This window comes from Eubalaena glacialis, chromosome 2, assembly GCF_028564815.1.
Source record: "Eubalaena glacialis isolate mEubGla1 chromosome 2, mEubGla1.1.hap2.+ XY, whole genome shotgun sequence".
In the NCBI taxonomy this organism is placed as follows: Eukaryota; Metazoa; Chordata; class Mammalia; order Artiodactyla; family Balaenidae; genus Eubalaena; species Eubalaena glacialis.
Window position 1 is genome coordinate 120154150 of NC_083717.1, and position 144179 is coordinate 120298328.

At 44.1% G+C, this 144179-nt stretch overlaps 4 protein-coding genes, 1 non-coding gene and 1 gene segment (V, D, J or C); 2 read left to right on the top strand and 4 right to left on the bottom strand.

Moving 5' to 3' along the window:
- Positions 1-34411, top strand: part of LOC133084268 (T cell receptor alpha chain MC.7.G5-like) — a 610392-nt gene extending 575981 nt beyond the window's left edge. Inside the window, 5 exon segments of the C gene segment in view lie at positions 2098-2146; positions 30203-30457; positions 32033-32077; positions 32952-33059; positions 33882-34411. Coding sequence covers positions 2098-2146; positions 30203-30457; positions 32033-32077; positions 32952-33058 — 456 coding nt within the window.
- A 12581-nt stretch (positions 34412-46992) lies between these two features.
- Positions 46993-66836, bottom strand: DAD1 (defender against cell death 1). 2 transcript variants are annotated; one of them, XM_061182348.1, is made up of 3 exons: positions 66549-66836; positions 57478-57652; positions 46993-47235 (listed from the first exon to the last, which is right to left on the bottom strand). In XM_061182348.1, exons 1-2 carry the CDS (start codon positions 66757-66759, stop codon positions 57522-57524), a joined length of 342 nt encoding a protein of 113 aa, XP_061038331.1. In that variant the 5' UTR covers positions 66760-66836; the 3' UTR covers positions 46993-47235; positions 57478-57521. The 2 variants fall into 2 exon arrangements, with proteins under 2 accessions (XP_061038331.1, XP_061038332.1); XM_061182349.1 differs by lacking the exon at positions 46993-47235 and adding an exon at positions 53665-53918.
- Positions 66837-71849: 5013 nt separating this feature from the next.
- Positions 71850-72041, bottom strand: LOC133086141 (U2 spliceosomal RNA). The gene has a single exon (XR_009699910.1). It is a non-coding gene; the product is annotated as a U2 spliceosomal RNA (small nuclear RNA).
- Positions 72042-77551: 5510 nt separating this feature from the next.
- Positions 77552-97094, top strand: ABHD4 (abhydrolase domain containing 4, N-acyl phospholipase B). 2 transcript variants are annotated; one of them, XM_061180617.1, is made up of 7 exons: positions 77552-77632; positions 81355-81443; positions 82543-82915; positions 83068-83222; positions 84977-85088; positions 94703-94889; positions 95612-97094. In XM_061180617.1, exons 1-7 carry the CDS (start codon positions 77571-77573, stop codon positions 95699-95701), a joined length of 1068 nt encoding a protein of 355 aa, XP_061036600.1. In that variant the 5' UTR covers positions 77552-77570; the 3' UTR covers positions 95702-97094. The 2 variants fall into 2 exon arrangements, with proteins under 2 accessions (XP_061036600.1, XP_061036601.1); XM_061180618.1 differs by lacking the exon at positions 77552-77632 and adding an exon at positions 77668-77739.
- On the bottom strand, positions 88698-89962 carry LOC133084275 (eukaryotic translation initiation factor 4E-like). The gene is given in 1 exon segment (XM_061180620.1): positions 88698-89962. A coding segment is annotated over 1 exon segment (654 nt). The 5' UTR covers positions 89695-89962; the 3' UTR covers positions 88698-89040.
- Positions 97095-109858: 12764 nt separating the features above from the next.
- LOC133084675 (olfactory receptor 6J1) lies at positions 109859-111316 on the bottom strand. The gene is given in 4 exon segments (XM_061181463.1): positions 109859-110578; positions 110581-110802; positions 110898-111145; positions 111148-111316. Coding segments are annotated over 4 exon segments (798 nt in total). The 3' UTR covers positions 109859-110419.
- Positions 111317-144179: the final 32863 nt, after the last annotated feature.

Sequence of the window (144179 nt, forward strand, 5' to 3'; positions counted from 1 at the left end):
TCCCTATCCCATTCCTCTAGGTGGTCACAAAGCACCGAGCTGATCTCCCTGTGCTATGCGGCTGCTTCCCACTAGGGTTTTTAAAAGGAGATAGACACTCTGGTCTCAGAGCTGATTGGAGTGCAGCCCTGCCTCGAGGCAGGAGGAGAAACGAGAGAACCTCTCTAAGCCTCTTCCCAGCCCCTGAGCTGCTCTGTGAAAAAACTCTGGCTCATTAATGCAGAGCTGCATCCTTCAGGACACCGGGGTTGCTGGGTTAAGTTTTGGAACCCTTGCTTGTCATGTCCCAAACCCCCTTTGTTCTCAGACTTAGGACAAGCAGGCTGATTTTTTTCATCCTAAAACGAAAAACACAGGGGCTGGGTCCTGCGCCCTTGATGGTGTTGAGATATGGGGCGGGGTGGGCTCGGGGTGGGGGGGGGCGGTTGGTGGGGGGGAAGCTCTAAGGGGTTTTTGTAGAGCCCAGAGGCACTGTGGGAATAACTATGCCCAGAGTTTGACCTTCGGTGGGGGTACCAGATTGTCTGTGCTGCCCTGTAAGTACGGAGAGGTGGGAACAGAAACCAGCCGTGCTTGAGGCCTGGGCCCATTGTGACCTCCGAGCCGGGATGGAAAGGACGATAAGGAGTGGGAGGGATGCTTATTCAGGGAGGAAAATCACAGGCCCGTGGGAATAATGCTGGAGGAAGTACATCAGAGCTTTCCCTTCTCAGGAGGGCTTTGTCGGGGGCGGGGGGGCGGGGGGGGGGGAAGCTGAGTTGGCAGGTGTTTGATGCTGAGATAATCACTGTGCTCAAGGACAAGGCTTCTCCCGTGTCCTTGGGAAGGGAACAAGGCTGCTTGTCAAGCCAAGTAAGTGGCATCCAATTTGAATTGTGCACTGAATATGATTATCTCCAAGAGGAAGACCTGCTCTCCTTCCCAAGGGGGCCTTCTTGGACCAGAAGGCTATTAAAGGGGCTGAGCGGACCAAGGCCCGGAGCCTGGTCATCTCCCTTGTCCTTGAAGGAGCTCTGGGAGGTGCGGAAGGGAAGAAAGCCATCAGGACCCCACCGACAACCCAGCCTTGGGTTCCGTCCATTCTCTTAATCTTCCAATAAGTAAAACCATCTGATGGCAAGTCATCCTCAGAAGGAGATTCCAATAGGGTTATGCCCATTTCATGCACTTAAAAACTGAGGCCTCTCAGAGACCGGCATAGTCTAACAGGAACAGAACTCAGGGAGCAAACACTTTTTCGGGTAGATGGTGAATTCGAAGCAGCAGGTTATTTAAATGAGAGGGGAGCCGTGGTAACCAGCTGTAACTTGAGTTCCATGGTGCTGAGGACTGCGTCTGGCAGCAGGTAAACCCCTAGATGGTGGGGTTTTATCCCTGCAGAGCCCAGTCTTCCCTAAACCTGGTCTTCGTTAACCCCAGCAGCGCCACTCTCTGGCCCTGCAGCCTAGGAAGGGCAGCTCTTGGCAACATCATCCTTGGTGTCTTGCAATAAGAGAAATCAGAAGAGAAGGGGGGGGAGAAAGCTTGTATCTCATATCATGCAGTTCCCTCATTTTGTAGCAAGATTGTTTCCCCATGAGCCGTTTGTCTTCATTTAGCCGCTGTCTTCTCTGGGGAAGCCATTTTGTAGAGGTGTTCGTCACAGTGTGACAACTGAAGCCTGGGGGAAATTGAATTTTGGAGCAGGGACCCGGGTTATGGTCGCCCCAGGTAAGCCTGATTCCTTGGAGCCTCACCTGCCCTTAATTCTAACCCGTGTGCCAAGTATTTCTAGCTGAGACCATGACATATTTGAAAGGAAGCCATCTCCCTGAACAACAATACCCAGAGCCAGTAAGCAAAAGTGAGAGATCGGTTTGGTGTTAAACAGAAACATTTTTGGATACATAGGAATTCTCATTTTTCTCTATCAGTCCCCCGAGTAAGTACCTCATTCCCCTTATAAGGAATAAAGTTACAGGAAGAAGTAGAGCCGTGATTCAGGCTGTGGTGTGGGAGAGATCGGCTGTGGATTCTGGGGTGGAGGATTAGAAATGTGTTCAGCAAGACTGGATGTGTTTTTGACAGGATATGTAACACTGTGTGAATTATAATCAGGGAGGAAAGCTTATCTTCGGACAGGGAACCGAGTTATCTGTGAAGCCCAGTAAGTATAAATGTGTAGCCCTGGATTAAGCAATGTCTGTGGATTAAGGGCTGATTTAGACTCAATTATACACTATATGATGAATGTTTAGAAAGGGCGAATGAGCATCAAATAGAAGGACAAAACTCCCCCTGGCTAGGATCTGACATCTGTGTGCAAAATGGGCCACACACGGGAGTGTCTGGGAATTGCTCCCAGAATATATGTGGTGGGACTATGATGTGTGACTGATTACTTGGGATATTGGCCAGGATCTGTAGCCCTGGACTTGTATGGTAATCAGCGACAAGACTTCTAATTCCTTAACAAGACTCTAAGGTGCTATTCTTTTTTTTTTTTTTTTTTAATTTATTTTATTTATTTATTTTTGGCTGCGTTGGGTCTTCGTTGCTGCGCGCGGGCTTTCTCTAGTTGCAGCGAGCGGGGGCTACTCTTCATTGCGGTGCGCTGGCTTGTCATTGCGGTGGCTTCTCTTGTTGTGGAGCACAGGCTCTAGGCGTGCGGGCTTCAGTAGTTGCAACACGCAGGCTCAGTAGTTGTGGCGCACAGACTTAGTTGCTCTGCAGCATGTGGGACCTTCCCGGACCAGGGATCGAACCCGTGTCCCTTGCACTGGCAGGTGGATTCTCAACCACTGCGCCACCAGGGAAGCCAGGTGCTATTCTTTTCGGCTAAGATTATGTCAACGTATAGAAGGAATCTTGTAAGTAATGATCACTGACCAGAATAACAGTGATTAGCCTCTCCCAAGGTCTAAAAATCACTTAAAAAAAAAAAAAAGTTTATTCGTAAGTACTGTTGGGACACTTTCTGTTTCTGAGAATTTAGGCCAAAAATTTGTACAACATAGCCTCGTGGAACAGAGAGAAGAACCCTTAAAGTCATCTTTTCTGACTGTCCACCTATAAGGAAACTGAGGCCCAGGGAAGAGACGGATCATGGTCCCACAGTAAGTCTATGGCTGAGCTCAGACTAGAATTTAAGTCCCTATCATTAATTCTCCTGGCCTGAGGTCTGAGGAATCTGCAAGACTCATCTGACAAATATTTTTGTGTACCTACTCTATGCCAGGCTCAGCGTTCGGACCAGCTGACCCATCAGGGAAGAAACTCAATGTGATATTGTCCTCGGGGAACTTGCATTCTGGAGGTGGACCCCATTGTTCCCTGGGATATGACCATCCATATCCTGATCCCTCTTGAGCTTTTATACCATCCTCACTACCTTAGGAAATATTAAAATTGATCTTTGTTGCAGTTGTAAAGTCTTTTAGCAGTGAAATCAACATAGTCATGAGAAAAGAAATGGCCCAAAGTGAAGGGGAAAACTAGAAATTTCCCTGATAATTTGATCATTCTAAAATTATTTTATTGGTATCAAACTCGTGGCCAAATTAACTAGATAACTAATGCGGCTCTATACCTCACTTAGATCCTGTACTCAGTCTAAGGAGGATTCAAGGGTTTGGGCAGTTTCCTGGTGACGTAACCCAGAGATCCCCAGAGCAGCAGAGAAATATTCTCTGTTCTGGGCTTTGTGAGTCTGAAAAGATGTGAACACTTAGAGGTTTGACCTCTAAAATCAGGGAGTGCTCTATATATGTTAAAGCATATATTTGACCCCTGGAACTCTGTAGTAGAAAGTGGGAAGCAAAGATTCCCTAAAAGAAGGTGAGCTTATAAAGACAAAGAAGGCTTTATTTACAATTTGTAGATAGGCAATTTGGTTACTCCAGATCAAACCTAGATTGACAATAATACACACCTAATTCATAAAGTAATTGCCAAATCTTTATTCTGTGCTCTGCCAACCCGGCCTATTGGATCTGGTTTTTGTTGTTGGGCATAGCACAGTGTTTCCTCTGGTTCAAGCTGGCAACTGACCTTTGGATCTGGGGCCCAACTGACTGTTGTACCTGGTAGGCCGTTACAATTAAATACTATTTCCACGGATTTATTAATCTATAAATGTATGCTGTACATTTATGTAACGTAATGGGCCGGGGGGTGGAGTAGGGTGGGGGGAGAGATACTAAAAACACATACTTAAAAGGGTAACATAAGAAGAGAATTATTTATCAAAAACCAAAGAGAAAGAGAAGCCTTTTTGCTAAGTTTGGAATAGGAGCTGGTGAAAATGAGTAGAAAAGAAGCTATCCTAACCTAGAAGAATAGGATCAGATTCCATAAAGGGAACCTCTCTTTCTCATAATATTTTCACTAGAACCAGGAGAAATGCTACAAGATGGTTTTACCAGGAACTATCTTAAACCAAGTCTCGTTGGCCAGCCATATTTCTAGCCTATCCTGGCTTATTTCTACATAAGTTGCTAAACACAAAAGTGCCTATTTAAGATATTTAAATGAAGCTCTATTTCTATAGCTCTCTGGTGCCCTTCCAGCATAGTGTGCCTGTAACACACTGCTTATCATTTCTACAAGTAAGAACAAGTTTGCCCTCCCAAACTGCATAAGTATTATAATTACTTGCCTTAGACTGAAGTCACCTCTATTTTATTTCTCCTAACTGTGTTCATTTGTTGAGATTTGTTTAAATCCAAACTGTGTGGGTGTCTAACTCTTGGCTCTGAGGTTTCCTTTCTCTTGAAAGTGTCAGCAAAATATTTTGTCCATAAATAATGTTTCATCTAGACTTGCAAATGACAGCCAACGCTGCGGCCTCTTTATTCTCCCCCTTGCTAAAGGGAATATGCAGGCAGAGAGCAGGAAAAAAGAAGCCAAAATGTACAGTTTCACTGTGGGGCTGGACGGGGGCTGTTAAAGTACATTTGGTTATATAATGGAGGTACTTTAACAGCTAAGACGCAGTGATCTTGTTTGATCATACATACATAATACTGCTAGCTTGTTGTTGTGGTTCAGGGTGTCCTTAAAAAGCAGCTCAGGTCAGGTTGCCAAGCACGACACAGACCTAGGTCCAACTCAAGGAGAGAAGCTTCCAGATAGCCCTGGAACTAAAGGTAGAATCAGGATTCTCCTCACAATCCAGTCCACCACCGGAGGAGACGTTCCATTTATAATTAGGAAAAGAGAAAGGTAAAGAGCATTTATTTACAGTGTCCCTGTTTCAAATATTGTGCGTATGAAGCACAGAAGACACAAGAAAGAACCCAAGCAGAAAACTAAAGAAAAGAAATCGATAAAAGCACTGAAGAAAATCAGATGCCCTTGTCTTGCCTGTCTCTGATAATGAATGGGTCTTCTTGCCTCATTCCTCACTTTGGTTCTTGAATTTTCTAGGAAAGTAGCAAAAAAAAAAAAAAGCTGGTGGGGTTGCATTAGTCTTGGCCTAACTTGGTTAGTCATCTCTGGATAACACACCTCCCTTTTAGGAAGTCCAGGAGACTTTTTGTAATGAGAGTAAACATGGTGTACAACTCCAGATTTTTACTTCGGATCTGGGACGAAACTCAGTGTAAAGCCAAGTAAGTGACAGTTGTCTACAAAAAAAAGTCACCTACCAGTCTGTATTTATTTTGAGTTCTTTTATTTTGTGTTTTGGGTCCTTGTTCATATGTCCCTTAAACAGATATAAAATGTAGTAAACAAATCCTATGATTCAGTAAACATTCTGAAACTGCCAGCCATACTCTTGGGATGGTATCCTATATAAGGAGAATTCCCAAATTTTAACTATTGCTGCTTTTATTAGTTGACCCCCCAAAAAAAGCATTTGGATATAACTTAAAGGACCTATGAATGTCCAGGGTTTCAGAGAGGAGATATGACAAATTAAAATTTTATTAAATTAAAATTATATATTAGAATTATATTGATAATAATCTAACATTTACTGAACACTTGCTATGTGCAAAGTATTGTGTAAATGTCTCTCATACTTTAAGTCATTTAACCTTCCTCACGGTCTCCTGGGATAGATACTATCATCCCCACTTTCACAGGTGAGGAAACTGTGAAAGTGAAAAACAAAGCAAGAGGTTAAAATAGTTACCAAAGGGCTCCTACACAGAGGGGGCAGCGCTAGACCTCAGGGCAGCCTGCATGTCCCCCCAGCCCACTCTCTTATCCAGGACGAGGTTTGCGTAGGAAGACGTAGCACTGTGACTCTAATGACTACAAGTTGACGTTTGGAGCAGGAACAACAGTAACTGTAAGAGCAAGTAAGTAAGAAGGAAAAAATGAGAATAATTTTAGAACAAAATGGTGGGCACAATTACAAGCAATTCCAGCTGGGAAGCACAATGGTCAGTAACTAAATTCCAAAAAGATTTCCCAGTTTGTGCTAAGACCATAACCATTAGGACCCTAACCTGTCTACCTCATGGGTCTCCCTCACATCCTCCTCCACCGCAAAATGCTCTCTGCCTCAGGGATGCCTTCACAAGGATAAATTTGTTGAGAGCATGGGCTTTACGGTCAGATAAAAACCAAGCTAGCTATCTGAAATTATCTCAGGTCCCCCCCAAAAGTCACTGGGTTGTATTAAGATGAGACATAACTCTTTCCAAATATTTGAAGAACTGCCATTTAGACAAGGAGAGAGGTTAGTACCAGCGGCTGAAAGGATATGTGTCTCAGCCTCCTGTGCAATCTTGTTAAACAAGGGGAAACGGCCTGCAGTGGAAAGGCTGCTTTGTGAAGTGCGAGACTCTTTCTCCTTGGAGATCTGCATGCTGGGTCCTTTAGGCTGACTATCTGATGTTGTAGAAGGGATTTCTATGCTATTTTAGATATTGGACTGAATTATCTCTGGGCTCCCTTTCAATGCTAAGCGCTAAGATCTCATGACTCCAGCCTAGAGGATGAGAAGGTTAGCTCAGACCTGTTTCTTCTATTTTTATTATTTTGATAGCCAAAGAAATATGTCATTGAATTATTCATCAGCTAAAACCTATTTGGGATTTTTATACCTAGAAGATGGTGGGGTATGATCTCCCAGGGCCATAAATGGGAAAATAAAGGACCATATCAGGAAGAAAAAAAGAAAGAAGAGGAAAAGAGAATGCCTGGAGGGACGACCAGAGGTCGAATGAGGGAAATGGGGTGATTTTGCAGAGGACAGAACTAGTCTATCAAAGTTTTCACAAGTTCAGCTTTGGAAAGGGATCCAAACACAATGACAATCCAAGTAAGTGAGCAGCCTTTTATACTGGGAAATAGGGCCAGGGAAGCAAAGTTCCTTCCAATTTAAACACTCTCAAAAGGCCGTGTAATTGCTTTCTGATGGGAGAGGGCCTCTGCTGGTGGAAGACTATTGTTAGCCCAGACCATTTGTCCCCTGAGAGATAGCGAATGAGATCTGACTGTCCCGCTCAGACTGTCGGCTGCACAAGAAAAAAGACTTAAAGCCACTTAAAGAGGATGAGGGTGAATTTTCAACGCTGTCCCCCAGGGCAGGGGAGAGAGTGATGGGGAACATTAGGACCAAGTTCATGTAAAGGGGCCCAGCACTGTGTCGATAGAGACTCAAGTCTGGGGAGGCTCTACTTTGGAAAAGGAACTCAGCTAACTGTACAACCTGGTGAGTGGGTTGTTTTCTACTCCAGGGAAACAGTACTATGAAGAAATTGGAAAGGGAGATGAATGAATGTCCTTAGTCTTTAGGGGCTAAAGGGAAAGTCTTAGGGAAGACTTAGGGAAATGTCTTAGGGAATATGTATATTGCTGCTACTGGAGGACCCTCCTTCTTAGTTAGACAGGGATGGGGAAGTGGAAGGAAGGTCAAGACCACCTAGCGTCACTTTCAGGAACTTGAGAATCTGAGAGGAGACTGGTATGTGTCCCCACTAAAGGCAAAGGAGAAGGGCAGCCCCACTAGAGAGTGTGAGGCATCCCGAAACACCTGCTCTGGTCCACACCCAACGCGAGGGGAAGGATGTGACCCTCAACCCAGGCTGGGCATGCCAGATTGAGGTACAGAGTTGCCAGGGTTATTTTTCTGGAGTCCTGTGATTCTCAGCCATCTCCCTATCAGGGGCTCCATCAACTCCTTTCTTATCAGGAATGACCTCCCCATCATATTCTGTAAACTTTCCCCAAAAAGCCTCCTCCCCGTTTCCTTAGTACAAGCCTCACCAATGAATGGGCTCTAGAATAGCTGGAGGGGGTCTGGGTCTGAAACTTGGACCAAGGAAAGTAAAGCTGATCTGCAGTGCACAGCAGCTCGGAGGGCCTGGGTGGACCCAAGACTAAAGTATCCTTCCTCTCTTTGGGCTCTTCCCTGTGCACTAAACTGAATATAGAGATGCTAACGGCGTGCATGCCTGTGTATGGGTGAATTCATCAGCATTTCCACGCTGGATATATGACCAGCCTGACCCTGAAGTTTCCCAGAGCTTACAGGGCTTCCTGTTCTCAGGTTCCTTTGTGGGTTACGAATGGTCAAATGGGCCCCTGAGTGAGTTTATGGTTGACACCTATTATCCTCACTCACAGATCCAGGTCCAAACAGCCAAAGCAGAGAAGTAAGTAAATATATGAAAGGGCGAGACCCAAATACGTGCCCAGGGACAAGCATTCCAGCTCTACAAAGTGTGCACAGCGCTGGGAGACAGGATTACCTTAACCATCACAAGCCCTCCACTTTGCCATGGCCATAGGACAGGGCCTTCGACAGGCATCTATGGACTGTGATTTCCTTGGTCCCTGTGGTTTTTGCTGGGGCTCAAATCACTGTGTGAACAACTCTGCAGGGAACAAGCTAACCTTTGGAGGAGGAACCAGGATGTTAGTCAAGCCGAGTGAGTACCGGCTCTTGAGCCACAGTTCTGTTTCCAGCATTGAAGCAGGAGCCTAGCCATCAATTTTAAACTGAATGCGCTGTGTTGGCCCACATTAATCTGTCTCAAACTTGCCTTAGAAATGCGTAGTGTTGCTCTTAACGCATAAGCACATAGGTATGCACAGATTCAGTGTGGGTAAAGGATATCGCCATCTTGATATTTTCTAGGGTCTGTCTTCTTAAGAAAAGGAAAACAATTAAGGCACTTTCCTTATTTCTTCACATCTTTTGTCTGATTGTCCCACAAGGTAGAGGAAGGTGGAAAGCGATGATTCTCTCTATTCAGGGTGGTTAAGCGATTTGAATGTGGTCACGATAGCAGGGCCAGGACCCATGTGTTCTAAGGTTAAATATATTGCTGTCTGTACCAGGCTGCAGCCTCTATAACCAGCATTCTGATCTATCTCCTCTGGCCCTCAGTTTTCCCAATTAATGCAACTGAAATATTGGTAATTCTTATCTCCTGGCTCACAGAAAGTGTGTGAGGATTAAAAGGACATTGCTCTGAAAAAGTTGAGCTGGAGGTTTGTTTAGAGTGCTTTTTTTTTTTTTTTTTGAGGAGGGGGTGGATATTGTTTTTGTTGTTGACGATATTGTCCTTTTCATTAAGGAAGAGAATAAAGAAGGGAAAGATACTTGAAAGCCAAGGTGATATGATCAATACGTGAACGTGTACAAATAAATCATTAAGGCATTCAGCCCGGGGCCAAAAGACAATGGATCTTGCTCAGCCACTCACCAACCATGCGTCCATGGGAAGCTCTCTAAGCCTCAGTTCATCTATGACATGGAGATTATGATTCCAGCTCTGTCTAGCTCAAAGGATTTTGTAAGACTCAAATGAGATAACGTATGTGAAATCTCTTTGAAAAGTATGGGCAGTCAGGTGATTCGTGATTTTTTTGAGAGTCAGATTTTATGAAAAATTCCATTTGAGGGTAAACTTGAGGATAAAAAAGCTTCATGGATCTTGGCTATGGCAGAGAAACGGTTGAATTTGGATATAAGGTGAACCTTTCTAGTTGTGAGAATATAGAACGTGAGAATTGGTGACTAAGACTGTCCCTGGAGATCATCAAAACCTGAGATCACTTGGGAGAGAAATGCTTGAGGTTGTGAGCCTGTAGGAAATGGTTTCGGAGGTTTCCTACCATTCCAAAGAATGTATGAATTTAAGACTTTTCTTGAGTTTACCTAAATATGTGCTTGGTGCTGAACTGGGTTTCAACCAAGTGAGAGAACCTGGGAGAATTCCTGTGCTTGAAAATGAAGCTCACTTTGGTTTTTGTGGTGAAATAGATCCCTGTGGGGTTTTTAAGCAGCCTGAAGCTGGTTTTTGGAAGGGGGACCACGTTAAAGGTGACTCTTAGTAAGTATTGCCATGAAATTTGAATTCAATTAGTTACTGAGACATGTAACAGGTTTTTTGTTCATTTAAGTGGACTGGCAAATGTCCTTGGTTTATTCAGATTTAGTGGGGAGCAGAGCTCTCCCTGTATCCTCCCCATCGTAACTGTAAGAGCTCATTTTGCTGGGCAATGGATTGCATTGTTTGCCAACTTAATAGGGAAACAGGATGGAAGAAGTCTCCCCATCTCAGTGGCCAGCTCCATCAGAAAAGCCATCAGAGAAACACTCTGAGATGCTAACACCTTCTCTTCCAGTTGGCCTCCTCTTACAACCTTGATGCCTCAACAGAGAGTGCCACAGTTTCCAATTACCCAGATAACATCCCAAAGTCACTTTGGAAGAATCTCTGTCTCATTTTGTCTTTCCTAACCAGGAATTTACATGGTAGAACTAGATCTAGTACTTCAACAGAGAGAAGGCATGATCTAAGCGTCCATGGCCGTCCTTGACACTGTGTGATTCGGAGCCAGGCTTTGATCTTTCAGGCCCTCTATTGGCTTTACACCTCTATTGGTGAAATTTTTGAAGGAAATGTGTCAGAGTTGTCTAAAGACCATCTGTAAATAGAGGTGATGATTCATTCCTCCACGCTTGGATCTCACTTCAGATAATATCACCTCCTCAGAGAGACCCTTCTTGCCCAACCATTCTAACAAGCCACCAAACACAGCCGCTACCTGATTCTCCATCCCCTTATCCAGCCTGATTTATTCCTGCACTTTCATCACTTGATATTGTATTATCTATGGATTTGTTTCTGTGTGCCTCCCACTAGATTGTAAGCGCCACGAGGACTGGGACAGGGTCCTAGCAACTTTCTGCTCTATCCCAGTGCCTAGCACAGTGCCTTACACATGGAGGTGTTCAGTGAATAGCTATTGAGTAAGTGGAGGACACACCCCCGTCTACCCTCTCCTTCTCACAAAGTAACAGAGCTTTACTGTTGCATTCCCAAACACTGAGAGCTCACTGAGTTCCTTGCCAAAGGCAAGGACAGAATACAAGTGTCCATTGTTTGTAGTTATATACACATTGGAGGCAGTGAACAGGTACTCAGGGTATTTGCAGGGCCTCATTTCACTGTGCCTACCAGACAGGAAGTGTGTTGGTCTTTGGGAAAGGAACCACCGTATCAGTATGTTCCAGTAAGTACCTGGTTATTATTGTTCATAATGCCTGAACTTATCCTGCAGACTTACATTGCACACATGACTAAATGTGTCCTTATTCTTTAACTCAAGGAGTATTGGGGTTTAGTGATGAAAGCCATCAAAACAAAATGAAAAAAACAGATGCTGTCCCTCGTGTCTAATACTCCAACCATATCCCCTGTCCCACCCCATGCTCACAAATTTTTTAAAACACACTAAACTGATAAAAGAAAGAAAGATTACCCACAGGGATAGGAGCAATTTTCTAACCACTGGTAAAATGAGCTCGTGTACAGGAATTGATTCCTAAGTAAAAATGGGAATCAAAGCTGATATGCTTTGGCTGGTAAAACAAGATGACTTGGTGAAATTTTTGAAGGAAATGTGTCAGAGTTGTCTAAAGACCATCAGCTGGACTCTTCTCAGGCTTTCCCCTCCATCAATTCTACTGTGCTCTGAAAAGAGGCTTTCAGAGGCTTAACTCCATGGCTTAGTCTTTATTTCAATAATAAAAAAAGGGGTAAATCCCAGCCAGAGTTCCCAGGAAGGAGGATAGATACATGCTAATCACATTAATCTATTATCAAGGTAGCTCAGGAATTCTTGGCAGGCAGCACGGTGCTGTGATTTATAATACATGCATCTTTGGGACTGGGGCAAGATTATCAATAAAACCCAGTAAGTAGACAATATGTCACTAAAGTAGGAGGCTTAATGTGGTGACTGAGACCCGTTGAACTTACTGCAGTATTTGTAGGGCCCAAATATCAAGAAGTGCATGGTTTATGTGGATTTAAGTGCATTCTGAAATAGAAAGAAATGTTAAAGTAATGGCACAGAGGCTAGAAAGATCTAACTGTGGAGGAAAAATAGTAGTGTCGATGAACCAGAAATAACAGACTGACACAGCTCCGTCAGAGAGTGGATCATAATGAAAAAGGCAAAGTTTGCCTGAACACTGCTAGTCCTAATCCTGGCTTGATCGGTGCATCTGAGCCACAATTTCTTCACCTATAAAATGAAAATATTTCATCTCACCTCATAAGTTTTTTTAAAGATAAAATAAGCTAATGGATATGAAAGTATTTTATAAACTAGTAAATGCTATACACATGTAAAATATTATGATTATTTGTTTTCAGAACAAAAAGAAAAAGCTAGGACAGCTTGGACATGAATATGTAAGAATCTACATATTCTCTTCTCAACATGAAGAGAATATGTAGATTCTTAGTAAAAGAGCTATTTTCATGTAGCCATAGGCATCGGTGAAAACCACTCTCTCTTCTACTGAAGTACAGAGACTCACATGTCACCCACATGAGAATGGCAGAAAGGAAGCCATTCTGTAAAGGCCTGAAATGCAGTGTGAATTCTGGGGGTAACCAAAAGGTTACCTTTGGAACTGGAACAACGCTTCAAGTCACCCCAAGTAAGTCTAAATTCCTAAGCACTTCTCCTTACTTGTGTTGTTGTCTCTCAGATTGTAACATTTGGAGCACATAACGGGGATGTAATAGGGCTTTTCTGGCCATTTTCAGAAGATTTAAATAAAGATATTATAGAAAGATCCCTCATCCAACCCTTAACATTATAATAGTTTTATTCCATCCAAGTTGTGTTCTTTCTTAATAGAAAAGAAAGCCAAGACACTACCCATGAGGCCAACTGAAAACAGTAGATTTGCAGAGCATAAGAACCAAAGAGAAGGCAAGTGGTGTTTTTTACCAGACCTGAAGCAGAGTGGGTGCCCTTTAATCAGGATGCGTGGCTTTGGGGACAGAACAGGACTCGAGTAAGTAACCAGGCTACCACTAGGCCTAAGTCTGCAAAATAAGTTGACTGTAGGAGCAGGAAGCTGTCCCTCAATGATCTGGATGCTATTCCATGAAGTTTCAATTGATTGAAGTTAAAACTAGGAGAGACACTATGGCAGGAATCTAAAAATTGGTAAGTGTGATGGAGACAAAAGGACTAGATACATCTGAGGGATGCATAGAGTTGAAAATCACAAGTTTGGTGGTGATAGACCCAGAACGATGAGGAGAGAGAGGCTTCATTTTAAGTGTTGCACAATAAATGCCCATATTTAAGTTGAATGGCCTGTGTGTTATGTGGAATGTAAAAAGAAAGTTAAGATGTAGTCCCCTTCATAGGTGAAAGGGCTGTATCTCTCAGTCTTGGGTATGTGAAGGGTGTGTGGGCTTGTGGGTGTTTTTGGCTGACTAAGAAACACTGTGGGAAGGGTGGAGGCTCTACATGGATCTTCGGGAGCGGGACGAGACTGCTGGTCAGGGCTGGTGAGTAGAGTATCAAGGGAACAACAGGAAGATTGATGAAAATGTTTTCACGTCTCAGGAAATGATTGTGTGATGGAGGATACGCTGGAGTTCGGGGCATCACTGTTACTAGAGGTCTAATGTCTGGTTCTAGCAAGAGAATTAACCCCAATACAGCTGCAATCTCAATCTCGTAGGAAGGAGGAGAAAGATTCTTCACTCATAGCTCCTCCTAACATGTATCTGTCCTATGCTAAAAAGTCTCATGTCTCCAGGGTACTTGTGTAGCAGTGCTGGTTCAGTGTGCTTAACCCCACGTCACCTGTTTTTCATTTGTAAAATAAGGACAATAATATCAGAGTTCATGGCACAGTTAACGGCCCAAATAAGGCAAGGTGATATATAGCGATTGTCAACCCACTTGGCATGTGTAGGTTCTCCATAAATGCTGGTCTTCTTTCCCTTCCGTAAGCAATCAGAGGTTGAAAGACCCAACACTGCAGGCCATTTTTGTATGGGGGCTTGCTATAGTGTGAATTCAGGATACGACAAACTTACTTTTGGAAAGGGGACTATGCTTCTGGTCTCTCCAGGTAAATGTTGACCCAATCCCACTCCTGTTTTCTCGTTCTCTGGTTTAAGACTTCTACATGTAATTTCTGTGTTTTACCCTTGTGGATGCATCATCCTTGTTTTATCAGTTGACCTATGAGTTTAAGGTTGAGCCTTCATGGAGCACTTTGAAAAATGAAAATAACCAACAGAAGAGTTGGATTAGTAGGATTAGAAGTTGAATTAGTTGAATTAGTAGAACTAATTTGCTAGGTAGAATGGAATAGAGACTAATACCCAGATAATTAAGACAAACCTGGTTTCTCCAGAAATAGCCTGGCTTCCTGTTTAAAGACTAGACTGTAGCCTCACCCCCGGTATCCCTCCCATTCCTCTTCCCTCTATATCCCCGATCTAGCTGAGGAGTCTTGGACAATCTGTGACACACACAGCTACAGAATTCTTTCATTACTGAGAAGATCTGCCTATTAAAATTGAAAGATCCTTAAGAGCAGAGGTTCCTGTTATATACCATGAAGTGTCTAATATGGTCCTTTTACAGAGTAAGTGCTTGATAAGTGCTTGTTTAATTGAAATCAAATACCCAGAAAAATCAAGTTTCCCGGCCAAAGGGAAGAAGTGAATATAGTAAGCAACACAGTACATCCAGTATGTGGTGGAGAAGGAAAAATATTAGACTGAGAATCAAAGAGACCCGTGTTTTTGTCTCTGCTACCAACTAGCAGTGTAACTTGGAGCAGATCCCTTGCCTCTAGGCCTCAGTTTTCTCCTCTATAAAAGGGGAAGTAGGTCTGGTTGATGACCCCTCTGCCCTCCTGGCACCAGCAGCCTATGAATTTATTCCATTTGGGGTGGAGGGAGCTTTTTTCTCCTATGAATAAGTCAAATAGCTATATTAAATCTTAAGTATTTTCTAACTCATCAGGGTAAATCAGGAAAAGGGGTGAAGTGACAGAGGGAGTTTATTGTGAGGCAGCGGACACTGTGGGACTCATGGGGAGGGGCAAACAAACTCACCTTTGGGAAAGGCACCCGGCTAAAAGTGGAGCTGAGTAAGTGTGCAATTCTAAGGTAACTACAAAATGTATTCCAGTGACGGTGAATGGGAGAAAAGGAGATATTATTTTTGTCATTTGTATCTTATTTATAATTAACCATAATCTAGTGCTGAAGTATTAAGAATTGTGGCACCCAGATAAATTAATGAAAATATTCAAAGACTGTCCAAGAACATTTTCTTTAAGTTAGAGTTTAGCAAGCTATTAAGACTTTTCCCAAGACGTGAGGCTGACAGAAGCTCTGTCCAGTATTAGAGTTTTTAGCACTAGAATTGAGCTAAATGGAGCCAGAAAGAGGAAAAAAGCAGAAGAGCAGAAAATTGCATGGCCCTGATCTAATAGAACTTTCCTGCTTCCACTGCCATTGATTCTGAGACTCATTGCAGGAGACTATTCAAGGTCACTTGACCTATGCTCCAAATAAGCCCTACCAAGTTCATTCCAGAGATGATGTCCCTTTGCACTAAACATTATTCAAGAAGAATCAGTGAAGTGCAGAGAAAGGAGCCCAGGGCTTCTGGTTGCAGTCTAGAGTTCTAGATTTGATTGAGCCCCAACAGGCGGTGTGACGCTGAACAAGTCATTGCCCCTCTGTGTGCCTCAGACTCTTCCAGTGTGAGATGAGAGGGTGGAAGCCCTCAAAATCTGTGGTTCTTACTCCTATACCATCCTGGAGTTTATACAACCCAAGGATATGGACTCATGGCTATTTCACAAACAAGTTCTATAACACTAAAAAAACCTTGTTAATCAATCATTTAACTTAACATATAAATCATAACCACCACCTCAGTTTCTACGATGTGTAGATACGATAGTAGGGGCATGACAGACAGTATTGTTTATCTTCAAACAACTATGGATCAAGGAACAGTATTCCTATTTTACAGAAAAGGAAACTGAGGCTCAGAGAAGTAACTGCCCAAGATCCCAGGGTTAGTGAGTGGAAGGGTCTAGATTCAAACCACAGTCTGCTTGCCTGATCTCAAAGCTTACTCTTTCTACTACATTATGTCACAGACCCTGTGCCAGGGCTTACCTAGGAATGAGAGAGGATGCCAATCAGAGTTAGTAAGGAAATACATGGAATTTATCTTTTCCATTCTTAGATACTGCCATGACTTGAGACATGGAGCTTTGGGAAATCTTGACTTGGATGCCCCAAATCTAAAGGGTTCTCTTCCCTTTTTAATGAGGAAACAAGTAGTACAGGGGCTGCTGGGAGAATTTACCCCAATGGAGAGAGGAGACAGAAGAGCTGGCAGCAGCCACTTCCTTATTCTGACTCTCCCTTCCCCTCACAATTTCTTGTATTTTCCCCATGCAGACCAGTGTCCAATGTAACCCATCTATAAGTGCCTGATTCATTTGTGAGTTATAGAAATATGCAACATTGAGTGCACTTTGGACATTGCTGGATCATAGAACTTTAGCTCTGAAAGGGAAATCCAAACCTCTTTTTTTCCAGTAAAGAAATTAAGACCCAGAGAGGTTGGTCGAATTGTCCATTATCATAAAATCAGTGAGAACTAGGGCTGGGATGAAAACGTGGGGATCCTGGTCCCTGGGCCATATTCCATGACTACTGTTTGGTGAACTAACCCTTCCAGTAGGTAGGAGGTATGAGATTGTTCATGAATAGGAAGAAACCAAATGGATTTACTGGGAGAATATAAAAAATTGCTCCTTATTATGAGCACCTTCCCATAGGCTCCCTGGGCCTGCTTTACAGCTATGGTTAAAAAATGGAAGGAAAAGGAAGCAGCCTATTTTGTCACAGCACAAATCACTGTGGGAAATAGCGGAGGCTCCAAAGTTGTCTTCGGGACAGGAACAAGGCTATTTGTTGAAGCAAGTAAGTTCCTTGAAATAGCCTGATTTTTATTACAGTTGAAGGATATCTGTTTTCACTGATTTTCCCCCAAGGGTTTTGTCTGCTATTTAAGTAAGAAAATAGTTTGGTGATGCTAATGTTGCATTATATGTATCCACGAGCCTCATTCATGCCAGAAACATGTAGTAAACACTTAGTAAGTGTGGATGGACATAACTACCCTAGGTCCCGTCTAGAACTGAAACTCTGTAATTACATAAATGGCTTTTTCAACCTGAATATTCATGACATTTTTTATATAATCTACTGCATACAAAGCAGGATTTCCTATTGAGTTGTGACTTATTTCTTGTCATCTTCCAATGGTCTTAGAAATGAAGGTTAAAGAGTAAAATTGCACGCCTCTTCCCACTTTGGCGCATGTACGCAAACTCGGGAACATGCTTAGTAACTAACTTGTGTGTGACTCAGGAATCCCCAGCTATGGTCCAGCTATAGGGCACCATTTGTATAGAGTTGGCCCAGTTATAGGGTACCATTTTGTATAGAGTTATGTCAGAGTGTGAACACAGGTTATCAGAAATTCGTATTTGGAACTGGCACCCAACTTTTGATCAGCCCAAGTAAGTCAGCGCTCCAGAAATGTGTAACCCCACCTCCAGCATTGGGTTTATATTTATATATGTAGCATTTGCTCTGGTCTATAATAGAATATGATGACGATGATGATTATCATTATTATTGTCACATCATTATTATTATTATTACCACTACTGTTTTGTTATTATTGATCATAACAATGCTGCTAACTCAGAATATATTTTTTCTGCCATATTATTCGTTTTACCCTTTAAGGAGAATCAATGTCAAGGTATCAGAAGAAAAATGTTTGAGTTTCCTTTGCAGTCAAGTACTTGTTCATTCAGTTGCCCCCTCTCTGCTGAGGGTCCATAAGAACTTCAGGATGTCATGGTTTTTATGTTGCCTCCTGATTATCTCTGAGAAATGCTTCCTTGGTTTTTCCCTGCCTAAGCACTTAGGTTTTGCAGCTCATATTTACCAAAAGTATACTTAGATTTTAACCTCTCCCAAAACTGGCCTTCTTGTCCCAGTAATTATGCACAGTAAAAGTCAGTTCAACTCAGTAAGTGCTTATCGAGTATCATCAAGCCAGGGGCCATAGATGGTTTAAAATGAAACAAACAAACCAAGAAAAGAAGAAGCATAAGATGCGGTTCTTGCTCTCAAGAACTTCCAGTCTTGTCAGAAAAACAAAACACTCATCTGTTAAAAGTCTAATAACAATTTATATGTGGGTGCACCAAGCAGTGTGCTGTATGTGGTCATGCGCAGGACCTGGGACCCTACTGACTGGAGGCAGGACAGCAGTGACAATGGACAGTCCATATTCCCTGGCAGAGAGCAAGCAGGATTCCACCCCTGTGTTTCTGGAAACGGATTTAAGACTGTTATCTGCTGAGATGTTTGACTTTCTTGACAGAAAGCCCCCTTGACAGAAAGCAGCCTTGACTTAGGTGAGGATAGAAAAAGTAGAAACAGGAATGAGTCAGGCGTGAGTCACCCAGAAACCTCGCTCAGCCCCAGAGAGGATGCGGTGACTCTGAGTCAAGCTGAGGCATGTTTTTAGCATGTGCCCTGGCCTGGCTTGCTGGAAATGCTCTTGCTCCTACTCTTTCTGGCAAAGTGAAAAATACATTTTTGCATATGCCCCTAAGGCAATGGCGCCTTCCTCTCAGGCGGGGCAGCTGAGGTGGGAAAATGCAGGCTGCTGCCTGGTGTCTTTTTTCTTTTTTTTTAAGTTACTTATTTATTTATTTATTTACTTATTTATTTATTTAGGCTGCATTGGGTCTTCGTTGCTGCGCACGGGCTTTCTTTAGTTGTGGCGAGCGGGGGCTACTCTTCGTTGCGGTGCGCGGGCTTCTCATTGTGGTGGCTTCTCTTGTTGCAGAGCACGAGCTCTAGGCGCACGGGCTTCAGTAGTTGTGGCTTGAGGGCTCTAGAGCGCAGGCTCAGTAGTTGTGGCGCACGGGCTTCAGTAGTTGTGGCTCGCGGGCTCTAGAGCTCAGGCTCAGTAGTTGTGGCGCATGGGCTTAGTTGCTCCGCAGCATGTGGGATCTTCCCGGACCAGGGATCGAACCTGTGTCCCCTGCATTGGCAGGTGAATTCTTAACCACTGTGAGGGAAGTCCCACTGCCTGGTATCTTTAGAAATACGTACACCCACCCGGCCTATGTAGGAGGCAGGTTTTTCACCAAGTTTTGTAAAGGTTCTGTGTTTCCCAGAGGAGAAATAGCCAGAGGCTGTTTGTTGATGGCTGTGATGAGGAAAATGGAGGTGATGGGTAGCATCAGGGCTGAAGCTGCTACAGCCATTAGGGAGTCTCCCTCCTGTGCTTAGAGCACCCATCAGAAGGAAAAGGTTAGGATCAGCCTTCCCAGGATCCCAGCTTTTAGAGCTACTGGGAAGCGTGTGTGTCCTCCATGAGAGGGTGGGCAAACCCAGGACCTTTTTGTAATGCACTTTCCCAGAGTGTGATTATGGGAACAGATTCACTTTTGGAAAGGGGACTCGAGTGTTGGTCACACCAAGTAAGTGAGCCGGGATCCTCCTGGACATATGACCCCCTCCCCCACCCACCGCTCTTCCTACCCCGTAGGTACCAGACAACTTATTATGTCCATGGGAGGGCGGAGGGCATGTCCTTCATCAATGCCACCCCTAACGTCCTTAGAAGCTCACTGTGTCAAACCTTCGTGTGCCCCTTGTTTCTTCCACCCTCCCTTCCTCTCAGCATCTCCACTGACAGTATATTGAATAATATAAAAATCTCCTTTGCCGCCCATCCTGGGAGCACTTGTATCTGACAAAAGAGTAGCAGAGTCACACCTTGCTGTGGCTTCAGGCAAGCAGGGTGGTGCTGGAGGTACGGCTGCTGGGGAGTTGCTGCCCTGCTTCTCCACTGACAGGAGCGTGTGTTTTCTGCTGGGTAAAGGAGGTGAGGAGCTCTTCTAGTCCCCAGTCCCTGGCTCCCATCACCACCCCTAGGCTCAGGGTTCCAGGACAGCTGTGGGAGATTCCTGCAACTCTGGGGGCGTTGGCCAGTGTTTCCCCGGATTGTTGCCCCAACCACTGGAGCAATAGGTAGAGGGAGGTCATGTGAGACGGGTTTTAGCAAAGGCTTTCCTCGCTGTGTGTATCAGGAAGAAACTATGGACTTATATTTGGAAGAGGGACCAGGCTTGCTGTTCATCCATGTGAGTATTATAGAAACGGTCAAGGGATGTTTTGTAGACAGAGGATATATGATGGAAGGATACTGCAAAAATGAGGGAGTCTGTGACTGGGCTGCTCCATCGTGAAAGAGTCCTTTGCTGTCTGGGAGTAACTTACCATTGTGTCAGGTCTAATGAAATGATTGAGGCTGTGCTGGACAAGGGTTTTGCACAGTGCGTGCAGAGGACAAATCACCAAGGTTTGAGAAAAGAGGCTTCACTCTTGGTTAGGTTTCTGAAGCAGAACTATCTTCCTGGCAGCCAAGGGGCCCATCCTGCCCTTCAACCCCATGGCTGAGAATCTCTCGCCACGTCCCCTTGGATCCATGAGATATCTGTCGCACATGACAGCATCCCAACCAGAATGCTGAGGCACCCTGGGGTGCTGGAGAGGGCGGTGGGGCAGGGACAGGTCTCCTCTGGCTACAAGAAGCCTCATCCTTCCCTCAGTGGAAAGCATTGCTGGGAACCACCATATTATTAGCTACTCTTTACTGAATGCCTGACATGTGCCAGTGACCATACTCTGTCCTTCAAAGAATTTCTCATTCAGTGCTCACGTCCATCCTAATGCTAGGTAGCTGGTATTAGGCCCATTTTACAGATGAAGAAACAGAGGCTTGGGGCAAGTAGCTTGCCCAAGTTCACACAGCTAGGAATAATAGGGCTAGAATTTAACTCTAATCTATTTGACTCCAAGGCCTTACTGTTAACCATGCCACCACACTGCCACCACTGCCCCTCCTGCACTCTGTGAAGGAAGACCCCAGACCTCAAAGGCTACCTGTCTGGTCCTTGGTTTGCCTATCCTGAGCCTTCTTGCCATGGTGACCATGGCAGCTTTGGTCCAGGACTTAGCGTTTCTGAAGAGATGAGTAAAGTCATTGAATTGGGTTGGTAGGATGCAGGTATGGCAGGGAGGGAAGCAGAAACCTAGGGGGACTGATTATTGGGCATAAAGTGACACAGAGAGAAATTTATCATCAAAACGATGGAACAGGCTGTTCAAAAGCTCCATTCCCAAGAGTGAAGGCTGTAAATGTTGGGGGGAGGTGAGAAGCGCAGGCAGCCGCCCTGGGTGGCAGAGGGCAGGCATTTGTACTGCATTGTACCAGGGTGTGGACACAGGCAGCAGAACACTCACTTTCGGGAGTGGAACAAGACTCCAAGTGCATCCAAGTAAGTGCCTGACCTTAGACTCCGGCCAAAGACACAGAAAGTCCCTACTCGGCTTTCTTGGATGTTGAGTCTGCACTTCCTGAGCTAATTTCTCATGATTCTTCATGAGGCTTGAACGTTTTGAAATTTGAATTCCCAGCCACTAGCTCCACAGCGGTCTATTTTCTAAAGGTAGTAATTGCCAATGGGGCCTGGCCTTTTCATCGTTACAGAGGCGGACTCTTTTGCTATTTCTAGATTCCTTTGAGACAAAAGACCTTTATCAGAAATCATGACTGATTGTGCCAAAAAATTTATTTTTGTTACCATCTAGTTTTCATGAGAGGTGATAAGTTAAACTTCCTAAAGACCCTGGGCATGGAATACACTCTCACAAAACTCCATATCTAATCAAGAGAGATAGGAAGAACTTAAGGCCTAAATGGTACAATAAAAACAATACTGGGTTTAGAAAATGGACCCATGCAGAACTTAAAAGATAAATGAAACAGTCCTAATAAAAGAAGGTAGAGGACAGGATTGCATTTAAAATGAATTAAAATAATTAGAGGGCTTTCATTCAACAAATATTTACCAAGCAACTATTATATTCTAAGCACTATAGAAGGAGGGAGGAGGGGAGGGAGGGAAATGCAGAGTCTCTGCCATCCAGGATCTCCCAGTGGGTAAACATCCATATAAAGAGACAATTAAGCCCAGTGTCACCACATCGTAGTGGAAGTACACACAAGTTGCGATGGAATAGCAGAAAGGAAGGCATCCCCGACCTCCTATCCTAGTTGCCTGGTACTTTCATGCATTCTGCACTGCACCATAAGCTCTGTGAGGTCAAGACCCTCTCTCATTCATCCTTACACCTCCACACTCCAGCACAAGGCCTGATGCATAGGTGTCACCTAAGAAATGATTGTTGAAAAAATGCCTCTAGCTAGGAGACTCAGGGAAGGCTTCAGTGGAGGGATAGTAACTGTTTAGAACATATTGGTTTAGACCGTAGCAAGTATTCTCCAACAGAGTTGTTAGATTTCAAAACCGGGAGATTACAGAATCCATCTGAACGTGCGTGGGTGGGCGAAAGCCCACTTCTCCAGGGAAAACTTCCTCCATATTTATCTGTTCAGTTGTGCACTTCACCAAAGCCTCTTCCCTGCCCTGGGTCAGTTCAGGCTACTTTTAGAAAGCCTGAAACCCATCATATTTCTAAAGAACCAGAGTTCAGAGGCATAAGAACTACAATACCCTGAGAGGGAAGCAGCATAAATGGGTTTTAGCAGCAAAAAGGAGAGGTCTAATGATAAATACATGGAGTCTATGTCCCTACTTGAGACGTCACCCAGGAAACTTTTCTCCATTTGTTCTAAGGAAACTTTTCTCCTTTAGGACCAGAACCTTCTTTGAAGTACACAGCTCTAAGGTGTGTAGGAAGGTGTGTGGAAAGAAAACCAATAAATTCACATTTGGGAAAGGCTTTAAAGTTGCCATTGTTCCCAGTAGGTAAACCCTGCAAAGTGTTGGGGCGATGTGGTCTTGCATGATGACTGCATACGTATCTGCCCTCGAGCCATTCCTGACAGTGGCAGGAAAATTTGCTACATATGAAGCTGTTTCATAATGATTAGAAAGAAATAATAGCATTAATGAGGCCCCTAATTGTGTCCGTAGGAGTTGGTAGGAGAACAAACAGATTCAGAACACAGAAAGCTTAAGGATAAAATTAGGCTGAAATTTAGGATGAATTTTAAATTCTTTGAACTAGAAAAGGGACTTCCAGGGAATGTACATCTAAACCTGTACATGTTCCACAGAGGTTAAGGGGTGTTTTAAGAAAAAAAAATCTTGAATCAAGTAAGTTTAAGCTCTAAATTTCTTTATTGTAAGACTTCTCAGAGCCTTTAAAATGCTACTATGCACTGTCGGTCTTCAGGACTGAAATACACTATGCAGCGCTTTCCAAACTTCTTTGAGCTTAGAATCTCTTTTGCAGAGAAACTTAGGACTAGAGTTCTGTGAATTTCTCACTGAGAAGGACTTGTCTAAACCACTCTCAAACTTTGGAGATTTTTTTTGTCCCCATATGAATGTCAACCCTAATCTTAGAACCCTCCAGAGAAATAGATTCTCAGGCCCCATCCATAACTCACTCCTGATTCTCACAACCTTCAGAGTTAAGCAGTCCTCCTTGTGCATTGTATGTGATATCCCTATGGCAATATTAGTCTCTCTCTGTCTCTGCCTTCAGAGACTAATAGAACTGCTTTCTAAAAGGAGAGCTTTCATGGGCCTCCCTTCCATGAATTAAGCCCTACCCAAGGTTTTCCGTCTATTGCCGATGCTGTGAATTTTCCCTCAAGATTCATTTCCCAGTTAATCCCTGGCTCTTCTCCAGACCCTTCCAATTGTCCTCCTTCACTTCCAGTGTGGAACCCAGAATGGGCATCCACCCTCCAGGAAGGCCTGACCTGCTCAAGGCCGGCTAGGAGGGAAAGGTCTGTGAGATTATTACACAGAAAGCTGAGGAATTAGGACTCAGTGGGCCAGACTTTTTTCTTGTGCCAGAGAAAGGGGGATTTTGGAGAAGCCTGTAAAACAGGCACAGGAGACATTTCTGCCCCGGTGAAGCTGACCCTGCCGGGGGCTAGAGTTCTTGTAAAGCACCCTCCTAGTGTGTGTTGTCTGGTGGCTACAATAAGCTGATCTTTGGAGTGGGGACCAGGCTGACCGTACGCCCATGTGAGTATGACAGTGCAAATGACCAGGGCAAAGTAACTGACAACTTGTCTATGAGAAAACCAGCAATGATTTACGGTAAACTCGAGGATATGTGAAACACTCGTTTCCGTTTCTACAAACTCTTCTGGTATCTTAAGATGTTCCCATTTCTCATACTAAAGACAGAAGTGCCACGGGCCAGTTGAGGAAATGAAAATCTGAGGAGAATAATTTACGGAAACATAAAAAGAGTTGCAGATATTCAGTGCTTTCAAGCAAAACAGATAATGTCAGCACCAGATGATCTGAAGATTCAGGAAATTAGCTAAGTGCTCTTGGGGAAAGAGATGAGTTCATGGCAAACACAAATTCTCTTTTATTGCAGCAGGTAGCTAAATTCCGTGGATGGACTAATGAGCATGGTGTGGGGATACCTGCTCACAGAATCTTCCTCTCTGGAGCTTAGTAGAGCATTGAACCACTCCCAGGGTAAAGGTGACCCTTTTGCCTATCTGAATGGCAAATATAACAAGGCACGGAGGCAGGATGGTGTGGGGTTCATAGCACAGCTTGGGAGGCTGGCAGACCTGGGGGGAAGTCTGGCTCTACCATCTCCAGCTAATTAAGTCTCCACTTTCTCAATGGCAAAATGACAATATCCACATCATAACAAGACAATGCTCAGCATATAGCAAGTAATCAATAAATGGTAGCTTTACTAAATAATATTAATAATAATTATCATCATCATCAACAAGCCTTTGTAATTACTAAACCTTCATTATTGTAAAGGGAAAGGGGAATGACTTCCCTGGGAAATATGAAACCTAAGAAACAAAGACCCAGGGTGCCTTGTAGAATGGTGCCCTCAAAGTCTGGTGGGTTTCAGCAGGTTAACATCAGGAAGGTTATTGCACAGACCTTACCCTCAGTGGGGATTCGGCAGTGGTAACAAGTTAAACTTTGGAGCAGGGACCAGACTAAGTGTCCAACCAAGTAAGTAATGCGGGGCAAGGGTGGACATTGACAACTAATTCTTCTTTGTCCAAGATGCTGAGTTGAGCCCAGGTATTATCTTCTGTATGATCCCAAATGGTTCTTTCCACCCATCCCAGAAAATCCTCTCATCCTGCGCTCAATGCTCAGGAAACATCCTTGGGCTACAACCTGAAGAATCATGAGTCAGGTGATGGGCAAGGAGTCCTGGACCTTTCACGAGAGGATCCAGGATACTGCTGCCCTGAGCGGGGGGTTCTACTCTACTGAATTCTTGGTTTAAGGAAACCACAACCTCCAACCGAGGGCACTACAGCAGGATGAGGCAGGAGGGGAAGGATTAAGAGACAAAGTCTCAACACAGAAGATCAGAAGGTATACCTCTAAAGAGTGGGACCCTCCGTCCCCTGTGAGAGATCAGTGTTTCTGCTACTGAAATAGGAGGTAGTCCAGTGAGTTTCTGTAATGGTATCACCTGCAGTGTGAATACCAGAGGAATGACCGATAAACACACATTTGGGAAAGGAATGCAAGTGGCCATAATATTTGGTGAGTCATTCTAGGTGGCACCATTTGCAACCCCATGGGCCAGTGTCACTAATCTTTCCCCGGGGATATTAGTATTACTATGGTAAGGCTAACTGTGGGTGTTACAACTAATTGTCTTACAGAGGCCTCTGTGAACGGGAAAAGCCACACTATCGATCTTGAAAATCTGTGTTTCTCTAGGTCAAACGCATTAAAATTTTACTCTAGTCATTCAGTGGCTAATTTTAAATGCCTTCTATGTGGCCATCAATCTATAAAATGTGAGACTGAGTATGAAGATATCTAAGATAGATGCCTGACCTGTCTCCAAATAGTATAAAAACTAGCCAAAGGGACCAAACTATTGTAAATTTAGCAACCTGAAAACCATTTTAGTATCAACCAGCTGATGATGTCAAAAGGCACAGTAGAGATTCAGAGGAATGGAGTCCCGGCTGAAAAGTTGGCCTAGATGGAGACGGTCTGATGCAGTAGAAAGGATTCGTTGAGTCTGAAGGATAGAGTAAGATCTGTTTGGGCAAAGCAAGGAGAGGAGGGGACTTCCAGGCATAAGGAACACCAAGAAAGAAGGCATGATCTTGGGAATGAACAAGGCACATGATTTTGGCCAAGTAAACACATCTAATAATGAAGTTAGATGGAGAGAAAGCCAAAGATAACTTTATAAACAATGGAGAAAAGGAATACTAGAGCCTTCAAGAGAATACAGTATTGATCACAAAACTTGGTATACAGTAAATAATAATAGATCATACATAGTACTTTTATTATTATTTTTTAAATATCATATATTTCTCTGAAATGGTAAACTGAATAAATACAAATTTGCTTCAAAGCCTTAAAAAAAAAAGAGAGAGAGAGAGAGAATACAGACAATTAGGGCCAGGACCAGCCACTAGGAAACTGGGAATCCAATTCAAAAATGCAGACCAGAGGTGAAGGTGAGAGGGGCCAGCTCTTTCCATGGACGGCTTGTGGCCTAGACCTCCCCCTTCTTGCTCAGTGGGCTGTAAGAGCCCATCCCTCAGAGGAGGGGAAACCTAGGCTCTCTGTAATGGAGACATTCAGAGTGGTATGGAGGTATTCCCTCCCAGATGCAATTTGGTAAGGGAACCAGAGTTTCCATTACTCCCAGTAAGTCTGTGCAGGCTCACTGCTTCCTGACGCTCACCAGAGCCTCAGTGGAACTCAGACTCAGAGTCAGTGCTGCTAACTGACATTTTGGGTTCCTGGTGCCTAACTACCAAGAACAGATTTAGTGGTAAGGGAGCTTTCGATCACTGCTGTGCCCCTGGGGGTCTAATGCACTAGAGCCTTCGGACATGTGCTTCTGCCGTTAGTTCTGAATTTAAATGAACAGTTAGGAACTAGAATAGGTGACTTCCATACTGAAAAATTGATCCAGTCTCGCTAAGGCTACCTTCTGAGATGTCATCAGTGGTAGGAGGCGTTTATCTTGCTAAGGTGAAACAGGATGTCTCTCCTCCCAGGGCTCTGGCAGATGGACCCCTAAAGCCCTCCAAATTAACAGTGACTCATTCTTTGTTTTCAGACAAAAAGGTCTCACTAGAGGTACATGGGGTGTAAAAGTAAAAGGGGGCTTTAAAGAGTCAAGTTTAGGGATCAGTATCCAGCTTTTTTGACCAAAAGGTCTAATTAGCAGAAATTCTGCAAATCCGATGATCACTAGGCCACTTGTTTATCCAACAATTATTTCTTGGGCCCCTAGTATATGGCAGAGACCAGGGACACAGCAGTAATCTAGGGACAGGCCTTTGCTGTCACAGAGCTTACATTCCAGGGAGCCAGTGTGAAGAGTTTGGTGTAGCTGTACTCATACAGGGCATACAAATGATTTGAGAGAGGAAATTCAAGCTCTCCAGATCATGGCAGCCCCTGAATGTCATGCCAGGAAGTGTGGGCATCATCTTATAGGCAATAGGGAGTCTCTGAATTATTTTGAACAAAAAGTGACCCAATCAGCCCCATGCTTTAGACAAGTCGTTTGGATGATGAGCTCAAAGAAGAGATTGAAGTGTGGGGAGCAGGAGAGGGTGAGTAAGAGAGGAAATCAGGGGTAGGGAAGCCGCACAGGAGAAACAACAGCCAAAATGCACATAGGGAAGCCCAAAGGGTATCAACTGGTAAAAACAAGACTTGAAAGAGGCTAAAAATCACCTCAGTTCTTCTGACTTCACTAACTGCTCTTTCATTTTGATCTCTCACTAGCAAAGTTGAGCTACAATTGGCCTGCCCCGGTATCACCCCTCACAGAACTCAAGTTGGCTTTAAGTCTCACCCTCAGCCCCTGGTGTCTTTCCTCATGGTCCGTGGCATTGCTCACTCCAGACCAATGCTGTCTGATAGAACTTCCAATGACAATGGAAATATTCTGTCATTCTTCACTGTCCTATACAGTAGGCATCAGCCACATGTAGCTACTGAGCTCTTAAAATGAAGGTTTATGGTTAATTGAATTTTTAATTTTACTTGATTTTGGTTAGTCTTAATTTCAATAGCCACAAGTAGCTAAAGACGATCACATTGGACAGTGCGGTCTAGACCTTCTCCAGCCTGACACCCCCCTGGCGCTAGGACTTGAGTGAGAGTTTAACCAGGACTCAAAGTTGGGCATCTGGCCCCCACAGTAACCCCCTTCCCCCTCTAAGGCCATCCTGTGTCTGGTGGCAGCTTAGCCTCTGCCTTCTTCTTGAGGCCACGTTCTCTCAGCACCTCCACACACTTCCATGTCCCCCTCCCTGGTCCCACCCATGACCCCCGCTGATGACTAACAAATCCACTGGCGTGTGGTATTGGTTAATGGCTTCCCGTCTCTCCCCTCCCAGGAAGAGATTTACACCATAGGTCCTTAACCCACAGTGATGTCAGCCCCACAGGTAGATGGAGATTAGAGGGGAGCAGGCAGAATCCTTTGAAGCCAGAGGTTTGGATGTCGCTCACATGTGACCATGGACCCACCCCTGCTCTGCTGCTCCAGGGACAGCCCCACCACAGACAGCTCTGCCTTGACTCACCATCCCAAGGCCATGCCAAGGGCTGATGCCCCTGGTTTGGGGTCCAGCTGGATATCTGCATTGCCAAGGCCACCCTGGCTGGCTCAGCTAGTGGGGTGCATTATGCATCACTGGTCTGCAAAATTTTGCATGCGTGGTGAGGAGCTGGGGGAGTAGAGAACCACAGGGGCAGGAAGCTGTTGTCCCAACCCTGCTGTAAACTCTCTGGGTGGCCCCAACGTGTTAATCCTCCAGGCAAAGCTCTGCTTCCTCCTCCAAGGGCAAGAGGTCTGAAAGAATAAACACTGAGGGTTGCATTAAAAACACAAAATCCTATGAAAATACTGAAGAGTCATTCTCAGCACTAAAGAAAAGCCTCCAGCAACTCCTGCTTCCTGGGGGGTGAAGAGTAGAAACTGTGTATTACTCGGCAGCACGTTATTATGGCAGTCTCCTGGTAGTATCAAGAGCTACAATTACTAAAATTATTTCAGTATTTCACAGTTTATTAAATATAATTTATATGGAGAAACTCTCATGGCTTCTCAGAATAGCCTGGTTAGGAAAGTGGATGAGGCAACATCCGCATTTGACAGATGAAATTCCTGAGACTCAAGGAGCGGGTGTGAATTGCTCAAGGCCTTGTATCTAGTAAATGGTAGAGCCAGGGCTTGGATGCAGATGTTCTGATTTAGCGTCTAAAACTTTTATCAGTGAGAGAAATCTCCTGGTGATGCGACCGATCTTCCAACTTCATGCCAGCCTATCATAAAGCTCGCATTCCTGTCAATGCCCAACCTTAGTGGGGGAGACCACCCCAGATTCTAAGACGTATGGTTTGCTTTGCTGGACATCTTTTCTACGCTCGCTTTGTCCTGCCAGAACTATGTTGTTGCTTACTGTGCCTACTGAGCTTTGAAGAAGTTCCCTTAAGCAGAAGAGTAGGCAGTATCCTTAAGTAGCCCTGCATTTCTGGTTTCCTCGAATGGCAGGCAGGGCCTGGCAGAGAGCATTCACTGAGAGCCTGGCCTCTTGGCCAGGACTCATGGTTTGTGCCTGTCCCTGTGTCCCGTCTGTTGCAAGCTGCTGGTGTCTACAATGTTCTTTCCCATCTAAAGCCTGACAAATGTGACTTGTCAGCCCTACAGAGCCCCACTCTTGCCCATCACTGGCATCTGGACTCAGGCCTGGGTTGGGGCAAGGAGAGAAACGAACATCTCCTAACCCGTGTCTTTTGGGTCTACAGATATCCAGAACCCCGACCCTGCCGTGTACCAGCTGAGAAGCCCCAAATCCAGCAACACCTCCGTCTGCTTATACACCGATTTTGAATCTCAAGCCAATGAGTCACAAGTCACGAGGCCCGTGGTGTACAGCTCAGACAGCACCGTGCTGGACATGGGAGCCGTGGGTTCCAAGAGCAACGGGGTCGTGGCTTGGGGCAGCAGCGCCGATTTGGGATGCACAGACACCTTCAACCAGACCTTCTACTCTAGCTTAGGTGAGTGCGGCCTTGGTGCCGGTCTGAGCTGAGTCTCCTCCTTCGAGAGGCCCGGTTGTGCTCGGGGCTCGGGTCCTTGGTATCTAAAAGCTGCTCTGATTGGTGGTCTCAGCCTCATCAATTGTCAGCAAAGCCCCCTCCCCTCTCTTTACTGAGCACCAGTGAATCCCATGCCGGCAGGCCACAGGACGTCCTGGGCAAAGAGCAGAGGGGGAGAGGCGAGGGGCACACCGGCCCTGAAGGCTCACCCGCTCTGAGTCCCACCCCCCGCCCCTCCCCGGCTCCGCCCAGCTCCTTACTGCTCCTCCAGGCCCCGCCCTGATGCACTTCTCCAACATCCCTCCCCTTATTTCTCCCTCTCTGCCAAAGGTCTCTCCCAGCTCCTAACCTCACTCATTCATTCATTCATTCACTCAGCGATCACTGATTGTGCATGTACAACATGCCAGTTGCTGCCATGGAGGAGCAAACACATCAGATGAGGGGTCTGCCCTGAGCAAGCCCCACTCCCGTTGGGGGAGACCAACCATCAGCAAGTGGAAATCGAAAGAACTCCAGATTGTAATATGTGCTTTAACTTGGAGTTGGGGAAACAGCCACCTTAGGGACAAAAGTCACAGAAGGGCTCTCTGGGGAAATGCTATTTGAGCTGAGATTTCAAGGCTAAGAAGGTACCAGCCATGCCAAGGGCAGAGAAAGGACCCTATAGAGGCCTGAGCCAGGAGCTCAGTGAGAAAGGAGAAGGGCAGGAGGAAATGAGATGGAAGAGGTAGGCAAGGGCCACATCACAGGGCCTCACCCGTCATGAGAGGGAGACACTGTTCTAGGTACAATGAGAAGCTTTTGATTGGCTATAAACAGGGGAATGACATCCAATTTACTTTTTTTAAAAGTCATTCTGACCGCTGAGTGGGAAATGGATTGTAGGAGCCAAGAGTAGAAGCAGAAAAGAAGCCCTTGCAGCAGAGAGATGATGGAGGCCAGGACAGGCTTGTGGCAGGGGAGTTAAATGCCCACGCCCAACACTATTTGGGATCCAAAGGTAGAACCATGCAGGCATGAGAAGAAAAAGGGGGCATCAAGGAAGGTGGCTGGATTTTATTTCTGAGCAGCTGTGTCAATGGTAATGCTGTTTACTGAGTCAGAGAAAACAAACAAACAAATTTGGGATGCAGGGGTCAAAACTTTGTGGAACACATGAAAGCATCTATACCCCTCATGGCACTTGTCACTGTGTCTGTCTTACTTCCTCTATCAGACTCCAGACTGGAACTTGCCCAAAGGGCAGGGTCTAACAGCTCCTTAGGGCCTTGTGTCATGTAACATGCGTTTAGCACAACCAGTGTTCATTAAGTGAATAAAATGGTGCCCAGAAGCCAGGGTGTTGGTCCTTCAGGGACCACCGCCATCATTCAGTGGCTCATCCCAGCAGGTGCCCATATGGGACAGGTTCTCTCCAGATCTCTGCACAAGGAAGAATGGAGAGGCTGGAGACATTCACCAGCCCAACTTCTGGGGTGGGAGAGTCAGCATGCTCGGAACTCTAAGAAAAATTTCTTTGTTTGTTCCTTCTAGAAATTCCCTGTGATACCAAGATAGTAGAGAAAAGCTTTGAAACAGGTAAGGGAGGGGTCTATCCTGGCCTCACACAGGTTTGTGGAGGCGATGAACCCACAATTATTGGGATGGGATAGAGATGATGAGAAGGGATGTGTGGATCGAGGAACGAAGTTCTGAGGAACAAGAACAGCTGTCCGAGCCCTGGTCAGAGCTGCCTGGGGACATTCTTAAATCCCTAGATTCCTCTCTCCATCTCTAATTTTCTCTTCCACTCTAAGTACTTTGAGGATGAGTCTAGTTTTGCTAGACCAGTGACTCACTCCTAGGCCTCTGTATTCCTTTCAGTAGCTCCACTGTCAGCACAGCTCAAGCGAGCTTCTGGGTGGCCCAGGTGTGAAATCTCTGACCAGCTTTTGTGAAGGCCTAGACTAAGCAGGTCACCCTGCAGACATTTTCCCTCCGCAGCCAGGGGGTTTTGCCTTCTTTCGAGAAGAGCAGCAGAACTCATGTAGGCGGCGACCTTGTCTCTCAAAGATCCCCACCACTCCTCACCACCTACCCTGGGCCCATATTCATTGCCATTTGAGCCACCTGTACTGAGCCATCCGTCTTGTGGTTCAGCCGCTAGATTCTCACGAAAGGGCCCAGACCCAGGGGGCTGCGTGTGATAAGTTCTGAGCGCCCACCATCCCCATCCACGGAGGGGCTCAGAAATAAAACAAAGAGTAAATGCAGTCAGTGTTTCCCTTTGGAAATGAAATGCTGTTGACCCTGGAGGGATGTACAAATATGTTTATGAGGGGATATGCACCAAAGCTCAAAGGGAGAGGCAGATCCGGGTGCTGACACCCACCCGACTCCCCACCCTGCTTTCGGTGTCACAGGGGCTGTGCAGACCTGTGCCCATGACCGCTGTGGCCCCTCGGTTTTGCAGATATGAACCTAAACTTCCAAAACTTGTCAGTGATCGGGTTCCGCGTCCTCCTCCTGAAAGTGGTCGGGTACAACCTGCTCATGACGCTGCGGCTGTGGTCCAGCTGAGGTGAGCCGGCATCTCAGCCGGGCGGTGGGGTCTGGGGGTCTGGGGGTGGGTCCCCAAAGCTAACCTCCCCCAGGCTCTTGCTTTTAGGTGCTAAGTCTGGGCCCACCAGAGTCCTCCTTTTTTTTCCTGTTAGGAGTTCCCCTTGTTAATAGCAATGGCCCAAAACACTTGATAAACACAATACACTCCTCAGGTGACATTAGTCACCTCACTTGAGCCATGTCTCCCCTACAAAGTACGAGGAACAGTTGTCATTACCCTCATTTTGGAAATGAAGAAACTGAGGCCAAGTAACATCAAGAGCCACACAGCTAACGAGGGAAACTTAGAAGAAACTTAGGACCCAGACTCATTCATACCCACACCTTCTATCATATCCCTTTCGCTGCAGATCCTAAAAGGGCGGCCCCCAATTCCTTTCCTCAAGCCGTCTGACCCCAATATGGTGAGACGGTATTGTATTCATTATCCACCCTAATCCTGGCTAGAGTCTCCAGACCCTTCTCCCCCAGTACTCCAGGTCATCCCACTGACAAGACCATCCCATCAAAAAGAACCCAGGGGGCTTCCCTGCTGGCACAGTGGTTAAGAATCCGCCTGCCAATGCAGGGGACATGGGTTCAAGCCCTGGTCCGGGAAGATCCCACATGCCACGGAGCAACTAAGCCCATGTGCCACAACTACTGAGCCCGCATGCCACAACTACTGAAGCCGGGATCCATTTGCTCCTAGAACTCTACAAACAGAGGCATCCCCATCACATCCCTAACTGTGCTGCATCTCCTCAGTATGCAGCCTGACTTGTGTTCTTTCTCCTCCCAGGTCTCCAAGAACGTGAGAGCCCCGTGCTCCCTCTCCCCTTGTTCCTTGTCGCCCCTCCGCTCCCTCTTCAAGCAGAGAGGTGCACTCTCTGCCCCCGTGGACAAGAAGGCTCCCTCCACCTCTCTGGCCCCACTGGCGATACCACCAACTGGATCCTACCAGATATTCGTGATCAAGATGCTGAAGAGCTGCCCAGCACTGCCGCCACCCCCTCTGTTCCCTCACTGCTGCTTGTCACTGCCTGGCATTCTCAGCAAAGACGGAGGCCGCTGCAGCCTCTCCTGGCTGTGGGGAAACTCCCTCCCCACCCCGCCCCTCCCAGAGACTGCCTCTGATGTCCCACTGAAGGATGGATCCCAGTGGGTTCTCTTGGGCTCTAGCTCCTGGAGAATGTTGTGTGCTGTTTATATTTTTTACATAGTGTTCATAAAGAAATACATATCACCCTTTTTCCCAAGATGTGGGGGAGATTATCTCATGATCTAGGCCCTGCTCTGCTTGTGTATCTGAACCACGTTGTATATTCTGCTGCCATGGCTTCATTAAAAGCAATTTGGAAGAGCAGAGGCTGTGCTCCTGCTTGATTGAATTTGGTCGGGATCGTCTTCGGCCTGCTGTGGATCACTAGCTGGGCAGAAAGAAACCAAGGCACTTGTCCATGATGACATTCAGGGAGCCTAACTCAACAAGCTGCTTCAGTCCACCTCTTCATGGAAAAACCTCTAAAAAATTCCACTTAGAAGGCTGGACTGGGGGCCAGGCAAACCTGCTGAAAAGCTCGGGTCCCTGCTCTTCCACGGGGCCACCCGTAGCAGGAGGCCCATGTACCTGGGTGGTAATGACCTGGAGTTGAAATTTGGCAGACAGGGACCACATAGCAAGTGTCCCCAAAAGGCCACCCACCGTCTCCTGCCCTGAAGGGACAGTTCCTTTGCCTTTCCTTTCAGACTGGATTCCCGTTGAAACAGTGCATTGACCTACAAATTCATGGCTGGGAACCACCCACCATTCCACTGCCTGGGTCCCAACCCAAGGCCCAGCCCATTGGAGTGCCCAGTCTAGGAGTGGGGGAAGTGGGTAGAAGATTTTGACCCTAGCCACACTTTCTACTCCCACCACCCTGGATGTGAGAATGAGAAAAGCAGAGATGAGCTCTCTCCCCACAAGCCCAGGGACTCAGCCAAGGAGAGTAGAAGTCTCAAGCCCTCACCTAGAGCACAGGTGATGGGATCCCCTGGGGCCCCTGGGGTTCTCCTGAGCCTCCTGCTGCTGAGCATCTTTCCTGGGGTCATGGACGCTGATGGGAACACCCTTCAGAGACCACTCAGCCATCCACTTCACAATTACCACGATCAAGACCGAAACCCAGTGCTTAACAATTCCCAGGGCAGTGGGGGGGGGGGGGGGTCCCATCCTCAAATACCTGTACAGTTCACCTGTGTGTCTCTGACCACACAGCCAGAAACATGCAAATCCTTCCAGCTACAATTCAGGCCTGCTTCTTACCACAGGGATGGAGCCACCAGCTCGATAGGTAACCTAGGCATGTCCCTCCCCTCTGTGAGCTCCAGGGTCACCACCTGTAAAACCTATGTCACATAGGACTGGAGGCTGCCTCAACTCCCTGCATCTCTGATTCTCTGGCTTCTATAGAAGTAAAAACCATGTCCATCTCCGGAGCCCTCCCGAGGGTAGTCACAGGAACCCCAGTTCTCTCTGAGCGGCCTCGTGTGCAGCCTAAATACAAGTGCCTTTAAAGACCACTAAAGCGAAAGGTCTCAGAGGAAGTCCCATCATAGCAGGTCACTCTCACACACAGGAGAACAGGCACCACCTGTGGGGAACTCAAAACTGCCTCCTCATCAGTCTAACACAGTGCTAGGGATTCCACCATTGGGAATTTCTTTTAATTAAAGCATTCACTTCCCCATATTAAATGAAAATGCCCCTGGGGGTGGGGGGCGGTTAACAGAGCAAGCCTTTATCAACTGTGAAAAACTCCCAGGCAAATTAGCCTGTCTTTTTGTTCCTCCTCCTAAAATAGTAATTCACTTTGGTCTGTACACAAAAGATCCAGGTAAGGGATGTGTGGGTGACTGGGGAGACAGGTCTGCCCCTGAGAGTTGGCTGCAAAGATGCTGAGGATGAAGGGGACATGGGGCTCAGGGCAGGGGACAGGAGCAGGGACCCTGGAAGGCAGTGAAGGGGCCAAAGACAGGCCCCTCCAAGAACCTCAGAGGAGGCCCGGGCTGGAGGAGGCCAAGGGAGCATGTGGAGTCGCACCGGCCCAGGGCCCTCAGGTGGCAGGGGCCCTTGGTCGCTGGACCCCTAAAGCTACCCGAGGACCTATGAGGGGATGCGGCAGCAGCGGCTAGGGATCCTCCCAGACCCACGGAGGGAGCAAGGCCTGCTCCTTCCAAGCCCAGCCCAAGCTGAGGGTGACAAGGTCTCAGTCAGGTAAGAGGCCATCTGGAAAGCAGGGTCAGCACCACCCCTGAGCAGTTTCCATCTCAAACCAGGGGTTCCTCAATCCCAGCAAGAACTTTCTCTCAAGTCTGAGGCTGTTAAGCCTAAAGCCAATCGGGGCCAAGCCAGAGGGCAGAGCAGGAGCAAGCAGGTGTGTGAGGGGTGGTGCAGAGTCCACTCACTTGGGTCCACTCTGTTCGCATGTCTGGCCCAGGCCCCACCGGGGGTATCAGAGGGGATTAAAGTGGCCTTATGAGGGGGCCTGGGGAAGGGTGCCTACGCCCACCAGGAGGGTCAGCGCTGGGCTGAGGGCCACTGTAGCAGGTCCCTCGGTGCAGTAAGGGACCCGGCATTGTTCAGCGTGGCGGGAAGAGTCTGATGAGGAAACCTGGAGACATGGTCATCAAGTCCCTGAGACTTGCCCAGCCCTGAAGAACCCTAGGCCCCATGAGCAGGGGCCAGCCTCAAGGAGGGAAGGCCATGGCGTCCCAGGGGGGAGTGGGTCACCAAGGCCAGCTGTAGAACACATTTCTCAGCACAGACGCCCTACTGCTCCAAAAGGCTTTAAGCACAGGCCAACCCTGGAGGCAGAAGAATGGACCAAATGACTTCTCATGACCCCAGGCCTAAGATTCTAGAACACTCTCTGACACTTCACCCAGAGACCTTCCCTCTGAGTACAATTGAAATCACAGGCCAGTCAAGAGAAGAGCAGGCTAAGCCAGTATGTGCTTCAGGGACACTTGGGTGGGGTCTTCAGCTCCACCAGAGCGACCCCTCTGCCCTGACCCACCATTGGAGAGGCAGCCATCTGAGTCTCAAAGGATTGTTTATCCTCTTGGTTTGCCCATAGAATCCAACTTCCCTGGGGTCACATGTAAAGCCTTTAACAGATATCACCTTAGTTATCAGGTAACATCTCAGCAAAAAAACCCATTCAACTATGTGCTCCTTGGGATGGAAAGTGTATCTTGTTCATCCGTGTGTCTGTGACACCTCGCACAGTGCCTGGCACACAACCAATGCTTAATACACACTTAAGCAGCAAGTGAACAAATAAATGATTAGTACCATCAGGCACTGGGGAAGGAGCCAAGTTGTATATGTGTGTAGGGATGTGGGGAGAGCATAAGAAAAAAGAAAGTGGGGATTAATAGACGAGGTGGCCGGGTGAGCCACTATTTCACAATTTAGCCATGAGCTAAGAGTAACCAACCTGTCAAGAACTATCAGGAAGGAGCTTCCCTGGTGGCGCAGTGGTTAAGAATCTGCCTGCCAATGCAGGGACACGGGTTTGAGCCCTGTTCCGGGAAGATCCCACATGCCGCAGAGCAACTGAGCCTGTGTGCCACAACTACTGAGCCTGCGCTCTAGAGTCCGCGAGCCACAACTACTGAAGCCCGCGTGCCTAGAGCCCGTGCTCCACAAACAAGAGAAGCCACTGAAATGAGAAGCCTGCGTGCCACAACGAAGAGTAGGTGCGCAGCAAGGAAGACCCAATGCAGCCAAAAATAAATAAATAAAATAAATTTAGAAAAATAAAATAAAATAAAATAACTACCAGGAAAAGCAAAACCTGAGTGATGGTCCCTTGGCCAGTGCAGCGCCAGGCGGGCACTCATCCAATAGAGCCTAGAGGATGGTTACTCTGGGAAAGCACACAGGGCTTCCAGGCGTCAGCCCTCCAGTCACTGAGGCACCACACCAAGGTCCAGGGCTGAAGGCCACATTACCATCCACCTGACTTCCTCCAGTGTCCTATCTTAAAACTCCTTCTCCAATCTACCTCCGGGAGCAATGTGTGGGGGAAAAAACCTTCTGACTGATGGGTGGGTCTGGGGAAGGGGGGCAAGCCGTGTGCAGACCCAGTACCGTCACTCTGTTTAAGTACACTGATGAGCCAGGAGACTGCGACGGCCAGTGCCCTGCCTCTGCGATTCAGGCATAGTTTCACCCAGACACACACATGCGTAAGGTTTCCTCTGACTATCACACGGAGAGCTATATTTTGAAATTAATAAGCAGGTCAGACATTGAGTCAGTAGCCACAAGTAGGACAGGAAGTGGAAAAAAGTCTACCACTTCCGCGCAGATGTTCTGGGGGCTTGGGGGCGGCCCCTCCCATTTCCATGACGTCATGGCTGCCGCGAGGGGCAAATGGGGCACCGTTTGAAGCTCTCCCGCAGAAGCCACATCCTCTGGAAAAAAGAGTTTAAAATTCTGACTTACAGATAGCATCACTCTAGGCCACGTGCCGCCGGGGCCGGGAGGGCTGGGCCGTTACACCACCACGACCGCAGGTGCGACAGGAAAGCGGTGGGCGAGCTGGGAGGGGCTGGCGGGGCCCTGGCAACGGCACCCACGCCCACAGCAGGCCGGGGAGGTGCTGCACACCCCACTGCGAGAAGCAGCCCCGCCCCGCCTCTCCCACCCCCCACCAACCCAGCCCTAAGATCAAAGCTTGATCTCACCCGATCACACCCTTTCTTAATACAGGACAGGCCCTCTAGGCTATGTCCAGCCCGCCATCCCCGGGAGGTGTGGGGTCGCATCCGCCCCCCTACACACAGCTGGCGCTGGTTCTCCGAGGAAGGCCCCCGCTCCAGGTCAGCGCTGAAGTGCAGGGTGATGGCCGTGATGGACATCTGCCTCTCAGAGGCCAAGAAGACCAGGATTCAGGAGGCCAGGAGATGGGGAGCCGCAGAAGGAGAACCAGAACCTGAGACCCGAAGAACGGTGCTTGGACGTCCTGCTCTGTGGTAGTGTCCCCGGCCACCCACCGGGGGGCAGCAGCACTCCACCAAAGAGGCCTCTTCTCCCTTTTCTGCTTATTCTAAGGAAGGAAAGCCCCCAATGCTTAGGAAAACCTCCTTTCAGAGGAAAATAAAAGGACAGGAGACTTCACTCCAGGAGCCGGGCCCCTGCCCTTTGCCCATCACTGTGTTGGGCTCCGGCCCAAATGATCCTGTCACATCCCTTGGAGGAGAGAGGGTTTAGGGTCTGGCTGGGCAGACAGCAGGGGGCACTACCTGCCCAGGATCACCAGGCTCCCTCATCCAGAGCACTAGAAAGGAGTCCCCCGGGAGGGGATGCGGGAGCCCCCGGGATACTGGCGAGCCCTCTGGATTCCTAAGCAGGGAGCCTGGGCTGGCAGCTGGGATCCACCACTGCCTCCTGCCCTGGGCAGCTCACTAACCGCCCACAGCCTCAGTTTCCCAGTGGAGTCAGTGCTCTCTCACAGGGCAGTTTAAGAACCAAGGCTCCTCTCACAGTGCATACCTGCCAAGTGCCAGACACAGGCCAGGCCCTGGGGATTCAGCCTCTGTACAAAATACATGACTCCGCACAGATGAAGCTCAAGAACAGGCAAAACTAATCACCAGTGATGGAAATGGGAACAGTGGATGACTCTGGGGTAGAAGGACTGACTGGAAAGGGGCACGAGGGAAGCTTCCAGGTGGTGGAAATGTTCTGCATCTTGATCTGGGTACACAGGTGTATACACGTGTCAAAATGACTCCAACTGCACACGTAAGATTTGTGCATTTTAGCATATGTAAATTATATCTCAATAAAGCACTGTTCCCATTAACACACACACACACACAGTTTCAGCTTAGTAAGCTGAAATGCAAATATAAGCGAATGCCCAGAAAGGTGAAGAGATCTTGCAAGTTGAGCTGGATCAAACTGGACCACCACGCTGAGATGAAAGTGGGGCTGCTGCTTCGCTAGGCCAGTGCCCAGGTGAGCCTAGGCCTCCCAGCCCCACCAGCGGATGGCCACTTCTCCCCTCACTATGGGCCCAGGAGCTTCTGGTTACACCGTCATGTGCATTTTCTTGCTCCCTCCACGGCTTCCAGCTTCCGGGAGAGCTTGATGGAAGGGAAATTGCAGAACTGGGAGGCACTGGCAAGGCTGTAGCCAATTTTCTGACAAAAGCCAACACTCCTGGCCCCAGAGCACTCCAGGTGGCCCAGACTCCTCTCATTGCAACATCACCGAACACTCCCGCTTCTTATCGCCCCTCTCACCCTCTGGGGGCCTCTCTGCCTTCAAAAGGACCCCCTTGAGCCCTGGCTGAACATAAGGTCTGAAGAAATGAAGGCAGACCACCCTCCGGCAGGCAGTTTCTCTGGGCAGCCATCGTCCCAGGCCAGAACACCCTCCATCATTCCAGGGAGGTTTCACCACCTCTGGGAAAAGGTCAGCCCATTCTCCCTGTTTGCTTTGGAAATGCGGGCACACTCCCATTGCAGAGGCAATAGGATCCAGAGGAGAGAGCCCTGCCATTTTCAAATTCTTTTAAAAATCCCACTGAGACGCAGAAAGGGTGCTTGTCTACCCTCTCCCTGAACCACCCACACAAAATTCAGCCAAGGAGAAAAAAAGAAACCATTAGGGGAAGAGCATATAAATGCTGAGACAAGGCTGGCAGGACTTCAGAGAGTTTAAGGAGATGAAGGACTGTGGTTCAGAGAGTGGTCAGCAACTGGTCTCCATTTCATGCTTCCAGCCTTGATGGGAAGAAACTGGGTTAACATGAAACAGGTCTTCTTTCCAGTGGAGACAGCAAGACACTATTTTTAGCAAACTCTAGGGCATCCTTGCTTCTTGCTGGCCCAAATTATTCCAGTGATTTACCAAGAGACGGGGGTGGGGCGACATCCTTATCTGGAATCTTTATGAAGAATGTCATGCATCTGTGCAACACCAAAGCAAACATGATCTGGCTTTGACCTTCACAGGAAAGCTAAGCAGTAGGCAGAGTATGATCTCCCCCTTTCACAAATGGGGAAAGAGGTGAAGCGGCTCACTTGCCATCATGGTGAACGAGGCCCACATCAGCACTAGACTCGGTCCCCAGGCTTTCCACCAAGCCCTGTGGACACCCAAGTCCCAGGTGGTTCCAGATGCAGCCATCACAGAGGAAAGAGCTGGAAAAGACGAGGTCTCAGGACCCCCTCCCAAGACCGGTGTCTTATATTCTGCCTGCATGTCCCTTCCCTCTTCCATGACTCTGCCCCTCCTTGATCACTCTTTAGGATTAGAGAAGAATGGCAAAACAGAGGCCCGGTACATTTAGGAGACACTCCCTCAGTAAATGTTGATGTTAGTCATCTCCTGAGGCAATACTTTCTGCACGAGCAAACTCCACTACTCAATCATATGGCAACAAGAGTTAGTAAAGTAATACCTAGATACACTCCAGCCAGCCCTTCCGATGGCTGATTCTTACTCCGCTGTCAGATTTCAGCCTAAATGTCTCCTACTTAGAGAGGCCTTTCCTGACCACTGTGTCTGAGCAGCTCCCTCCCCATCTCCACTCATGATCACTTTGTACAGTTTATGCCCTTCACTTCATAACAACACGATTCTATTTATGTGCTAATTTGGCTCTCTTCCCAACTCTAATGTAAGGCTCAGAAAGGGAAGTGCCTTGTCTGTTCTGATCACTTCTGCATGGCCAGTGCCTGGCAGAGCAGGCGCACAAATATTTTTTAACTAAATGATGGAGTAATAGAAAGGAGGCGCTTCCCCACCAGATGTCTCTTATTAACACCCTGAAAGTAGATGGGGTAAAACGTCGATGAGGGCTTCCCTGGTGGCACAGTGGTTAAGAATCTGCCTACCAATGCAGGGGACACGGGTTCGAGCCCTGGTCCGGGAAGATCCCACAGGCTGCGGAGCAACTAAGCCCGTGCACCACAACTACTGAGGCTATGCTCTAGAGCCCAAGAGCCACAACTACTGAGCCCGAGTGCCACAACTACTGAAGCCTGTGTGCCTAGAGCCCGTGCTCCGCAACAAGAGAAGCCACCGCAATGAGAAGCCCGCGCACTGCAACAAAGAGTAGCCCCCGATCACCGCAACTAGAGAAAAGCCCGCGGGCACAACGAAGACACAACGCAGCCAAAAATAAATAAATAAAATAAATAAATTTTTAATAAATAAAACGTCGATGATTGTTGAAGCTGAATGTTGGGTATCTGCAAGTTTATCTCTTGTGTGTGTGTGTGTGTGTGGGTGTGTGTGTGTGTGTGTGTGAAATAAAAAGTTTAAAAACAAAGTTGTTCATCCCTGGGATGAAAAAAGGCAGAGCAGATCTGAATAGCAGACCCTAGGGATGTCTCTAGGGACATCTAGGGAGTCCCTCAGGATGTCTCTCTCCAGAGAAAGAGGAAGACCTGACGTTGGCCACCACAGTCCTTTAGCTGAAAGCCAGTAAAACTGGACGTGCAGCTGAGGGAGAAAAGCAGTATGTGTGGACAGTTCTCCGTGTTTCTGACAACTGCTCTGAGGGTACATTTGTAGAGCAGTTGCATTAACAAGGTACTTTCACTTACGTTTTGTTGGAACAACAGTGTGAAGTATTATTATCCCCATGCTTGTTATATTATTTATCTCACTCAAAGCCTAATCCAAATGCTTTGGAATCAGACAGAAATAAGATTCAAACCCTAACACTACAGTCTGAGCTTCCATTTCCTCATCTGGAAGAGAACACCACCTCCCTCCTCATGGGATTATAGGGAAACATAAATAACAGGAGGACACTTAATACCATGCCACACATATGGTAGGCCCTCAGTGGTAGCTACTCATTCCTGGACCAAGGTTGTGCCTTATCTTTGGTAATCCCACGCACTATGTAGCACGGTGCCTGGGTGCCTAATTATTGGCTAAATTTTAGAGTCAAAACAAATGGTCCACAGAAGGTCAACAGGCTGTAAGTGGCAGAACAGGTCCTTGAATCAACACCTTCAGGGCAAGCAAAGTGCTTTGGCAGCACTGGGCTGCCTATCTAGGGTCTTGAAAATACACCTCTTTTTCATCCCATTGATAGAAGTTTTGCATAAGCTTGAACCCACCTATTAATTGAACCTAAGCAAAATATTTTCTTTAGTTCCTCAGAAGTCCTCCTCTTTTTTTCTCATTCCCTCGTCTAAGATCCTTGTTCTGTGAAGTGTTGTTTCCTCGCGCAGGAAAAAGCCATTTTTAATATTTGCTAAACTTTTTGAAATTAACTGTAGTTAGAAAGTTATACAGCACTCAAACTTCAGAAGCCCAGAGCCGCAAGCCAAGATGGGAGGACACAGTCACACTGAGTTAGTACACGAGCTCCCCAGCCCCTGGTAACCACCAGTGCTAGTTCACTGAGCCTCCAAAACCAGACAGCAGGCCTCTCTGACCGCCCCAAGTATGTTCAACCATCATAACAAAAGTGTTTTGAAGCCTAAGATGAAAGGATGTGATCAAAGAGGCCAAAGGTATTGGCTGCTAAAAGAAGAAAACACACGAGATGGTTTCCATGTGATAGGTGGCAGGAAATGTGTGGTCAGGAGGTGCTGAGGGCCAGGCTTCCAGCCACTGCAAAGAATGGCAGGGAACAGACCATGTACAGTGGTGTGGCAAATGGCCCCCGGCCCCACAAAAGAGCACAGAAAATAAACCCACCCCGTAAAGATGCTGAGCTAGAGGCAGCAGCAAATGCTAGGATATAGCTCACCCTGTGCCGTAGTACTCAAAATCCACTTTTGCAGCATGCTACGCTGGGCACCCAGGACAGGCACCATCACAACACAGCCGGTGGGTATTAAGAAAGATCCAGGGACTTCCCTGGTGGCGCAGTGGTTAAGAGTCCGCCTGCCAATGCAGGGGACATGGGTTCGAGCCCTGGTCCAGGAAGATCCCACATGCCACGGAGCAACTAAGCCCATGCGCCACTACTGAGCCTGGGCTCTAGAGCCCACGAGCCACAACTACTGAGCCCACGTGCCACAACTACTGAAGCCCACGCACCTAGAGCCTGTGCTCCGCAACAAGAGAAGCCACCGCAATGAGAAGCCCGCACACCACCACGAAGAGTAGCCCCGGCTCGCAGCAACTGGAGAAAGCCCGCATGCAGCAATGAAGACCCAACACAGCCAAAAATAAATAAATAAATAAATTTTAAAAAAAAAAGAAAGAAAGATCCAGACTGGAAGATGCATCAAATGAAAAGATTACCCATCCTGATTCAGTGCCTCGCATCTACCATGTCTTTAGTTACTTCAGCTAAAAAAAAACAAACAAAAAACACACATAAGAATCAGAAACTCTGGGACTTCCCTGGCCGGCCAGTGGTTAAGACTCCACCCTTCCATTGCAGGGGGCGTTGGTTCAATCCCTGGTTGGGAACTAAGATCCCGCATGCCACACAGCGCAGCCAAAAAAAAAAAAAATCAGAAACTCAATTGGTGGTTGGGGGGCAGTAGTAATGCAGTTTTTAAACTTGAATCATTTCACAGGTAATTCTCCTACACGTAGAGGTGAGAACCACTGAACAAGTGAACAGAAGACTAAAAATGAGTTGTAATGAGCTTTTAACTAAATTTAAACTCAAGACTCCAAAAGCTGTCTATAGGCTTCTGCCTTATCGCAAATGGTGAAAAGACACACCAAAGATGAAGGTTTCCCACGGGATTGGGTAAATCACCTCTGAGATAACAGCTAACCCAATTAAGTGGGAGCTTAGTATCTACCCCATATATCTCAAGATCACTGACATACATTAAAGTTTGTATATTAAAGGCTCTGAAAACTGTAATGTCTTCCTTGACAAAATTATCACTATTATTCCCAGTTTTCCACCCATTTATCTTGACGTTCAGATGCTTTTCTTATTCAAAATACCTGTTTATCAATCTACACTAAAAATAATTCAGAAGCCTCCTGATAAAGGTACAAATGTGTACATAAAAGTTTTTTTTAATTTACATCTTTATTAGAGTATAACCTCTTTACAATGGTGTGTTAGTTTCTGCTTTATGAATCAGTTATACATATACCTATGTCCCCATATCTCTTCCCTCTTGCGTCTCCCTCCCTCCCACCCTCCCTATCCCACCCCTCTAGGTGGTCACAAAGCACCAAGCTGATCTCCCTGTGCTATGCGGCTGCTTCCCACTAGCTATCTATTTTACGTTTGGTAGTGTATATATGTCCATGCCACTCTCTCACTTTGTCCCAGCTTACCCTTCCACCTCCCCGTATCCTCAAGTCCATTCTCTAGTAGGTCTGCGTCTTTATTCCCATCTTGCCCCTAGGTTCTTCATGACTTTTTTTTTTTTTTTTTTTAGATTCCATATATATGTGTTAACAGACGGTATTTGTTTTTCTCTTTCTGACTTACTTCACTCTGTATGACAGACTCTATCTAGGTCCATCCACCTCACTACAAATAACTCAATTTTGTTTCTTTTTATGGCTGAGAAAATGTGTACATAAAAGTTTTAAAGCATATTCAATTACTCAGTCATCGTTTAGTGAACTAGCATCCCTCGGAATGGCAAACCATGGCCCAAGCACCAACAGCTTGCTTTTGTGAATAAAGTTTTACTGGAACACTGCCAGGCCATTCATTTAAGAAAAAGCTTGCCGACTCCTAATCTAGAGCTATTTGCAAACTTTAGTGTGTATCAGAGTTACATGGAGAGCTAAGAAACACAGAGGTCCAAGTTCATTACCAAGTTCCCAGGTAATTGTGAGATACACCAAAATTTGAGAACCCCTGCTCTGGATGGGTGCTTCTCAAACTTTAATATGAACATGAATCACCTGCTGACCACGTTAAAACAAAGATTCTGCTTCAGGAGGGTCTGGGGTGGGCTTGAGAGTCTCTTTTTCAAATAAGCTCCTAGGTTATGTCAATACTGCTGGTCAACAGGCTACGTTTTGCATAGCAAGAATCCCGAGCAGCACTTCTCCAATTTGGCTGCACGTTAGAATCTCCCGGGTAGTGGTACAAAGTGCAGATGCCACCCCAGAAGATTTGTATTTAATTGGTCTGGGGTGTGCCCTGGGCATTGAGATTTCATTTTTAAGTTCCCCAAGCGATTCTAATGTGCAGCCAAGTTGGGAAACCTCTAGAGCACAACTCACCATCTCAGCAGTCAGCTAAATTTAAATAGCGGAATCCTCAACATAGCTTATTTCCTGTATATAGCACCCAAGATGGAAATAGGGCTGCTACCACAATACATATAAGTATGTCTAGACTTCAGCCAGCAGACCTATTGTTCCACCCAAGTGTGTCATGAACTCTGATCTTAAGTAAGTTACAAATCGGAGCTTCAATTTCTTCATCTATCTAATGAGGATTGGAACCCCTGAGATAATGGTAAGAACAAAATGAGAGAACATTTGTCAAGGTGGTTTGGAAAGTAGTGTCTCCTATAAATAAGCAAATATACAAACCCCACTTTTGGCACTCTTCTTACTCGGTCTAAGAGATACATATTTCACTTTTCACCACTAAATCACGTTGAAACAGATATAAATGGGGAAGCACACACTTTTCTCACAAAGTGCTTAATGATGCAGTTCCAGGAAGCATTGTGTCATAAGAGCGGAACCACCCGCAACAATTGAAGGATTAGTAAGGGATTACCAGCTCCAGGGAAAAGACAAAGGACTGTGGTTTCCCAGGGTTGTCAGCCCCGCCTTTTGTCATTAACTTCAAATACACTTAATGAAAATGTGGAGGTAGATTCACAGTTGCAACTTATCAACTCCTAAAGCGCTCTGCACAGCGGATTGAAGGAAAAAAAGGACTTACATACCAATAAAGAATAAAAACAAAAAACAGAGCCAGAGGCAGAGGAAGGAGTGGCATGGAGCTTTTTAATTTGGAAGGCAAAAAGGTTACACTTCATGGAAGGCAGAGGCTGTGCTAATAAATGCTCATTACAAAGTTGTTCTGACACGGAAGCCTGGGAACTCTCTGGGCTCTCCAACCGCAACCCAAATCAGTCGGTAGTTAAGCATAAATCTGAAGAAAATCCATGTGTCCAACAAACTGCCATCTCAAGAGCTCTTCTTATCCAGGGGAAATCAAAAAGTGAACCTTTAAGAAAGAAGCAGAAAGGTAAGAAGAGATACTCAAGGTTTCTAAAAATGTTTTGTGATATGCTACAGACAGGGTCTCGAATTCTTCGATCTAAATTCTAAACCCGTAAAGACAAAGGCAGTTATGGGGTTCCCAAATTCTGGACAGTATTTAAGCCAGGTTAGAACAACCAGAATAAAGCAAATTTTTGCACTGAACATTTTATAGAGGTATCCATAAAAATTAATGCTCAAATCTGAATTCCAAGCACACGAAGGCATAACTCACTCGGAACTGTAGCCGTGGGTTCTAACGCCACCTCTGCAATTAATTAGCTGCACGACTTTACATAAGTCACTCTGACCTCTCCGATCCACAAACCCTCTTTGTGGTGAGAGGATTGCAACTTAGCCTAAAGAGCTTTTCTGGATTTAGAAAGCTTACAAAGCACTAACTTCCAGTTTGGGGGATGGGGTAGGGGGAGTGGAAGAAGGAAGAATTCGAAAGAAAGTAGAGAAAGATTCCCAATCTCAGATTTAACGAAGGACCAAAACAGAAGAAATCATTTTGTTTTCATTTAACAGTAAGATTATTTTTGGCAAGAAGGAAGTGGAGAGTAACCCCAAGAGAAGAGGCCACACAGCTGCCAGTCAGATGGGACTGACTGTAAGCTGTGAAGTGGAGCCCAGCCCTGCCCCGTAAACACCGACTTCCCTTCTCACACCTCTAGGAGGGCTGCCCACCTGGTGTGCTCCAACACCGTGTGGCCAGAAGGTGACCCCTTGGCCCTACGGGCCCCAATGTCCCCAGCCACAAGCAGCCCATTTTCCTGCAGTGTGCCATAAAAATATTGTCATCTTCTATGTGTGAAGATGAGAAAGGTTGGGAAACACTATGTTTCAGAAAAGCTGGGCTACACCAGTAGGTGAAAGGGCACCACCTTATTTTGTGCATTGGTTCAGGTGACCTGGAGATTCTAGCATCAGAGTTTAGAGGAAAGATCTTAGACTTCTAGCCAGATTGCTTTTATTCCACTAACAATAAAAGAGAAATGCTACATAATTGCAGAACATTCCTGCATCAGTGGAATTATGAGAAATATGTAAAACAAAGAGCAAAAACAGGGAGCAAAAGTGATCACAGTGCCAAATAAGAACAAACAGACCTATTAAAACTAACCTAGGGGCTTCCCTGGTGGCGCAGTGGTTGAGAATCTGCCTGCCAATGCAGGGGACACGGGTTCGAGCCCTGGTCTGGGAAGATCCCACATGCCGCGGAGCAACTAGGCCCGTGAGCCACAATTACTGAGCCTGCACGTCTGGAGCCTGTGCTCCACAACAAGAGAGGCCGCGATAGTGAGAGGCCTGCGCACTGCGATGAAGAGTGGCCCCCGCTTGCCACAACTAGAGAAAGCCCTCGCACAGAAACGAAGACCCAACACAGCCAAAAATAAATAAATAAATAAATAAAAATTAAAAAAAAAAAAAACTAACCTATTCATTCTTGTTGAAGAGTTTATTAGATTATGTTTTTGGAATCAATTTAATTTCAGTTTTCATTTCTGATAAAAAAAAAAAACTAACCTATTCACTCCATCAAATGTCTTAAAGCAAACTCTCTGACAACAGACTATGAACTAATACGACACATCAGTTCTAACCGCCAAAGTGAGAGCGGAATAGAGCACAGGGCCACTTCAGTGAAGAGCCTGACACAATGAGAATTATAAAAGAAATCCTCGTTCAGTATAAAAGCCAAGTTTTGAGATCCTACGACAATAAAACATCTTAATCTAAGACACTGGGATTGGTCCAACTAAAAGGCAAAAAATGACTCATGAGAGTAAATCTCTTTGACAATGGTTTTCAGAAAATTCCTATTTACATAGATTTGCTCCTTTCTTTTAAGGCAAAAACATATCTACCAGACAGTACTCTAAAAGCAGAGGTTCTAGGAGTCTTTGAAATATTAGCTCAACAAAATTGGACTATTCACCAGCTCAGAAGAATGATTTCAACTGTTAACCAGGGGATAAAGGTTTCAAGAAACTGACAAATAAAATTTCCTCCCCTGATATCAAGACATGCAAAGTGGAAAACACCTACTGAGAGGAGTTAGCATGACTTCTTCAGTCTATTCACCCAAGCAGGAAAGACAGCACCATTCGATCAGCCTGTTCTCATCATCTTAAGAGAAAGCAAGGCACAACACAAAGAACTGTTAAAAAGAATTACTCTCTGTAGAGACACAAAAGATGATGCCAGACAGGGTCATTTATGTTTGGAATCTGCTTTCCCAGCACCATCTCTATTCAGACACCAGCACTGAGCAGATACGCTCAAATACTGATTTTCCTTCAAATCCATCTCATCCTAGATCCTGGTCACTCAATTAAAACTGAAATTAGAGAAAATGTGAATCAAAGACCATTCTGCAGAAACTCTAGGTTCAGAGCTCAATGTGAATCACTACAATTTCAGAAGGCACGGATCTGAAAATGAAAGGAGCTGTAGAGATCAGCTCGTCCAATCCTCTCAATCTTACAGATGAGGAAACCATCACCTGAGAGTTTGACAGATTTGTCCAGAGCTGTGCTATCCAACACCACAGCCACTAGCCACAGGTGACTATTTAAGCTGAGTTAAAATTAAATAAAATGAAAACTTCAGTGCCTCACTTAGCCACATTTCAAATGTTCAATAACTACATGTGGCTAGTAGCTACCATATTTGGCAGTGCAGACTTAGATTTGCACAATGCAAAGTTCTACTGCACAGCACCGGCCCAGGGTCACCCTCTCTGGATAAAGTCAGGTCTCCTGATCTGCATTCTCCTCCACTTCTTCCAGATCATACTAAAGATGACCAACTTTGCAGAAACATTTTAGATAGCCTGTCTTCATCCTTTCTTATCAACCTCTCCTAAGTTTTTCCCATTTAAAAAAGAGAAGCAAGCTTAATAATGTTAATGGAAACCTTCTAACAAAATGTGTATATTCATCATCCAAAAGTCTTAGAACATAATAGAGAGGAAAGAATATAAAAGTGTGAAGTCAAAGTATCTGTTATCGAGTTCCCACTCAGTCACTTATTAGTTCCAGGCCCTGGACAAGTCAACTTAAATTTCACCAAGGTTTAATTACCTCATGTACAGAACGGGAACACTGCTATTTGTCTACCTCCATCACAGGGTGGGCCATGAGGATGACGTGGGTTGATGTGTGTAAAAGTGTATGTGGGGACTTCCCTGGTGGCACAGTGGTTAAGAATCCGCCTGCCAATGCAGGGGACACGGGTTCAAGCCCTGGTCTGGGAAGATCCCACATGCCGCCGAGCAACTAAGCACGTGCGCCACAACTACCGAGCCTGCATTCTAGAGCCCGCGAGCCACAACTAGTGGAGCCCACGCACCGCAACAAAGAGTAGCCCCCGCTCGCCACAACTAGAGAAAGCGCGTGCACAGCAACAAAAACCCAACGCAGCCAAAAGTAAATAAATAAATAAATAAATTTATTTTTTCAAAAAAGTGCATGTGGAGTGTGAGTCCTGCAAGCCTGGTTATGTGACAACTGTAAAACATTTGATAAATGTTGTCTAATTTTGTAAAAGGCCTTATACAAACACCATGCATTTTGTTAGACAATCACACTTTTGATGGATGATGAAAACCTGGTAATATGGATAAAAAGCAACAACTGAAGGTAAAAAGCAAGAAAAAAAAAAAAGCAAAGCTCAACTGAGGATCCACACAAACAGCATGATCTTCCTCAAACACAATGGGACTATCGTGAGTACTATGAATCAAAGGCTTTAACAGCTGCAAGAGACTCTGATGACCATCCAGGCCAATCCCCTCCCTGGGCACATAGGGAAATGAGGGCTCAACGACAAGCTTATTTCTCCATTCAACTAGTTAACAACACAGCAAAGTCTACAACACAGGTCTTCCAATTCTAGCCTCACGCTCGTGCCCCACTCCACCATCCCTCGTGTGAATTGTTCCCTTGGCATCTTTCTTCCCCAGCACTTTCCTCATGTCTTAGCATCCGCATCACCAATGATACAGCTATTTTATACAGCATTTTGTTGCAGCTAAAAATGATTTACTCATTCATACACTCATTCAACAAACATGCATTGTGACCGTTAGCCCTGTGCTAAGCTCTGAGGTCCCCACCCTGTGGGAATTTAACAGTCCAGTGGTAGAGACAGGAAAATGAATGGTTTCATAACCATGTGGTAAGTGCAGCGTTAGGGGCATGCACAGTGGACCGTGAGGGCCCCAAGAAGAGGGTCTTATGCAACCTGGGGGCAGGATGACTTGCAGTCGGAATCATCTGAGCTTCAAGGCCGGAGAAACTAAGGCAGGGAATGAACTTCATAAATAGAAATCTATGGGAATTCCCTGGCGGTCCAGTGGTTAGGACTCAGCACTTTCACTGCCGGGGCCCGGGTTCCATCCCTGGTCAGGGAACTAGGAACCCGCAAAACGCAAAGCTTGGCCAAATTTTTAAAAAAACACAAATCTACTTGATATTCTCTTTTTTTTTTCTTTTTTTTTTTTTTTTGGTAGTTTTAAATGAACCAAATACCAAATAGAGCACAATCACCAATTCAAGAATCACCAATTACTTGGGTTTTTTGTAAATAAAATAAGCAGATTCAAGGTTCTAAGAATAAGAATCTCACCCTCCAACCAGGAAAAAAAAAGGGGGTTGAGAAAAGATTATGCTAACTCAAAATACTTTCTACAAATTTAGAGTAGTTCCCTTTTTGAGAACTTATCTGGTGGCTAAACCTAATTCAATATAAGGTGAAATGTCACCGAGAAAATGAAATGGAAACTAACCCCCCCACCCAAAAAAATTAAAGATGACTGCCAGCAGGATGTCATGCTGAGAGCAAAAACAGGTCTACAAGAAACCGGAAAGGGAGCTCTCGAACTGACAGATCAGAAAAGGAAATAAAAGGTCAATCTCTGGGTCACCGTGCACTTGGTCTTCCCTAGGTGACAAAGGTTGCATGCCCTTTTGTGCCTGACTGACACCGCCCACCTCTGGCCAGAATGTAAAGCAAGCCCCACCCAACACCTAGGCCCACTTGGACCTCTGCTGCCCTCCTGTGACTGGAAAGAAACTAGGTTTTATCACAAAGGTATCTGTGGTTTTTCCCCCCAAACTCAGCTTCTCTTGGGCTTTGTAGTACCTTCTCTCAGCAATGAAATGTACAAGCCACTGGGTGGCAGTAGCGCCTAAGAAATAACATTTAGATCCCCTTCCAGAGGTAACTTTCTAGATTACTACAGTACTTTACTGATGAATTCAAAAAGCCAACGGTGACTGCTTGTTTGTAAATAGTACTGTTTGTCAGTTATGTTCTGCCCAGCCCTGCAGCGCCCTCGCTCCAGCCGGGATTAAACACTACGAATTTTTAAAGACCTGTGGGAGAACAGCCTCCACCATAAAAACAAAGCCACACTAACAAGGTTTCAGCGCAACCTGGTGGCAAACAATCGCCCTCAGGCTGAGCATACTTCCAAGCTCAGGTCTGTCCCCTTGTCGAAGCCCTGTTCACTTCTCCCTCTGATCCAGGGCCCAGTCATCAGGAACTTTCCTTCCCAAGCTGTGACCCAATGTAGCTAAGTTCCTCTTTTCTTCATTTCCCTTCAGAACACCTGAGATAGGCTGACATTTTCTGAAAAGAATTTCACAAGGAGACGTGGAAAAACAAAACAGGAAATATTTACGGATAGTATGTAAATCTTTAAATATTCAAACCTACTGAACTTCTATATAATGCATTCATTCAAAATAGATTACTGCCACCTAAGTGCCAAACACTGATCATCACTTTAGGTGTGCATGGATTCTCCCAACTCAGAAGCTCACTAGGAGCATTTTTCACTTTTGCATTTTCATTTTTTTTTTTTTAATAAATTGATTTATTTATTTTAGTTTTGGCTGCATTAGGTCTTTGCTGCGCACAGGCTTTCTTTAATTGCGGCGAACGGGGGCTACTCTTCGTTGCAGTGCATGGGCTTCTCCTTGCAGTGGCTTCTCTTGTTGCAGAGCACCGGCTCTAGGTGCAAGGGCTTCAGTAGTTGTGGCACACGGGCTCAGTAGCTGTGGCTCACGGGCTCTAGAGCGCAGGCTCAGTAGTTGTGGCGCACGGGCTTAGTTGCTCCGTGGCATGTGGGATCTTCCCAGACCAGGGCTCGAACCCGTGTCCCCTGCCTTGGCAGGCGGATTCTTAACCACTGCGCCACCAGGGAAGCCCTGCATTTTCATTTTTTTTTTGAATTTTATTTTATTGTTTTTATACAGCAGGTTCTTATTAGTTATCTATTTGCATTTGCATTTTTATGATAATCTAAAAAACATTCATTATGAGTCTATTCTTTTCATTATTTTATTTATTTATTATTTTTGGCTATGTTGGGTCTTTGTTGCTGCACACGAGCTTTCTCTAGTTGCAGTGAGCAGGGGCTACTCTTCGTTGCAGTGCGCGGGCTTCTCATTGTGGTGGCTTCTCTTGTTGTGGAGCACGGGCTCTAGGCGTGCGGGCTTCAGTAGTTGTGGTGCACGGGCTTCAGTAGTTGTGGCTCGCAGGCTCTAGAGTGCAGGCTCAGTAGTTGTGGTGCACGGGCTTACCTGCTCCGCGGCATGTGGGATCTTCCCGGACCAGGGCTCAAACCAGTGTCCCCTGCATTGGCAGGCAGACTCTTAACCACTGCACCACCAGGAAAGCCCCTATGACTCTATTCTTGACCACTGGAATAGCCACTTATACCAGTGCTGCCAACTGAACAGCTAACTTTTACCACAGGTTTCTCACACTGCCATCTCTGGACATGTTTTCAGGAGGCCACAGAAGTCTGAAGTTTGGAAAAGGCTGTCTTAACAGATGTAGGTTTTACAATAGTCCTAGCTGAACAAAAGTGCCATGAAGACAGTCAAGTCTTACAGCAGAGGGAAGGAATGGGGACTGGAGGGATTCAAAGGAACTTCAGCTCAATCTACAATGCTTCATCTGTTCAAAACCTGTTCACTCCAGGTGGCGGATACACGGCGGTGTTTGTTATATTCTTCTCTGTACTTTTCTGTATTTTTTAAATTGTCATACAAGCAAAGAAAGTAAGTAATAAAGGAAAGGACGGTGATAAAAGTAACTGTGGTAACTTTTTTTTTTTTTTGATGTGGACCATTTTTACAGTCTTTACCGAATTTGTTACAATATTGTTTCTGTTTTACGTTTTGGTTCTTTGGCTGTGAGGCATGTGGGATCCTAGCTCCCTGACCAGGGATCGAACCAGCACCCCCTGCATTGGAAGGCAAAGTCCTAACCACTGGACTGCCAGGGAAGTCCCTGTGGTAACTTTTTAAACACATTTCTTTAACTCTGCAATTGTCAAATACTTTATAATAAGCAACTTTAAGCAAAAATAGATATTAAAAAAATTTTTTGACATCAGACTGGATTACTAGACTTAAAAAATTTCCAGCAAGGTTCTCTGAACCTCAGTTTCCATCTGTAAGTGGAATTACCAAGCCTGTCCTCATAAGGTTGTTTTGAACATAAAATAAGACTTAAAGCCTGGCCCAGGCGAGCACTCACTATCTGTTAACTTCCTTACTTCTCCTGGAATAAATTTCTTTAACTCAGTGCCATTTTCTTTTGATATGCTTTTTCACAGTAGCTGCTGGTTTTAAATGTCACCCCCAAATTCACACAACAGCAGTAAGCTATAGATGTTTATTCTTTTTATACCCAACTCTCAACATACTTGTCAAATATGGAGAATATTCAACCTGTTTTGTTCTACCTTCTGAGTTGATATAAATATTGAAAGCTCACTCGAAAACCATTTTAAAAGTGTTTTAGCACACTGTACATAGAACTGAGTTAGAAGCACAGAAAAAGGGCAAATAAATGTATATTTGAAAATTGAGGGCAGGACAGTACAGTATATGTCAAATTGTGATCATTTCACAAATGATCTCTGTGAAAAACCCCCTGGGGAGTCCCCCACAGAAGGATTTCACTACGAATATACTCTCTATAGAATGATTTAACACTGCAATCTGGGATTGGAAGACTGTGCTATACCTTGGGCCCATAATTTCCAGCTGAACAGGTGGCCCTAGAACGTTAATAGGGTCTGCAGTACGCAGTTTCTGCTGAGCCTGCTTTCTTGTCTCTGTTTTTGTCATGATTTTGAAATACTAGCCTCTCTGCTGCAGAGTCCTCCTCCAATCACGACAGCCCTAGGAAATTATTTTTCATGATTTGGTATCTCCCTGATCCTAGAGAACAAACATCCTTGAACTGTTTGCTCTGTCCCCTTGTTAAAGCATACAATATGACTCATCTAGAAAAAGTAACTAGAAATTTAGAGTAGGGCAATCAGAAGACTTATGACCTTTCCAGCAAGGTTTCTATCAGAGCCCAAGGGTTACTCAAGATGTTCGCAGGTCAATGCTGCTGGGTGAATTTTCTAGCTGTACTCAAGAAGCTGTCATTGGTCAGGCACCCTGTCTGTGGCCTCTGCTCCCAGATGGCACAGCGGCCCAGTTCTCTGGACCGCCACAGCACTTTGTTCAGGTCTTTAGTGTGGCTCTAACTGCTGTGTTTACATGCCCTTCTCCCCTTCTAGACTGTTCACTGCTTGAAGGCAGCCACATTTTACTTTTCTTTGTGTTCCCAGGATCAAGGCATTGACTAGCACATGGGGGAACAACTCAAGTCCTGATTGGGTCTCCAAAAAGTTCAACTGTATTAAGATAGTAGAAAGAAGTGGTTCACAACCTCTTTTACTGATATAAACCACCTCTGTCAACTTACCACTGCCAAAAATGAAACCTTACCTGAACTAACAGTACTGTTTTTGAGACAATATCTATGGAAAGGATTTATGTAATATATTAAGTAACTGATTGATTCATGCTAGAAACTGAAGTAAAGTCCTTGTCACATTATTGCATTCACTTTGTCCATGGTTGCTCTACCTCTTGTGTTAGATTTCTGATTAGTACAAAAATGATAGCTTTCCAAGTTGTGATAGAAAGAGGTTGGTCCTGGGATATCCTTCCCCCAAAGAGGGTAAGTTTCCTAAGGTTCTCGTTTCTCTACCCCAGTAATAGCAACATTTAATTTTGTAGGAGAAAGGCAAAGAATAGAGCGCATTCATTCATCAGTGAGCAACACGGGATACTGAAAGAGCACTAGGCCAAGAGCACCATTGGACTAAGGCGCTATGCTGCTTCCACTTAGCTATGTGGCCAGGGAAGGCCAGTGGATTGTTCTGGACCTCTGTTTTCTCATATATAACATAAGTTTTAAGATAGAGTCAAGGGACTTCCCTGGCGGTCCAGTGGGTAAGACTCCACACTTCCAAGGCAAGGGACATGGGTTCCATCCTTGGTCAGGGAACTAGGATCCCGCATGCCGTGCAGAGTGGATATATACACATACACACAGAGAGAGAGACAGAGAGAGAGAGTCAAGTACTTCTCAGAGCTTTTAGGATTCTGCTTAGGAGGGAAGGATGGAGGGGAGAGCATACCACACATGGAGAGCCCAAGCAAAGACGGCTTTTCAACTTCTGTCAATCAGAACAACTCGGCTCCACTGCTGAGATTCTATATGAGTTTACTTTAAAAAAAAAAGAGCTCTATTGCTAAAAAAAGAAAACTGGCAAATGACCAAATGGCATCTCATCCTATATGTTAAAGTGTTCTCCCAAGCTAATCCAATTTTCCCACTAATTTTTAATTTGGCACATATATAAGCAAGCAGCCATCGTCATTCATTCGGCATATGCTGGATGTCCATCAGGTGTAAGCACTATACTAGGTACTATGGGGACAATGGCCCGGCATTTGAAGTCATCTGAGATCAAAATCAGAAAAAAAATTATAGAGCAAATCTAAAAGCAAAACTTACAATTTATGTCTCTTCCAAGATCTCATAGTTATTTTCATGGAGTTATTGGTGCAGAAATTGATGTATTAGCTACAAGCAAACTCTCATTTTCTGTTACCTTAATGATTTGCAGAACAGTGAGAAGAGAAGGCAACGACCAAGAGCAGCAGCACTGATGAATCATGACGATATTAACACATACTCTGCAGACCAATATGGAAAATTCTGCAAACGTCTTATCAACAATATGGGAACTCTGACAACCATGATCAAAACCAGCCCCTCCGATTTCTGTTTCTAAAACCAACACTATGTGACAAGCACTAAGATCATCACTTACATTCTTCTAGTCTCCTACGCCTCAATTAAGTAAATGGGAATGATTCAGCCAACGAAGTTCATGACAACAAGGTGCAGGATGGTGCTGGCAAAGAGAAAATCAGCAAAGGCTCGCTCCGGGGAGATGCCTTGGAAATCCGCTTTGTTTTGTGGGTTGATCTGTATTCTCAGACAAACTGTACAAGAAGAAAAACACAAAAGTGATTATCAAGAAGTATGAAACAAGTATGACTAATGCACACACACATACCCTCTGACCCAACACTTCTGTTCCAGCAGAAATGACACATAAGTCCATCAAAAGGCACGTACAGGAATGATACCCATGATGGCCCCCAACTGGAAGCAATCTAATGTCCATCAACAGTAAAATGGGGAGAATTCCCTGGCGGTCCAGTGGTTAGGACTTGGCGCTTTCACTGACAGGGGCCCGGGTTCAATCCCTGGTTGGGGAACTGAGATCCCACAAGCCAAGAAAAAAAAAACCGTAAAATGGGTAAATTATGGCATATGCATACAATAGAATACCATATAGCAATGAAAAAGAACTTCACAACATGGATGAATTCTGCAAATATCATGATGAGCAACATAATCCAAACACCAAAAAATACATGCTTTATGATTCTACTTATATAAAGCTTAAAATTGGCCAAAACCAATCTACAGTAATACAAATCAGGACAGTGGTTTTTATCGTTCACAGGAGATGACTTGGAAGGCAGGAGGAGAGGCCTCTAGGGTACTGATAATGTTCTATATCCTAATCTGGTGGTGGCTAAAAGAGTGAATTTAAAAGTTCATCAAGTTGTACACAAATTTTATGCTGTTAATTGTTTAAGGGAACAATACGACTTCTCAGAGTTAGGCTAAAAACCAAAGGCTTACTTAGAAAAAAAAAATATTGATATAACACCAAAATATCTTTAGAACTCTCTTATCTCCTGAATTAAGTTTATAATTATACCTAGATCAAGATGTAGTTGAGGCAGTAACAAAGGGGCTAGGCTGAATGACCAAAAGTTATAAAATTGTGAATTATTTCCAACAGAATGTGTACATTAGGCAGCAAAGATGCTTATCCATGAGGACCTCACAATTGTAGATAATCTTTGATCTCAAAGTTCTAGCAGCTGCTTGTCTCAAAAAAGGCAAGAGATCTAAGTTACATGACGCTGACAGAGAACTCTCCACTACCACACTCTGTACCCTTGAAGATTCCAACCTGATACCATAGCCACAGTCACCATTTGACATGAAAAGAAAGCTCTAGGAATACACTTTTCCAAAATATCTTTACACCTGTGACAAATGATTACACTACTTAACCCAAATTTGCTTCAGGCTAGCATCCATTCCATCACTAACCAAGAAAAGGCAACAGACTGAGATCTAACCCAAAGGTCAGAAAACTACCAGACTGGGCTTCCCTGGTGGCACAGTGGTTAAGAATCCGCCTGCCAATGCAGGGGACATGGGTTCGAGCCCCGGTCCGGGAAGATCCCACATGCTGCGGAGCAACTAAGCTCGTGCACCACAACTACTGAGCCTGTGCTCTAGAGCCCGCGAGCCACAACTACTGAGCCCGCGTGCTACAACTACTGAAGCCCGTGCGCCTAGAGCCCGTGCTCTGCAACAAGAGAAGCCACTGCAATGAGAAGCCCGTGCACCACAATGAAGAGTAGCCCCCGCTCACCACAACTAGAGAAAGCCCGCATGCAACAACGAAAAACCAATGCTGCCAAAAATAAATAAATAAAAAATAAACAAATTAAAAAAAAAAAACTACCAGACTACTTCTTCAGAGTCCATCGCCATGGCAACAGAGTCTTCATTATGCTTAAACATGCAAACAGTGTGGGAAAACCCCGGATCTTTTCAGGCACCTGAACCCTTCAAAATATGAAGGACACTGACTGAAGCAAGAGCGACCAATTAAAATCCCACTGTGGTGAGTATAGCTTGGTTCACCCATTTGGGAGAGCAACTGGCAACATCTATTATATTTTAAATGTCTTTTGAGTAAAGAATTTATCTTAGAGAACAAAGGCATTCTAACAGCATGTTCGTAAAGTTGAAAAAAAAAAGTGAAAACAGTCCAAATGACATCAAGGGGATTACTTAAATAAATTACACTACAGACATGCAATAAAATTCCATGCAATTATTCAAAAGAATGAGATTAATTCGCTATACGTTGACAGTAAAGATGTCCACGATATATTAAGTGAAAAAAAGCCAAAAATATTACTCCCTTTCAGATTTCTCTTAAACTGCATATATATATATACACACACACACACACACACACACAAATAACTATTTTCTCATTTATTTTAGTTGGAATCTAGGAAAAAATCTGGAGAAAGAGACACCAAACACGATTAACAGCGGCTATTGGGGTGGAAGATGGGAGTAGAGTAGTGCTTCGAGAAATATGAGGGGACAAAAGGAAAGAGAAGCTCCCCATGAAGGTAGACAAAGAAATGAATTGATGTGTTATTATTATCATAATCATAGTAACCCAAGTTACTTCAATGACAACATAAGAATCAGAATCGCACAGAGATGCAAAGGACCCTGAAGGTCCTGAAGACCAACACCCCATCTAATGCACAAAATACCCAAGAGGTGGCGGATATGGGCATGCCAGGGGAGGCTGCATGAATCAGCTAGGAATAGTTCCAAAGTATACTCACCATATCCAGAATCTGATAAGTCATCCCCAGGTGCAGAATTACAAACCATCCAGAGACTGTGTTACTGACAGAGGCAGCAAATCCCTCAGATGCAGGGATATGCCGCCTCTATCAGTAACACAGGCTCTGGACAGTTTGTAATTCTCAAAAAGGCAAAGAACACCTGTTCAAAAAGCTCCTCCACAAAAGATCCTTCAGTCCTTCCTGAGCACTTCCAAAGATGGAAATGTACTACCTCCTAAGGCAGCTTGCTCCATTTTAGCAGTTCTAATTTGTCTCCTTAAATATTCACTTAGTCAGCAAAATATTTACTGAGCATCTACTATGCGCCATGCACTGTCCCAGGTGCTAGGACTATGGCACAGAACAAGACAGACAAGAGTCTGGCTCCCAGGGAACTTACACTCTAATGGAGAGAAACATAATAAATGAGAAAACAACTAAACAAGGAAATATGAGGTAGTGATATACGCTATGAAGAAAAGCAAGGTAATAAAAGAGTGACTGGGAAGCTATTTCTTATTTGGTGGTCACAGAAGGCTTCTCTAAGAAGGTGCTATTTAAGACCAAAACTTGAAAGACAGGAGCCAACCATGCAAAGATCTAGGGGCAGAGCATTCCAGATAGCAAGAACAATCTTGGTCAGACTGACCAGGCTGTAGGGATCAAGGGCAAGAGGGAGACAAGGGCCAAATCAGTGGGGCTTTGTAAGCTTCAGTAAAGAGTCTGGATGTAGTTCTAAGTACAATGGAGCAATATTTCAAAGTTTTGAGCAGATGAGTAAAATAATCTGATCTAAAATTTTTAAGGATGGTAGAACTGCAATGCGGAGAATGGTTTGCAAAGTTCAAGAAGCCAAAGAGTCATGCAGGAGCCAAAGAGCTCAGGTAATGGTAGTCAAAAGGGACAGAAGTCAAGAGATACAGGCTGTATTTTGGAGAAGACAGGGCTTGCTGATGTAATGGATGTGGGAGATAAGAGAAATCAAGGAATCAAGAAAACCTTCTAGGGAATTCCCTGGCAGTCCAGTGGTTAGGACTCCGAGCTTTCACTGCCGAGGGCCCGGGTTCAATTCAATCCCTGGTCGGGGAACTAGGATCCCACGGGCCGAGCAGCCAAAAAAAAAAAAAAAAACCTTCTAAATTTGTGGCTTCAACAACTTAACCAAAGCTGACACCATGTACTGACCAGCGAAGAGGCAAATGGCTAGGCCGCAAGGTTCAATCTGGAGTTGTGTGTTAGACATCAAGTGAAGATGTCAAGTAGGCAACTGGACTTACTAATTTGAAATTCAGGGAACAGATCAAAACTGAAAATATAAATGTGGTAGTTGTAGTTATATAGACATTATTTAAATTCACCTATGGGAAAGAAATACAGAGAAGAGGTCTAGAACCATGCCCTCAGACCAAGAAGCACCTAGCACAAACAGTAGGAAGGAAAAACCAGTGAGGTGAGAAGGAACAAGCAGGAGAGTATAGTGCTGCAAAAGCTTTGAGAAGAAGGTACTTCACTCACTCAGAAGGAAGCAGCCAACTATGTTAAGTGCTAAATGTTGCTGAGCATTCAGGCAAGGTGAGGTACATGGCCATTAGATCTGGCAAGATGGCTAGAGCAGTTTCACTGTAGTGGTGGGGACAGACCACCACCAAGAGTAGGTTAAGGAATGAATGGACGGTGAGAAAGCAGAAACAGCAACTAGACAACTATCCTTTCAAGGAACTCTGTGATGGAGCAGAAAGACATGTAATAGTAGCTGAAGGGGTATCTGAAGTCAAATTAATTTTTTTCATTGGACGATATTAGAGCATGTATGTATGATGGGAATGATCCAGTAGAGAGAAATGAATGATGCAGAATGGAGGGATGATTACAGAAGCTGAGTCCCTGAGTGAGCAAGAGAAGACTGGATCCTCTGCACAAGTGAAGAAGCTGACCTCTGAGAGGAAAGGGATATATCATCCACCATTACAGGAAATAAGTCAAAGAGTAGGGGGTCCATGTGTAGGTGGGCCGCTATGATTCCCTGGTAGGAAGATGAAAGGATTTCTTTTTTAGCAAAAAAAAAATAAAGCAAGATCATCAACTGAGAATAAAGGAAAAGAGAAAATATAGATGAAAGTGAAGAGAGAAAATATGAAGCATATTTTGGAAAAGCAAACATATCAGGGAAGTATTATAGGACCACTGGGCAGGGGTGAGTGCCTACTTGTGTTCCTATTCTCACCAATACTTCTCCATCACAGCACTATATCCAGGTTTACTTGTCTGCATCTCCCACTAGATTATAAACTCTGTGGGAGTAGAGATCATGTCTGCGTGTTCCACAGTTAAATCCTCAGTACCCTGGCAGGGAACCTGGCACATAATTGGTCAATATTCCTTAACTTATTATAGGCATGCTCACAGTTTAACATACAGTGTTAAGCACTGAGGATGCAGAGATGAAAAGAGCACTACACCACTACAGTGTACTGAAATAGGAATACAGGAGAAAGACCTAAATCTGAAGAGCCAGGGAAGGGTTCAAATGGAAGCAGCACTTGAGCTGAGATGGCTGAGAAGTAAAGGAATTTTCTGGGCAGTCAAACAAAGGTAAAATAGCTTAAGACATCTCGGTATGTTCAGGGAATAACAAGTAACTCAATAATGCTGGAATATAAAGTACAGAGGAGGCGGAGACGAGAGGAAGCTGGAGATGTGGCCGGGACCAGATTATCAAAGACCCTCTATGCCATTAAAATTTTTTTAAATTTCTCTTTGGGTACAGACAAATTTTATGTGGGGAGTAGCACAATCAGATTTGCAAGTCAAATCAAGCCTGCAAACACAGTGGAAGATGAGTGGAGGGAGAGAGATGAGAGTGTGGGAGATCATTAAGGAAGATTACAGGAGTCCAGATAAGAGGTATTTGAGAGCCTGAGTGACAGAGGATGAAGAGGTAGCAATGGATACGAAAGAGGTTTAGAAACAGGACTGTCAGGCATAAGGCTGGCAAACTTCCAATCTCCTGGACAACAGTTATGGGCCCAGAAATCTAATAGATAATTTCCAAAGAAATGCTGGACCCCAGTCCACACAGCCCAAGATCTCCCGTGAGACAGAAAACACTCTGAATTAGGCCTCCTTGCCTTTCAGATTCAAACTGTTTTTGGATCTGTAAACTAGGGGGAACAAAACTACTTTTTTTAATCCGTAAATATTTCATATAGATTAGAAAACAGAAGAGACCAAAGTTGTGAAATGACTTAAAAACTGATTTCAAGATCAAAGATTTATTTTAAGGACAGTCTTATTGTTTTCCACTCATCCCTCCAAAATAGCACTTTAAATGAGCAAAAAGAGGGATTTCAGTTAGGTAAAAAAGGAAACTAGAAGGGCTGCCAACACTGACACATTACTCTGAAAAAGGGACAGATGTCCTCCTCTAGAGAGATCTAACCACAAGATAAACAGTCAGCTGCTGAGGATGTCTGAAATCTGTCTGAAAGAAGAAAAATATTCTACCTCTGAAGTCCTTTTAAAGCCTACTATACTGTAAACTGTTGATCCAAAAAAAAAAAAAATTTTCTACCTCTGTCTCCTTGAAACCATGGTTAAGTCTCCCAGTCACGAGGGAATAGAAGAAAACAGACCATTTTCATCAGGCCCAAATAACACCAGGCTTTTTTAAAAATGTGATAGCATCCTATATCGGTTTAAAATGTACTAATCAATTTCCAAAGAACATATGCTACATAACACATGCAGAAGGAATGGAAGAGAACAGACTGCCAAAAAAGAAATTAAGGGAACCAGACTAAAGAACTTTTCCCTCCAATTCATCCTACACATTAACACCAATTTTAAGTCTCTCCTTTACTTAAATCTAAAACTTTTTTTTTTAATTTTTTAATCCTTAGATGCATTCCTATTACCTACAGGATAAAACTCCTTGGCCTGGCACTCAAAGCTCTAGCATCCAGCACTACCTAATCCTTCAACGTAATCGTCTACAATTCCCTTTCTCAGCCGAAGTGGCCTCCTCCGTTCTCTTCCAATAGGAAACACAACTCGGGGAAGTTAGAAACCTCAGCACTATAAATAAGTACAAGCCTTCCCTTCCCAACAACCAGAACAAAGGATAAACTCCAAATTTAAAATTTCCCATTAAAACCAGTATCCAGGGCTTCCCTGGTGGCGCAGTGGTTAAGAATCCGCCTGCCAATGCAGGCAACACAGGTTCAAGCCCTGGTCCGGGAAGATCCCACATGCCGCGGAGCAACTAAGCCCGCGCGCCACAACTACTGAGCCCACGTGCCACAACTACTAAAGCCCACGCACCTAGAGGCCATGCTCCGCAACAAGAGAAGCCACCGCAATGAGAAGCCCACGCACCGCAACAAAGACCCAACACAGCCAAAAATTTTTTTAAAAAACAGTATCCAGTTGAGGATCTGAGCTAACAAATGGCAGCAGTGGATTTAGTAAGGTCAAGTCTGTCAAAAGAAATGCAAACGATACCCTTCCACAGCAACTCTGAATTGTCTTGAATCCCTTCTTTTCCTGAAGCAACTTTCATTTCCCTGGCCCAATTACCAATTACCCAACACCTATGGACATCAGAATCCCTCAAAAGGACCTCACTATTAAAGTGCCCTAAAAAAAAAAAAAGTGCCCTTTCACTAGGCATTCTCTTCAATGACAGGCTATCAACTTCTCATTGAGGAGGAGAGTAGGGGGTCTGCTAATTCAATTTTAGCCACAACAGCCTCAAAAAACAAGACTTGGCACTGGAAAAATTATCTGCTCAAAAAATCTTCTCACTTCTATCACACCAATAATCTGCAACTCTAGTCCACATCCACTCTTCTGCAAACCACTCTTCCACGTAGCCCTGAGAAGTCATTCTTAACCCTAGAAGCTTATGAAGCCAGGGTGACTTCAGCACAGAGAAGGCTTTTTTTTTAATCACCTTTTAGGCCCCGCCCTATTCCTACTCTTTCCAGACCTGGAAAACAAAATCAGACATTCTCATGATTCCTTCTCCTGGGACTTCCCTGGAGGTCCAGTGGTTAAGATGCCGTGCTTCCAATGCAGGGGTCACGGGTTCAATCCCTGGTCGGGGAACTAAGATCCCACATGCCACGTGGTGGCCAAAGAAATAAAAAATAAATAAATAAAATAAAAAGATTCCTTCTCCTGTCTGGCTAATAAAATTCTTAGTCATGAACAGTATTTTAGGGGAGGAAGGAGGAGTCTAGAGCAAAGAGGGTAGGGTAGTATATCTGATGATGGTAACATATAAACTTCTATAGACCAGGATGCTGCTACAGAGAACCAGGTCTTGGTCATCTAAGCCAAAATTCAAAGATGTACAGGCTAACTCTGCAACTCCAGGCCAGGCTTACTGAACTAGTCCTTAAGTCCTTAGACTTATCTTAACTTGAGAAACAGAGGAGAAGGCAGAGTATCTCTGGCATGAGTCTGAACTAGCAATTTGAATGTGTAATAAGCATTCTACAGGTTTCTAAGTTTAAGCTGTAATTAAGACTCCACTGTAAATGAAGTCTCCAGACAATTCTAACGCTGTATTTTGTCTATGCCCCAATTACACTGTAAACTCGTTCAGGACAAGAAACATATACCAGGTGTATCTCCAAAGCTTTTACCATACCTTGCATGAGATTCAAAATACAATTTACAAATGTGCCTGTTGATGATCACACGTGGAAAAAAAAAAAAAAACATGAATTTTGGCATGTTTTCCAAGTCATGCAGCAGGTGATACCATGGCTGGAAAAGTTCATGTGGTAGCCACCTATAAACTGTACTGGCCAACACTCGCTGGGCCAAGCCTGGACTCAGTATTCAGTGAATCCCTGTTGAGCAAGAAAGGTCAGATTTTGGCAAAAATATATGGGGACAGTCAGCTCTCGTTAAATATGGCAGTCTACAAGGTATCAAATTTGCTGGGAATCAGAATAATAAAGCTAAAATAGACCTATGTGAGTGAAAACTGAGTTCAGGATAGTGAAATGACAGCTTCAGAGTTGGGTTTTCCATTTTAAAAGTTTACCAACTTCAAAGTTGTGTTAAAGCTAAGTGAAAGTTGGGAGTTTTCCATGGACCAATATGAAGTGAAGTGGATCACCAGGTTGAACAGCAACATGAAGGTGTTTCCAGATTTAATCCCAGCTCCTCGGCGGCTCTTTGGTATTAAGCACGACAACCTGAATGTGCCTCAATTTCCCCATTCACAAAAAGAGGGCAATGCGGGTTCCTCTCTCAACTTCACGAGGCGGTGGTCTCATATAGAGAGACGAGTACTGTGGGAATAAAAGCACGCATCAAAGTAACACATTATAACTGATACCACTTATAGAATCATTACCCGCTAGGATAAAACTCCCCACACAGGAGATGAAGCCCGAGAGGAAAGAGTTGAAGGGGAAGGTCCCCACGAGGAGACAATAACCGAATTGCAGCGCCCCGGTCAGCAGTATATACAGGAGGTACGCGTCCAACAACTTCAGACGCTGAGGAGTGGAGCTCAAGTACTCTTCTAAGAACCGCGAGATGACCGACAACACCGACGCCGACATGACTACACGCTCGATATTCCGGCCAGCGTACCCCACACTCCTAGCGGACCCGACGACCACACCGGATGTAGTGTCGGCGCATGCGCACCGCTAATAACCAGCTCCGCCCTCCCCAATTTGCTACTTTGCGCAGGCGTATAGGCCGGCCAAGGCACGAAACAAGTAATGCGCAGACGCAGAATATATCTACAGAATGAGAACTACAGCCAGAGAAAGCTAATGCGCCTGCGCAACGGGTCTGTCCGTGATCTGGAGACGTGTATCTTTTTGCGCTATTTCCGCCGTCATGTTGGTGACGCCCACAGTTGCTCCAGCAACAAGATAGTATGGGAGGAAGAGGGGAAGAGGTTTTTCAGCGGACAGCGTTCTCTTTGGTCCACCAGCGTCCTCAAAGATGAACTATTTGGATCTGCTTTAAGGCAATGTCTGGCTTTTCCCGGTTCAGTACCCGCTCGGTCCTAATTCTGTTGAGGGCGCTAACTGCAGATGCCTGTCCCAGATCATTAGAGCAAGTCAAGTTGCCCCGCAGTGAGAACCACCTTGGCCGGTCACTGAGCAGGCATCAGTTTAGACTTGGTTATTGGAGGAGAGAAGTGCGGAGCGGGGTTGGGGAGCTCGACCTCTACCCGGACCTGAACTCGATTTGCGATCTGGTCCTTGGGGACGCTTACGAATAAGCGAGGTAGAACCTAAGCCCGCAGGTGTTCATTCATTCAGCAGACATTTATTGGGTGCCTCCTCGGGCCCACGTTTTGCTAAATTGTAGTTCGTTATGCTAGAGTGTAGGTATCCTCAGGGGAATCTGATATAGTCGTAAAAGAGCTGGTGATGGGCAGGGGCGGGGAGAAAGTCCATTAAAGTTCATAGAGTATATGATCAAATGTAGCAGCCTCCTACTCCCAAGCTGACATCTTGAACCCGTCGTACTATCCCAGGATGTCAGCGCTAAAAGACCTGCAAGAGCATTGCCTGGTGCCTGGTTCAAGCCCTACCCTCTCCAATTTATTTTGCAGAGGAAACTAAAGGTTTGAGGTTTTGTATTTTAACAAGTGGGATTAACTATTTATACTTAGCGTTTTAACTTTTTTGAAAAATAAGATCCACCTTAGTTTCTGGCTTTTGCTGCCCTTTTAATTTAACATGAATCTGACCTTCCAGACCTAGTTCATCTCACTGTCAGCTGCAGGTGGTACATAAACCAGGTACTTTTTCAGCTTATTAATAATTTTGAACTATCCTAGGTACTGAAGCAAAATTCCTAAAACAGCAAGTAAACGACAACCTTCCTTCATTTTCACTTCTTATTTGTGTTTAAACTGGAACCAAATCAGCATCAACAAATATACTGATTATCAGTCATGAGCAAAACCTTGCTTAGTTCTAGAAAGAAAAGAAATAATCCATGTCCTCAGAAGATTTACAACCTATTTAAAAAGATATATTCATATTCACACCCACAGAGATTTGCACTGTTATGAGAACTTAAGTTCAATCTAAGCTCTCTTATGTTGCTGAGGGAAAAAAAAAAAATGTGGCTAACCAGACCAGTTCCTATTTCAATATAATAAGGCAAGAAGCATCAGTTTCTCTGACAAGTTGAACCTTTCTCCCTGTCTCATCAGTAAGTAGGAGGGTAGCTTCCTCACCAGTATTCAACTTCAAACTTTAAAGGCTAGGCTGATGCTTTTTAATCATTTAGGAGTGGATTCCTCAGGGGAATCAGCCAGGCTTCTTCCAGTAGTCTGTTCCTTATGTTTTGTCTGCCTTTCATCCATGTCAACTATTATCATAACATCTCCACAGGAACTCCCAAAGGGGGAAAGCAGAAGAGATGAAAAATTCACTTACTGAATGCATCCTTTTCTGAGATCTGCAAAGTCAAACACGAATATAATGACCTAAATCTTTCTGGACTACTTAAAACAGCAAGAAGAGATGGGCCACCAAGGAGGGTCCTTGGCTTCCTGCAGGAAAGAATTCAAGAGCTAGCTGAAATAGAGTGAAAGCAGATTTATTCAGGAGTTACACACTCCACAGACAGAAAGTGGGTCATCTCAGGAGACAGGCCCCAGAGTACGAGGTCGATAGTTTTTATGGGCTGGGTAATTTCATAATCTAACAAGTGGGAGGATTATTCCAACTATTTGGGGGAAGGGGCAGAGATTTCCAGGAGCTGGGCCACTGCCCACTTTTTGGCCTTTTTTGGCCAGCCTCAGAACTGTCATGGTGCTGGTGGGTGTGTCATTTAGCACGCACATGTATTACCGTGAGCTTATAATGAGGCTCCAGGTCTACTGGAATTCGAATCTCCTCCCATCTTGGGCCTAGTTGATTCTAACCAGTATTTGTCCTATCCTCTACGGCTGTGTCATTCTTTTTTTTATTTTGGGCCAGGCCACATGGCTTGTGGGATCTTAGTTCCCTGACCAGGGATTGAACCCGGGCCCCTTCAGTGAAAGCGTCAAGTCTTAACCACTGGACCACCAGGAAATTCCGCTGTGTGTCATTCTTTTAAAGGTTGTGTCCTGCCCCCGTCCCTCCTGTCTCAATTGGGTTCATAAAATTTTCTCCTGAAAATATCTATCTGAAGGCCTGTTCTGCCAGTTTTCCCAAAGCACAGAGTGCCTCATTCCTGACCTCTGCCCTGAACACCTTTCAGGGTGTATTGAAAGTCAGCAACCACAGTGGCTAATGACTCAATCCTTTTAGAGTTGGATGGCAAGAGTGACCTTCTTTAGTTGGCAGGTTGTGGGGATTAAATGAGATAACGTTAACATTAAGCATTTAACATAGCACTTGACACAGAGTAAATGTTCAGGATATATTTGCTCTTATCAACTATCAATAACCCTGGTAATTAACTATGCCTGCTTCCCTATTTTTCTGAATCATTAGAAGTTGGCAAAGCACAGAGCCCCAATATTTTGGGCATGCAAAATATTGGGTACTGGAGGGACTTCAACCCAGATGGCTCTCAGAGGGCAAATCAAATTTATAAGTTGAAGCTGCAGTCAGAGTAGACCTTAGATGTTTTGTTACTAAAACACTGAGAAGAAAAACTGTTTTCCTCTACTCAGGTTCATTGGCCCTATAATTTAGACTGACAAAAAACAGATTAACAAGAGAAAAACAAACAATTTTCCTAACATATGCATCGCACATACACAGGGGAGCACTCAGTTACAAGTAACTCAAAAGGGTGGTTAGAACTTGGGCTTATATAATGTTAACAAGCAATATTCAACTCAGTAAAATTTAAAGATTTTATTGGCTTTATTCAACAATTCATGAGTTGGGCAGCATCCAACCAGCACATAGAAAGGCACTCTGAGGAGCTATCTAAAATAAGAGACTTTTATAGGCAGAAGGGAGAGGGAACAATTAGATTATACTAGACAAAAAAGCAGATTGGTTACGGCAAGGTCACTTTCCTTTTGCGGATGGCAGGGGTCTATTAGGCAGATTACCTAACTAGTACTGATCAGGCAATCCCTGACTGACTGGTTTAAGATTCCATTTCTGGGAGAGCTGAAATTGTAATTAAGTTAGCATAAGTGACTCCATTTTGAGCCTGTTGTCTTGTTTTTAACAATAACATCTTAACAAAAAGAGCAATAAATTTTTAGAGAAGTAACAGGACAGAGAAAAAGAACTTTGAGTTTCTAGGGCAGCAAATTGTGAGAAAGTAAATATATGAAGCATTAATGAAAAATAAGGGCTAATTAGTGACGTTTGTTATGTAGATTCCTCTGGTGCCCTCTCTGGGCTGGTAAGGATCTAGAGTTCTGTCCTTCCTGGTAGAGAGAGGAGGGGAGACATCTTTCTGTCCTGCTTTTAGGCAAATAGGAGGAGGGCAGAGAGCTGTCCTTGCATCTGCTTCTTCCCAGTTGCCTTCAGCTCAAAATATTCCTTATGCTAAGGTGGCATATTTTGGGGTGGCATATTCTGCTACCCTTCAACACTCAACATCATAAAACAATGGGAAAGTAGAAGGGCAAGAAGGTCCCCTTATAAACAAAGGCCATGATTTTACAATGTATCTCTCTACAGTAAGAAATGACATTCTTTATCAAAAGAAAGACAACTCCTCCAAAGAAGAGGACTCTTCTAAAGAAAATCTCTGCATGAGAGTCTGCTTTCCAATTCTTTTCCCTTGTATTTTCACTTTCTCCTTCAGATCCCTCCTTTTGCTTCTCTCTGCTATTGCATGTAACAGCTCCATCTTTTAAACTTTGGCCCTAGTGTGGCCAAAACCCCCTTTCCTTGTATGATAGTGTGATATAACCAGAAATATACATTTGTTCTTCATCTCCGGTTCCTGGCACAGAACTCCTTAAACCCTCATTATTTCCTAAGTGGTAAGAGCAATAGGAACAACTTTTGTTATAATACTTGTTTTTGTCCCCAGTTTCGGAAATAGCTCCAGAGCAATAAAGGTAGAAGGAATGTCTTTTGTTATTCGTAACAAACCTGTTTCAACCACACTGGAGTTTATGTTAATGAAGTGACTTTTGGGAAGTCCCTAAGGATGGGGGCTAGATGCCAGGGGAATGATTGCCACATGATTCCAAGGTTGGAACTTTCAGTTCCTTCTCAAGGTCGAGGAAGGGAGAGGGGCTGGAGATTGAATTCAATCACCAATGGCCAATTATATAATCAATCATGCCTATGTAATGAAGCCTCCATTAAAAAAACGCTAACCAAAAGGGTTCCAAGAACTTATAAGTTGCTGATCACATCCAGATGCTGGGAGGGTCACACATCCCAAGAGGGAATGGAAGCTCTTTGCCTCTTCCCCAGTATCTCAACCTATGCATCTCTTCTTTAGGGCTGTTTCTTTTCTTTTCTTCTCTTTTCTTTTCTTTTCTTTTCTGTATTTATTTTTGGCTGCACTGGGTCTTCATTGCTGTGCGCAGGCTTTCTCTAGTTGAGGCAAGCAGGGCTACTCTTCGTTGCGGTGTGCGGGCTTCTCATTGCAGTGACAGCACAGGGATCGAAACTGTGCCCCCTGTATTGGAAGGCGGATTCTTACCCACTGGACCACCAGGGAAGTCTGGTTATTGCTTTTTAAACTTCAGTTATTATCCCCAGAGGAGTGCACCAGTCCTGGAGATACTGCAATACCAGATCAATGCGTGAAGTGGATGGAGCAAGCTCCTACTCCAACTTCCTGCTCCAAAAAATCTGTTTAATATGTTGTTCTCAGACAGAGAACGTATCAGATATTAAACTGATAAGAACAGATACTACACTTGATCTTAGCCAAAAGGCCGAGAAGCGATGGAACTTTAATTTTTATTAATTCAAATCTAAGTAGCCACATGTGGCTAGTAGCTGTCATATTGGAGAGAGCAAATTTAGAGCTATTGTACTCAGTTCCTTTGTTTACTCTAAGGGTCACACCATATTCATAGTTCATTCAAAAGGCGATGACACCCATTTGAAACCAAAGAATGATCTATCCCTGCCAGGCCTGAACTGTCAGGTCATCAGTTCCACCTACTTCTGGAATATTTAATATGATTTACAGGCACAGGAAGGAGGTGTGGTGCTCCAGGGACAATGGTGCTTCAAGGACAAAGGACGACCCTGCATGAAAATGTTTCGAAGTTACACCCACTACCAGACTCTTTATCAATCGCCCTCCCCACCATGTTGCGATGGTTACGAAATTCCTGAGCCCGCCTGTCCCAAATAAGGAAAGGCATCTTCCCTGTCTCACTCCCACCCTATAGAAGGAAGGTATATGTGCCTCAACCATCAGTAAACAAAATTTTCACCTCGGACCATTCTTTTGTTTTCTGGCTATAAAAACTGATCAATAGCACGTGTTCAGGCTCGACTCTCCCAGACTACTAGGAAGTCGGCCCGGTGTTCTGGCAGCAACCCTTCCCTCTAATAAATTCTATCTTCTTTACATTCTACCTTGTGTCTGGAAATTCTTTTCCAACCCGCGTTCAGACCACAACAAGAGGGTTTGTTAAAATTAGTTTCCATCCATAAAGACCATATTAATACTTTAATCACACATAAAATCATACGTAAAATTGTTACCGAGTCCAAGCTCGCTCTGCTTGCTACACGACAGGCCAATAAATTGGAGAGAGGTGTTGAGGCAAGGGATACAATACGACTTTATTCGGAAAGCCGGCAGACTGAGAAGATGGCAGACTAGTGTGTCCGAAAAACCATCTTATGGGGTTTGGATGCCAGTTCCTTTTATAGAACAGAGATGGGGAGGAGATGAGGAAGTAAAGTAAAGAGGCCATAAGATTTGCAATGTCCCCTGGAATGGCCAGCCTTGGGGAGGGGTTGTGTTAATTTCTTCTTTCTTGCAGCCATCCACAGGTGGACAGGGTCAGGATGTTTCCCTGAACAAAGGCACTTTGGTTCAGGCAGAGAGGCAGGGTTCCCTGAGGCAGGCCATTGTGTATAGACAGTATCCTTTTAGTGAACAAAAGCAACGGGAATCAAAGGTTAAAGTAAAAGAAAGAGATCCAACATGTAGTCAGATTTGGCTCTTCCCTGTTACAGAATCACATATGCTGGAGGTACAAGATACACTTGCACATAGTGTATCTTACCTTGAAGCTAAGGAGAAATAAGAACCTTACGTTTCTCCTCAGAGGCCTGCCTAGAGCAGGCCTGAGAGTCTTCTCCGCTCTATAATTCTAACAGATCCAGCCTAATCCTGAGATATCCCAGCTCTGGGGATGAAACCAAGCAGAACCCTGCAGGACCCTCCCTGGTACAAAAGCCCCTCTGTGTCCTCTGTTTCTTATTTGTAGAAAAAGGCTTTGGTCTCCTAGGCCTTCCCTGAGTGCCAAAGAGCAGACTCAAGCAGTTACTAATTCGAGAGGTGAAGGAACACAGAAACAAAGGTAAAGCAGTCAAGAAACAATTGCTCAATGATAAACCAGCCCAAGTTCTCCCTCAAAGGATATGCATAATGATCTGACATATATCTTTGAGTTTTTCTGCAGAAACTAACATCCCCACCCAGGTGGAGGATGGTGGCTCTATGCTGAGCACAAGCACATAGACCCCAGACTGGTTGGAACCAGAAGGCTGATGATTAAAATTCCTGAAACACCACCCTGTTACCTCACCACCAACCAATCAGAAGAAAGTCATGCCCCTTGCAACCCTCACTTCAAATGTTGCATTTAAGAATATATATATATGTATAACTGAATCACTTTGCTGTACAGCAGAAATTAACACAGCATTGTAAATCAACTATACTTCAATAAAAAAATTAAAAATTTTTTAATAAATAAATTTTTAATAAATAAATTAAAATTTTTTAAATAAATAAATAAATTTTTTTAAAAAAGAAAAAATAATAACCCTTTCCTGAAAGCCATCGGGGATTTCGGGTCTTTTGAGTACAAGCCACCTGTACTCCTGGCTGGGCCCTGCAATAACTACTATACTTTCCTTCACCACAACCCAGTGTCAGTAAATTAGCTTTGCTGTGTGGTGAGCAGACACAAGTTCAGTTCAGTAACAGGGATGCCTTAAGGGATCTATTAACTTTGGTTATAAAAGGCATTTTCTATATGTTCAAGTTTCCTACTTCTCTCCAACCTCTACTGTAGAGCTGGGTTGGCACACAGAAACAAAATACAAATGCTTCTGTGCACTGCCACAAGAGATGAGGTCTGGAGAGATCTAATACCAGTTCCAGCCAGGTCATCCTTGCCCCCAAAAGTTCTACATCTTACAGGTTTTCAGAAAAGTGGGAGATTTTGTTGCCCTGTCTCGGAGTGATGTAGCCTGGAATTTCCTATATGGTATAGCTTCCAAAAGCCCTTGACACTGATGATCAGAGAAAAATGCACAAACTAAAAGTTGAGAGTTAAGTTTTATTTGGGGACCTTACTGAGGACTGTAGCCTAGGAGACAGCCTCTCAGATAGCTCTGAGGAACTGCTCCGAAGAGGAGCCAGGATATACAGTTTTTGCTTAAAAAAAACAAAAACAAAAACATAGTCGAACATGGAAATATGACTGCTTATCACAAAAAACAGACATCTCAAGTTAATTTTAGTGCTTTACTATGTATGGGGAAGATGCAAACATCTGGGGCTCACTGAAATTATTCCTTAGATATGCATCTTAACTACCTAGGGCCAGTATCCAGAGCACAGAATGTTTCCTGTTTCTCTCCATCCTGACTTCCCCTCAGGGCGCACCATGGGGTGGGAGTGTGCAGGGGGAGACCACACTGGCTGATGGCTTGATGGCGGGCAACATTCGTTGTTTACTGGAATAGCAGGTCACATTCTTTGTTTACCGGAATGACAGGCAACATTCCCTTTCCATAACACTTAGCACATTGTTTTTTAGGTACTTGTTTATACATATACCTCCTCACTAGACTTTTCATCCATTTCTTTCTCCAGTAAGGACCGACTGTGTACTCTGTGCCACACTCTGTCCTAGGGGCTGGCAGCAAAGCTGAGAACAAGACAGACAAGGTCCTCCAGGAAACTTGGGCTCTAGTGGAGGGAAAATGATAATAAATGAGTCCACAAATATGCACGATAATTTAATAAAATAGAATAATGTGATAGAGTGACTGGGCATCTCTTTTAAGGCTGTTTTTTGTTGTTTTTTTTTAATTTATTTTTGTCTGTGTTGGGTCTTCGTTTCTGTGCGAGGGCTTTCTCTAGTTGCAGCAAGCGGGGGCCACTCTTCGTCGCGATGCATGGGCCTCTCACTGTCGCGGCCTCTCCCGTTGCGGAGCACGGGCTCCAGACGCGCAGGCTCAGTAGTTGTGGCTCACGGGCTTAGTTGCTCCGCGGCATGTGGGATCCTCCCAGACTAGGGCTCGAACCCGTGTCCCCTGCATTGGCAGGCAGATTCTCAACCACTGCGCCACCAGGGAAGCCCTGGGCATCTCTTTTAGACCCTGTTGTCACAGCAAAGGCCTCAGAAGAGGGGAGGTTTGAGCTGAGCTCCCAGAACAAAGTTGCCAACTCTGCAAAGGGACAAATAGCCTAGGGTGGCAAAAGATAGAAAGCCTATGTTTACCACTAGAGCAGCCTGTTTCTTTACTTTTTTTTTTTTTTTGGCCACGCTGCGTGGCCTGTGGGATCTTACTTTCCCGACCAGGGATTGAACCCTGCAGATTGAGTCTGCAGTGAAAGCTCAGAGTCCTAAGCACTGGACTGCCAGGGAATTCCCTGTGTTTCTTTACTTTTGATAATGGTGTTCTTAGTGCCTAACATAATGCTTGGCTTTGAATAGGTATGTATATAATAATAATATGGTAACTTTTTAGCATAAACAAATGTACTAAATGTTTATTTGAATTATCTTGGTTAATTCTTACAAGACACAAGACAGAAGAAGAAAATTTAAAAGATGCTAAATAATTTACCCACAAGCATGCAGTAGAGAAATGGTAAAACCAAAATTGACCTGCACCCAGAATTCACTGAACTTCAGCATCTGAAGTGCTTCCTATAATTGCAGCTTTTAGCATCAAACCAAACCAAATGAATTAGAATCTCAGCGGGTAGGGATTTGGAAACCTGAATTTTTAACAAGCCAGCCAGATGATTGTAATGCACCCTGAAGTTTAGGACCACTCTGCTTTGTTGTAAGAATGAATGAGAGACAGGTCCTCTGCTATTTGTACTACTTTGCCCCACATCTTACAAATTCCTAGACCCCTAAAGTCTATAAATGTCTATTCTCTTAAACTTCAATCCCTTGTAATGCTAATCAGATCAGTTTAACACTGTGTTACAAGAAAGAAGAAATCTCAGAATCTCCTGAGTCCTGCAGGAAGGCTAAAAAAACAAACCACCTTGACAAACCCCTACCACCAGCACTCTCCCACCCACCATCCACTATCTCTAGTCTGGTTTTAACCTAATCAAGAGGATGACCACTCCAGGGACATCAGGCCCTGTTTACCAGTTCAGGTAAATTCTGGAGTCAGCCTTCCGATCTGACTCCTCTGCTAAGCAAGCCAATCAGGACCTCTCTCTCTCCAGCCCCCATCCCAGCTACCTAAAGCGGACCCACCTATGTAGGCTAGTCCTTCAACTGCTCCCCCTGGGGAAGTGGAGGCAGGGACCCCAAACTGACGGAGACCGGGGCTTGAGCCACCTTGTCCCTGGGAACCAGGCTGGGGCCAAAGACAACCCCAGAGCAGAGGAATGCTCATCTTGGCATGTGTGGCTTAGGTTTAGGGTGGCCAGATAAAGTACAGGATGCCCATTTATGTCCTAAATATTGCATGGGACATGCTTACTCCAAAAAAGTATTTGCTGTTTATCTGCAATTCAACTTTAACTAGGCGTCCTGGTTTTTATTTGCGAAATTTGGTAGTCTACTTGGGCCACAGGCTCTCAGACCCTTTGTAGGAGCGTTCAAAGGTTGGTAGTGTCTCCACAAACATCTTGAGCATCTGATTAGAAGGAACACTAAGGGGTGGACTTGAGGGGATGGGGTGGCTATAATAGGGAAGCCCAATGGGTGTGTGGGAGCGTGCAGGGGTAGTTAAGTCACTTTTTAATTATCAGAGAGTAGAGGTTTGATGGAGCTCCTCTGAGGGACTCGGTAGTTTCAGTACTACTTATCTCCCTCACTGTCCCCAAATGTGTGACCAGAACTACTGTCCTATTTTGTGACGCTCTCGGAGACATCTCATGTGTCCCGGCTGTCCCAGCCGGCTGGGTTCAGAGCCCCAGCCCGCGTCCTGAGGCCCCTCCTCCCCGTTCGCGGCGCTGGCCACGCCCCACTTTGCTCTCCTACCCTTTTCTGGGTCAGCTGGTGCTGGCGTCAGGCGGAGGGATGGGCTGGCTCAGCTCGACCCGGCAGGGCTTGTTTACTATGGCTGATGATCTGGAGCAGCAGTGAGTTAATCCTGTCTCTTTCTCTATCTCTATCTCTGGGCCATGAACCTGGGACTGTCTGTGGCTGAGGAACAGTTTTAGACACCTTCCAGACTTTCCTTTTTCAGGTCGGCTTCAGGGGAGGGCTGAGGTTGCGTTTGGTTGCTTTCCTTTTGCCCAGAAGATGCGGCAGCAGAGCCAGGGGAGCGATGGAAGAGAACGCTTTCTACAGCCCAGCGGTTCTGACTTTCCACTTTAGTGTTCGCGTTCATTCCTTGCTCCCCTCTAGTCTATGTACCCTGGGATTAGATTTAGTGGTGATGTCTCAGACCCCCCAAAGCAAGCGTGTGGACGCGGGTGCGGGGGTAACAGCCAGGTCTGCTCGTCTGGATTTGCTCCAGGACGGGAGGCAGGGATGTGGGAAGAGCCTCGCTTAGCCCAGCCCTGCACGGGTAAGGCGTGGCAAGCGGAGAGAGGGCTCCACTGCGCTCGGATTGGTCTGGGTTAATAGGCTTGCAAGTTTCACTCGCTCTCGCCAACCGAGTCGCTTAGTCGCTGGCAATCCTTGTTGATAGTTTTTAATCATCATAACAATATCCTTAATGCTGCGGTTTCAGAATTAGAGCTTTGGGAATTTGTTAACACCGTCTCAAGGACATCAAGTTTGGGGTGCCACCTGTAGGTGGTGTGACAAGCAGTTCACAGTCTGATAGGAGCAAGGAAAAGTTGGAGAATGACTCAGCTTCCAGCCAAGCGGGGTGCGGGGGGGGGGGCGGGGGGGCGTGTTCACCAAAAATGGGCCTTTCCTGGATCCCGCGTTCCCCCTTGTTCCCCCCTTTTCAGAGCTGCTTGCAAAACTAATTAACGTTATGACAATAATAGCTTCCTGGGCTTGAAGCAACTGCCCGGGAGAGTGGTGTTTTCCAAAATGATGCTTCCAAGAGGAGATTTACAATAGCTACGATGACTTAGAGAAATAGAATATTAGAGCTGGCAGAGATTCAGGTAGTTCAGTTCCTTTTTACAGGTGAAGAATCCAGGGCCCAAAGAAGTTAGGAGACCTCAAGGTCACAGCGGTCTAGAACAGTCTTCTTGCCCAGCACAGAACCCCTTCTGCCTCACCCACCATCAGGATAAAGGCACCCTAAAGGGAAGAGACCACCCCAGCCAGGCTAAGTTCGTGGCTAAGCGGCTGCTCTGCTTCTTGCCTCAATTCCCCAGCCCAGCCCTCATCTCCCCAGTGGTATTGAGCAGATAGTGTGCCAGGGACTATTTCCAGTGCTTTACCAGTAGCATTTTTGGTGAAGAAGAGAGGAAAAGCTCTCCCTGAAGAGTATCTGCAGAGTAGCCCTTGATGCTGTTCCTTAGAACAACATTTCTCCTGAGTGCTGCTTTGGGCAGATATAAGGCAATGTGGGGTCCAGATGACATGCCCTAACTTGTCACAGTCTCTGTGGGGCGGAGGGAAAATTTGTCTCTTAAGACTGGCAACATTCTGTGGTCTTGGTGCCCGTGCTTCAAGCCTATAAGGAATTCCAGAGGAATATTGGAAGGGTTCTGAGTCTTCGTAGGACTGGATTGACTGAGAGTGACAGCTCTCATCTGGCTAAAGCCATTGATGGACCAGTTTCAGCTGCAACCTCAGTATTTCTTTCAAACCTCAGTCACTGAGATTTGCTACTTGTAAAACACTGGGAATATAGATAGCTTATGATTTAGCTGGGGAAAAGAACATTTATTGGGAGTTTATCTTGTGCTAGGCATTACTCTGCGCATTAATTCATTTGATCTTTATAACAACCCTATGAGGTACACACTATTATTACCTCCCTTTAAAGATGAGGAAACTGACAGAGAAGGCTAAATAATGTGTCCAAAGACACATTGCTGGTGAGTGGCAATGCCAGGATTAGAACCTCGGTCTCTGGCTTTAGGTCACACCTCCTTTCAGAAAACAGACAAGTGTGGAACTGTGCTTGTATAATGTGAGTATTCGTGTGTGGCCTTGAAAAAATAAGGCGACACCTGGATTTGAGATGTAGGTTCTAGTTCTGCTTCTTTTTCTAACTAGCTGTATAACCTCTTTGGGCATCACTTTGCTCATCTGTAAAATAAAGAGGCTGGACTAGATTTCTAAGGAACTATTCTAATCTAAAATTCTGCACTTCAAATGATGTAGCAAGATGCCCAATGTGTGCCAAGGGGGGGTTGGTAATAGTTCCCCTCGCTCCCCCACAGAATGCCCCTGCTTGACTGTTCTGATGTTTACAGGGCCTTTCTGTAACTGGTGGTGTGGATCCTGAAACCCACTTCATCCAGACAGAGTTCAAGAAAGAGAAATATCATATGGGATGGAAAAGGAATAATAAAAGCTCATTCAGTGAGCATCTGTTTTGTCCCAGGCACCTTATGAGGTCCCTTCCATATCTAGATGCTCGAAGACAGGTTATTTAACAGGCCAACACCATTCTGCTTGTAAATGATATTACTGTGACTTAGATCCAGGGTGTTTTTGTTTTTTTTTTTAAAGCATGTTATTTTTGGTTTTGTTTGTTTATTATTTATTTATTTATTTTTGGCTGCATTGGGTCTTCATTGCTGCACGTGGGCTTTCTCTAGTTGCGGTGAGCAGGGGCTACTCTTCGTTGTGGTGCGTGGGCTTCTCATTGCAGTGGCTTCTCTTGTTGCAGAGCACGGGCTCTAGGTGCGCAGGCTTCCGTAGTTGTGGCACGTGGGCTCAGTAGTTGTGGCTCGCTCTAGAGTGCAGGCTCTAGAGTGCAGGCCCAGTAGCTGTGGCGCACGGGCTTAGTTGCTCCACGGCATGTGGGATCTTCCTGGACCAGGGCTCGATCCCGTGTCCCCTGCATTGGCAGGCGGATTCTAAACTACTGTGCCACCAGGGAAGTCCCTAGATCCAGGGTTTTTAAAAATTATTCCACAACAACTGCTACTTTCAACCTCTACCCTGCAATGACTTAAAGTCCCCTGGGTATAAAGTAGAAAGCAAGATAGGTTATCTTATCTGTTTTACTGCATGCCATTGGAGGTGATGACATGTGTGAGCTTTCTACTCATTTTATAATCTGGAAACAAGGCCAAGGGCAACGTTTGTCCTGTCCGGGAATCACAGCAGGACTTGAACCCAGGTCTCCCTCATCCTTCTCCCTGCCTATCCCATCATGTCATTCAAGGCTGGACTGATTGATTGCCTGAGAGCCCAACTGGGCACTGACACAGTGCTCTGTACTTTCAGGGGCTTGGAAGAGGGCACACACGAACCCTGGTGCCCTGCCAGGAGGGCAGGTGGCATGGGAATTTGCCCTACTCTAAAGGAACATACAGTCCTAGGGATGGCAAAGGAGAACTGAAACATTAGTTAAAAGTTGGCTTTTTTCCCCTTGTAACCTCCTTGAACATTATAATAGCCAGTAACAAAGGGGAGTTGTAAAGCTCAAATGAGATAAAAGAATGTGAAAGGGCTTTGTAAACTGTGAAGTGTCGTGCACATGGTATTCTGAGTATCTGTTGAAACAAAGGGCATGTTGTTGTTAATAACCATTTACCAGAGAAGAGTAACAGTCTATCAGGCAGCCAGGGAATTGCTGACTGCCATAGGGGCAGGTTTCCCGAGCCTGGAAACACCCTGCACCCTGATAACTCTTTTGTAACTAACTGCCAGCAAGGCTGAAAGCATCAGTGTTTCCAGCTTTGCCAGTGAGTGTCTCCGTGTCTCCCTGTCCCAGGCCTCAAGGCTGGCTGAGCAGCTGGCTGCCCACTTGGCGCCCCACTTCCATGTCTCAGCTGAAGAATGTGGAAGCCAGGATCCTCCAGTGTAAGTAGAAGGGACACTCGTCCCACCTCCCTCGGGAGGCCCAGGATACAGGATCTTCCCGGAGCCTGGTACACTGAGCCCACTGATTCCTGATTGACAATGCTTGGGGTGGGAGGAAGGGATGTCTGTGACTGGAGGGAAAAGATTTGCCCAGAGGACACACATTCCATGATAGTGGTTCCTTGACATCTCCCTCCCTGTCCATCATGCTGGTTTCTGTCACATCCCACAACTTCACCTCAAACCCTGTACCAGCTATTAACATACAGCATGTAGAAATGTACACATTCTCTCCTTTACTTCTTCCTTCTCCTATTCTTTTCTTTTGCCATCTCTCCCTTTCTCATCACACAAGCACTTCTTAGATTTACCATCTTCCTACCCAAGGACCAGCAGTCCTGTATTCTCTAATATTACTATTCCTTGTGTTCTGCCCAATTAGCGCCCCCCCCACCCCGCCGTCCAGTTACCAAACAAGATCCTTGGGCCACATCTCCCCATATTCCTCATATGATCTTCCCCGCCCTGTAGCCACTGCCCCAGCCATGGCTGCCCTCTCTCTTATGGACTGGGATAAGTACAACCACAGAAGAGCCACAGTTTTCAAGCCTTTCAAGCTGTCTGGGATCCAGGTGACTTCCCCCTGGCAGCTCTGTCATGTGACTGCCTTCACACCAGCAGAGCAAGCATTGCCCACCTTGGTCTGTCCCAAAGAGGGACCTGGCTCAACCCTCCCAGATACCCTCAGTGAGGACACTCCTGTCCATGGGTCAAGCCCCAGGCACATACAGGTACCAGAGTGATGATAGATGCTGAAGCTCTGTGGGGTCAGTGGGGTCACTGCCACCGTGGACCCAGAGGGACCCAAACAGCCTCAAGGAATAAGATGGCCCCTCTTAATACCTACAGACTAGACGGTCTACAAATTGTACTTGGAGTTGAACTCTTAGGATGTAGGGTCAGAGAGTTGTGAAAGGAAAGGCGAGGGAGGTCAGGAAGGGTTTGGGGATGAGAGAGAGCTGAAGAGTGGGAGTCCAGGCAAAAGGATGATGCTGTCAGCACACAGTCTGATCGCTCTGCCCTGGACCCCTCTCCCCAGGCCTCCAGAACAAGTTCCTGGCCCGATACGTGTCCCTCCCAAACCAGAACAAGATCTGGACGGTGACAGTGAGCCCTGAGCTCAGGGACCGCACCCCCCTGGTGATGGTGCATGGCTTTGGGGGCGGCGTGGGCCTCTGGATCCTCAACATGGATTCACTGAGCGCCCGCCGCACTCTGCACACCTTCGATCTGCTCGGCTTCGGGCGAAGCTCTAGGCCAACGTTCCCGAGGGACCCAGAGGGGGCCGAGGACGAGTTTGTGACCTCGATAGAGACGTGGCGGGAGACCATGGGGATCCCCAGTATGATCCTCCTGGGGCACAGTCTGGGAGGATTCCTGGCCACTTCCTACTCAATCAAGTACCCTGACAGGTAAGGAGGAGCCACCCATCTCCATCATGACAACTCCTCGCCTGGCTGGGAAACTTCCGGTATTTGTTTCCAATAGTTCTCTTCCTGGGTGATTTAAGGGCTGTGATACCTTCAAGCAAAGACAACTTGACTCCTCCTTTTTCCTCCTTTAGAGTTAAACACCTCATCCTGGTGGACCCATGGGGCTTTCCCCTCCGACCAACTGACCCCAGTCAGATCCGTGCACCCCCGACCTGGGTCAAGGCTGTGGCCTCTGTCCTAGGGCGTTCCAATCCACTGGCTGTTCTTCGAGTAGCTGGGCCCTGGGGTGAGTAGCCTGTAGATGGAAAACTGTCTCCTCAAACCACGGCTGTCCCATTCTAGAAGCCCCACTGCACCTGGACTCTCAGCATCCCCTCTTGTTCATGAAAAGTGGGAATAGGCCTAACATTGTTATTTAAAGCTGTTAATCTGGACCAGATGTCTTTGTCTGCAGTTTCAGAAGGTTCTTTTTTTCCTCCATCTGCATGGAAAAAGCTTTTCCGTGCGCGAGACAGATGGAGCAGTACTGCTACTCTGTGCCCCAGAGAGAGAGAAAGGGGCCGTGAGGTGACTCTTCCTCTGCTGAGTTTCTGTGCTCCACGTTTATGGCAGCTTGTTGGTGTTTCAGCGTGGTCACCACTGCTGGATCCCACCCCTGCAGCTCACCCAGCACCTGTTGCCAGGAGAGGTCACGACCAGAGCCTCCAGCCTAGCCCACAGTAGCAGGCAAGCTCCTGCCCCAGTCAGACACCACGTCTTCACCACTTAGTAGCTGTCAGCAAACCCTGTGAGTGAAGGGAGGGAAGGAGGGGGGAGCCAGCCAGAGTGAATGGGATCAGTATGCCCCAGCCTTCTGACCTCACACTGCTAGCACCCTCCCTATCTGGGGAGCCTTTTACTCTGATAAAGAGAAAAGCAGATTCCCTTTATGGAAAAGATTGGTGGCCATCTATTTTGCACCGATGGCTTATATATACACAGTAATGTTCAATAGCCAATTATTATGAATTAATTGCTAATGGCTGAATAAGAGTTATCTCTCTAGGCCCTTCAAGAGAAACAGAATGGCTCTGGATAAAAGAGAAAAATGAGCACTTGAGCAGAAGGTAGGAGTTTGGGGAGAAATGAAGGAAAGCAAGAGACACAGGTGCCAAAGGATACTAAATGCGCAGAGGGCTGACCTTCTTAGGGCACCCAGCACTGTGCACTCCAGCAGACCTTCTATGATCCTTTTACAGGGAGAAGCCCTGCTCTAACCACTCTCCCCATTTCTGGACTTGCCTCTGGCCAGGTCCATGCATGGGCATCAGAGCTATTATGGTTGGGGAGGTTGGCTGGCAGCCATGCAGGAGGACCAGGGCCCAGGGGATCCCGGCTTTGCCTCCCTCTCACCCCTTGCTTCCCACACAGAGAGAGCAGACCAGAAGAGAGAGGCCAGAAGCTGATCATTCATTAGGCTCAATTTTTACAGTGTGTTTCAAGTGCCCTACTGCTTGTGTATGTACTATTTAAAGAAAGGTGAAGGGAACAGATTGCTCTAAAACTGTGCCCTGAGTCTGAGATGCCAGCATTAGGTTTACCTCTTCACTCGTATTCTATTACAGGCCTGAACATGAGAGGGCTCTTGGGAGGTGGTCTGGTTTCATCCACTACCTTCAGAAGATTAAACGGCCATAAAGGGTCTCAGGGAGAAAGAGAACATAGCTCAGACTGTAAAAGCAAAGCATCTCAACCATGGACTCCTGTGGGGCTTGTGATCCTTGGAGAGAAAGATCTTGGGACTTCATTGAGCTGCAGATAATTCTGGTTCCTCAGTGACATTAGACTGTCTAAATTCTTTGGCAACTAACTGACTCTCATTTGTAGTCACCTGGAGCTTCCCAAAAGACTTGCATGCTCTGTCTGCCACTATAACATTAAGTGTACAAAGCAAACAAACCCTTAGGAGAAATAATGTTTGGTTAAAGTTGTTAACACATAAAAGGCAGGAGTCTTTCCTCCCTATTCAAATCGGCCTCTCCACGTTCTGTCCCCTCCCAGGGCCCAGCCTGGTACAGCGATTCCGACCAGACTTCAAGCGCAAGTTTGCAGACTTCTTTGACGATGATACTATATCGGAGTATATCTACCACTGCAATGCCCAGAATCCCAGGTGAGGGCAGCTTCCAGAGTCAGCTCAAGGTCGATGGGTTGGCAGCTAAAACTCCAGCTGCTGGAAAACTCCAGAACTATCCCAGGATCATTCTGTGCTGTATTTCTTCTTCCACAGAGCTCTCATTCAGTTAGGGGAACATAGGCATTAGCAGGCTTGATGGTTTCCAGAGACTTTCCCAGGCATAGGCACAAAGGGATGGAGAAGATAATAGATTAATTTAACATGCCGCCCGTCTCTAGAGGAGGACCCTTACTCTTCCCTGGAGATAGGCAGTTAGCCTGACAGGCAAAAAGTCTGGAAAACATTTGCAAAGATCTTTTTTTTTTTTTTTTAATTTATTTATTTATGGCTGTGTTGGGTCTTCGTTTCTGTGCGAGGGCTTTCTCTAGTTGTGGCAAGTGGGGGCCACTCTTCATCGCGGTGCACAGGCCTCTCACTATCGCAGCCTCTCTTGTTGTGGAGCACAGGCTCCAGACGCGCAGGCTCAGTAATTGTGGCTCACAGGTCCAGTTGCTCCGCGGCATGTGGGATCTTCCCAGACCAGGGCTCGAACCCGTGTCCCCTGCATTGGCAGGCAGATTCTCAACCACTGCGCCACCAGGGAAGCCCCCGATCTTTTTATTTTTTAACTGAAAAAGTGATATGAACATGGTATTTTTTTTTATTTTATTTATTTTTTTATATAGCAGGTTCTTATTAGTCATCCATTTTATACACATCAGTGTATACATGTCAATCCCAATCGCCCAATTCAGCACACCACCATCCCCACCCCCCCGCCGCTTTCCCCCCCTTGGTGTCCATACGTTTGTCCTCTACATCTGTGTCTCAATTTCTGCCCTGCAAACCGGTTCATCTGTACTATTTTTCTAGGTTCCACATATATACGTTAATATACGATATTTGTTTCTCTCTTTCTGACTTACTTCACTCTGTATGACAGTCTCAAGATCCACATCTCAACAAATGACCCCATTTCGTTCCTTTTTATGGCTGAGTAATATTCCATTGTATATATGTACCACATCTTCTTTATTCATTCGTCTATTGATGGGCATTTAGGTTGCTTCCATGACCTGGCTATTGTATATAGTGCTGCAATGAACATTGGGGTGCATGTGTCTTTTTGAATTGTGGTTTTCTCTGGGTATATGCCCAGTAGTGGGATTGCTGGATCATATGGTAATTCTATTTTTAGTTTTTTAAGGAACCTCCATACTGTTCTCCATAGTGGCTGTATCAGTTTACATTCCCACCAACAGTGCAAGAGGGTTCCCTTTTCTCCACACCCTCTCCAGCATTTGTTGTTTGTAGATTTTCTGATGAAGCCCATTCTAACTGGTGTGAGGTGATACCTCATTGTAGTTTTGATTTGCATTTCTCTAATAATTAGTGATGTTGAGCAGATTTTCATGTGTTTCTTGGCCAACTGTATGTCTTCTTTGGAGAAATGTCTATCTAGGTCTTCTGCCCATTTTTGGATTGGGTTGTTTGTTTTTTTAATATTGAGCACATGAGCTGTTTATATATTTTGGAGATTAATCCTTTGTCCATTGATTCGTTTGCAAATACTTTCTCCCATTCTGAGGGTTGTCTTTTTGTCTTGTTTATGGTTTCCTTTGCTGTGCAAAAGCTTTTAAGTTTCATTAGGTCCCATTTGTTTATTTTTGTTTTTATTTCCATTACTCTAGGAGGTGGATCAGAAAAGATCTTGCTGTGATTTATGTCAAGGAGTGTTCCTCCTATGTTTTCCTCTAAGAGTTTTATAGTGTCCGGTCTTACATTTAGGTCTCTAATCCATTTTGAGTTTATTTTTGTGTATGGTGTTAGGGAGTGTTCTAATTTCATTCTTTTACATGTAGCTGTCCAGTTTTCCCAGCACCACTTGTTGAAGAGACTGTCTTTCCTCCATTGTATATCCTTGCCTTCTTTGTCATAGATTAGTTGACCATAGGTGTGTGGGTTTACCTCTGGGCTTTCTATCTTGTTCCATTGATCTATGTTTCTGTTTTTGTGCCAGTACCATATTGTCTTGATTACTGTAGCTTTGTAGTATAGTCTGAATTCAGGGAGTCTGATTCCTCCAGCTCCATTTTTTTCCCTCAAGACTGCTTTGTCTATTCGGGGTCTTTTGTGTCTCCATACAAATTTTAAGATTTTTTTGTTCTAGTTCCATAAAAAATGCCATTGGTAATTTGATAGGGATTGCATTGAATCTGTAGTTTGCTTTGGGTAGTATAGTCATTTTCACAATATTGATTCTTCCAATCCAAGAACATGGTATATCTCTCCAGCTGTTGGTATCATCTTTAATTTCTTTCATCAGTGTCTTATAGTTTTCTGCATACAGGTCTTTTGTCTCCCTAGGAAGGTTTATTCCTAGGTATTTTATTCTTTTTGTTGCAATGGTAAATGGGAGTGTTTCCTTAATTTCTCTTTCAGATTTTTCATCATTAGTGTATAGGAATGCAAGAGATTTCCGTGCATTAATTTTGTATCCTGCAACTTTACCAAATTCATTGATTAGCTCTAGTAGTTTTCTGGTGGCATCTTTAGGATTCTCTATAGTATCATGTCATCTGCAAACAGTGACAGTTTTACTTCTTCTTTTCCAATTTGTATTCCTTTTACTTGTTTTTCTTCTCTGATTGCCGTGGCTAGGACTTCCAAAACTATGTTGAATAATAGCGGTGAGAGTGGACATCCTTGTCTTGTTCCTGATCTTGGAGGAAATGCTTTCAGTTTTTCACCATTGAGAATGATGTTTGCTGTGGGTTTGTCATATATGGCCTTTATTATGTTGAGGTAGGTTCTCTCTATGCCCACTTTCTGGAGAGTTTTTATCATAAATGGGTGTTGAATTTTGTCAAAAGCTTTTTCTGCATCTATTGAGATGATCATATGGTTTTCATTCTTCAATTTGTTAATATGGTGTATCACATTGATTGATTTGCATATATTGAAGAATCCTTGCATCCCTGGGATAAATCCCACTTGATCATGGTGTATGATCCTTTTAATGTGTTGTTGGATTCTGTTTGCTAGTATTTTGTTGAGGATTTTTGCATCTATATTCATCAGTGATATTGGTCTGTAATTTTCTTTTTTTGTAGTACCTTTGTCTGGTTTTGGTATCAGGGTGATGGTGGCCTCATAGAATGAGTTTGGGAGTGTTCTTTCCTCCACAATTTTTTGGAAGAGTTTGAGAAGGATGGGTGTTAGCTCTTCTCTAAATGTTTGATAGAATTCACCTGTGAAGCCATCTGGTCCTGGAATTTTTTTTTTTTTTTTTGCACAAAATTAATGTTTATTCCACCTTTGTGTCATATTCCTGGATCCTTCACCAATGTTACATGAGGAAAAAAACAAAAGCAAAACAAATGAAAAACTGAAATCAGAATCACTAATGTTATGAAGTACGGAAACAAATAAATTAAAATCTAGCAGCCATCAGCAAGAGTACAGCACAGACAATGCTGTAAAAAGAAACAAAGAAAATTGTTAGAAAACTGTATGTATCATAGTCTTTCAAACCAGCAAAATATGCTCCTGCATACAATGGAACATAAACAGAATCGTTCTCTTGTAAGGTATAGAAATGCAAATTCTTTTCTTTAATATTGTAGATGGGTCAAATGTGTTTGTAATCGTTAATTCTTTTAAGCTATTACAGAGTGGGCCAGGAACACATTTATGGATTCTGGGGACGATGTGTACTGTAATTCTTTGATTGGGATAGTGGACACTCTAGCCAAAATTAAAAAAAAAAAAAATATGAACACAGAAGTACAAGACAAAGGCAAATGAGACTTCTCTTATATCTTAGCAACATTTGGATGGAAATCAAATTTAAATGCAGTCCACTCTGCTTTTGAAGAGGCTTTGGTTCAGCTCCCAAACCTCGATTGCTTGAAGCAGTCTCCTATGAGAATACTCGGAAGGTGTCTTCTTAAACAACAAACTTATTTTTAGTGGTGGAGCTGCTCTTAGTAGCTGTGTCTGCATGGGACTGATAACCAATCACTATCTTTGGAGGAGGTCCTAACCTTTCCTTGTATACCCTCCCTATATGTGTAACAGCTTCTCTGTTTTCACATTCAGTAGTCCATATTGCTATTTTGTCACCTTTAGCTCCAACATTAACCACAGCTCCACATACATCATCACTGTAGTCATAAAAAGATCCTCCAATAAGGCACAGCTGTGTCTCTAGCCAAAAGCAATTGAGGTCACTTCGTCTCTGCTGTTTGTTCAATGTAATTAGCCATCGTCCTCCTCGTTTGTTTTTCTCATCTTCCCACATAGGCTCAATACCATCCTTAAAAAGTGAGTAGTCACAGCCAGGCATTAAATTACTAGACAACTGGATATGGTTTTACAGAGCCTAAAAGTCTTCAACAGTATCAAACTTAGAGATCAGCCAAAGGTTTGCTTGCCAAGTTTTGCTTTTATCATTTTTAAAAAACCAGAGTGCCCATCTGTTCTGTAAAGGATGTTTAATATAGTGTTCTGGGTTAGCAACCTCCTGATTAGATTCTGTTTTCTCTTCTTCTGTAGGTGGGGGATTAGGAGTAGGGGTGGTTTCTGGTTCCACAGTCGCCATCTTAGATCGATCTCCCTGGACTTTTCTTTGTTGGAAGATTTTTAATCACAGTTTCAATTTCATTACTTGTGATTGGTCTGTTCATATTTTCTATTTCTTCCTGGTTCAGTCTTGGAAGGTTATACCTTTCTAAGAATTTGTCCATTTCTTCCGGGTTGTCCATTTTATTGGCACAGAGTTGCTGGTAGTAGTCTCTTAGGATGCTTTGTATTTCTACAGTGTCTGTTGTAGCTTCTCCTTTTTCATTTCTAATTTTATTGATTTGAGTCCTCTCCCTCTTTTTTTTTTTTTTTAATTTAACTTTGCATTGGCTTTTTTTTTTAATTAATTAATTAATTTATTTATTTTTTTGGCTGTGTTGGGTCTTCGTTTCTGTGCGAGGGCTTTCTCTAGTTGTGGCAAGCGGGGGCCACTCTTCATCGCGGTGCACGGGCCTCTCACTGTCGCAGCCTCTCTTGTTGCAGAGCACAGGCTCCAGACGCGCAGGCTCAGTAATTGTGGCTCACGGGCCTAGTTGCTCCGCGGCATGTGGGATCTTCCCAGACCAGAGCTCGAACCCGTGTCCCCTGCATTAGCAGGCAGATTCTCAACCACTGCGCCACCAGGGAAGCCCTCTCTCCCTCTTTTTCTTGATGAGTCTTGCTAATGGTTTATCAATTTTGTTTATCTTCTCAAAGAACCAGCTTTTAGTTTTATTGATCTTTGCTATTGTTTTCTATGTTTCTATTTCATTTATTTCTGCTCTGATCTTTATGATTTCTTTCCTTCTACTAACTTTGGGTTTTGTTTGTTCTTCTTCCTCTAGTTCCTTTAGGTGTAAGGTTAGATTGTTTATTTGAGATTTTTCTTGTTTCTTGAGGTAGGCTTGTATAGCTATAAACTTCCCTCTTAGAACTGCTTTTGCTGCATCCCATAGGTTTTGGATTGTCGTGTTTTCATTGTCATTTGTCTCTAGGTATTTTTTGATTTCCTCTTTGATTTCTTCAGTGATCTCTTGGTTATTTAGTAACATAGTGTTTAGCCTCCATGTGTTTGTGTTTTTTACGTTTTTTCCCCTGTAATTCATTTCTAATCTCATAGCGTTGTGGTCAGAAAAGATGCTTGATATGATTTCAATTTTCTTAAATTTACTGAGGCTTGATTTGTGACCCAAGATGTGATCTATCCTGGAGAATGTTCCATGTGCACTTGAGAAGAAAGTGTAATCTGCTGTTTTTGGATGGAATGTCCTATAAATATCAATTAAATCTATCGGGTCTATTGTGTCATTTAAAGCTTCTATTTCCTTATTTATTTTCATTTTGGATGATCTGTCCATTGGTGTAAGTGAGGTGTTAAAGTCCCCCACTATTATTGTGTTACTGTCGATTTCCTCTTTTACAGCTGTTAGCAGTTGCCTTATGTATTGAGGTGCTCCTATGTTGGGTGCATATATATTTATAATTGTTGTATCTTCTTCTTGGATTGATCCCTTTATCATTATGTAGTGTCCTTCCTTGTCTCTTGTAACATTCTTTATTTTAAAGTCTATTTTATCTGATATGAGTATTGCTACTCCAGCTTTCTTTTGATTTCCATTTGCATGGAATATCTTTTTCCATCCCCCTCACTTTCAGTCTGTATGTGTCCCTAGGTCTGAAGTGGGTCTCTTGTAGACAGCATATATATGGGTCTTGTTTTTGTATCCATTCAGCAAGCCTGTGTCTTTTGGTTGGAGCATTTAATCCATTCACATTTAAGGTAATTATCGATATGTATGTTCCTATGACCATTTTCTTAACTGTTTTGGGTTTGTTTTTGTAGGTCCTTTTCTTCTCTTGTGTTGTCCACTTAAAGAAGTTCCTTTAGCATGTACTGTAGAGCTGGTTTGGTGGTGCTGAATTCTCTTAGCTTTTGCTTGTCTGTAAAGCTTTTGATTTCTCCATCGAATCTGAATGAGATCCTTGCTGGGTAGAGTAATCTTGGTTGTAGTTTCTTCCCTTTCATCACTTTAAGTATATCATGCCACTCCCTTCTGGCTTGTAGAGTTTCTGCTGAGAAATCAGCTGTTAACCTTATGGGAGTTCCCTTGTATGTTATTTGTCGTTTTTCCCTTGCTGCTTTCAATAATTTTTCTTAGTCTTTAATTTTTGCCAATTTGATTACTATGTGTCTCAGTGTGTTTCTCCTTGGGTTTATCCTGTATGGGACTCACTGTGCTTCCTGGACTTGGGTGGCTATTTCCTTTCCCATATTAGGGAAGTTTTCGACTATAATCTCTGCAAATATTTTCTCTGGTCCTTTCTCTCTCTCTTCTCCTTCTGGGACCCCTATAATGCGAATGTTGTTACGTTTAATGTTGTCCCAGAGGTCTCTTAGGCTGTCTTCATTTCTTTTCATTCTTTTTTCTTTATTCTGTTCTGCAGCAGTGAATTCCACCATTCTGTCTTCCAGGTCACTTATCCGTTCTTCTGCCTCAGTTATTCTGCTATTGATTCCTTCTAGTGTAGTTTTCATTTCAGTTATTGTATTGTTCATCTCTGTTTGTTTGCTCTTTAGTTCTTCTAGGTCTTTGTTAAACATTTCTTGCATCTTCTCGATCTTTGCCTCCATTCTTTTTCCGAGGTCCTGGATCATTTTCACTATCATTATTCTGAATTATTTTTCTGGAAGGTTGCCTATCTCCACTTCATTTACTTGTTTTTCTGGGGATTTATCTTGTTCCTTCATCTGGTACATAGCCCTCTGCCTTTTCATCTTGTCTATCTTTCTGTGAATGTGGTTTTTGTTCCACAGGCTGCAGGACTGTAGTTATTCTTCCTTCTCTGGACATGGTATTTTTATAAAGAAAAAAAAAAGAAAGAAAGTCTTCTCCTGTCCCAGACCTGTAATTCCTGAATCTTCTTGTTATTTTAGGTCTGAGATATCATGTGACATTGCTTCAGGGAACCTCCTTATATATCTTCCTTTGCACACATGTGACTGTATCTCTAGACTACATTCCTACAAATAGAACTGCTGATGGAAAGATTATGCATTTAAAAATTTAATTATGTGCACCTTGAAATACTTACTGTTGGGATAGGAATGCCTTCCCTCTCTTTGGGGGATTTGGGGATATCCACAGAATCTCTAGAATTTTATATCTATGACAACTCAGACATACGCCCCACAAGCCTGCTGATTTACAGTCTTGACAACTGCCATCCAGGGCAGAGGTAGGGCGGTAGTCTTCCCCTCGGGCAGTGCCATGTGAGGGGCTGATACCATGAGGCACCACCTCTGTGGGGGCCTCACCCCACGCTACTGGGAGGCATCTCAGGGGAGCCAAGGTCATTGGGAGCAGCAGCACTGCCCTGCCTCATTTCAGGACTGTTCAGCCCAAAGCTGTGAAGCAACTGGGGTTTTGCATTCCAGCAGTACTGTCTGAGCATTAGCGTCAAACCCAGACAGCTTTCAGGCAGCGTGGGAACTGTCCATCCAACATTCCTCAGGAGCCCCGCTGATTGAAGGGCCCTGCTTAAGCAGCAGTATAGAAACTCAGCTGAACAGTCAAATCAGGGAGCCCCCTGCTTCCTGCTCTCGACTCCTCTCAGCCCCCACTGGGCTCAGCGCCAGTCTCATACCCTCTGAGGCCCTGCAGGCCCACCCCTAGCCCTTTCCTCAGAGCATTCCCCAGCCCCAGACCTAATTCCGTATAATGAATGGCCTCTCAATCTAAGCCACAGAGTATATAATCACACACCTCATTCAGGTCCTAGAAGAAGCAGAGATGACATCAGTGATAACCAGCCCCTTCCCCCAAACCCCATCACTCAATTTTATAAGCCCCTGAGTCTTTCTGAGTTGTAACCCTCATGAGCTCATGGTAACTCTTACCATTCCCTTGGAAAACATACGATTTGGCCAAAGAATAATATTTGGGGGATGGGGTACCTACTTTGCTTCACCTAAATTTAGGGGCTTTGTACATATTTTCATTTTCTTCACAATGACCTAATAAAGTGGGTATAATTCCTCCCAGCTTATAAATGAGAAAATTAAGGTGTATTCTTGTTTACATGACTTGCTTAGAAACTACAGCCAGGATTTGAACTCATGTCTCTCTGACTCCAGAGTCCATGATTTTTCCACTATGCTGCACTGTCTTAAGGAAGAACCCTGTTTCTGGTGGCCTGTGCAGAACCCAGGCTCTCCTTCATCTCAGGGGTGCAAAGGAGACTGGGGATATAATTACCGAACAGGCTGAGCCTGCTGGGCGGCAGTGTCCCCAACCTCTCCTGCTTCCCAGGAGAGCAACCTGGACAGCTGGCTTCTGCCCCAGCCTTGCAGACCCCTCGTGACACAGCCTCAGTTAGCTCTCCCTAAGGAAATGGCCAGGGAGCAAAGAAGATCAGATTGGCCGTCATTGCTTCTCAAGTCACACAAACTGCTGCTCCCCCCAGGTCCTCACAAGACTGATTTCATTCCATTCTCCTCAGCAAGCCCTTTGTGCTTCTGTAGTACTTGCTCATCAGAGCCCACCCCAAGTGAACCCCTTGGCCCTCTCCTTCAGCCCCAGGAAGCCAAGTCCCTAGTCTGTGTTCTCCTAGAACTCCGCCACCCTTTCATAATTCTTGGGAAATTTGAAGTTAAGTTAATCATATAATTCATTATTTATGCCTAAAGTATGAGGAAAATGTGAGCTCCAGGAGGGCAGGCACTGCGTCTGTCTTGTTCATATGTCCCCACCCTCAGCTCCGGGATGCCACATAAATATTTGTTGAATAAATAGTAACCTATTAGGCTCTTGGATAATTCTCAGTGCCATGGGGTTTTCACAAGTGTGTCCCTCCTAACTCATCTGTGATAGGAGCCTCTGGAGATTCAGTCCTGTCTCCTAATCTTCCTAATATTTAATGAGCCCAGTGCTGGGCTCTGAGAGGAACACAAAGAATGACAAAGATACTGCCCCAGCCTCTGAGATCAACAAATTGACATTTTAGGCTGTGGCGTTTATTCATGGCCTCACCCTGCTTTGCTTCTTCAGTGGGGAGACGGCATTCAAAACCATGATGGAGTCCTTCGGCTGGGCCCGGCGACCCATGTTAGAGCGAATTCACTTGATTCAAAAAGAAATGCCCATCACCATGATCTATGGGGCCAACACCTGGATAGACACCAGCACGGGAAAAAAGGTGAAGCTGCAGCGGCCGGATTCCTACGTCCGAGACATGGTACGTTGGCCACTGGAGGAGCAGGATTGAGGTGGAAACACTGCAACATCCCAGCACGTGTTGATTGACCCAGAGTAGCTGAGTCAGGGTAGCGAAGGGTGATGGGAGAGTCGGGGGGGAAAGGAGTGGACAGGTTGAGCTACAGCAGTGGATCTGAAAGGGTTGGCTCTCTGTAAAATCATAATTAGGGGCTTCTCACTTCTGTTTAGCTCAGTTCAGCTGAAAGGCAGATTCTTGTCCAGTAGTCAGGCACAGGCACCACGCTGTCCCTCCACCCCCTGTAATTCCCACCCCAAACCAGAGCTGGGAACTGTAGAGGCTGCCATGAAGCCTTCCCACCACACTCCTCCAACCTCCCCCCTGCCATTTTTCCTTACCCCCTCCCCCCTCATTTGCTAATGAGTATGCTTAATTAGGCTGGTGCCTGATGGGCCCTGCTTTAGTGGACATGTGGATGACATGAGCAGGTCGGTGGAGGGGCTGGCATGGAAGGAGAGATAAAATCAAGCGCCATAGGAGAAGTAAGGATGGGATATTGGGATTCACTGACTCCCACAGGGAAGTGCCAAGATCTGGGGAGAAAGGTGGACTGTTGTCTTAGGTAAAATAAGTGCTCATGGGCGACAGGCAAGCAGGCTTAAGGGAAAAAGAAATGGTGCAATAGCTTTCCAGTGCCTTGAATGAAGGGCTGTCCCGCCCCTGGTGGGGTCCTCCATCCACAGGAGATCGAGGGCGCCTCACACCACGTGTACGCGGACCAGCCACACATCTTCAACGCAGTAGTGGAGGAGATCTGCGACTCGGTTGATTGAGCTGCTCTTCCTAGAGGGCGAGGAGAAAGCCAGAGAGTCACTCTCACCTCCCTGTCTCCTTACTTACCCCTCTGTCCTTTCCTGACCAACTAACATGTGCCAGCCAGGCAGAGTCTCGGGCTGTCCCCAGGGCAGGACCACAGAAGGAGAGCACTCCTCTCTATGCTAAGGGCTAGAGGCAAAAGCCACAAGTGGCCTTGAGCTCCCCACCCCGGGGAAGAACATAAAGGCTTGCAGAGTGCCACCCCATTCTCTCCATGCCGAGTGTTACCCAGGTGTGGTTATGAAGGGTCACACCAAGCCGCGTCCCCCCTGTGCCAAAGGGAGGGCGGCCGCCTCCCCTGGGCGAAGGAGAGGCTCTCAGTGGCCTTTCCCAGCTCTGGAGTGTGTGTGGGGTAGGTTCCGTGCAGGAATATCTTCCTCCCCCATCACCCCCGGCCCCCCAGCCATGCCAGTTCTGTCCGGAGTCTGGTTGGGACTGGTTCCCACTTAAGTACCAAGAGCAGGTCCTGCAGCTCCCGTGACCTAGGAGGTCATATCCAAAGCCCTCGTTAACAGAGGAGGCCCAGGGCAGGGCAGGGCAGGGCTCGTCCATGGTGAGACAGCTCTGTTCCAGGAGAGCTAGGGCTGGCACCCGGGTCTGCTGAGAGCCAGTGCTCACGGCAGACTCTGTTTGCTAAGGTTTGAGGCAGGCACCGTTGCCATGGGGCTGGTCCTGGCTGAGGATAAGCCCAACCCAGCCCCGCGTTCCAGCCTCATTGTACGGGGGTGCTGTTTGCCTGCCCTGTGTCTCAGCCCCAGCTGCCTAAGCTGGGAACACTCAAGTGCTTCCTTCCTGCCCCCTCTTCCTCCCGCTGGGAGGCCTCTGGGCCTCCCTCTGTGCCTTGGGCCCTGAAGCCCCACCCATAGTGTTGAGAAAGGAGGCCCCCGGTGGAGAGAAGGGAAAGGCCCTTCAACCCTGAGCCGTGTCTGGATCCCCATCCTCTCTAGTATCCGCAGGGTTTTTCTACCTGCCCCCGGAGCTGAGGCTCACGTGAGCCTCCGCCCAGGGTCCAGTGGGGAGCCTCCAGCCGGCAGTGGCCTGTCCTCATCAGCCACAGGATGGTTCTCACTGCCTGGCCCTCCATCCCTGCCACCTGTCCTTCTGGTCTCCAGCTCATCAGCCCCTGACACCCCCCGTCACTCTCTCCCAGGGGCTGGTTCCAGGTGCTGCTCCGAGGTTCTGGGCAGTAGGCTGGGCCTGGCCCCAGAACCAGGGCAGCTCCTGCCTACTCCTTCACTTTTGTAAAGCCAACCCTTTCACCAGAATAGTATTAACTCCTGGTGCTTTGTACTACTGGTCCAGCTGCCTTGGGCTCCTTTTCTATATTAATAAAGAAATGAGTCAAAACTGCCTTTGGTGATGATGTTTAATATTGCTCCAACAAGAGTGGTGCTGAATTCACAACAGCTCCTGTGACACCTGAGTCAGAGGAGGGGGCCCCGAGAGGTACCCACGCACAGGCCACTCGACTCCCTCTCCCGTTTAGTGCAGCATCCGCCCCCTGAGAGGATGGATATGGGCTGGATGGGCCAAGCCCCAACTCACAGGAGGAGAATTAGGCTGAACTGGGTGCTCCCTACTGCCCATTAAATAGCCCTATCATCTGAAGTTCACCTTGGCCTTCACCTGGACTGTTCCCTAGGGCCTATTCTAACTCCTACTCATCCTCAACCTCAGCTCAAATATTCCTTCTGCAGGGAAGCTTTCCCCTGAACCCCTAGACTAGACTTGCACCCCCTCTTCTGTGTCTCCATGGCACACTCGAATGCCCCTTGGTAAAACTCATAAACTTGTAGTCACTTGTTTCGTGTCTGTCTTTCCTCCCTCGATCACAAGCTGCTTTAAGGACAAGGGGCACGTCTGGCACCTAGTTCATGTTCAGTAGATGTTTATTTTGATTGAGCCAAGGGAAGTGAGGCGTGCCAAGTGTTCAGACATGTTCAAATCATTACCAGCGGTGCCTGCTGTGCTGGCTGACTCCAGCTAGGCCCAGAATTTAACAGCTCAAAATGGCACTTAATCCTACATTTGTCATCATGAATGAATGAATGAACAAATGAATGGAACTCCTGGGTATAATTACAAAGCTCTCGTCTATCCGAGGACCCTGCATATTCTATGACTGAAGACTGCTTGATGGCCAACACCTGCCATATGGAGGCGAGGGCAGGTTTTTGTTTTTGTTTTTGTTTTGGCCTTGCCACTCGGTTTATGGGATCTTAGTGCCCCAACCAGGTATCGAACCTGGGGTCCCGGCAGTGAGAGCGCCGAGTCCTAACCACTGGACCACCAGGGAAGTCCTGAGGGCAGGTACTTAGAGCCAAGCACTAGGGCTGTGATAGTGAAGAAATGTGGTCCCTGCCTCTATGGGAAATTACATTCTACATGAAGACTCGTGTTTAATCAGATTATTACGTCAATTAGTAAAAAATCGCAACTGAAAAGTGCAGCCCTTGAGAGGTTGGGAAGGCGTCCCTGGGGAAGTGATGACAGCTGAGCCTGAAGGAAGAGCAGGTGAAAGGAGTGGGGGGGGCGGGTCTGTGGAGAGACCTATTAGCAGGAACAATGGCTGTGAAATGAGGTGGGGTGCGGATCCAGTCCTGCGGGTCCTCTGGCTGTGAGAAGAATGTCGTGTTCATCCTAAAAGCGATGGAAAGAAATAACTGGAGCGGGACTTCCCTGGCGGTCCAGTGGTTAAGACTTCATGCTTCCACTGCAGGGGCACGGTTTGATCCCAGGTCAGGGAACTAAGATCCCGCATGCTGCGCGGTGCAGCCAAAGGAAAAAAAAAAAAGAAAGGAAAAAGAAAAAAAAAATAACTGGAGTGAGGGTCAGGGTAGCGTGGGGAGTGTGACAGAATCTGACTTGAGACTGGAAATGACCACTCTGGCTGCTGTGTTGAGTACCGATTGGAGGGGGATGAGTCCCTGCAGGGGAAACTTTGAGGCCGCTGAGTGGTCCAGGCCAGTGATGCTGGTAGCTTGGACTTGGCCAGTGACTAGTGGACATGCAGAGAAGATGCAAGAAATGTTTAGGAGGTAAAATCAAAAAGACTTGATGTCAGCTCTGAGTGCTGCTACCATCCCCTTGCAGGAAGGGCCAAATGAGGCAGTAGTCAGCAAACCCACTCACATCACAAAACAATCTAGGATATTTTTTTAAATATAGATTCCTGGGCTGTATACTCCAGAGTTTCATTCAGTATACCTGGGTGGAGTTTGACCATGACATCTGCATTTAAACACAGTCCCTAGAATATTCTGAGGCCTCCTGTCTGCAGGTACTAGTCTAAGGGACCCTGTGTCTCTGACCCTTGACCCAGAAGATCCATGTGGAAAAGTAGGGCCTATGGCGCTGAAAGTTCATCTCCTGTTCGCTCCTCTCTTTGGGAGGCTGCATAACATGCTGATCTGATTTTCCCAAACCCAACGCAATGCAAACACATCCTCAGGAGTAGGTACAAGAAGAGTCTAAGGGTACAAATGAACTTATTTACAAAACAGGAATAGAGTTACAGATGTAGAGAACAAACTTATGGTTACCGGGGGGAAAGGAGGAGGGGATAAATTGGGAGATTGGGATTGACATATACACACTACTATATATAAAATAGATAACTAATAAGGACCTACTGTATAGCACAGGGATCAGTACTCTGTAATGACCTATTTGGGAAAAGAATCTAAAGAAGAGTGGATATATGTATATGTATAACTGATTCACATTGCTGTACAGCAGAAATTAACACAACATTGTAAATCAACTATACTCCAATAAAATTTTTTTTTTTAAAGTCTGAAGAAGGTCACCCAGAGTGCCCCGTTTACACTACCATGCCCAAACACATGGATGCATGCAAGCATGTTCACACACGCACACACACACACACACACACACACTCCATCTGACTGGGGCATTCCTAACATTCCCAGGGCTGGGACTAAGAAGTCACTATGAACATACCACCCAATCAGCACCTTTCCTGGTGGGTTCTGAGGATTTATGGTAACAGTTCATGCTATAAACTCGGGCTCCTCAAAGTCCTAGCAGTTTACAAGGAGGGATTCCACAGATAGACATAAAGGGCTGTGACTAACTCCAGACCCAGAAGGTCTTGCACTGTTCAGTGGCTAGCAGGAAATGTGCTAAATATAACTTCCTCCTCGGGAGACAGACACTGAAATATGTGTGCTAAAAATGCAGTCTGATTTCATTGCCAAAAGGGTGGTGAAATCTTGATGAATACCTCTGTCCATTCTGGCATGTCCCGCTGAAAGCTCACAGCTGCAGGTACAGTTTGTGAGCAGATAGAAAATAACCCTATTGGCTGATAACAGTGTCCAATGAATGGTGCAAAACATCACTTTTCTCATCATATGACCTGTCAGTTCACACCGAGTCCTTCTTAGATGGGGTCTGAAGGGTCCTTTTTCTCTGATCTACACCCCCTCCCCCAGGGTCCTGGTCTATCTGGAAGAAGCAAGTGAGATGCTTGAGATTTTGAGGGTCCGTCCCAACCCCATCCAGGTGAAATAGCTCAAGATGAACCATTTCTTCACTTGCTCATGTTGACTGTTTTTCATAGCATAAGCTCAGCATTATTATACTAGAAAAGCCTTTGCCTTTATCCTACTAAACATCACTCTTCACTAGGGTTGAGGAGGAAAGACAATCTCAGCTTGGCACTTGCAAGAATAATGAATTCCTAGACAGAATACTAAGGAGGATTCATTGGTGCCAACAGATGCACAGAGGCTTCCCCCAACCCAGGAAGACAAGACCACATTCTCCTGGTTGGCGACTCTGTAATGGGGTAGGAGGAGCCCTCTGCAGACCTGACCTTGCTAATGATGCTCCGTCCTCCAGTGCGTTCTGAGGCCTGATGCAGAGTTTGTTATAGGCAACCTCATATTTTAGTTGATACATGTGAGAACAAATTATACAACCAGAAGAAACCTGGGACAAAGAGGACTCTGAAGGACGTGGGGTTGCAGACAATATTTTCATCTCCTCAGTGCAAAAGTGTCTGACTTTGGAAAAGAAAGAGCACGAGGCTGACACCTGACAACTGATGTAGTGTCAAGGACAGAGTTTGGAGGAGGGCTTGTGACTTAAGACAAAAGATTTATGGACCTCTGATAAATTATAAGGTAACTAAAAAAATGGACATTATGTACTTCCCAAAATTTTCAAGGAAAGAGAAAAGTGTCCAAATAAAGCTGCTTAAACATGTATTACATCAGTGGTTTCCTACACGGGTCTGCAGACTGGAGCTGGTCCATGACAAAGGGTTTCTGGTCTATGATGAAATAACTTTTTTTCAATATTTTTAAATTCTGAAATTATGTCCTTTCTAACCCTTCCAAGATTTTTTTTTTTTTTTTTTTTTTGGCTGCATTGGGTCTTTGTTGCTGCGCACGGGCTTTCTCTAGTTGTGGAGAGCGGGGGCTACTCTTCATTGCAGTGAGCAGGCTTCTCATTGCAGTGGCTTCTCTTGTTGTGGAGCACAGGCTCTAGGCGCACGGGCTTCAGTAGTTGTGGCTCGTGGGCTCAGTAGTTGTGGCTCACAGGCTCTAGAGCGCAGGCTCAGTAGTTGTGGCACACGGGCTTAGTTGCTCCGTGGCATGTGGGATCTTCCCAGATCAGGGCTCAAACCTGTGTCCCCTGCATTGGCAAGCAGATTCTTAACCACTGCGCCACCAGGGAAGCCCTAACCCTACCAAGATTAAGCTATGTTCTTTAATGAAAAGATATTGACATTCTAAGATTGGGGTGGGAGGGAATGTCATTTCTTGCTTGCCAAACACAGCAATTTCAAGGGATTTTCCCCTATAATTAATTAATTTTAATAAAATCCTAAAGTCTGGGATGTGCTGCATTAGAGAAGACCAGAATGGGAAAGGAACTTGAATTTTATCACAAGAAGACAAATAGATGATGTAGAACTCATGACTGGAGGATGACCATGGACGGAAAGTAGCGTATATGTTGAAAAGGAAATCACAAAACTGAAACTGGAAGCGTTTGGATGAGGATGAAAAAAGAAACAAACAGGAAAATAATACCTGGCAGGAGTTACAGAATATATGTTAAGACAAAAGGAGGACATGGATGATGCTTTTTAAGTTTAGGTTGCAGGGAATGCCCTGGAGGTCCAGTGTTAGGACACTGCACTTCCACTGCAGAAGACACGGGTTGGATCCTTGGTGGGGGAACTAAGATCCCCACACGCCACACAGCGCAGCCTAATAAATAAATTCAGGTCGCAAAACTGTTCCAAGGCAAGATACGGAGGTGCCAGAGGAACCAGCATCAGGGCATCCCCTCCAACTCTCCCTCTGCTGGAAGCAGAACACCTAGTAAATTCTTGCCCTACTGACAATTTCACTTACTAGAAAGTTTTTTTTTAATTGAATTATAATTGACATACAATATTATATTAGTTTCAGGTGTACAACATAGTGATTGATATTTTTATATATTATCTAATGATCACCATGATAAGCCTAGTAACCATCTGTCATCATACAGTTATTACATTATTGACTATAGCCCCTATGCTGTACACTACATCCCCATGGCTTGTTTATTTTATAACTAGGAGTTTGTACCTCATAATCCCACCCACCCATTTCACCCGTTCCCCTACCCCTGTCCCCTCTGGCAACCACCCGTTGTTCTCTGTGTCTATGAGTGTGTTTCTATTTTGTTTTGTCACTTTCTGGAATGTTCAAGAAAGATGGTCAGACATAACTTTTACAGATTTCAGGAAGTCAGATTTCAAATGTTCCAAGGAAAGTTACCTGAGGGGCTCAAAAGGGACAGTGAGTTCTCCGGTGTGAAATTCCAACAGTTTTTTTCCCAGAGGATCCTGCTAAGGAAGAAAAGAACCTTCACCAATCAGAAAACAGCTGCACTGGTTGTCTTCTGATGGGATCAAACTATGGGCAGGGACTAATGACAAGTCTCTTACATTAAAAAATGAACCAGGGACTTCCATGGTGGTCCAGTGGCTAGAACTCTGCACTTCCGCTGCAGGGTGCGTGGGTGCAATTCCTGGCTGGGGAACTACTAAGATCCCGCATGCCACAAGGCGAGGCCAAAAAAAAAAACCAAACAAGTAAAGCAAGGACAGTTCATGTGGAAACATTAAACCAATATGAAGGTTTCAGTGGACTGGAAGCTCAGTTTGAAGCAGTAAAGGATGAGGCTGCCAAACTCACGCAGGGGCTTCCCTGGTGGCGCAGTGGTTGAGTCTGCCTGCTAATGCAGGGGACACGGGTTCGAGCCCTGGTCTGGGAAGATCCCACATGCCGCGGAGCAACTAGGCCCGTGAGCCACAACTACTGAGCTTGCGCGTCTGGAGCCTGTGGTCCGCAACAAGAGAGGCCACGATAGTGAGAGGCCCACGCACCACGATGAAGAGTGGCCCCCGCTCGCCGCAACTAGAGAAAGCCCTCGCACAGAAACGAAGACCCAACACAGCCAAAAATAAAAAAATTAAAAAAAAAAACAAAACAAAACCTTGGCTAGTTTAACAAACCACAGTACCAATTAAAAGAAAAAAAAAAAAACTCATGCAATGTCAGGGCTCATTCCTTGCATTCCTAGGTAGATGCAATGGTTCCACTGTACCCTGATCTGAGAAGAAGTTCAATTCTGAGGACATTTTTCCTTTTTTTGTGTGAACAAAACATTTTTATTGTAGAAAAATAAGGAGAAAACAGACTTTAAAAAAAATCATCCAGGGAGTTCCCTGGTGGCCTACTGGTTAGGATTCTGGGCTTTCACTGCCATGGCCCGTGTTCAATCCCTGGTTGGGGGGGAACTGAGATCCCACAAGCCATGCGGCTTGGCCAAAAAAAAAAAATCATCCATAACTACATTACCCAGAAGGAACCACATTAAATATTTTTGAATATATATGTACGTATATATGTATTCTTTCTATATCAATAAATGTAGAGTATAAAGAATACAGCCGTCCCTCAGTATCTGCAAGGGATTGGTTCCAGGACCCCTCACGGATACCAAAATCTGAGGATGTTCAAGTTCCTTGTATGAAATGGTGTAGTATTTGCATATAACTTACACATCTTCCCATATACTTTAAATCATCTCTAGATTACTTATAATACCTAATACAATGTAAATCCTATGTAAATAGTTGCCTATGCCCAGCAAATTCAAGTTTTGCATTTTGAAACTTTCTGGAATTATTTTTTCAAATATTTCAACCTGCAGTTGGTTGAATCCGTGGATGCAGAACCCACAGAGGGCTGACTGTATATCCTTATTCTTAATTGTATTCCTGTGTGTAGATTTGTCATAATTAGTGGATCCAATTTTCTCTTGTTGGATCTTAGAATGCTTTCTGAATGTTTTTATTTTATAAACAATGTGTCAAGCACCTTGTACATCCATTTTTGCCCATTTGACCAATGATTTCCTTCCTAGGCGTAAAATTGCAGGATTGAAGAGTGCAAAATATTAAGGCTTTTGATAAGCGATGAAAATAATTCATACCAAGCAATCAGAAAAGGGAAAACAAACCAGCAGAAAAATAAATGTTTTATCTTTGTGTACAAGGCAAAAAATATGAATAAGCAATTCACAGAAGATATACAGATAACCAATGAACATATGAAAAGATGATAAACCTCACTGCTAAAACAATAATGAGATACAATTTTTTACATGCAGAAGGACAAAAAAATTTTTAAGACTGACAGTATCTCGTAATGCCAATGGTGAGGAAGATGGACATTTTCATACAATGTTTGTGGGTGAGGAAATTGTTACCACAAGTTTTGTAGACAATTTGGTAGACTCTACCAAAATAATCTACTGAAATTTAAAATGACAAATGCTATACGCCATGAGTACTAAGAGTAGGAATTTATGCCAATAACTTTTAGCACCATTAACAAAATACTAGAAATCTCAGTATCCATTGTTTATAAAAGTGACATCTAAAAATAAATTATGTAGTTTTATAGGTATTGGCATGGAACGATATTTTAAAATATCAAATTGCATACAATTCATATAACACCATCCCATTTTTGTAAAATAGAAGTTAAGTGTGTATGAATAAATATGCGTATGTTCTATAAGCATAAATTACTTAATTAACAATGTTTGCTGCTGGAGAGTAGAATTGGCTGGTAAAACTCTCATGGTTTATTTTATACACTTCTGTACTGGCTGAAATTTTACAATGACTGTGTATTTTCATAGTTAAAAATTAAGGATTAGAAACAAAAAAATCTCTCCTGCCAAAGGTAATCCTCACTTTGATTTATGTTCATCTGTCAGTTGTGTGGGTGAGCTCCATCAGACAGGAGTCAGGTGTGCTCACTTTGATTTGTACCTGGTCCAGCACAGACACTTACCGGTAGCTGACAAAGCTTGTAGAAGCAAAAAGCATTGTAGGAATGGGCTCCCAGAGGGCTGTATAAGGGCAAATACAAGTAAAGTAAGAGGCTGTGAAATAAAATTCATATTTTATGGCAAGACAAAAAATTTAAACATAAAAAATTCTTCTCTGCCCTTTGGCCTCCTCTCTTCCTCCACTGTGTACTGTGTGTCTGCATTATGCATCACCAGACCTTCCCCATTGGCAGGAATACCTGCTTAACCATAAAGAGCAACATTCTCCCAGCATCAACACGACAACTCCTACAAAGATAGCATGACTTCTTGATCTTGTAAGGGGTCACATTACCCACCACAATGACGTTTAGATCTGGATCACGTAAACTGACAATAATACATCATTTGATGTGCAGTCTTCTGTCTCAAAAAAATTATATAACTGTGCCTTGACTTCTAACGGGGAGAACAGTTCTCACAGCTTTCTGAGATGCTCTTCCCAAGTTATAATCCTCAAATTTGGCTCCAATAAAATTTTCCATTTCTTTCTTAGATCGACTGATTAATTTTTCGTCGACAAGGCTTAATTCTCCCTGTTGAAAATAAGGGAAGAGCTGTCTCTCCTCTCCCTTTTCTTAGACATCTACTTTAGAAAACCTGTGAGTTCTATGTTTGTTCTTTGAAATGTATATAAAGTATGTATAGGTATATAAATGTATATAAATATTAAAGGTATAGGGGCTTTCCTGGTGGCGCAGTGGTTGAGAATCTGCCTGCCAATGCAGGGGACACGGGTTCGAGCCCTGGTCTAGGAAGACCCCCCTTCCGTGGAGCAACTGGGCCCGTGAGCCACAATTACTGAGCCTGCGCGTCTGGAGCCTGTGCGTCTGGAGCCTGTGCTCCGCAACAAGAGAGGCCGCGATAGTGAGAGGCCCGCGCACCGCGATGAACAGTGGCCCCCGCTCGCCGCAACTACAGAAAGCCCGCGCACAGAAACGAAGACCCAACACAGCCATAAATAAATAAATAAATAAATAAATTTTTTTAAAAGGTATCAATATATACATCTTTAGCTTTAAAAATTTAAATCAGCCTCTGGCCAGCTTTGTGACCCAGCAAGTCTTTCTTAAGGAACTGGGAACCATGTCTTTGAAGTGGAATTGAAACTGTGCACCTCAGATTGGGACTGGAACCCCCGTGCAGGGACTTGAACCCGGCCAAAACCCACAGTCTTCCAACTGAGATAACACACCTGGTTTCAGGACTCAATGAAGCTCAGGTTCTTGATGTCTCATCGCAGAAAGAATTCAGTGAGAGACAAAGTGATAGGCAAGAAGTGGATTTATTTAGAGAGGTACACACTCCACAGACAGAGTGTGGGCCATCTCAGAAGGCGAGAAAGGCACCAGGTATGGGGCTGTCAGTTTTTACAGGGGTGGGTAATTTCATAGGCTAATGAGTGGGAGGAGTATTCCAGCTATTTCGGGAAGGGGCAGGGATTTCCAGGAATTGGGCCACCGCCCACTTTTTGATCCTTGTGGTCGGTCTTGGAACTGTCATGACGCCTGTGGGTGTGTCATTTAGCTTGCTGATGTGAGCTTGCTGATACTGAGGCTCAACGTCTAGTGGAAAAAGTTGACTTGTCCGCCATCTTGGATCCATTTGGTTCTAATCAGTTTATGTTATGTCCTTGGGCTATGTCATTCTTACAAAGGTTGTGCCCTGCCTCCTTCCCTCCTGTTTCAATTCAATTCGGCACTGGTGTACAGAGAAGCTGAGTTTTCGGCATCATTCCTGTGTCTTCTAAGGGGATCTAGTTAATGTATAATGCAGATGCACAATGCACACTAAAGAGGAGGAAGGAGTGGGTCAAATGGCAGAGAAAATGGTGACGGTTAAAATTTTCTTGTCCTGCCTTAAAAATAATTTTGTTTTGTCACACTAATGTAGGTTCCTAGGAGAAAGAGGGTAGAGGACCCAAAATTAACAATACCGAGTTTTCTGCCCTCACTGGCATTTGCTGTCTCTTGGGGAAGACAGGCAGACAAGTGTACCAACCACACAAAGGATGAGGAGGCCTAGAAGAAGGAAGTGACTTCTGTGGGCTGAGAACGGAAGCACTTGGCTAAAGGTTCCCAGTGGGAACTTGGAAGTTTGTAGGAATTTGTTGCTGCTTTTTTTTTTTTTTTTTTTTTTTTTTTTTTTGCTGCACTGGGTCTTTGTTGCTGCACGTGGCCTTTCTCTAGTTGCAGCAAGCGGGGGCTACTCTTCGTTGCGGTGCGCGGGCTTCTCATTGCGGTGGCTTCTCTTGTTGCGGAGCACAAGCTCTAGGGGCATGGGCTTCAGTAGCTGCAGCATGTGGGCTCAGTAGTTGCAGCACATGGGCCCTAGAGCGTCCAGGCTTCAGTAGTTGCAGTGTGTGCGCTCAGTAGTTGTGGCTCAGACTCTGGAGTGCAGGCTCAGTAGTTGTGGCACACGGGCTTAGTTGCTCCACTGCATGTGGGATCTTCCCAGACCAGGGATTGAACCTGTGTCCCCTGCAATGGCAGGTGGACTCTCAACCACTGCGCCACCAGGGAAGTCCCTGTCGCTGCTTTTAAGTCTAGTCGGTGGTTTAAAGAGTTCCTGAGGCTAGGAAAGAAGGACAACTGAGGGGTCATGGACCTCCAGATGTTTTCAGTGAAACATTTCTGGCAGAGAGGACAAGGTTCTGAGGCCCTGTCAGCGCCCTACGGGGAAGCAGAGTGGCCTAGCTTCCTTCTCTCCATAATCCAACCCAAGACAACTGCTCTGTCTCCTAATCTCATGGAAGACTGGACCTCAGAGCCCAGATGCTTTGCCAGATGTACTGCAACAGGGAACTGCCTCTAGTGCCGGGGTGCCCTGGGCAGGCCCCACCAGCCAAAGGGTCTAAACCTTGGAGTCTGGGTCACTCAAAGAAGCAGGGTCTTCAGCACATGCAAGACCTCCTCTGTTTCTCCAGCTCCCACTCCGGGCCTGAGAACCAACTAAACTCTGCTTGTCTGAGGTCACCTTTCATCATCTGTTACTGATGGGATCTGGTTGTCTGCTTAGGAAGGATTGTCCCTCTGCTTAAACTTTAAAATGGTGCAAGAACTTCAATGCTATAAGAACTGAGACGCTGAATACACAAATGGACAACTGTCACACCGTATATGACAATAGAACTCTGACCCAGAAAACCCGAAGCAACTAGGCAGGGAACCAATCTACAGCCTCTGCAGCAGTCAGCCCAGAATGGTCAGGAGGTGGTCAGGACTGCCAATGTCCCAATTTTTCTGCAGCCCCATTCCTTCCCCCACTTTTTTTCCAACTCAGCACTAGTCAGAGAAAGCCAAATACACGCTCCCAAAGATACCTTGCTTCTAGTTAGCCCACTTCCAGCTTCCCCAGGCCAAAACCCTCCAATCAGAGCACGCCTGAGCCTTACCCTCTTCTTCTGCTACAAAGCCTCCCAGCTCCCTGCCTGCCTTTGAGTCTCAGTCAAATACAAGTGATGGTGGCTGACTTCCTTGCGGTAGCCAGTTCTGGATAAATAGCACTCTGTTCTCATTTGGGTGGTCTTCGTTTGTTGCCACAGCACTCTACAGAGTTTCCTTAGGTGTGCACGTGAAGCACAGGTGCTAATTCAGGCAAAGTAGATCCTGCAGTGCTAGAGGCCGAGGGGGACAGGAAGGAAACCTCAGTGTTTCTGATGACACTGAAAAAATCTGGCTTGCACTGACCTGAACCATAGGCCTAGATGGTGCCAGTCAAGCATCTCAGGGAGTGTTTGGGCACCAGGAATTCAGACAAAGAGTTTAGTTAGAAACGGGCATCTTTCTAGTTCCTCGGAGCTAGAAAGAGGGAAGGGCTACACTTGGTGCAGAGAGAGAGCTTTAGTCAAGCTGCTTTTTGGTCATGAAAAACAATGACCTTCTCAAAAGAGTTCAGTAAAAAGGGGTTTGATGTATGGGTACTGGCAACCTCATCAAATCCGGGAATAGGAAATAGAGCTGTCAGCTCCCTGATCTGGGAAGTCATTAGAGAGGAGGGCCCTTTACTCTGTGTCTCTGCAGCTGAGCGGGCTCTCATCTATCTCTTGTCTATTTTTCTCTATACACCAATTCCATTCTATCTGATGGGCAGACTGGTTTCCTCTAATTGTTCATCAGCTTGTTGTAATAACCTATCATGGAAAAGAATCTGAAAACTAAATATGTATAACTGAATCACTTTGCTGTACACCTGAAACTAACACAACATTGTAAATCAACTACACTTCAATAAAAAAAGAAGAGATGGAGGATCCCCCAACAAAAAATATAATTACTCATCAGCTTGTGTTTGCCCACAAATGGCCACTCCAGGCACCAAGTCTATTTGAGTTTCCAGGGGCAGAATCACCATTGTTCAATATAGTCTCTGCATGTCTTAGTTCAAACTCTCAAAAAAGAGACATTTGTTTGCACAGTTTATTTGCTCCAGCCAAGCCACACAGGTCATAGATCATTGGCCCGGCAATGGATTATGTCTTCAGTCAAATTATCCATCAGTGGCTCAATCATTGGAGGCTGAGGGAACAGGGCATGTCTTACATAAGAATGGGATCACGTTGAATGTTATGACGTGTTCTAGTACAGAAAGCAGTGTTATTAAATAACACGGACTACGTATATCCACCAATCATTACAAATGTCCACTGAGGGAAAACAGTGGATTACAGGATATGACAGTGGATTGGAGAATAATGAAGCTTATTCCTAGAAAGATTCCTAGAGAAGATGGAAGGAAAGGGGTTCTATGCAGAGGGGACCAGGAATGACTTTGTGCCAAGCTGATAGAAGAGTTGTACTCAGGATCCACGAGGAAATGGGGTCAAACGTGATGGGACTTCAAACAGGACACAGGCTGTATGGCCCTTCTGCAATTCTTGGAATATTCAGTGTGGACAGATCTTAGAGATCATCAAGTCCAACGCTGTCATACTTCAGATGAGAGCACTGAGGGCCAGAGTGGCAGGTAACAAGGTGATACAGTTGTGGCCACAGAGTTTGAGTTAGAACCAAGGCCAGAGTCCAAGTCCCTGTCTCCAAGGTCCACTTCTTTCTGCTATAGACCATTCAGGATCCCTCAGCTAGCTCACCCTTTTGCTAAGGCAATCCTCTCTTTTAATACTGGGGATTTGAACGATGGATACCCGGTAGTGAAGAGAAAGAGGAACTAGCCCCTCCTCTGTGGTCACTGTTGGAGGACAATCCGCTCCTCGGCATTGTCCTCATACTCTTTTCCAAAACTGTTCAAACCCTGACCCACACATCCCTGAGGACCCCCAACACCGTGTCATTCCTCAGAGTATATATGAAGGGGTTGAGGAATGGAGCCACAACACTGCTCAGGACGGAAGGGACCTTGTTGATCTCCAGATATTCTTTCTGGGAGGGGGTCACATAGATAACACCATGATGCTACCAGAAATCACAACTATGGTCAGGTGGGGAGCACAGGTGTTGAAGGCCTTCTTCCTCCCACTTGCAGAAGGGATGCACGCTACTGTCAGGACGATGTACGTATAGGAATAGGCCACGAGGACCATGCAGTAGAGGATGACTGTGGACAAAAGCATAAAATCCATCAGCTCAATGGCAGTGGTGCCACACAGGCCAGGGCCAGCAAGGGCCCACTGCCACAGAAGAAGTGGTCAAAGATGTTGGAGTCACAGAAGGACAGCTAGGAGATGAGGATGGTTGGAAAGAGCACAGGCAGGAAGCCTCCCACCCAAGAGAACACAACGGTCGCAATGCAGACAGGAGGCCTCATGATGGTGCTATACCGCAGGGGGTAGCAGATGGTGACATAGCGGTCATAGGACATGACTGTCAGCAGGAGAAACTCTACCGTGCCCTGGAAGAAGTAGAAATAGCACTGGGTGATACAGCCAGCAAAGGAGATGGTTTTATCCCCAGATACTGAGTTGGCCAATGCTTTTGGAGAAATGACAGAGGTGCAGAGGATGTCCAGGATGAGAGGTTGCACAGGAAGAAGTACATGGGGGTGTGGAGGCGGGAGTAGGACAGCACAACAGAGATGATCAGCAGGTTCCCCAGGAGCGTCAGCAGGAATGTGGGCAGTAGCAGCACCAAGAACAGCAGCTCCACCTGCCTGTTGAGAGGAAATCCCAGCAAAATAAACTCCATCACCCGACAGTCTGATTCTCCATAGGCCCGCAGGCCCGCAGCTCAGTTCCCCTAATGGAACAGATGTATTTAGGAGCGTGTTCAGTGTATGAAACCCCATGGCTATTCACTAGAAAAGTACAAACATAGAATGTGCTAATCCAGATTAGATATGTGAGCCAAATTTAACTTGGTTTTAAATTATTTGCCTATGGAGTTGGAAAATGTATGTTGTTGCTGGGTTTTTTTGTTTGTTTTGTTTTTTATAAATGTATTTATTTATATTTATTTTTGGCTGCGTTGGGTCTTCATTGCTGCGTGCGGGCTTTCTCTAGTTGTGGCGAGCAGGGGGCACTCTTCACTGTGGTGTGTGGGCCTCTCACTGCGGTGGCTTCTCTTGTTCCGGAGCACGCACGTAGGCTCAGTAGTTGTGGCACACGGGCTTAGTTGCTCCGCAGCATGTGGGATCTTCCCAGACCAGGGCTCGAACCCGTGTCCCCTGCATTGGCAGGCAGATTCTTAACCACTGTGCCACCAGGGAAGTCCCTGTTGCTGTTTTTTTAATGATAATGTTCACTTAGTAAGGGAGCCTGCCATGAGACCTCACTATCACACAGTTCATGTGAACTTCCTAAAAAATAATTTAGCAATTTCTATCAAAAACCTAGGGACTTCCCTGGTGATCCAGTGGTTAAGACTTCGCCTTTCAACGCAGGGGGTGTGGGTTTGATCCCTGGTTGGGGAGCTAAGATCCCACATGCCTCGTGGCCAAAAAACCAAAACATAAAATAGAAGCAATATTGTAACAAATTCAATAAAGACTTTAAAGATGGTCCACATCAAAAAAAAAAAAAAAAACTTAAAAAAAAAAAACCTGAAAATTGTGCCAATCCTTAGACTTAGACATCCTACTCCCATCTTGAGGAAATAGTCATGGATATTTTGCCTCAGGGACATTCACCACAAAATTGTTTATAATAATGACAATTTGGCAACAACTTAAATATCCAACAATGGGGGATGGAATAAGTAAACTGTGGAATATCTAAACAGTAACATATCATGTAGTCATTAAAAATTATATAATACTAGAGAAAGCCCTCGCACAGAAATGAAGACCCAACACAGCCATAAATAAATTAATTAATTAATTTAAAAAAAATAAATTCGGACATTCAAAGTAGGATTTAAAAAAAAAAAGAAAAATTATATAATAATGCCAAAATATTCACAATGTATTATTATTATTAAGGGTTTGTTTTAAAAGCAAGTTATAAACTAGTAGTAACATTATGATCCCATTTGGGGGGTAAAATGTAAATCAGCAAAGATCCTAATACAGTCAAGACGCTGCTAAAGGAGAAGATGGTGGGGAGGACTTGCCTAAGCAGATACCACGACATAAACCCAGAGTGATTAAGGCAAGATGGTATTGGCACAAATATACGCAAAATGACCAGCAGAACACAATAAAGAGCCAAGAAACAACCCCACACAAACATGGAACAGTGCTACATGTCAGAGACGAAAGGAAGCTGGTACTACTGATTGTCCATATGGGGAAAAAGTAAAATTAGATTCCCTGTCTCATAGCAGACACTAACATCCATTCCAGACAGACAAAAAAATTAAATGTAAAAATCAAAACTTCTAGAAGAAAAGATAGGAGAATATTGTTTTGGGCCCTAGCATATAAAAGAATTTACTAAAGAAGTTCAGAAAAGTGCTAAACAAACAAAAAAATATTGATAAATTAAGCTACATTAAAATTAAGAGTTTCTGCTTATTAAAAGACCCCCAAAGTAAAGTTAAAGGCAAATTACAAACAGGGAGAACATATCTGTGACACAGATAACAGACAAATGTTTAGTCACCATAATATATAATCAGTATACTGATTTTTACAAAGCCATAAGGAATAGATAAGCAGCAATCCAATAGAAAAATGGGCCAAACATTTGACCTGAATTACATTAAAGAGGAAAGAAATATAGACAATAAATGTACCAAAAGATGCTTGATCTCATTAGTAATTAGGGAAATGCAAATTAAGACAGTAGCAAGATACTATTTTATACCCCCATATTGAAAAAAATAGACACATGATAAAAACAAGTGTTGAAAAGACTGTGAATCCATACAAATTCTTTTCTTTTAATTTTTTAAAAATCTTATTGAAATATAGTTGATTTACAATGTAGTGTTTAATTTCTGCTGTACAGCAAAGTGACTCAGTTATACAATATATATTCTTTTTCATATTCTTTTCCATTATGGTTTATCACAGGATATTGAATATAGTCCCCTGTGTTATACAGTAGGACCTTGCTGCTTACTAATGACCAAGACCGTCTATGGACTGGACTAGGGAAGACAGAAAAATAAACTAGTGAAGAAAAAAGCTGCAAAAATCCCAAGGATTGAGTTAACCTCTGCCCATCTCAGAATTCACTCTCAGCCACTCCTGCATGGAGTCTGCCCCCAGGACCTGCCCCCACCTCACTGTAGTCATATCACACAGTCTCTGCAGCCAACTCACTGTGTCTGTATTGCACAAGGATCTTTTCTTTTTAAAAAGTTTCCTTGAGATATAACTCATATACCATACAATCCGCCCATGTAAAGTGTACAAATCAATAGCTTTTAGTATTTAGTTGTGCATTCATCATCACAATCAATTTCAGAACAATTTTATCAACCCCTCCAACCCCGGGCAACCAATTTTAAAAAAAATTTTTTATTGAAGTATACTTGATTTATAATATCATGTAAGTTTCAGGTGTATGGCACAGCGATTCGGTTATATATATATTCCTATTCAGATTCTTTTCCCTTATAGGTTATTACATAATATTGAGTGTAGTTCCCTGTGCTATACAGTAGGTCCTTGTTGGTTATCTATTTTATACATTGTAGTGGGTATATGTTAATCCCAGCCTCCTAATTTATCCCTCCCCTCACCCCCTTCCCTGGCAACTAATCTACTTTCTGTGCCTGTGGATTTGCCCATTCCGGACATTTCCTATAAATGGATTATATAATATGTGGTCCTTTATGTCTGGCCTCTTTCACTTACCATAATGTTTTCAAGGTTCTGCCACGTTGTAGCATGGATCATTGCCAAGGATCTCGAAGAAGGAATGTGGCAGGAGGAAATGCCATGGCCCCAGGGAGAAGCCCTGACCCCTAGTCACGGCAGACACACTTGCTCGGACACACACACACACACACATGGCAATTACCAAGAGCAGACATATTCAAATTCTAGAAAATCAAGAAGAGTGATGCAGAGGGTGAACCTTGGTCACCAAGGCTGGAAATAATAAGATGAGGGAGCAAGACATCTCATTTAACTCTCAAAATGCATCTTTGCAGGAACTGCCACTGCACCCAGTGGAAAGTAACCCCTTAATATCAAAAATTTCAAGAAGTTTAATGAAGGCAAAGATACATGCCTTAGATTATAACAGGACCTTCTGCCCTTTAGGCAACCCAGAAAAGCCAAATGGTTGTTCTGCATTCAGCTCAACTGGGGACCCCTCATGCCACCTCTAAGCTCAGGTCTGCTCATCCAGACTCTGCTGCCACCTAGAACCTTCTACAGTAACGACCTTGATCAAAAGCCACAGTGAGCTTCACATTAGACCAGCAGCATCTGACAGGTGAAATGAACCCCTCCCAACTCATCTGGACTTCTGCCCTGGCTGTGAAGTCTTCCCTGATGAGTGCACACATGGTGTAGACCGCTGGAAAGTTTAGTCTGTTGGGTTTTTACACTCCTTAGGAAGTTACAGGGAGTGGCACCCATTCCAGTACTGAGAGGTCTAGAGATCTTCTGGGCCCTCACCCTGAATGGGTGAGGAAGTAGCCTTCAGTCCAACTGGGCCATCTACTGACCAACTGGAGCCTCCCATGCTGTCTATACAGTCTGATGCAGGTAGGGAAGGTGGGGGGGAGCCTCTCCAGCAAGCTACTGGATGGTGCTTTGTCCCCCTCTCATGCTGCCGTCTTCCCTGCCTCCTGTGTCGTCCTCTGCTCAATGCCTATAGTCTAGTCTTGGTTGCTTCTTGGGAAAAGGAACACTGCACTCACCTGACAGGCAACAATTATCATCCCGCTTCTCTCATTTCCTCCTCCTATGTCCCCTCAATCCAACATGTACCACCTCCCCATCAGATGTTTTCGAGACTGGTAGGCCAAATGTCCCTGGAGCTAAACTTATCCTACGGTTACTGCAGGACAGTTGAATCCTATCGGGGAAATATAGCTAGTACATTGAGAGAAATCTGGACCTGGAGTGGAGAGACCTGGTTTCAAGTTCCACCCCTTACCACCTTTGAGAATGGACAAATCACCTCACCTTTCCGGACATCTGCACATAAATCCTCACATGATAGAGCAGGATAATCCTCTTTTCCCTATCTTTCTCACAGCCTGGTTGAGAAGCTCAAAATGGAAAATAAGATAATGCATATGAAGTGCCTTAGAAAATCATAAACCACCATAATCAAATGTTGCTGTTATTTCAAGAAGCTCTGCTATCCTGCCATTTTTGGCAAAGGACAAATCCTGTTTTCCTCGTCCTTATGAGATATGGACCATCCCACCTCAGAACACTGTCACTCCTGGCCCCAGGATACATCTCATCAGACCACAGTTCTGCCTTAATCAACTGTTTTCTCCTTTGATAGCATATCTGCTTGGCTACAAAGACTGAAGACAAGGGAAGATGCTTCTTTACATGGGAATTTTGCTTAACCCTCCCTGCCTAGGATTCCTGGAATGAAGAAACCACCCCCACTGTCCTCCACCATCTGCATTCTACAGAGTGATCAGCAACACTCACCCAGGGGACTCAGCAATACTCACATTAGCCTGAATGAGGCACACTGGCCAATCCCCAGCATGTCCTGCCCACAGGGCAGCCCCAGGCTTGGGCACCGTCACATCGAGGTTTCCACTGCCGCAGACTCTGCTTGATCAGGGCTGAAAGGGGCAATACAATGGAAGGGTCTCACGTATGGGTCCCACGCTTGGCCCCCACTGGGGCAGGGCGGGGCAGGCTTGGCTCAGGTGAGAGCACGCACTTTCTGAGAAGGGTCCAGTCATGGGGGAATCCTCAGGGGCACAATTTACCAAGCTGTCCCTGAACACAGCCTGAGCTTGATGCCCCTGAGGCCCACTTAGGAAAGGATGAAAACCCAAACATGTCTACACTAGCAAGAACAGGAGGTGGAACACTAGCCAGGATCAACACTACCAGACATATCTCAGAGAGTCTCGGAGTGCAGTGTCCTCCATCCGCCCCTCTCCAGTACCGCCGTGGCAACTGTGTCCACCCCTACCACTCCATGCTACCGAGTACCCTCCTCTCCAGCATCCTAAAGTTCTGCTATCAATGTGCCAAATCTTCAGTGATCTCCCACTATCCAAAAGAAAAAACCAAGCTGCTCCGCTGGGTACTCAAGAGCCCCACCCACGGTCTCTCCCAGAATTACCTCCCAGCCTCAGCTCCCACCTTACACACTCTTGTACAGATGTTTTACTTCAGTCTGACCACTGTCTTCACTCCGCCCCCAGCTGGCCCAACTGGAATGTCTTCTCCACCCACCTTATTTCCAGAGCCCAGCTCTTGTCCCTCCTGCTCAAGCCTAAGCTGGGTTCTCCCTCTCTAGACATACTTTTCTTGCCACTTGGAATCAGGAATCCACAGTGCAGAACTCAAGTGTTTTTAACTTAAAAAAATTTTTTTTAATTAATTAATTAATTAATTTAATTAATTATTTATTTTTGGCTGCGTTGGGTCTTCGTTGCTGCGCGCGGGCTTTCTCTAGTTGCCGTGAGCAGGGGTTACTCTTTGTTGCAATGCGCGGGCTTCTCACTGCAGTGGCTTCTCTTGTTGCGGAGCACGGGCTCTAGGCATGTGGGCTTCAGTAGTTGTGGCACGTGGGCTCAGTAGTTGTGGCTCGCAGGCTCAAGAGCGCAGGCTCAGTAGCTGTGGCGCACGGGCTTAGTTGCTCTGCAGTATTTGGGACCTTTCCGGACCAGTGCTCAAACTCATGTCCCCTGCATTGGCAGGCGGATTCTTAACCACTGTGCCACCAAGGAAGTCCTAACTTTTTAAATTTAAATATAACACATACACAGACAAGCACACAAATCACAAGCTCAATGAATTATCATAAAGTGAACACACCCGCGTAACCACCACCTAGGTCATGAGATAGAATGATACTAGCGCCCCAGAAGTCCCTCTCTAACTCCCTTCCTCCATCCCAAAGGTAACCTTTATCCTGATTTCTAACATCATGGGTTAATTTTACCTGTTTTTGAAATTCATATAAATGGATCCATATAGTTTCTGTTGTTTTGTGTCTGGCATCTTTTGCTCAATCTTACATTTGGGAGGTTCAACTGTGCTGCATGTGATTCATTTTCATTGCCATTTAATAGTTCATTCTTTCACATATGTACACATACCCCTTCAGTCAACTAACTTGAATGGATCTGTTTTTTTAATTCAAAGTATCAATGACTAAGGAAATAATATCATTTTTCTAATCAGGAATTTTTTTTTTAAGATCTGAAGCAGAACTCTTACTCCATAGAAATTTATTTAACATGAATAACATGTATAAATTTATGGATTAAGGCACAAACTTACTATAAAGATCAATGATCTCAGAACAGTACCTATATGAGGACAATCCTTCCAGAAAGTTTAAGGCTGCCATCTAATCCTGCTTTAACTTCAGCCACTCCCATGCCTGCCTTCCTCTTACCTGAGCATGTTAATAGCTCTGGCGACTGGCTAATTACAATAAGTGATAAGGACAAATATTTTCCAGACCCAGCAAACAATTTTATGATGTGCTAGCAATCCCCATGAGGATGCTGCTCATAAGTTTTTTTTTTTAAAGCATTAGCTTCACTATATAATTGCTGTTTCGTATTAGCCACTACCTCCCGCCAATTGTAAATGATCATAGAATTTTGGAGATGAAAGAATCCCGGTGCTATAACCTTCTCATTCCACAGATAGAGATATTAAATCCAATACAGGTCAAATGAGTTACCCAAGGTAATAAAACTGTTGAAGGAATAAAACCCAGCTCTCCTAAAAGGGAACCCTCATACACCATTGGTGGGAATATAAGTTGGTGCAGCTACTATGGAAAACAGTATGGAGGTTCCTCAGAAAACTAAAAATAGAGTTGCCATATGATCCAGCAATCCCACTCCTGGGTAGATATCCAGACAAAAGTGTAATTCTAAAAGGTACATGCGGGACTTCCCTGGTGGTCTAGTGGCTAAGATTCCATGCTCCCAATGCAGGGGGCCTGGGTTCGATCCCTGGTCAGGGAACTAGATCCCACATGCCACAACTAGCAGTTCAAATGTCAAAACTAAATATCCCGCATGCCACAACTAAAGATCCTGCAAGCCACAGTGAAGATCCTCGTGCCGCAACTAAGACCCAGCACAGCCAAATAAATAAATAAATAAATAAATAAATAAATACATGCACCGCTATGTTCATAGCAGCACTATTCACAATAGCCAAGACATCGAATCAACCTAACTGTCCATCGACAGATAAATGGATAAAAAAGATATACAATGGAATACTACTCAGCCATAAAAAGAACAAAATAATGCCATTTGTAGCAACATGATTGGACCTAATATTATCATACTAAGTCAGAAAGAGAAAGACAAATACCACATGATATCACTTATATATAGACTCTAAAATATGACACAAATGAACTTATCTATGAAACAGAAACAGACTCACAGACATAGAGAACAGATCTGTGGTTGCCAAGGGGGAGGTGGGGTGGGGGTCGGATGGATTGGGAGTTTGGGGTTAACAGATGCAAACTAGTATATATAAAATGGAGGGACTTCCCTGGTGGTCCAGTGGTTAAGAATCTGCCTTCCAAAGCAGGCGACGTGGGTTCGATCCCTGGTTGGGGAGCTAAGATCCCACATGCCATGGGGCAACTAAGCCTGCGCGCCACAACTACAGAGCCCACATGCTCTGGAGCCCGAGTGCCACAACTAGAGAGAAGCCCGCATGCCACAATGAAAAGCCCTCACGCCACAACGAAAGATCCCACATGCCCAACTAAGACCCGACACAGCCACAAAAAATAAATAAATAAATAGATAGATAAATAAATAGATACATACATTTTAAAAAATAGATAAACAACAAGGTCTTACTGTATAGCACAGGGAACTATACTCAACATCCTGTGATAAACCATAATGGAAAGGAATATAAAGAATAATGTATATAACTGAATCACTTTGCTGTACAGCAGAAATTAACACAACATTGTAAATCAAATATACTTCAATTTAAAAAAAAAAACAAACAGCTCTCCTGACTAGAGCAGTTTGTTGGAGAAGATAATCAATGAAGGCTGGAGTTACAGGCAAAGGAGTCGTGTGAGATTAAGACTGAGCATGCATAAATAACTTACAGTCTTTAGACAGAGGGCAATGAGCACCGGAACGTGAGTAGAAGGAGCCAGGTACCGGGTCAAGTTACCACTTATCAATTATATGACTCCCTGAAGGCAGAAACTAGATTTTATTCATCTTGGTGTTCTCTAAGCCTAGTACCACATAAGGGATGTGAGAGAGGCTCAGCAAGTGAGTGAGCAAGCAACTAAGTGGATATGAAACCGTACACTCTGGAGAAGTTTATGTAGAGAAGGAAAAAAGGGTGGAGCTTCGGGGAAAGCCCTTGGTTAAATCACCATGGGGAACAAGAGGAATAGTCAGAAAGCAAACCAACAGAAACAGAACCGTGCAAGGTTAAGAAGCAGGGGAGGAGAAATCCAAGATGGCAGGAGCGTCAACGGTGCCAAATATATGGAGAGGTTATGAAGAACAAGAATGAAGAAAAAGTCATTAGTCAATTTACAGAAATAAGGCAAAATGTCTGCTACTAAGCTAGACCAGCAGCATATTTTGGCTGGGCAAGAGTTGGGGTTCCAGTGCATCTGGGAAGAGCAGATAACATCCATCCTCCACCTGGCACCATTGACATGCTTCCTAAGGTCACACCCCAGAGCATCCACTTATGTTAATTAGTGCCTTGAATGCTGCAGCAGAGGTAAGAAGTGCCCCCTCATATCTATTTGCATATACCAATTTGCATATAAAATGAGGACTCTCCCAGGGGTTCAAAGGGACTGGAACTCTAATCTTCTTGTAGATTTAAGGACATAAAAATAGATCTGACGGTGGCCCCAGCCTGAGGATAAGTTTCAGGAAAGGACTATAGAATCCCTAACAGGGAGCTTACCACAGGGAAGAAAGTGTGTGAACTGGTGGGCTATGCTCAGCACCAAATCTTTAGTGCACCGTGTGTCTTCCATTCTGGCAGTTCTTTGGAAGAATCTGTGAGTTTTGGGGCTTCTGAATTGATAGACCTTTTTCATTAAAGCTTCTGATATTTTGGGGCTCAGTTCTCTTTACTATGGAGCCCCATCCCTTTCTGAACTTACTTGGCCTAGGAGTAGGTTCTCTGAGCAACTTGACTGTGTTCAGCATGGCTCATAGCAGACCAGTGATGTAGGAGTTTCTGAAAGTGGTAGTGGTTACAGTGGTTCCTCTTGTTCCCTCGCTGGCAGTGGCAGAGGACTTTGAAGTGACCCAGACCAGCTGTTATGGCGATTCAGTCCTCAGCATTTATCAAGCACCCTCCTGAAACACAGTAGACCCTGAGATGCTCAGTAAATGCAGCTGAATGATGACTTCAAAGAAGCCTTTAGAATAAATTGATATCAAAGCCATCGCAAAAACCAGGTAGCAGTGTGAGAATCCTCAAAATGTCACTTATCTCTTCCCCAGACCATCATTGACCGTACATGTCTCAGGTCACCACACTAGGTCAGGACCAGAGGGTCGGAAGAGTGAAGAGTTCACACTTCAGCAGCCCTGGCTTTAAATGTCAAGAAGAATAGTGACAGGGATGTCATCATCAAAGCCCCTCATGGCACTGATGCCACTGGTGTTTGCACACCATGGCCTGGCTTCTGCCAGGCAAGCGCGGGTTTGCTTTTGCCTTTTAGCTCTCAACATTTATTGACACTTCCTTCATCTTGGACACTTCGGGTAGGCACTGGACACACATCAGAGAACAAGCCCAGTCCTTGCCCTCCAGGGGTTTACAGTCTTGAGCAGAAGGTCCACAGATGAACTCCAGGGTATTATGAGAAAACCCTTGAAATATATGTGAAATGGTGTGTCTACGTAGATTAGGGTGGGGATGGGAAGAGTCAAATTCTCATATGACTTTGTGGCTCAAAAAAGGTTAAGAACCACTGATTGGAACCATCCATTTCCCTCATTTCTAGGTTCTTGGTTAAGTAATCAACCACTTAGCGCACCTCCCAGTGTCTCTCACCTTTTACTGTGTCCATGACTTGCCTTCCTCGCCAGCTCATGGCAGACCCCTGGTGGTGGAGGAGGGGAGCACACCTCATGATTGCCATTATCTCAGTTCCCAGGGGCTCTGTCCCAGGAAGGATGAGTTTACCCAGGGAGTGGCCGCCCCTGCTCTTTTGGATGACTTTGGGCTCATCCAGTGAGCAGGCCACTGCCTACTCCCTGACAGGCAGAATGACTAGGGAGGAATTTTTAACTCTTTCTGAAGTATTGCTTGCTTCCTGAGACTTCTCCATGCTAGACATCCACTGAGTGAGATGGAAGAACACACTTTTCTTTTACAAAGGGTCAGTGAGATCTCAGGGAGTGCTTCTGACTGGGAGGAATAGGGCAGAGGGAGGGAATGGACTGGGCAGAGCATTTCTGGTTAGCAGTCCTATCTCTCATGCAAATTAACCAAATGTCATTCTGAAATGCTCATCACTCCTAAGCACATTTTTGTTAGTGTGACTTTCTTGAAACACAACACACCCACCTCCAGACACTCTCGGAGCCTTCAAAAGGGAGGGACAGATTCCCCTGGTCTTCCCTTAGACGGCACCACCAATCTCCTCCTAGATGCTTTACTATTCTGCCGATTTCTGTAAGATAGAAAACACATTTAAAGGAAAAAAAATGTGTGCTGAAGTGTTCTAATGAGATTGAACCCCCCAATTTTTGAAAATGTAATGTCTAAAAGCCAGAATAAGTTATTTTAAACTTATCAGCAATTTTCAGATTCAATTTTGGGAACAGACTATGTTTGTTTGGGAAAACATTCCAATGGCTTTATGGCAGCAAAGCCAAAATAGTGTCTTCAATGGTTAAGACAGAGAGAGGTACACTGCTCTCTTTCATGACACTGAAATGGCTTGCATTATGGAAAGAGATCCATCTCTGCAGAAAAAGATGTGTCCTGAGAAGTTAGCCTGGGGCTAAAATGGGGTTTTCCCTTCTTACTGGGTCTCAAAGATCAGGGTCCTGCACCCAGGGATGAAAGGAGCAGAGAGAGATATAGGCAAGGGTACTACATGGCAGAAGGTAGGTTTTGTGGCCATGTGGCAGCAGAATGAGGGATGAGGAAAGTGTAAAAGAAAAAAAAAAAAAAAACCCTGTCTAGGTATATATGGCTGGTGGACTCCAAGAATAATAATTTCCTGTATCTCGTTCTATGGGGTTTTCCTCCCTCTTTCCTATACTAGAAGTCCTTCCTATTAACCCAAAGCTTCGGTAGGTGCTGGTCTGTGATGTGCTTGGACAGATAATACAGGGGTCTTCGTCTGTACTTGGGGTGAGGAGGTATGGGGAAAGCAGTAGCAGTTGGAGAAGCTGGTCACAAGACGGCCAGAAGTCCAGCAGAACTCCAGAACCAGCAGGGCTAGGCAGAAAATGTAAGCATCCTCTGGGAATTACATGGGTGGGGAATCAGTCCACAGCTGAACTTTCAGTGGTGGATCAGGATCCGAGCTTGGACTTCTGTGATTTTAAACACTGAAGGGAAGGATGACCTTTGGAGACTAGAGAAGCCAAAGACTTCAGAGTTAGTTAGTTGGTTAGTTAGTTAGTTAGTACTTGAGTTGCCCCCAAATCATTTATGGCCAAATGTCATGAAAGCATGAACAGTAAGACTTAAAGGCGTTTAGAGGAAGGAAAGGTTGCTCTTCCCCATGATGGCTGGGAAGGCTTCACAAAAGAAGAATTTGAACTTGATCTAGAAGAGGAGGTAGCAGTTGGAAAGGGGGAGGAGCAGGAAGAGCACTCTTGTTAGGAGAAATGGCAGGAGAAAAAGCAGGAAGACCAAGGGTAATTGTGCTTTAAACAAGGAATGGTCCTGTCTGGCTGGAAGCAAGCCTATATTCTTGAGTATTCATCCTCCATACTTCAAATTACTTTAGGTCCCATTCCTGAGGTCCAAGGATGAGAACATATTATGCTCATCTCAGTGGAGTAATCAAAGGTGCTGAAGACATCTTGAGTCAATTGGTATCATTCTCAGAGAGAGACCAATCATCCCAAGAGGATAAGAATTGTTCTAAATGATTCACCCTTGGTTTTCTCATGCCTCACATCCCCTTCTCAAAAGGTACTCCTGCATCTTACACCCAAAACCCCTGAAAAATGCTGCAAGAAATGCACATCTCCTCTTCTGCCCAGACCCCACAGCTACTCTCCTCTGTGCAAAGACTCCTCTGAGAAAGAGGTGTTTTGCTTTCTTGTTTTCATTTAAAAATGCTTATTCAGCACCTCTTCTGTGCCAAGCCTGTTCTAAGTATAGAGTACACAGCAATGAACACACCAGTCTCTGCCCTCATAGAGTTTTCCTTCTAGTAGGGAAGACAGACAAATATAAATATGTAAATAAAATGTCAGGTAGTGTTATGAATAAAAGTAAATAAGCATAGTAAGGGGACAGGGAAGGATTTGTGAGCAAATCCAGAAGTGGCTCTGTTTTACACATGATGGACAGGAAAAGCCCATCTAAAGAGGTGACATTGAGCAGAGAGAGGCTGTAGGTGTGGAGGCCCATGCCTTGAGATGGGCCCAGGTTTTGAGAAGGCCACTGTGGGTGGGCAAGCTCAGTGGACACAGTGGATGAAGAGGTGGAGGGGCAGACAGAGACTCCTAGGAAAGGGACAGAGGAGGAATTATCCTGTAGCTCCTGTACGTGGACCACTCCCACCCATCACAGCCACACAATGCCCATGGTCATAACCCCACTGATCCAGCCCTTGGAAGGGCCTTGCCTGCCATTTTTCCCTCACTCCCTCAACCAGACTCACTAAACGTTCCCAAAACACTGATGAAAGAAATCAGAGGTAACATGAACAGATGGAGAGATAAACCATGCTCCTGGATTGGAAGAATCAATATTGTGAAAATGACTATACTACCCAAAGCAATCTACAGGTTCAATGTAATCCCTACCAAATTACCAATGGCATTTTTCACAGAACTAGAACAAGAAGTTTTACAATTTGTATGGAAACACAAAAGACTCCGAATAGCCAAAGCAATCTTAAGAAAGAAAAACAGCTGGAGGAATCAGGCTCCCTGACTTCAGACTATACTACAAAGCTACAGTAATCAAGACAGTATGGTACTGGCACAAAAAGAGAAATATAGATCAATGGAACAGGATAGAAAGCCCAGAGATAAACCCACGCACATATGGTCACCTTATCTTTGACAAAGGAGGCAAGAATATACAATGGAGAAAAGACGGCCTCTTCAATAAGTGGTGCTGGGAAAAATAGACAGCTACATGTAAAAGAATGAAATTAGAACACACCCTAACACCATACACAAAAATAAACTCAAAATGGATTAAAGACCTAAATGTAAGGCCAAACACTATAAAACTCTTAGAGGAAAACATAGGCAGAACACTCTATGACATACGTCACAGAAAGGTCCTTTTTGACCCACCTCCTAGAGTAAGGGAAATAAAAACAAAAATAAACAAATGGGACCTAATGAAACTTCAAAGCTTTTGCACAGCAAAGGAAACCATAAACAAGACAAAAAGACAACTCTCAGAACGGGAGAAAATATTTGCAAATGAAGAAATTGACAAAGGATTAATCTCTAAAATATACAAGCAGCTCATGCAGCTCAATATCAAAAAACAAACAACCCAATCCAAAAATGGGCAGAAGACCTAGATAGACATTTCTCCAAAGAAGACATACAGATGGCCAACAAATACATGAAAAGATGCTCAACATCACTAATCATTAGAGAAATGCAAATCAAAACCACAACGAGGTATCACCTCACACCGGTCAGAATGGCCATCATCAAAAAATCTACAAACAATAAATGCTGGAGAGGATGTAGAGAAAAGGGAACCCTCCTGCACTGTTGGTGGGAATGTAAATTGATACAGCCACTGTGGAGAACAGTATGGAGGTTCCTTAAAAAACTAAAAATAGAACTACCAGACCTAGCCATCCCACTACTGGGCATACACCTTGAGAAAACCATAATTCAAAAAGATATGTGTACCACAATATTCACTGCAGCACCATTTACAATAGCCAGGACATGGAGGCAACCTAAATGTCCATTAACAGATGAATGGATAGAGAAGATGTGGCACATATATACAACAGAATATTACTCAACCATAAAAAGGAACGAAACTGAGTTATTTGTAGTGAGGTGTATGGACCTAGAATCTGTCATACAGAGTGAAGTAAGTCAGAAAGAGAAAAACAAAAACCGTATGTAACTCATATATATGGAATTTTAAAAAGCAGTACTGATGAACCTAGCGTCAGGGCAGGAATAAAGACGCAGACGTAGAGAAAGGACTTGAGGGTGCAGAGGGGGAGGGGAAGCTGGGATGAAGTGAGAGAGTAGCATTAATGTATATACACCACCAAATGTAAAATGGATGGCTAGTGGGAAGCTGCTGCATAGCACAGTGAGATCAGCTCGGTGCTTTGTGATGACGTAGAGGAATGGGATAGGGAGGGTGGGAGGGAGGTTCAAGAGGGAGGGGATATGGGGATATATGTATACATATAGCTGATTCACTTTGTTATACATCAGAAACTAATACAATATTGTAAAGCATTTATACTCCAATAAAGATGTGAAAAAAAAAGAAAAAAGAAAACAGAGTCATAAACCAACCATTGAGTCTTGTTAGATAGATAAGAAGACAGCAAAAATATTTACATATCAGTTACTCGAAAATTTAGTGAAATCTACATTTTTTTTTCCTGGATCTTGTGCTTACAGAATTGAGCATTTGTCTGAATCAGTCAACTAAAAAGACCAAGGAGCATTCCCACATTATTGAAAGAGTTTTTAAAAAATACTTCCATGGGGACTTCCCTGGTGGCACAGTGGTTAAGAATCCACCTGCCAATGCAGGGGACATGGGTTCAAGCCCTGGTCTGGGAAGATCCCACATGCCGCGGAGCAACTAAGCCCGTGTGCCACAACTACTGAGCCCATGTGCCACAACTACTGAAGCCCTCGTGCCTAGAGCCCATGCTCCGCAACAAGAGAAGCCACCGCAATGAGAAGCCCACACACCACCACAAAAAGTAGCCCCCGCTCACTGCAACTAGAGAAAGCCTGCGCGTAGCAACAAAGACCCAACAGAGCCAAAAATTAATTAATTAATTAAAAAAAAATACTTCCATGGATAGTTGTCTTGTAACATTGAAATTAAAAATATTTGTTATAGGAAACCATATGTGTTTAAAATGTTTATTTTCAGAAGACTGTGTTCATGTAAAGTGTAAACTATTTTCATGAGAGGCTGATTTATTTACCACTATTATTATCATTACCTCACATATGGAATTATATAGCTAAATAAATGCTCAAGAGAAAACTCATAGCCTAAAATGCTTATAAACAAGAAAGAATAAAAACTAATGACTTGAGTATGCAAAACAATAAATTAGGAAGAAAAATTAAGAGGAAGGAATTAATATAGAGAAAAGCACAAAGTAATAAATTTTTATAACTAAAAACAGCAAATACAAGAACTGATTTTTGAAAATCAACTAAACAGATTAACTATTAGTGAGCCTAACTTTTTTTAAAAGGAGAAAGCACAAACACACCAAATAGGAAAGGAAGAAATAACCAGATACAGCAGAAATATACATATATGTATATATATAGTAAAGACATAATATATATATTTGGTTTTGCTCACATATGTCCAAATACATTGGAAAACTTGTATGAAATGGATCAAAACTGACCCTAGAAAAGATGGGAAATCTAAATGTACAGAAGTAGCATAGAATAAAGAAAGTCGTCAGAGTTACCCTCTACATACCCTCCGCCAAAAATCGCCATATGCAGATAATTTCAAAGAACTAAGCACAGAAAATAAGGAAATTTTTCTAATTATTATCATAAAGCAAGCATTATATCAATAGGAAAACAGCAAAACTAGTACAAAAAAAGGAAAACTACCCACTTATGCGTATCAATGCAAAAATCACAAAATAGGCACAATAAGAATCCAGTAAAGCATTAAAAAAATAAGATACCATAACCAAGTGGGATTTTTCAAGGAATGCAAGACAATTCGATATTAGGAAATCTATAAATACAGTTCATCATACAAATAGAAAAAAAGAGAAACATCTTATAATCATTTCCATGGATGTTGAAAAAAATTTTTTATAAAAACCAACTAACATTCTTAATTTTTTTTAGCTTAGAAAGTTCTTAATGAAATGGGAAAAGATGAATACCTTCATAACATTACATATCTGTAATCTCCAAAGTCAGAATTATTTTCAGTTGGGAAAGACTAGAAGCTTTCCATTAAAGTTAGAAAAACCACAAAATGTTCACTATTGCCTACAATATATGGTGCAAATATTCAAGAGAAATCAGGATGAAATTAACAAAGAGGAGATGGAAACTGTACAATTTTTAACTGGAAACTTCCAGAAAATTATCTCAGCCAATAAATAAATTGAGTAAGATGGCTCAGTACAAAGATAATATACAAAAATCAAAAAAATATATATATACAAAAATCAGTAGCTTTATTATTAGTGAGAAATAGGTTGCAGATAACGGGAATCATTCAAATTGGTATAAGCAGAAAGTGATTTTTTTGTGTGTGGTTTACAAAGTCACTGGAAGGAATGGAAGAATAGGATCTAAGCAGAACTTCCAGGAACGCTTAGCCAGACTATCTCTGCTGTGATGGGGTGCACTGCCAATTCTACTGCAGGAAGCTGCTGGAGCAGGAAAAGTGACACTGTCTGCCGGGAACCATGTTGGAACACGGTTATCTCATGCCCTGCCACTCTCCCCACATAACACAGCTCCAGATTCTGTATTCTGCATGTACAAAATCTAGATTTCATCCAGAATACTAGTTATGATGCAGTCTTGGAAATGTAGTTTTCAGCTATAGAAAGTCAGCTCTAATGAAAAGCTGTAAAAATAATCTCCTTGGACTTAAAACACTTTTAAATCCAGATGCTGTATTATAAAATGCCTTGTTCTGTGCTGATAAGAAACTTAATTTCATAAGCTTTCAAATTAAACACAGCTGGTTAATCAACCAGGGTGAAAGAGTCAAATAAGAATAAATTTAACTGTGTTCTCAAACAAAAGTGACAAATTTCTCTGTTGGTTTCCTGTTATTCAATATAAAAATACATAAGTAAAGGTGATTCACTGTTAAATTATTTCATTACTCATTTTAAATGAATACCTTAAAGTTTGTCAAGAATCATGAACTGGATTTAGTTAAATAGGAGAAGTCATGAGGCACAGCTAAGTGAAGGAGATAATAATAGTTTATTAATGATATTTGTGAATCACTTCCAGTAAATCTGATCTGCCAATGAACTCCTGCTTGGTATTCGGATGTGGTTCTTCATAAGCTATAAAAAAGCCCAAACAACTTTTAATTATTGAGCTAGGTACCATAATTCATTGACTCCTTTCTGCAAAAGTTAAAAACAATCTAGACAGCATAACCAAATAGTTGATGAATATTTTCCTTATGGAAGTATTCCAGCTACTAAAGAAAGTACGAAAGAATTAGAATACAACAGTATGAAATATTCTTGACAAGAAAATCAAACTTGAATCTGATCAAGCCTCTACATCAAACAACCAGTCTTCAGGGAATACAGAGGGGCAGAGGAATGGGTTGCACAGCACCACGAGGATGCAAAGAGTAAGCAGAGACTGTGGGCATGTTATAGGACAAATGACCGGTTCACTCAACTAAATTGTATGGGGAACAGAAAGAGAGAGCCAGGATGAGGATCTAGATTTTAGAAACCTTAGGGGAACATCAGCAAGTTGCAAAGTATGGTCTGTTATGTTATGTTAAAAAATTTTTCAAGATGACCAGAGAAATATGGACAGGAAATATGAAAGGCTATTTAATGTACTAAGCTCACTATGCTGTATTAGATTATATAGTATTATATATATTAATATATAATATTATTAGTATAAATATTAAGAAATTATTAAACTTATGTTAAGAGAAATATGTCAAGAGAGAAAAAGATAAAGTAAATGTGGTACATTGTTAACATATGGGGAATCTGGGTGAAGGATATATGGGAATTCCTTACAACTTGACTGTAAATCAAAAGTTATGTTAAAATAAAAAGCTAAAAGAAAATAAAATTGTTTCATTTCCACCAGTCTCAAACGAAATCAAAATAACCAAGACAGAGGAAACTGTCTCTCTAGAGCCACAAAGTCCTTGTTTACACAGAGGAAGTTTATATCCTCCAGGTGGATAGCCAGCTGTGCCATCACTACCTATTAAAAGTATCCTGGCGCAGGGGGACTGACCTGAAGCAGGAATGGAGCCCGGGTCCCCACAGGGCCGGAACTCCGCAGTCGGTGAGCTGCGCTGGAGCCAAAGAGGAGGGCAGCCAGATGTCTGACCCCACCCCTGCCCCCCACTCCGCCCATGGCCTCACCAACGCCACCCTCGGGGCTGCATGCCAGGTCATCCATGGCATTCAAGACATGGTGGCTCCTAATGTAATCTTCTTACGGTGTCTCAATAACATGTGGACTCCGTAAGGCCAATTAGCATCACAACTTTGGTTGAACTGGATCTGTGATTCGCCAGGGCTTTGGCTTCAGGACAATGCCTGGCCGAGTCCACACTGATGGGAGGTGGGTCTCCTCAGGACACACTGGAGCTTCAGTTTCTGGACAACACTGGGCCTCACCCATGCAGACAGGAGCCCACTGTCTTCAGGACTGGCTGGGAGGCACCACCAGAAGTAAAAGGTGAAGAGAACGTGGGGAGAAGCTTCTTGTATGTGGCTGACTGCTGAGGGGGGTCCATTTTCAGAGGAGCCAGCAGAGGAAGGGCTCCATGTGGAATATTGTGGATTTCAGGTAGTTTTGTGTGCAGTGTAGACAGTTCCCAGTGCCTTTCTTTGGTGTGTGGTATCTAGTTTCCTTGGCATCATTTATTAAGGGGACTTTCCCCAGTGTATGTCCTTGGCAGCTTTGTCATAAATTAACTGACCACATACGTGTGGGTTTATTTCTGGGTTCTCTGTTCTATTGCTCTGGTGCATGTGCCTGTTTTTGTGCCAGTTCCACACTGTTTTGGTTCCTGTAGCTTCATAGTATAGTTTGGAGTCGTGGAGTGAGTTGACTCCAGCTGTGCTGTCCTTTCTAAGGATTGCTTTGGCTATTTGGGGTCCTTTTTGGTTCCACACACATGATAGGATTGTTAGTTTGGTTTCTGTGAAAAATGCTATTTTAATTGTGTTAGAGATTGAATTGGATGTGTACAGTACTTTGGCTGAATGAACGTTTTAACAGTATTCTTCCAATGCCAGATCACAGCATATTTTTCTGTTTGTTTCTTCTTCAGTTTCTTTATTAGTGTCTTACAGTTTTCATTGTGCAGGTCTTTCATATCATTGGTCAAATTTATACCTAGGTATTTTGCTCTCTTTGATGCAATTGTAAATGGGATTGTTTTCTTAATTTTTCTTTCTGATACTTTTTTATTAGCGTATAGAAACTCAACTGATTTTTGTGTATTGCTTGTATCATGCAACTTTACTAAATTCATGTATTACCTGCAACTTTTGGTGGTTTGATGTGGGAAACTGTAATTCAAAAATCCCATTGTTTCTACCATATCCCAGGTCATCCACAACACCCAAGACATAGTGACTACTAATATTATCTTCCCACAGTAAAAATTAATTAATTAATTAATTAAAATAAAAGTATCTTCATTTTCCCATTTGATTGCAATACTTTTCGTATATTTTAAATTCTCATATGCAGTGGGATCTATTTTGGATCTTTCATTCTATTTCCACCAATCTACCTGCTATTCTTATGTCACTGTCATCCTGATTTGCTATGGAGCTTTGAAGTCCATTCTGATACAAGGGAAGGCAAGCACATCATTACCAGCTTTTAATTTTTCCACACACAAAAAGTTTCTTGCCTATTCTGAGGCACTTATTCTTTTATTTAAACATTAAGTTTGTTTTATTCATACACACACACACACACACACAGGTTAGTATTCTAATTATAATTACATTGGATTTACTTTTGAAAGAATCGATTTCTTTAATATTGACTTCCCAAGAGCATGGTATGTCTTTCCATTTGTTCAGGTTTTGTGTAAAATAATTTTCTTCATAAAGATGTTCCTTTTCTTGTTTAAAACAAGCATTTTATAGTCCTTGTTGCTGTAGTTCTTGTTGTGAATACATTATTTTTCCTATTTTCTTATGCTTTATTAACTCTAGTGATATAGTACTAAATCTCTTGGGCTTTATACAATCATATTACCAGCCTGTGTTTATCTCTTCTTTTCAAACGTCTCTACCAGCTATATCATTTTGTGTGATTGTATTTGCTAGAAAGCCTACAAGATAATATCAAATAATAATGTCAATAGCAAGCATCCTTATCTGGTTCCTAATTTTAATTGAAACCATATTTCAATGAGCTCTACTGGTGTGTTTGGTAATTGGTTTTTGTTATATTTAAGAAGTCTGCTTTTGTCCCTATTTTTATAGAGTTTTTAAATTAAGAATGGCTGCTAAATTTTATCAAAAGTTTTCAGCATCTATTGATATGATCATAATATTTTTTATTTAATTTGTTATTGTCCTAGATTATGTTGCTAGATTTTCTGATACTGAACACACTTGTATTCCCGGAATAAACTTTTCTAGGCATGATTTATTATCCTTTTGATAAATACCAGATTTTACTTAGTAGTATTTAATTTAGGGATTTTCCTCCTATATTCAAAAGCGTGCTTGTTCTGTATTCCTTTCCCTTATTTCTAGGTTTTAGGTTAAAGTTATATTGGCTTCTCAAAAGGAATCATAGAGATTTCCATCTTTTTCTGTGACCTAGAATAGTTTAAATAACATTGAGATTATCTGGTCTCAATCAATCTCACAAAACATAGCTGTGAATCTATCTGGTTCTGCCTCTTTTTATTATTAAATCTTTAATCACCTTTCCAGTCTGCAATATTTAATTGGTCTACTCAGACTGCCACTGGCCTGCCTAATTCACACCTTCCCACCCTAGAGAGAAGTTTACCTCTCAGCAAACCTAGCCAACTTACACAGAGCCAACAGTTGGCTCTCTCATTCAAGGAATGGTCCTTTTATGGAAATAGACCTACTCCTCTTGGGAGAAAAACCCACAGCAGCTACCTTTATTTAACAAAGCCTTTATTCATAAATATAACTGGATTCTCAAGTACCACCAGATATTTGAATAAAAATCAATAGCATGAAGAAAGAGGTACAAAGATGAACAAATGGGCAACTAACATTAGAGAAACCTGAGGTCATAAGGAAACTAAAATTGCTTTAAAATTTATGCAATACTCAAAATGATTGAGTGTATATGATACTCATAAAAGCATATAATCTGTGAGGAAAAAGGAGCAATCAGAGAACAAAAATGCTTTTTGACATTAAAAATACAAATGTCAAAAAATTGCACTGGGGCTTCCCTGGTGGAACAGTGGTTAAGAATCCGCCTGCCAATGCAGGGGACACGGGTTCGAGCCCTGGTCCGGGAAGATCCCACATGCCGCAGAGCAACTAAGCCCGCGAGCCACAACTACTGAGCCCGAGTACCACAACTACTGAGCCCGTGTGCCTAGAGCCCGTGCTCGGCAACAAGAGAAGCCACCGCAGTGAGAAGCCCACGCACTGCAACAAAGAGTAGCCCCTGCTCGCCACAACTAGAGAAAGCCCGCACGCAGCAACAAAGACCCAACGCAGCCAAAAATAAATAAATAAAATAAATAAATGTATTAAAAAAATAATAATAAAGTTGTTAAAAAAATTGCACTGGACTGTGTGAATAATAAAATGAAAATAAGATAATAAGAAATCAGAATTAAATTTAATGCCCTATAGTGGAGACTAGAAAGTAAATAATTTCAAAATATAAAAATAAATTTAAGCCACATGGAAGATGGATCCAGAAGTCAAAGATCTGTCTAAGAGAAGTTTCAAACTGAGACAATGGCATGAAGGAAATATTCAAGGAAATAGCTGAAGAGAATCTCCCCAAACTTCATGAGTCTTCATTTTGAAATGATCTATGTGGAGGCAAACAAAATTAGTTTTTAAAAGACTCATTCCTAGTCTCCATCTAGTAAAATTTCAGAACTCCAAGGGTAGAGAAAATCCTGAAAATTCCCAGAGAGGGAGTGAGAAAACAGGTTACCAGAAGAAACAAGGGTAAGAAAGGCACCAAACTTCTCAGCAACAACATTTAATTCTCAAAGACAATTGAACAATATTTCAAATTTCTGAGGGTGGGAAAAGGTTTGTGTGTTTTTACTATTCAATTAATTTTTTTATAAATAATACTTTTACTTGGTAAAAGAATGAAACTATATTAAAAAGTGTTCAGAGTCTCACTCCCATCCCCACTTGCTCCATTCCCCACTCACCTGTCTCCAAAGGTAATAACCATTTCTATTAGTTTCTCATTTATCCTCCAAGTTGGAAAAACAATTTTGAACTTAGATTTCTAAACAATCAATCTAAATCAAGCCAAAAAATCAATCAAGTTTGGGCAAAATAATTGCATATGCGACATAAGCACTCAGAGTATAGCGTACAATGGGGTTTTTGGGAAATAAAATGCTAGAAAAAGATTCTAGCAAAATGAAAAGGGAACCAAGAAAGAGGACACACAGGATAGACACTCGTTATATGGCAGCCAGCTGAATATGACCTATGAAAAGTGAAAGAAGCTTAAAAGAAGTTGAGGAGGATCTGCTAGACCCAGAGACAGATATACTAGGATAGAAAAGTACCAAACTACCTAGACGCGGTGCTCCGCAACAAGAGAAGCCAAGACAATGAGAAGCCCGCGCACTGCAACGAAGAGTAGTCCCTGCTCACTGCAACTAGAGAAAGCCCGCGCACAGCAACGAAGACCCAACACAGCCAAAAATAAATAAATTAATTAATTAATTTAAAAAATAAAACAAAATTACAATATAGCTAAAAATATTAGGACATGGGAAGAGAGATAGACGGATAATCAATTTTTTAATCTTTGGTAAGGGAGTATCTAGGAACACTAAAGTTGACAATAAGAATAGAGATTCAATTATGTATTGTTAACTACATGAACAAAAAAGTAACTACTACTGTCTGGAGTTGGGGGGATCAGGGAAGTGGGAGGTACTGCAGAAGTGATAAATTCCTCATCTTCGAGAATATAGCCCCAGACACTGTTGAAAGATGATAAACCAAGGAAAAAGGCAGAGATATTACTAAAGACAGAAATATTAATTAAAGATATAATTAACCAAAGGATGTTAATTAAAGATAAAATAATAATCATGTGAACAATCCCAGTCAGAAAGTATTATCAGATGCTTGTTGTTAATTGAACTAGGGGAAAAGGAAAGAAAATTTTTTACTTTTCCCGTCTTACAACCCTCTATAATATTTAAATTTTTTAATGTGTACTCCTTCTATAATTTTTTAAACAACTTTTTTAAATATCTGTACGAGGATATACTTTATAATGTTTGTAACTGTGGGAATGGGAAACAATCTAAATGCAGAGAGACAAATAGGAAACTGATTAAAATAATTTAAATTGATTTTATGTATTTACTGACATGGAAAGATCCCCACACTCTATCAAGTTTTTTTATTTAAAAATAATCCAAATGCTAAATAACATGTACATCACGATCCATTATTTTAAAATCTGTGGTGTATATAAATGTGTGTATGCACAAGATGCTTATTCTAAAATGTGAATAATTATTGCAGCCAGGTGGTAAGAATGCAGGTGATTTTTATTTTTCTCTTTTTGCTTGGATTTTCTAAAATTTCCTATGAGGAACATAAATTATTTTATAGCAAAAAGAAAACAAAAATGTTATTTTAATACATTTTTCCTTAACTCATTCCACGTTTCTCCTGATTGAAACAAGGTCACAAGGTCTATTTGTAATTCCTGGCACAACTGAATATTTATCTGAGTCAAAATCTGTTTGACATCACCCTCAAATCAAAGTGTTCAGGTACAAAAATGTCCTTCAACCCACAGTGATAAGAATGCAGTTTCATATTTAAAGCAGATAAAAAGCACATCATTTGCCCAGTACCTAGTGCAGCTGTGACATCGATTTCACAGCCAAGGAAAGGGGAATCTAAATCATCACAGATGACAACAAAGCACAAGCTGAGTTTGTCAGAGGTAGTTCATCGTCTCGGATATTCATTTCAAATCGCTTTGGGAAGGGAAACTTACTGCTGCTAAATTTCAAAACATCCGAAAATCTGTGACTTTTCCAGTCATAAAGAACAGTCCTGCAAACCTTGATAAGAAAGTTTACGTTGACTTCATTACAACAGATTTAACAGTGAGAAAACAAAGCCAAAAGCAATAGGTACTAATGCTCTAGTGCAAGTTCGGATCCAAAGCATTTTCATCACCTCGAAGTAAGAGGGTCACAAATCACCACCCCCCTGCAATTTGGGACATTTTACTTCCAAGTAAAGGCCGTCCTGTACTTCAGAATTTTTAAAGTGACAAGAAGACACTTCAAAGGTAACAACAATATACTTCCATTCAATTTCACTTGTAATTTTTGGCCTTTGTCTAATCTTAATCAGATTTCTCTGAGAATGAGAATTCAGAAAATCAAAATAGTGTTTACCACAAACTGAAAAACTGTAAAGGGCAGTGCTGAAGTAATAATTATGGTAACAATTATTGAGCTTTTCCAATGCACCAGGCACTATATTAAGTACTGATTAAGTACTTAAGTGCTGTTAAGTACTTAATCAGTACTTAAGCACTTAATTAAATTAAGCAATTAAATCAGTATTTAAATGCTGATTAAGTCCTGTATTAAGACCATTTCTCATGTTGACACTCACAAAACCTCATGAAATAGGCAATAATATTATCTACATGTGGCAGATTGTATTTTCTAAATATGGCCACAACTATATCTCCCATCCCAAATGCTTTCCACAACGTGACTTTGCCAAAGTTCCTATCAACAGGTTGGGGCCTATATACCCTCACTTTGAACCAGGGCAGACTTTAACCAACTGAGTATGGTAGAATGATGTCATATAACTTCCAAGGCTAGGTCAGAAAAGGCCTTGCAACTTCTACCAGGCTCTTGGGACGTTTGTTCTGGGGAAAACCAGCCACAACTTAAGAACTCCTAGTATAGTTAGGCCATCATGCTGTGAGGCCAGGTGTAGATATTTCTAATCAATTGTGCCAGTTGAACTCCCAGCCAACAACCAGTCTTCACTGCCAACCATGTGAGTGGACCATCTTGGACATCCAGCCCAGTCAAGCCTTCAGATGACTGCAGTCCCAGTCTCATCAGAGACCCTCCAGGTAAGATCCCAGCCAAGCCCTTCCTGAAGTCCTGACTCACATTTTACACCACCAAGTTCAGAGCGCTTTGCTACACGGCAACTGTAAGCAGAATACACCATTTTGCAAATGAGGAAATTGAGGCTTAAAGAGTGATTTGACTCCAGGTCTTAACTATCATTTTATCCAGCTGCCAGATGTTGGCATAATAAAGTTTGTACCATGCAGAAGATATCTCTCTCAAGTCACATGTTTATTCCAACACGTCCATCAGCAGAACACACTGTGGGAGGAAAACTGTGACTTCACTGAAGTGAAAGCAGTCTATTTCACTGCATTTTGTGATTAAGCGGTTTTCTCTGTTTCCGTCTATTGATCTGTTAACTAAAATGTTGAAAACCTCTTACAAGTTACTTATGCTGTTACAGCAGAGTGCTCCAACCTACAGTAGGCAAGTGTCCTAATAAGAGATATCCCAGGAGGTGACTCTCTGTCTCTCCCTAAAATCACTTCTAGCAGGCTGTGTTGACATTTCAGAGGTCAATTCTTGCAGAATTTTCTCAAAGCATGAGCTATATGGACTCATGTCAGAGATTTTATTTAACAACTCATTAACTTATGAGGGAAACCGGTAAGATATTACAACTAGCTTAAAGAAGCATTCAAAGAGCAATGACATTTATAGGGATACGAAATTCTGAAGTGAATTTGCAAATACGTGCACACTGGGTCATCTACAGAAAATTGTCAGTCGCATTCTAATGAACACAATCCATGTGTTCTTCTACAGACAAGAATAATTTACATTATGATTAGTTTTCTACAATTTACAAAGTGCTAAAACATCTTAAAAACACTGGAAGGCAGAGATGACCTGAGTGAGTGAGTTAGGACACTCACTAATTTTATAATCTTTTTTTTCCCATTTCAAAGTCCTTCATGATATTCACATTTTTATTGAGAAAGGATTAATAATCTAAATTATATTCATATTGCAAAATTTACTTAGAGCAATTTAATATATGTACTTCTACTCCTTTGTAAATTTTACATTAATATTTAATTAATTGATTTATAACACTATATGATGCCAGGTAAAGCAAATACTAATCTTAGTTCACAAACTCGTGTATACCAAATTTAATTTCCTTGCTATTCTTAAAACTCAGTTTAATTTCCGTAGACGCCCCATTAACCTGATGGTAGAAACTAAATCTCAGTCAGTTCTGGGTTCTCCCACAAGCACACTTTTCTCCAGTGTTGTGTCTAAGTTCTCAGGAAGCTGGGAGGAGGCAAGGAGGCCTCCTTTGCCCACCGGTCCTTTGGATCCTCCCATCTTGCCCCAGGTCATCAGTCCACAGGTAACAGGTACATTGCTCCTCATTTTCATCAATGAGGCCCTTGCAGGCTGGGCGGCTCTCCCTGCTATCTCTGTGCCCCTTTCAGACACTCTAGCCTTTATTACTGCACCTCTCTGAGCTGTGGGAAACTCTTTGATGCTCTCAAACGTCCCACCTGCCTAGGAACTTTATGCAGCCACTTTTCCCCTAAGGTACGGCCACTGCCCTGGACCTTCCCAGAAAGCAAATTACAAGTGCTCTCTGTTCTCAGACCCACAACTCTGTGTGGGGTTCTGTCATCTCCCCCCTTAGACTCAGCCTGGGGTTGGGAAAGGGCAGAGTACGGTGTTCCTTCCCGGGGACCCAGCAGTTATGAGCTATCCTGTTTTCCTCTTCAAGTCTCCTCTTTCCCCTGTTATGCAGAATCTCAGGAAATAAGAAGCCTTGCCCTGACTCATCAGGTTTTTTCTAGGCCCTGAGTCCTAAACTTGAAAAGGCTTTATTCTGCCTTCTGCAATAACATTTCTTTCCCAGTTTCCTTACCCAAATGGGAGGAATAAGACAGCTCGGAGGGATAAGAAATACCCATAAAAAACAATGGTTAACAATTCAAAACTGTGATACCACCACATGGGTACTGTGCCAGATGTTTGAAAGACAAAGAAAAATATGATTCAATTTCTGATGTTAGGATTTGTCCAGGGTCACACAGCTAGTAGGGAAATACAGAGGAAAAACTCAACAGTGATAATATTGTATTTAGTGCAATATCAGAATTTATATTTATAGGTGAGAGGAATGTGGTTGGGCTGGGGGTGGGTAGGAGAACTACTCAGAAAAGTTTTCTCATGGAAAACTCGATCTGATTTTTGCCAAAGTTAGAAAGGCATTTCAGGTAGAAAGAACAGCATATGTAAAGGTATGGAGGCCAGAGAGAACCTGATATTTTCAAGAAGGACAGGCAGTTTGGTTGAAGACTAAGCTATGGAAAAAGAATCATGGAAGAAGAAACTGGAGCAGTAGGTGGACCCAAGATCAAAAGGATGCTACACTAGAAAGCTTACATTTTACTCTGAAGGTTAATGAAGGCATCCAATGATTTTAGGCTGGAAAATATTATAACCGGTTTTGTGTTTTTAAAAGATCACTCTAGCAGAATGTGGGGAACTAAAGTGAGAAAGATATTAAAATCCAAGTAAGAGATAAAAGAACCCAAGCTAAAGCAATAACAGTGGGGATGGAAAAAAGAGGAAATTTATTTGCAAGATATTTTTGAGGCAAAATTACAGAAGTTGGGGTAAGAGAGTAAAGGAGAGAAAGGAGTCCAGGAAAACTCCCCAAATTCTGGCTTGGGTGACCAAAGAAATGATGATACCGTTCACATAAACAGGAATACACATGAAAAGGGCAAGTTTGGGCAGAAGTGGATGGGGGGAGAGAGGAGGATGATACATTCACATTTTTTCATTCATCTAAAAGATATATGGTGAGAAATCATGCTGTCAACCCTGTCCCTCTCTACCCCAAACTACCACCTGCAACAAGTATTGTTGTTTTATTGGTCTCTGGTATATTCTTCCAGTCACTTTTATTTTTACCTTTATTTTATATTGGAGTATAGTTGATTTACAATGTTGTATTAGTTTCAGGTGTACAGCAAAGTGATTCAGTTATACATATACAAGTATCTATTCTTTTTCAAATTCTTTTCCCATTTAGGTTCCAGTCAGTTTTAACACATTGGCTTTAAGGCACCCAGGTAGAGCACTTCAGTAAATAGTTGGATAGATGGTTCTGGAGTTTGAGAGAGATACTTGGGCTCATGAAAAATCAACTCAATACCAAAAAATCAAATAAGCCCATTTAAATATGGGCAAAGAAACTGGGTAGACATTTTTCCAAAGAAGACATGCAAATGACCAACAGGTACATGAAAATATACTCAACATCACTAATCATCAGGGAAATGCAAATCAAAACCACAATGAGATGGCACCTCATACCTCACACCTGTTAAGATGGCTATTATTTTAAAAAAAAGAAAGAAAGAAAAAGCGTTGGTAAGGATGTCAAGAAAAGGGAACCGTTGGAACTTCCCTGGTGGTCCAGTGGAACTTCCCTGGTGGTCCAGTGGTTAAGACTCCGTGCTCCTAATGCAGGGCGCCCAGGTTTGATCCCTGGTCAGGGAACTAGATCCCACATGCTTCAACTAAGAGTCTGCTTGCCACAACTAAAAAAAATCCCGCATGCCGCAATTAAGATTCTGCACGTGGCAACGGAGATCCCATGTGCCGCAACTAAGACCCAGCACAGCCAAATAAATAAATGAATATTTTTTTTAAAAAGGGAACACTTGTACACTGTTGTTAGGAATGGAAATTGGTACAGCCATTATGAAAAACAGTATGGAGGTTTCTTTAAAAATTAAAATAGAACTACCACATGATCCAGCCATCCCACTTCTGAGTAAATATCCAAAGGAAACAAACAAAAAAATTTTTTTAACTGTTAGGACCTCCTTGTGGTCCTCAAAGACCTTTACTGGATGGTTCTTTCCAGAGAGGGAGCCACACACTGACAGGGCTGTGGGGAGGCATTGCTTCCAGCTCCCCACACCTCGGGGGAACAAACTGTGGGCAAGACACTGACTGCCATGGTCCATGATCACTTCTCCAGGGACGCATAGTTGAGCAGCTTCTCTATCAAGTCCAGTGGGCTAGCAGCATGCAGCGGCAGTAGTAGCCCTTAAGGCCCAGTGCATCCAGGGTGTCCCCCTATTTCAAAGAAATATCGGCAATCTGTGTTTTTTGCAGCATTACCCACAATAGCTAAGGAAATAACTTAAGTGTCTGTCACCAGATGAATGGATAAAGAAGATATGGTTTATATATATAAAATGTAAAAAAATTAATAAGCAGAAATCTCAGTTAAATAGAATTGAGAGACCAGAAGGGGGAGTTCTCACGCCCTGCGATGATAGCAAAGCCCAACAGGAAGAAGAAAGACTCCCTTTCTTTCCTGGCAAGGACTCAGCCAATGAAAAGTCATGGATGCTTTGTTTACTATAGCCCTCCCAACTTCCTTTTCCTCTCTACAAAAGCATTTTCCTTCCCTTGTAGCGCAGAGATTTTCACATGGCTCACCATGGTTGCAACCCCGAGTTGCTGATCCCAAATAAACCCATCTTTGCTGGAAAAATATCTGACAGTCTATTTATCTCCGGTAAACAATACAATGGAATATTATTAAATCATAAAAAAAGAAGGAAATCTTGCCATTTGCAACAACATGGATGAAACTGGAGGGCATTATGCTCAGTGAAATAAGCCAGACAGAGAAAGACAAATACTGTATGGCATCACCTATATGTGGAATCTAAACAAACAAACAAATAAAAAGTCCAACTCATAGAAACAGAGAGAATGGTGGTTTCAAGGGCCTGCGAGTGTGGAAGAAATGGGTAGGTATTGGTCAAGGGTACAAACTCCTAACTATAAGATAAATAAGTTCTGGGAACCTAATGTACAGTACGTTGTTCATAGCTAGTAACACGGTATTTTATACCTGAAGTTTGCTAAGAGAGTAAATCTTAGGCATTCTCACCAAACATGCATACACAAAAATGGTAACTGGGCTTCCCTGGTGGCGCAGTGGTTGAGAATCTGCCTGCCAATGCAGGCGACACGGGTTCGAGCCCTGGTCTGGGAGGATCCCGCGTGCCGTGGAGCAGCTGGGCCCGTGAGCCACAATTGCTGAGCCTGTGCGTCTGGAGCCTGTGCTCTGCAACAGGAGAGGCCGCGATAGTGAGAGGCCCACGCACCGCGATGAAGAGTGGCCCCCGCTTGCCACAACTGGAGAAAGCCCTCGCACAGAAACAAAGACCCAACACAGCCATAAATAAATAAACAAATACTAAAAAAAAAAAAAATGGTAACTATGTGAGGTGATGTGTTAGTTAACTTCACTGTAGTGATCATTTCACGATGTACACAACCATCACACTGTACACTTTAAATATATACCATTTTATTTGTCTCAATAAAGCTGGGAAAAAAATAATCCTAACCTTTTCATTTCCTTCCCTTATTTCCCTTTCCCCTAGGACCCCATCTTCTATCATCTCCTAGCCCCAGTGAGGTAGGGACCAGGGTAGGATTAGCCAAGGTTCTGTATTACTTGTGATGGTTCCTTATATCCCTGTAATAATAGGACTGCCTAATATTAGACAGGAGCCCCAATTTCAGAGGAATAATTAGATTTATTACTTTAACTAAAATTAACTGTTATTCTTGATCTTAACAAACAAGTGAAACTTTTGTTTGCAAAGTTGTAGTAAGTAACAGCCAAGAGAGTTGGAAAGAAGCTGAGTGAGGCTCGTTATACTAATTCTCCAGGGATCACAAGCACCATAAAACTTAGGAGAAGAGTAGATCCCTGAAGAAAACCAAGCTGCAATCCAAATCCCTCAGCCCTTATGTCACCTCCACAAAGAGATGTGTTTATTCCAGGAGTAGCTCATTCACTGTCTTACAGTGCCCCATTGTCCGCAGAAGAAATATCATCTCGCAGAAACTTGCCCAACGTGAGAATGTAATAAAAGTCTTTATCAGTTGAAATCACCCCCATTAGTTTAAAAGGAGGATGAAGGAAGATTCCACTAAATGATAACTGAACTCTTCCAAGGCTTCTCCCAGGATGAGTTTGCTGAATGTGGAAAATTTCAAAACATTCTGGACTCATCAGATCCTGTGAGCTGAATGATGACAAAGTCCAAGGAAACCATTCTCCCATCCGGGAAATGCCAGCTGACCATTCAGGATACTTTGGAAAGGAATAGTTATTCTTAAAGAATAAGATCAGCATTTAGAGCCCATAGACAATACTGCAAGCTCAAGAAATACCCACGTGAACCAGGTATCTTCTGGAATCCTGTGAGTGGTGTATTTGGAATGGCCTGATTGGGACTTCCCCAGAGGGCTGCTAGACACCTAACCCTGGGCCTGAGGGGTAATCTCCACCATGGCACTGCAGAGGATGGCAGAGCAGCAATGGCTTCCCCAAACCGTCCTCTTCCTGGCACTTGTCTTCGATAATTTTTATAAGATGTGGCACATTGAGCACACACACTGGGTCTCATTTGTAACTTCAGCCCCACCGTCCAGGTCAATGCTAGGCAAGTCAACGTTTATCCAGGCAGAACCATTTAAGTTACTCACATTGAGGAGATTTGCCTGTCCCACCTTGTGCTCTGTGTAACCGTCCCCTTGGAAAACGCAAAGCTCTGGAGAGCATCAAGTCTGGGTGAAACTCTTAACGCTTTTCCTTAGAAGGAGAAGATCTCACCCTCCTTCTAAGTGTGCTAGAACTATCCAGAAGGCAAGACGAACCTCCAGGGCATCCATAGAGACTTTCCCACTGCTCACTGCATGACTGACCCTTAAAACAATGAATGGGGTTTCCCTGGTGGCACAGTGGCTAAGAATCTGCCTGCCAATGCAGGGGACGCAGTTTCGAGCCCTGGTCCGGGAAGATCCCACATGCCGCGGAGCAACTAAGCCCGTGCGCCACAACTACTGAGCCTGCGCTCTAGAGCCCGTGAGCCACAACTACCGAAGCCCGTGCACCACAACTACTGAAGCCCACACGCCTAGAACCCGTGCTCCGCAACAAGAGAAGCCACCGCAATGAGAAGCCCGCACACCACAAAGAAGGGTAGCCCCCACTCGCCG

Excerpts from the sequence above, each read along its gene's own strand:
- DAD1 (XM_061182348.1), bottom strand. The coding sequence starts at position 66,759 with ATGTCGGCGTCGGTGTTGTCGGTCATCTCGCGGTTCTTAGAAGAGTAC. Across the intron at positions 57,653-66,548 it reads GGGGAGTTTTATCCTAGCGG|TTTGTCTGAGAATACAGATC; the intron begins GTAATGATTCTA and ends CTTCTTGTACAG.
- ABHD4 (XM_061180617.1), top strand. The coding sequence starts at position 77,571 with ATGGGCTGGCTCAGCTCGACCCGGCAGGGCTTGTTTACTATGGCTGAT. Across the intron at positions 82,916-83,067 it reads TCAATCAAGTACCCTGACAG|AGTTAAACACCTCATCCTGG; the intron begins GTAAGGAGGAGC and ends TTCCTCCTTTAG. Across the intron at positions 83,223-84,976 it reads TCGAGTAGCTGGGCCCTGGG|GGCCCAGCCTGGTACAGCGA; the intron begins GTGAGTAGCCTG and ends GTCCCCTCCCAG.